Source organism: Nomascus leucogenys, chromosome 17 (genome assembly GCF_006542625.1).
Source record: "Nomascus leucogenys isolate Asia chromosome 17, Asia_NLE_v1, whole genome shotgun sequence".
NCBI lineage: Eukaryota > Metazoa > Chordata > Mammalia > Primates > Hylobatidae > Nomascus > Nomascus leucogenys.
The window spans coordinates 83,317,505-83,446,545 of NC_044397.1; the positions used below are offsets into that span (position 1 = coordinate 83,317,505).

The 129,041-nt window shown below is 51.9% G+C and overlaps 4 protein-coding genes across 11 annotated transcripts; 1 reads left to right on the forward strand and 3 right to left on the reverse strand.

The window, feature by feature from the left end:
* Positions 1-27,546: 27,546 nt before the first annotated feature.
* On the forward strand, positions 27,547-51,481 carry MAP3K10 (mitogen-activated protein kinase kinase kinase 10). The gene is made up of 10 exons (XM_030796493.1): positions 27,547-29,185; positions 35,170-35,350; positions 40,406-40,554; positions 41,042-41,217; positions 41,818-42,064; positions 44,975-45,091; positions 48,703-48,874; positions 48,972-49,084; positions 49,413-50,111; positions 50,876-51,481. The coding sequence occupies exons 1-10, from the start codon at positions 28,504-28,506 to the stop codon at positions 51,196-51,198; spliced, it is 2,859 nt and encodes a 952-aa protein (XP_030652353.1). The 5' UTR covers positions 27,547-28,503; the 3' UTR covers positions 51,199-51,481.
* Positions 51,482-51,957: 476 nt separating this feature from the next.
* TTC9B (tetratricopeptide repeat domain 9B) lies at positions 51,958-54,444 on the reverse strand. The gene is made up of 3 exons (XM_003270359.4): positions 53,846-54,444; positions 53,084-53,266; positions 51,958-52,173 (listed from the first exon to the last, which is right to left on the reverse strand). Exons 1-3 carry the CDS (start codon positions 54,270-54,272, stop codon positions 52,064-52,066), a joined length of 720 nt encoding a protein of 239 aa, XP_003270407.1. The 5' UTR covers positions 54,273-54,444; the 3' UTR covers positions 51,958-52,063.
* A 3,765-nt stretch (positions 54,445-58,209) lies between these two features.
* On the reverse strand, positions 58,210-63,105 carry CNTD2 (cyclin N-terminal domain containing 2). 2 transcript variants are annotated; one of them, XM_030795665.1, is made up of 7 exons: positions 62,649-63,105; positions 62,387-62,566; positions 60,719-60,808; positions 60,485-60,640; positions 59,385-59,543; positions 59,149-59,300; positions 58,210-58,551 (listed from the first exon to the last, which is right to left on the reverse strand). In XM_030795665.1, the coding sequence occupies exons 1-7, from the start codon at positions 62,652-62,654 to the stop codon at positions 58,302-58,304; spliced, it is 993 nt and encodes a 330-aa protein (XP_030651525.1). In that variant the 5' UTR covers positions 62,655-63,105; the 3' UTR covers positions 58,210-58,301. The 2 variants fall into 2 exon arrangements, with proteins under 2 accessions (XP_030651525.1, XP_030651526.1); XM_030795666.1 differs by lacking the exon at positions 60,719-60,808.
* Positions 63,106-66,618: 3,513 nt separating this feature from the next.
* Positions 66,619-121,611, reverse strand: AKT2 (AKT serine/threonine kinase 2). 7 transcript variants are annotated; one of them, XM_030795662.1, is made up of 15 exons: positions 107,515-109,073; positions 106,482-106,758; positions 101,196-101,325; positions 92,937-93,065; positions 91,166-91,277; positions 78,897-79,050; positions 78,298-78,429; positions 76,364-76,429; positions 75,229-75,297; positions 74,289-74,411; positions 72,557-72,685; positions 72,190-72,404; positions 71,558-71,645; positions 71,340-71,442; positions 66,619-70,282 (listed from the first exon to the last, which is right to left on the reverse strand). In XM_030795662.1, the coding sequence occupies exons 3-15, from the start codon at positions 101,239-101,241 to the stop codon at positions 70,203-70,205; spliced, it is 1,446 nt and encodes a 481-aa protein (XP_030651522.1). In that variant the 5' UTR covers positions 101,242-101,325; positions 106,482-106,758; positions 107,515-109,073; the 3' UTR covers positions 66,619-70,202. The 7 variants fall into 7 exon arrangements, with proteins under 7 accessions (XP_030651522.1, XP_030651520.1, XP_030651519.1 ...); XM_030795660.1 differs by lacking the exons at positions 106,482-106,758; positions 107,515-109,073 and adding exons at positions 104,568-104,669; positions 104,986-105,031; XM_030795659.1 differs by lacking the exons at positions 106,482-106,758; positions 107,515-109,073 and adding exons at positions 104,568-104,779; positions 104,986-105,021.
* Positions 121,612-129,041: the final 7,430 nt, after the last annotated feature.

Sequence of the window (129,041 nt, forward strand, 5' to 3'; positions counted from 1 at the left end):
CAGGCCCATGCCACCAAGCCTAGCTAATTTTTAAAAAACTTTTTAGAGATATGGTCTCGCTACAACATTTATCCTTTAATGTCTGGTTTCATTCAAGATTCATTCAGATGGCCAAGGCTGCTGTCACTGGGGACCTTCCTGAAGGGACAGCAAATATCATGACCAATAATGCAATCTGCCATACCTTGGCATGCCAATATTGTTTCCAGATATTGTCACTATTTCTTCTCCATACTTTTTTTTTTTTTTGAGATACGGTCTTGTTCTGTTGCCCAGGCTGAAGTGCAGTGGTACAATCTTGGTTCATTGCAGCCTCAGCCTTCTGGACTCAAGCGATCCTCCCACCTCAGCCTCCTGAGTAGCTGGGACTACAGGTGTACACCACAAAGCCCAGCTAATTCTTCTGCTGTTTTGTTGTTATTGTTGTTTGTAGAGATGGGGTTTTTGCCATGTTGCCCAGGCTACTCTTAGACTCCTGTGCTCAATCCATCCTCCTGCCTCAGCCACCCAAAGTGCTGGGATTACAGAAGTGAGCCACTGCACCTGGCCTATCCATAGTCTTTGTTGTTTTTAACCCTGTCCTTTTGAGGCTTATGCTATTGAGCTGTACTGCTTCCACTTCCCCTTAGCAAGCCTCCTGGATAGACTCTCTGTTTTGGGGTTTGTTTGTTTGTTTTTTTTTCTTTCTTTTTTTGACAGAGTCTTGCTCTGTCACCAGCCTGGAATGCAGTGGCAGGATCTCGGTTCACTTCAACCTCCACCTCCCAGGTTCAAGTGATTCTCCTACCTCCGCCTTCCAAGTAGCTGGGACTATAGGTGCACGCCACCATGCCCAGCTCATTTTTGTATTTTTAGTAGAGACGGGGTTTCACTATGTTGGCCAGGCTGGTCTTGAACTCCCGACCTCGTGATCCACCTGCCTCAGCCTCCCAAAATTCGTGCTGGGATTACAGGCGTGAGTCACTGCACCCGGCCTCTTTTTTTTTTTTTTCTTAGAGACAAGGTGTTGCTTGATTGCCCAGGCTGGAGTGCAGTGGTGTAATTACGGCTCACTGCAGGCCTGAACTCCTGGGCTCAAGCAGGTCTCCTATCTCAGCCCCACGAGTGGCTGGGACTACAGGTGCACACCACCACACCAGGCTAACTTTATAAATTATTATTATTATTATTATTTTGTAGAGAATAGGTCTCACCATTTTTTTTTTTTTCAGAAACGAGATCTTGCTCTGTTGTCCAAGCTGTAGTGTTGTGGTGCCATGATAGCTCACTGCAGCCTCAATCTCCTGCACTCAAGTGATCCTCCCTCCTTGGCCTCCCGAGTAGCTGGAACTAAAGGCACATGCCACCACACCTGGCTAATTTTTATGTTTTGTAGAGATGAATTCTCGCATGTTGCCCAGGCTGGTCTCAAACTTGAACTCCCAGCCTCAAACAATCCCCTCTCCCCACCAAAGCCTCCCAAAGTGCTGAGATTTCAGCTGTGAGCCAATGCGCCGGGCCAGGTCCTCTTCTCCCTTGCTCTCCACGGTCTACTTGGAAATCTGAGAGTTGGCTGTGCGCAGTGGCTCATGCCTATAATCCCAGCACTTTGGGAGGCCAAGGCGGGCGGATCACCTGAGGTCAGGAGTTAGAGACCAGTCTGGCCAACATGGCGAAACCCCGTTTCTACTAAAAATACAAAAATGCGCCGGGCATGGTGGGTGAGTACCTGTAGTCCCAGCTGCTTGGGAGGCTGGGGCAGGAGAATTGCTTGAACCTGTGAGGCGGAGGTTGCAGTGAGCTGAAATCACACCATTGTACTCCAGCCTGGGTGACAGAGCAAGACTCTATCTCAAAAAAAAAAAAAAGAAAGAAAAGAAAAAGAAAAAAATCCGAGAGTCATCCTTCACTCCTCCCTCTTCCTTACTCCCATAGCAGACCTCTTGGAATGTCCTGGAAGTTCTAAGCCTGTCACTTCTCAGTCCCCACAGAAGCCACCCTCTCCCAAGCCACCATCATCTCTGGCTTGAATTACTGCTGCAGGAGCCTTCCAAGTCTGGCTCCTACAATTAATTCATGATCTACTCAGCAAGCACAGCACGTCAAGTCACTCCTCTCTTAAAATCCCCCATAGTTTCCCCGTTTTCCCCTAGGAAGAGTCTAAAACCCTTAACTTTTTCTAGAAGGTTCCTCCAGGAGGTCTCTCTACCTGCTGTCTCAGCCTCAGTCCCTCTGTGCTTCTTCAGCATCCTGTGCTGGCCCTCAATTACTTTAGGGGTTTCATGACACGGTTCTCTCCCTCCCACTCCTTTTCATCCTTGGGGTCTTAGCTTGCTCCCCGAGGACTCCCCACCCAGTAGTTCTCGGTCCCCGTGTGCCCACAGCGCCCTCTACTGCCCCTTCCCAAACACGCAGCATGGGTGTGTTGGCCCAGCGCCTCTCTGCACACCCAGGCTTCAAGCTGCAAGATGGCAAGCACTGCCTCCTCCACCGCTAAGTACCTGGTAAAGCAATTGTAGTCAGTAATAAATATTTTTTCTCTTCCTTCCCTTTTTTAAATTTTTTTTTCTAGATAAAGAAAGGCGTTTATTAGGTCTGGGCATGGTGGCTCATACCTGTAATCCCAGCACTTTGGGAGGCCAAGGCCAGTGGATCACTTGAGGTCAGGAGTTCAAGATCAGCCTGGCCAACATGGTGAAACCCCATCTCCACTAAAAATACAAAAATTAGCTAGGGGTGGTGGTGCGTGGCTGTAATCCTAGCTTCTCTGGAGGCTGAGGAGGGAGAATCGTGTAAACCCGGGAGACAGAGGCTGCATTGAGCCAAGATCGCACCACTGCACTCCAGCCTGGGCAATGGAGGGGGACTCTGTCTCAAAAAAAGAAAAAAGAAAAGAAAGGCATTTATTAGAGAAGGCATGAAAATACGTTGCAAGAGTGCAACAGGCAGCACTGCAGAGAAGGGGCTGTCTCCTCTCAGTAAATATTTTTTTCAATTAAAGAATGAGTTTGTCATACAAGAAGCCTGGAGAAAAGAAATGGTAAAGGTTGTGAAAGGTGTCAGAGTCAAAATGGAGTCACCAGGCCTGGCACAGTGGCTCATGCCTGTAATCCCTACACTCTGGGAGGCCGAGGAGGGCATATTGAGTTCAGGAGTTCGAGACCAGCCTGGGCAACATAGTAAAACCCTGTCTCTACTAAAAATACAATTAGCCTAGTGTGGTGGTGCACGCCTGTAATCCCAGTTTCTCGGGAGGCTGAGGTGGGAGAATCACCTGAGCCTGGGAGGTTGAGGCTGCAGTGAGCTGAGATCATACTGCTGCTCTCTAGTCTGGGAGACAGAGCAAGACCCTGTCTCAAAAAAGAACGGAGTTGCTACTGAAAAGAAAAAAAGAAGAAGAAAATTAGTTGGGTGTGGTAGCACATACCTGTAGTCTCAGTTCAAGGCTGCAGTGAGCTATGATCTGGCCCCTGCACTCCAGCCTGGGTGACAGAGCAAGACTCTGTTTATAAAAAAATAATAATAAAAATTTTAAAAAAAGAAAACCCTGACAAATAGAGATGGGGAAGGCCATGAAGAGAAGATTCTCAGGGTTGGGTGCCTGATCACAAAAACTATTACAAAAGACTCCAACTCTGCAAACCCACAACTTGCACACACGAAAAATACTTCTGCAAGAACATCTTCCCAGCAGTTGCCTATCCAACTTCAAACTGGCATCATACCCTTGTTATTGATCTTTGTAGCCAAGGATAATTATCTCAAAATAATTATGTACTGCTCCTCATGTTTTGTTTAAAAACCTTTGTCAGGCCGGGCGTGGTGGCTAATGCCTGTAATCCCAGCACTTTGGGAGGCCAAGGCGGGCAGATCACCTGAGGTCGGGAGTTCAAGACCAGCCTGACCAACATGGAGAAACCCCGCCTCTACTAAAAATACAAAATTAGCCAGGTGTGGTGGCGCATGCCTGTAATCTCAGCTACTCGGGAGGCTGAGGCAGGAGAATCGCTTGAACCTGGGAGGCAGAGGTTGCAGTGAGCCGAGATCACGCCACTGCAGACTCCAGCCTGGGCAACAAGAGCAAAACTCCATCTCAAAAAAAACAAAACAAAACAAAACAAAAAAAGCTTTGTCTCCCTTTGCCTCCCAAATATACACAGAGTTTACTGTGACACCTGTATTCCTATTGCAATGCTCTGTTCCTGAGTAAATACCTTTTTCTTTTAGAAAAGCTCTCTCTGTTATTTAGGTTGGCATGGTTAATAGATGCAATGGTTAATGATTACTAGATAATTAATATTGATTAATAGATGATTAATAATTGAGTAATAGATGTCATGGATAATAATTATGAATTATGATTAAATTAGCTTCCTGGATGTATTAGTCTACTTGGGTTGCTGTAACAAAATACCTTAGACTGGATAATTTATAAATAATAGAAATTTGGCTGGATCTGGTAGTGTCTGCCTGTAATCCCAGCACTTTCAGAGGCCAAGGCAGAAGGATTGCTTGAGGCTGGGAGTTCGAGACCAGTCTGGGCAACATAGCAAGACTCCATCTCTACAAATAAAAAATTTTTTAACACTTTGGAAGGCTGAGGCAGGCAGATCACGAGGTGAGAGATCGAGACCATCATGGCCAACATGGTGAAACCTCGTCTCTACTAAAAATACAAAAAAATTAGCAGGATGTGGTGGTGCATGCCTGTCATCCCAGCTACTTGGGAAGCTGAGGCAGGAGAATCGCTTGAACCCGGGAGATGGAAGTTGCAGTAAGCCGAGATTGTGCCACTGCACTCCAGCCTGATGACAGAGCAAGACTCCATCTCAAAAAAAAAAAAAAAAAAAAATTAAATTAGCCAGGCATGGTGGCATGAGCCTGTGGTCCCAGCTACTGGGGAGGCTGAGGCAGGAAGATCACCTGAACCCAGAAGATTGAGGCTACAGTGAGCCATGATCATACCAGCACACTCCAGCCTGGGTGACAGAGTGAGACCCTGTCTCAATAAAAATAAAATAAAATAAAAAGAATAGGGCCTGGTGCAGTGGCTCACGTCTGTAATCTCAGCACTTTGGGAGACCGAGGCAGGTGGAACACTTGAGGCCAGGAGTTCGATACCAGCCTGGCAAACATGGTGAAACTTCATCTCTACTAAAAAAAAAAAAAATATATATATATATATATATATATAAAATTAGCCAGGCGTGGTGGCGTGCACCTGTAGTCCCAGCTACTCGGGAGGCTGAGGCATGAGAACCCTTTGAACCCAGGAGGCAGAGGTTGCAGTGAGCCGAGACTGCGCCACTGTGCTCCAGCCTGTGCAGCAGAGAGAGACTCTGTCAAAAAAAAAAAAAAGCAAAAAATAAAAAGACTAGAAATTTATTGCTCACAGTTCTGGAGACTGGGAAATCCAAGGTCAAGGTGCCAGCAGATTTGGGGTCTAATGAAGACCCGTTCCTTGTAAATGGCACTTTCTATGCATCTTCACCTGGCGAAAGAAAACGACAGCTCTCTGGAGCCTCTTTTATAAAGGCATTAATCCCATTCATGGGGGCAGAGCCCTCATGACCCCATCACCTTCTAATACCATCACCTTGGTTATCTGGTTTCAACAGGGGAATTTTGGAGGGTCAAAACATTCAGGCCATAGCACTGGCTTATAAAGAGAAGCAGAATAGGGCTGGAAGCCCAGACACCCACACCACCCCTGAATCACCGTTAGTTCTCAACTCACCTGACATCATTCCCTTTCAGTGTTTCCTATGTTTCTTTTTTTTTTTTTAAGACAGGGTCTTGCTATATGGCCCAGGCTGGTCTTGAACTCCTGGGCTCAAGTGATCCTCCTGCCTTGGCCCCCCTAAGTGCTGGGATTACAGGCATGAGCCACCACAGCTGGCCCCTTCTATGCCTCTAGGCCTCATGAAATGCCCTTCCCTGCTAAGCCTGTTGAAAGAAAGCCAGTTTCACGCTTGAGAGAGTGTGTCCCTTCCTCTGCCCTCCCTAACTCCTGTTGTCTCGCCTCTCCCACAATCCTCCTTCTGGGTGTATCCCCGAGTCCTTCCCTTTTACCCACCCTGAGTCTCCCACAGCTCTCTCAGCGGAGTCCTCCGCAGAAGTCTGGAGCCTCACCAGGATGTTGCCTGTCCCCGAGCTCATTTCTGAGTAGAAGGATTGGAAACCCTCAGAAATGACACCCTGAAAAAAGAAACAGAATGCTGCACCCGTGAGACACATCCCAGGCCTGGGCTTGTTAAGTCTGTCTGCCAAACCAGGCTGTGCTTTGGCTGTGATGTGGACAGCTTTGCAAAGCCCCCTCCCCCATGTCAAATCGTAGTTCCTCCCTCTGGACTAAAAAGAGGGTTGTCTGAAATTAAAGCACTGGAGGCTGTGTTTGTCTGCGCAGGCTGCCATAGCAAAGTGTCGCAGACTGGGTGGCTTAAACAACAGAAATTTATTTTTTTACAATGCTGGAGGCTTGAAAGTCTAAGATCAGGTGTTGGCAGGTTTGCTTTCTTCTGAGGCCTCTCTCCCTGGCTTGCAGTCGGCCGCCTTCTCACTGTGTCCTCACATGGTCTGTTATCTATGCACACACATCCCTGCTATCTCTCTGTGTCTAAATTTCCTCTTCTTGGCCAGGCATGGTGGCTCAGGCCTGTAATCCCAGCATTTTGGGAGGCAGAAGAAGGAGGACCACTTGAGGCCAGGAGTTCAAGACCAGCCTGGGCAACATAGTGAGACCCTGTCTATACTAAAAATACAAAAATTAGCCAGGTGTGGTGGCACATGCCTGTAGTCTCAGCTACTCAGGAGGCTGAGGCACGAGAATTGCTTGGACACAGGAGGTGGAGGTCACAGTGAGCCAAGATTGCACCACTGCGCTCCAGCATGGGCGACAGAGCGAGACTCTGACTCAAAATTAATTAATTAATTAATTAAGGACATCAGTCAGTTTGGAATTGGACCCAGCCTCATGACCCTATTTTAACTTTATCACGTTTTTAACAGCCCTATTTCTAAATATAGTCACATTCTGCAGTACTGGGGGTTAGGGCTTCCACATGTGAATTTGGGGGAGGGGGAACATAAGTCGGCTATAACAGAGACAGTTCTTGGTTTTAGGATATTACCAATCCTTCAGGATTATCTGAATAAGAGCAATAACCAATGGAAGAATAAGTAAATAAGTGTCATGTCTGTGAAAGCTAGAGACAGGATACAATTAATTTTTAAATGAATAGGTACACGCTGGGTGTGGTGGCTCACACCTGTAATCCTAGCAGTTTGGGAGGCCGAGGCCAGGAGGATCACTTGAGCTCAGGAGTTTGATACCAGCCTGGGCAACACAGTGAGGCCTCATCTCTACAAAGAAAAACATTTTTTTGAGGAGGCGCAGTGGCTCATGGCTGTAATCCTAGCACTTTGCGAGGCCAAGGCAGCGGATCACCTGAGGTCAGGAGTTCGAGACCAGCCTGGCCAACATGGCAAAACCCCGTCTCTACTAAAAATACAAAAATTAGCCCGGCGTGATGGCACAGGCCTGTAATCCCAGCTATTCAGGAGGCTGAGGCAAGAGAATCACTTGAACCAGGGAGGCAGAGGTTGCAGTGAGCTGAGGTTGCAGTGAGCCGAGGTTGCAGTGAGCCGAGGTCACACCATTGCACTCCAGACTGGGCAACAGAGTGAGACTATCTCAAAAAAAATTTTTTTAATTAAAAAAAAAAAGAATACGTATGAATAATTGTATGTCAACTAGCTTTTTTCTTTCTTTCTTTCAGATGGAGTTTCATTGCTGTTGCCCAGGCTGGAGTGCAATGGCGTGACGTCAGCTCACTGCAACCTCTGCCTCCCAGGTTCAAGTGATTCTCCTGCCTCAGCCTCCGGAGTAGCTGGGATTAAAGGCACCCACCACCACACCCAGCTAATTTTTTGTATTTTTAGTAGAGACAGAGTTTCCCCATGTTGGCCAGGCTGGTCTTGAACTCCTGACCTCAGGTGATCCACCTGCTTCGGTCTCCTAAACTGCTGGGATTACAGGTGTGAGCCACCACACCCGACCAACTAGCTTTTTAACTCAATGAAAGAGAACAAAGGAGGCCTGGGGTCCACACATCTGGGTCCTTCCCCCAGTTGTGCCGCTGTTAAAGGAGAGACAGTACGATTTAAAAAGACTGGAAGATAAATAAAAAGGAAGGTTCCAATTTGCAGGAATTAGTATCTCCAAACAGCCTCAATCCTTTTGGAACTGGGAAGCAGGCCTGAAGGACTGAATGATAAAATTAGTAGTAACTCAGTATAAAGCAGAATATTTCTTTCCAACTCTGAGGACTGTGGTGTACATTTGATGGAAAGATGGGAAGAAAATCAAATGCACTAAACTTGTTCCAGGGGCAAGCACAGCAAAGTATCTGCCAAGAAGGGGGGATCCCAAGGAGAAAATTTATCAGCCTCAGTTTTGCGTGGGGTTCGCCTTGTACGCAAGGATCCCAGGTATCCTGCCGATAGCATGGGATGCATTGTTATGGGACAGATAATACTAAGTACATAGTATCAGCATGAAGATCTAGAGAGTATCTTCATACATTACATGGCAGGTTTGATTGTGAAACTTTTATTTTGTTTTGTTTTATTTTATTTTATTATTTCGAGACAGGGTTTCACTCTGTCGCCCAGGCTGGTGTGTGGTGGCGCAATCACAGCTCATTACATCCTCTACCTCCCAAGTTCAAGTGATTCTCCTGCCTCAGCCTCCTGAGTAGCTGGGACGACAGTCGTGTGCCACCACGCCTGGCTAATTGTTTGTATTTTTTGTAAAGACAGTGTTTCATCATGTTACCCAGGCTGCTCTCAAACTCCTGGGCTCAAATGATCCACCCGCCTTGGTCTCCTAAAGTGCTGGGATGACTGGTGTGAGCCATCACACCCTGCTGATTATGAAATTTAAAAAATTAAGTCCTGGCCGGGAGCAGTGGCTCATGCCTATAATCCTAGCATTTTGGGAGGGCAAGGCAGGTGGATCACTTGAGGTCAGGAGATCGAGACCAGCCTGACCAACATGGTGAAACGCCATCTCTACTAAAAACACAAAAAAATTAGCCGGGCGTGGTGGCACACACCTGTAGTCCCAGCTACTCGGGAGGCTGAAGCAGGAGAATCGCCGGAACCTGGGAGGCGGAGGTCGCAGCGAGCCGAGATTGCACCACTGCACTCCAGCCTGGGTGATACAGCAAGACTCTGTCTCAAAAAAAAAAAAAAAAGTTAAGCTCTCTGTGTCACGTGAGTTTGTATGCTTGGGTAGAGGTACAGCTCTCCATTGTTCCTGGGCACACAGTAAGACTAAATGAAGGGAGTCTTGGCTGGGAAGCGTGTGTTTTCCATTGACATGTTCCCAGGCATGTGTGGACATGGCTGGCGTGGGCCTCAGGAGTAAGGCAAGGGGAATTCACGATTTCCTCTCTCCATGACACATGACGGCTTAGGTCAGGTTCAAGATCCTTTGTTATATGCTCTCATACAGTTGCATTCCTCTCCTTCTGTCTTAGTGCATTCAGGCTTCTTATAGCAAAATGCCATAAACTGGATGGCTTATAAATGACAAATATTGGCCGGGCACCGTAGCTCATGCCTGTAATTCCAACACTTTGGGAGGCTGAGGTGGGTGGATCACAAGGTCAGGAGTTTGAGACCAGCTTGATGAACATGGTGAAACCCTGCCTCTACTAAAAATACAAAAAATTAGCTGGGCATGGTGGCGCATGCCTGTAATCCCAGCTACTCAGGAGGCTGGCACAGGAGAATCGTTGAACCCAGGAGCTGGAAGTTGCAGAGATCTGAGATCACACCCTTGCACTCCAGCCTGGGCAACAAGAGCAAAACTCCGTCTCAAAAAAACAGAAAAGAAGGAAGGAAGGAAGGAAGGAAGGAAGGAAGGAAGGAAGGAAGGAAAGAAGGAAGGAAGGAAGGAAAAATATTTATTTTTCACAGTTCTAGAGGCTGTGAAGTCCAAGATCACGGCACAGGCGGATTCGGTGTCTATCGAGGGCCCATTTCCTAGATGGTGCCCTCTCACTGTGTCCTCACATAGTAGAAGAGACAAACAAGCTCCCTTGGGCTTATTTTATGTAAGCACTAATCCCAGCCTAAGCGCTCCACCTTCATGACTAATCACCTCCCCAAAGGCCTCAGCTTCTTTTTTTTATTATTATTTTTTAAGAGATAAGGTCTCACTCGTTCACCCAGGCTGGAGTGCAGTGGCACCTCACAGCTCACTGCAGCCTTGACCTCCCAGGCTCAAGTGATCCTCTCACCTCAGCCACCCAAGTAGCTTGGACTACAGGCATGCACCACCATGCCCAGCTGATTTTTTTATTTTCTTGTGGAGACAGGGTCTCTCTAGTTTGCCCAGGCTGGTCTCAAACTCCTGGGCTCAAGTGATCCTCCCACCTTGGCCTCCCAAAGTGCTGCGTTTACAGGCATAAGCCACCGTGCTCAGCCATATTAACATTCTTGCTTGTGTGATGGATGCTATCACCGAAGAAACCCTCCCAGGTCTCTGGTAGTGCCATGAATTTCTAATATTTTCAGACTCAAATAAATGCCCAGAGTTCAAAGAAGAACACCAGAACCTTGTTTGAACTCATCTGCCTGTCCCTAGTGACGGGCAGTCATCTCAAATACAACTGACAATCAAGTTCAGATCTGACACTTTTATCATAGATTTATGAGCTAGCTGGTCCCAGGTGTGCATGGCCCACTTCTCCTTGTCCATGATCAAGACAATTTGCTTGTTATTTGCTTTTTATTTTTATTTTTTGAGATGGAGTCTTGGTCTGTCGCCCAGGCTGGAGTGCAGTGGTGCGGTCTAGGCTCACTGCAACAAAACCTCCACCTCCCAGGTTAAAGCAATTCTCTGCCTCAGCCTCCCAAGCTGCTGGGATTACAGGTGCCCACCACCACGCCTGGCTCATTTTTTGTATTTTTAGTAGAGACGAGGTTTCACCATCTTAGCCAGGCTGGTCCTGAACTCCTGACCTAATGATCCACCTGCCTCAGCCTCCCAAAGTGCTGGGATTATAGCCGTGAGCCACTGCACCTGGCCTGCTTTTTATTTTTCTACCAAAGACTTCTGTCCTCGGTTTTCTTCTTCCTCCAGCCCTTCTGACCCAGCTGGCCACAGACCATGATAGATGAAGTGCAGAAGTCCTCGCTGCCAAGCTGCTTCTCCCTTGTGACTATGTCCATGCTAAGTATTTCTGTCTTAGAATAGAGCTACAAGAATTATAGAGGCTGAAGACTCTCATTAATAAACAGCCCTTTGCATTTGACAAGGTGTTACAGAAGAAGAAAGAAGTGAACTTTTTTTTTTTTTTTTTTTTTTGAGACAGTCTGGCCCTGTCACCCAGGCTGGAGTGCAGTGGCACAATCTCGGCTCACTATGACCTCCACCTCCCAGGCTCGAGCCATCCTCCCACCTCAGCCTCCCGAGTAGCTGGGACTACAGGCACATGCCACCATCACACCTGGCTAATTTTTGTATTTTTTGTAGAGATGGAGTTTTGCCATGTCTGATCTGCCCAGGCTGGTCTTGAACTCCTGGACTAAAGCAATCCACCTGCCTAGGCCTCCCAAAGTGCTAGGATTACAGGTGTGAGTCACTGCGCCTGGCCAGAAGTGAGTATTCTTGATAGCCTCAGGAAATGAAAGATATATTACTGGGCCCATACTCAGCTCCTGGCAAAGCCACCTCCATCAACTGCCCCCATTCCAGCTGGCTGGCTGTGAAATTGCCTTTGCAAAAATTATGACAGTGAAAGAAATAAAACGTAACTGACTCCATCTTGCTTCTAAGCTCACAGCTGTCTTTGCTCATTCCTGCACATAGGCCAAGCCAACTATATGAGGAATTTAGTTTATGGTTTAACTTTAAAACAAAGCAAGCCAGGTATGGTGACTCACTTGAGGTCAGGAGTTTGAGACCAGCCTGGCCAGCATGGTGAAACCCCATCTCTACTAAAAAAATACAACAATTAGCCAGTCATGGTGGCACATGCCTGCAATCCCAGCTACTTTGGAGGCTGAGGCAAGAGAATCGCTTGAACCCAGGAGACAGAGGTTGCAGTGAGCCAATATCACACCACTGCATTACAGCCTGGGCGACAGAGCAAGACTCCATCTCAAAAAAAAAAATAAATAAATAAAAAGAATAAAATAAAGCTGCTGATAACAGTCCCTTCCTGAAACTAACCCCCTTCTTGCTCAGGGACTGACTGACACTGCCTTTGTATAACTAATGAAAGACCTCAAGGTTAGAATTGTGGTAGGGGCCTGAATTCTGCTAAGATGAAGGCATAGTGAAACTCTAACAGTCATTGTTTCTTCTAAGATGTGGATATAGTTAAACTCTAACCAGTCATTGTTTTATAACTTGCCTTTTTTTTAGCTGCTTATGACTCAGAAATCATATAGCCAATGGTCACAAGATTTATAACTTCTCCAATTCTCCCATGGACAACATCACTATTGTACAATCAAAGATTGGTGTTTGAGACATTTTCCAGACCTTGCATTCCGTATGGACCAACTGGCGCCACCTGGACCAGCAACCGACATCCAGGAACTGACTTAGCACAGAAGACAGTTTCGATCCCCTATGATTTCATTCCTGACCCAACCACTCAGCATTCCTCATTCCCTAGTTCCCTGCTTGCCAAACTATCCTTGAAAAAGGATGTGGATTTGAGAAATATCTCCTGTTCTTGTCATTTGACTGGCCCTGTGATTATTAAACTTTCTCTGCCGTAACTCCTGCTGTTCTTGGTGTCTTGGCTTTTCTGGGCAGCAGGCAAGAAGAACCAGTTGGGTGATTACAGCAAGGATGGGTTTCTTGCTCAGTTATGAGATCCTTCTTTGCAGCAGACCATTATCCCGATGAGATAATGGCCTGGCCATTATCCCCATTATCAGCCATCCTTGACTACTTTTGTCCAGAAGCACACCTCGCAACTTGTCTGAAGTGCAACCTACACCCACCCCAGTAGGAATTGCCCTAGGACGTGACTGAGCTCTTCAGGCCCACGGCAGTGTTAGCTGTGAGTCATGTAAAGGAGAAATGCCAAAGAAAAAAAATGAGACAAAAAATAAATACAGCCAAGGAAGACTCTGGGGATCTTCTAGGTTGTACAAACCAAAATAGGTTTTTGTTTGTTTGTTTTTGTTTATTTGTTTTTTTGAGACAGTCTTGCTTTGTCGCCCAGGCTGGAGTGCAGTGGCACGATCTCGGCTCACTGCCAGCTCTGCCTCCCAGGTTCACACCATTCTCCCGCCTCAGCCTCCCGAGTAGCTGGGACTACAGGCACCTGCCACCACGCCCGGCTAATTTTTTTTTTTTTTTTTTTGTATTTTTAGTAGAGACGGGGTTTCACTGTGTTAGCCAGGATGGTCTCGATCTCCTGACCTCATGATCCGCCCGCCTTGGCCTCCCAAAGTGCTGGGATTACAGGCTTGAGCCACTGCACCCAGCCCAAAATAGGTTTGGGGGAAGGAAAGAGAGTGAAGGAATTACAAACAGATCCATCAACACCCTCCTTATCCTCAAAGTTTACTGTGTTTTTGTTTTATTTTGTTTTGTTTCGAGACAGGGTCTTGTTCTGTCACCCAGGCCAGAGTGCAGTGGCGTGATCATGGCTCAGAGCAACCTCAACCTCCCTGGCTCAAGTGATTCTCCCACCTCAGCCTCCCGAGTAGCTGGGACTACAGGGCATCCACCATCATGCCCAGCTGATTTTTTAAAATTTTTTGTAGAGATGGAGTCTCACAATGTTGCTCAGGCTGGTCTCAAACTCCCAGGCTCAAGCAATCCTCCTGTCTTGGCCTCCCAGAGTGCCAGGGTTACAGGCATGAGACACTATCCCTGGCTTACTGTGTTTTAAAGAAGCCAAAGAAGTACTTCAGTGTCCTGACATGATCTTTGCTGACAGATTTCCAGGCACGTTCAAAGGCAACTTGTCATATAATGGTACATCCATTTCAATCCACTGGTCCAGGAGCTGCCTTTGGGGCATTAGGACAGCTGGGCCTCACAAGCCACTTCTGTTCCAGCCCACTCTTCAGGGGAGTTGACGGAACACAATGAGAATGTTCCAGCAAAAAAGTGTATACCTAAAGGTGAGAGTCACAGGTACTCAAAAGAAAGCAATACTGGTATGCACAAAATGAAAAGCTTCCCAGTAGATATTCCATACCAGCTTCTTTCTTGCTCCATCCTCTGGCTTCTAATGGCCTCTTGCATCTTTCCTCGGCCAATTCTTTTCTCTCTGCATGTTTATTGTCTCACCTCCCTTCCTCTCGCCCCCAGTCCTTATTCTCATCTTCTGCTTCAGATTCCTGTCTGTTTTCTTTCTTTCTTTTTTTTTTTTTTTTTTTTTTTTTTTGAGACAGAGTTTCGCTTGTGTTGCCCAGGTTGGAGAGCAGTGGTGTAATCTTGGCTCACCACAACCTCTGCCTCCCAGGTTCAAGCGATTCTCCTGCCTCAGTCTCCCAAGTAGCTGGGATTACAGACATGTGCCACCACGCCCGGCTAATTTTGTAGTTTTAGTAGAGATGGGGTTTCTCCATGTTGGTCAGGCTGGTCTCGAACTCCCGACCTCAGGTGGTCCGCCTGCCTCAACCTCTCAAAGTGCTGGGATTACAGGCATGAGCCACCGCTCCCAGCCAATTCCTGTCTGTTTTCAAGAAAAAAGATCTATTCTCTTCTTGATCGTCATGTCCATCTTGACTCTTGCACGATCAACACCCTCTGTCCTACCCTGCAATCACCCTACCTCTTCCTCCTCACATTTATTGTCCCTGAGTGACAAATTTCTCCCCTGTTCTTTGCTTTTCAAAAGCAAGAACTGACTAAGAAAAATTTTGAGGCCAGGTGCAGTGGCTCATGCTTGTAATTCCAGCACTTTGGGAAGCTGCTACGAGAGAATCGCTTAAGACTGAGTTCAAGATCAGCCTGAGCAACAGAGTGAGACCCCGTCTCCACAACAAAAAAACAGCCAGGCATGATGGCATACACCTGTGGTCCCAGCTATTTGGGAAGCTGAGATGGGATGATCACTTGAGCCCAGGAAGTTGGGGCTGCAGTGAGTCATGATCATGCAATTGCAGTCTAGCTTGGGTGACAGAGCAAGACCCTGCCTCCAAAATAAATAAATAAATAAATAATAAACAAACTTTGAAATTATGGAGAGTTTCCTGATTGTTAAATATATCCTCAGACAGGGATGGTGGTGCACTCCAACTCTATGCTGATAGAAACCCCTGTACTTAAAACCCTTTCAGACCTCATCCCATGCACCTCTTCATCTGTTTCCTTGTACCCTTTATATTAAACTGGTAAACATAAGTAAAGTGTCTTCCTGAGTTCTGTGAGCTGTTCTAGAAAATTCTCGAACATTATGAGGGAGGCATGGAAACCCCCGATTTATAGCTGGTTGGTCAACCAAAAGAGTCAAACTCTGTAAAATATTTGAAGAGATTTATTCTGAGCCAAATACAAGTGACCATGACCCATGACACAACCCCAGGAGATCCTGGGAACACATGCCCAAGGTCATTGGGGCACAGCTTGCTTTTATACATTTTAGGGAAACATGAGACATCAATCAACACGTGTAAGATATACACGTTTGGTCTGGAAAGGTGGGACAACTCAAAGCAAGGTAGTGCGGTGGAAGGGAGGGGAGGTGGGGATTCCAGGTCATGGATGGATTCAAAGATTTTCTGATTGGCAATTGGTTGAAAGAGTTTAACTAAAGACCTGGAGTCAATAGAAAGGAGTATCTGAGTTAGGATAAGGAGTTATGAAGACCAAAGTTCCTTTATTTTTTTTGAAACAGGGTCTCACCCTGTCGCCTTTTTTGAAACAGGGTCTCACTCTGTCGCCCAGGCTGGAGTGGAGTGGCCCAATCTTGGCTCACAGCAACCTCCGCTTCCTGGGTTCAAGCGGTTCTCATGCCTCAGCCTCCCTGTAACTGGGATTACAGGCGCGTGCCACTGCAAGAAATTTTACTGTCTATTCTCTCTGACGCCTGCTACCTGGAGGCTTCATCTGCATAAGAAGAACCTTGGTCTCGGCTGGGTGCAGTGGCTTATGCCTGTAATCCCAGCACTTTGGGAGGCTGAAGCGGGTGGATCACCTGAGGTCAAGAGTTGGAGACCAGCCTGGTCAACGTGGTGAAACCCCGTCTGTACTAAAAATATAAAAATTAACAGCTGGGAGTGGTGGCTGCCTGTAGTCTCAGCTACTCAGGAGGCTGAGGCAGGAGAATTGCTTGAACCTGGGAGGTGGAGGTTGCAGTGAGCCAAAATCATGCCACTGCACTCCAGCCTGGGCACAGAGTGAGGCTCTGTCTCAAAAAAAAAAAAAAAGAATTTTATTTTTGGTTTACATTGGTCAGAAGTACAGGAGTCCTGGGACTTGCAACTGGCATCTGAAGTTGGCAGGTGGGGCAGTTTTGAGCCCTTAAGCTGTGGAGTCTGCCCTAACTCCAGATAGTATCAGAATTGAACTGACTTGTTGAATATCCAGTTGGTGGCCAGAGAATCAGAGAACTGGCTGTTGGTGTTGGAAAACATCCCAGGAGTCCTTGAAGTAGGAGAACAGAGAACCAAGAAGAGCGTGAGAACCAGAGACAGAGCAAAAAGGATTCAAAGATGAGCTGTTCTGGAGTTCACCCCCTTACACACTCATCACCTATGGACAACCCACCTTTCAATAGACTTGGATGCTTACAGGCTCCCTGAATGGAGGCTGGATGAATTGGACACCTTGTGTGGATAAAGCATGAAAGAACTTCCATGTAAAACAAGATGGAACCAAACAGACGCAACTGAAATGTCCCTATGGGCACCAGTGGACCTACCTGCACTGTCCCTTAGGTATGGAGTCAGCAAATGCCACTGCAGTATCCCGAGTGAACAGGGTTTAGCAGGAGATCCTTTCACAGAGAAGCATCCTTCTAGGAACTGCCCACTGAAACATCCAGTTAATCTAAGATTTAGGCACTGAGAATGGAGAAGAGAAATTTTTTTTTTTGAGACAGGACCTCACTCTGATGCCCATACTGGAGTGTAGTGGTACCTACATGGCTCACTGCAGCCTCAACCTCCTGGGCTCAAGCAATCCTCCCATCTCAGCCTCCTGAGTAGCTGGGACCACAGATATGTACCACCACACCCAATAATTTGTTTGATTTTTAGTAGGGACAGAGTCTCACCATGTTACTCAGGCTGGTCTCAAACCCCTGGGCCCAAGCGATCCTCCTGCCTCAGCCTCCCAAAGTGCTGGCCTTATAGGCGTGAGCCACTGTGCCTGGCTGCAAATTCTTATATCAAGGCTTCATCCTTCTTTCTGTTTATAAATATCTGGAAGTTCCATGGAGCTATACCAGATGTCAGGAAGGGCCTCATTCAGAGTCTCATCTCTTGCTTTCCATGGTAATTAAAATCTTAAGGTTGGCCGGGCGAGGTGGCTCACGCCTGTAATCCCAGCACTTTGGGAGGCTGAGGTGGGCAGATCACGATGTCAGGGGATTGAGACCATCCTGGCTAACAGGGTGAAACCCCATCTCTACTAAAAATACAAAAAATTAGCCGGGCGTGTTGGCGGGCACCTGTAGTCCTAGCTACTCGGGAGGCTGAGGCAGGAGAATGGCATGAACCCGGGAGGCAGAGCTTGCAGTGAGCTGAGATCGCGCCACTGCACTCCAGCCTGGGCAACAGAGCAAGACTCCATCTCAAAAACAAATAAAAAAAAAATACAAACAATTAGCCAGGCGTGGTGGCGGGCGCCTGTAATCCCAGTTTCTTGGGAGGCTGAGGCAGGAGAATTGCTTGAACCCAGGAGGCAGAGGCTGCAGTGAGCCGAGATCATGCCATTTCACTCCAGCCTGGGTGACAGACAGAGACTCTGTCTCAAAAAAAAAAAAATTAAAGAGAATAGCTTCCTGTTGGTCCCTAGCCCAGAGCCAAGCAGCTCGGTGAGTGACATTAAGCCAGATGAAGATGACATAGCAGAGCAAATGGCAATGATATCTTCTAACCAGAATTGTCAGTAATTTACCTCCAGCCCTGCCAAAGCCCAGGAGGAGACTTAATTGAAGAAGGGATATTTGCAGGCCACAAATCAAAATGACATAAAGAATTATGAAAAACAGGCTGGGCGTGGTGGCTCACGCCTATAATCCCAGAACTTTGGGAGGCTGAGGCGGAGAGATCACTTGAGGTCAGGAGTTCAAGACCAGCCTGGCCAACATGGTGAAACTCCATCTCTACTAAAAATACAAAAATTAGCCAGTAGTGGTGGTGTGTGCCTGTAATTCCAGATACTTAGGAAGCTGAGGCACAAGAATCACTTGAACCCGGGAGGTGGAGGTTGCAGTGAGCTGAGATTGCACCACTGCACTCCAGCCTGAGTGACAGAGTGAGACCCTGTCTCAAAAAAAATTTTTTTTTAAATCTGAAAAATGGAGTCTATCACCAACCAGACTGATTCCAACAACAGGAAAGTTATGGAAAAAGTGATTTAGACACTGCAGTATTTTCGACGCGGCAGACTGAGCACATGATATAGTCTCTACCTCTCACACCAAACACCAGCTGCAAAGAAAGCATCTTTCAAAAACATTCACTATGCAGGGTGCAGTGACTAGTGCCAGTAATCCCGGCGCTTTGGGAGGCCAAGGCAGAAGGGATCAATTGAGGCCAGGAGTTCGAGACCAGCGTGGGCAACATAGTGAAATATCATCCCTAACAACAACAACAACAACAAAAAGAATTAACCAGGCATGATGGCACACACCTGTGGTCCCAGCTACTCAGGAGGCTGAGGCAGGAAAATCACTTGAGCCCAGGGAGTTTGAGGCTGCTGTGAGCTATGATCACACCACTTGCACTCTAGCCTGGGCAACAGAGCAAGACCCTGTCTCTTAAAAAAATATAAAAATCCATTCATTTAAGAAATAGTTAGTGAATACGTACTATGTACCTGATATTTGCATTAGTCCATTCTCATATTGCTATAAAGAAATACCTAAGGCCAGGCGTGGTGGCTCACGCCTGTAATCCCAGCACTTTGGGAGGCCGAGGCAGGTGGATCACCTGAGGTCAGGAATTTGAGACCAGCCTGGCCAACATAGTGAAACCCCATCTCTACTAAAAATACAAAAAATATTAAATGGGTGTGGTGGTGTGCACCTGTAATCCCAGCTACTTGGGAGACTGAGGCAGGAGAATTGCTTGAACCCGGGAGGCGGAGGTTGCAGTGAGCTGAGATTCCACCACTGCACTATAGCTCGGGCGACAGAGTGAGACCGAGTCTAAAAAGAAAGAAAGGGAGAAAGAAAGAGAGAAAGAAAGGAAGGAAGGAAGGAAGGAAGGAAGGAAGGAAGGAAGGAAAGGAAAGAAAGGAAAGAAAAACAGGCCAGGGATGGTGGCTCATGTCTGTAATCCCAGCATTTTGGGAGGCCAAGGTGGGTGGATCACAAGGTCAGGAGTTCAAGACCAGCCTGGCCAATATGGTGAAACGCTGTCTCTGCTAAAAATGTAAAAATTAGCCAGGTGTGGTGGTGGGCGCCTATAGTCTCAGCTACTTGGGAGGCTGAGGCAGAAGAATCACTTGAACCCGGGAGGAGGAGGTTGCAGTGAGCCAAGATCAAGCCATTGTACTCCAGCCTGGGCAACAGAGCGACACCCTGTCTCAAAAAAAAAAAAAAAAAAAGAAGAAGAAAACAAAAAAACAAAGGAGGCCCTCCTTGGAAGAACGGCGCTTGTAGTGGAGGTGCTGAAAGGTGGCCTTCGAGTAAGGGGTTGGGGGACACATGGGAGGAGTCGCGCTTGCATTGCACACAAAGGCTTTCTTCTCTGAGCTATGCCTTCCCCTTCCCACTCCTGAAATTTACCAGGAGGGGCGTGATGCAGGGTCTGGGCTTTCACCCCTCCACCAAGCAACACAGACATCCAAGGGAATACGAGTTCCAGAGGGGAAAAGGGTGAGGAACCAAAGCACTATATGGGAACAAACTATAGCAGAGGGAATGAAATTAATAAAGAACCCTCAAGCATATAAAGGAGAATACTGAAAACCTGAAGCAAAGACAAGCAGTCCAAAGAAAAAACAGCCAGGTATATAGTGGCTTACGCCTGTAATCCCAGCACTTTGGGAGGCCGAGGTGGGAGGATCACTTGAGCCCAGGAGTTCAAGACCATCCTGGGCAACATAGTGAGACTCCCCCAATCGCTCAAAAAAAATTAAAAGTCAGCTGGGCATGGTGGCACACGCCTGTGGTCCCAGCTACTCAGGGGGCTGAGGTGAGAATCTCGCTTTGAGCCCAGGAGGTCGAAGCTGCAGTGAGCCATGATCATACCACTGTACTTCAGCCTGGGCAACAGAGCAAGACCATGTCTCAAAAAAAACAACCAAAAAAAGAAATTATAAAATCTAAATAAAGAACTCACTGGAGGGACTAGGCAGTAAAACAATACAAGCTGCAAAGAACTTAAGTGAGAGAATATATCAATTCAGAAGGTAAGAGATAAAAACTTGGAAAATATTAACATTTTAGAATTTAAAAAATTAACATCTTATGATGGATAAAGATAGATATGGTAATAGGTGTAAAACAACAGACTCATAGGAAAGACAGAAGGGAAGAAATATTTGGAAAAAACAATGACTACATTTTACAAAGATCAAACGAAAAAGCTAAAACTCCAAATAAAAGGGCTTGTATGTGTTTGCCAGGGCTGCTGGCAAAGTGAGAAGATCAGGAGTTCCAGAGCAGCCTGGCCAACATGGTGAAACCTTGTCTCTACTAAAAATACAAAAATTAGCTAGGCATGGTGGCAGGCGCCTGTAATCCCAGCTACTTGGGAGGCTGAGGCAGGAGAATCGCTTGAACCCAGGAGGGAGAGGTTGCAGTGAGCTGAGATTGTGCCACTGCACTCTAGCCTGGGCAATATAGCGAGACTCCATCTCAAAAAAAAAAAATTCCTCATATAAAATCCCAAGGAACGTAAGTTGATATTTTTAAAAATCACTAACAGGAAATAAACTACATAATCAGAAGCAATAAACTTCAGAATCACACTCACAAATGGCACAGCCACTGGAATTATGCTGTACGGAATATAAAATAAATATAGTAAATCTTTAAAGAAATTAATGGCGGAGCTTTAAAAATACTGAAAGAAAAGCTGATTATTAAAACTGTCAAGGAAGATTTGAAGAAGAAAAACTAAAAATTATATAAGTGAAAACTTTAAAACCCAGTAAACAAATGAAATCGATTACAGCACAGCTAAAAAGAAAAGAAACTAGGCACATATTGGAAGAAATTATACAGGGTGTGGCCAGGCACAGTGGCTCACGCCTGTAATCCCAGCACTTTGAGAGCCTCAGGCAGGAGGATGACTTGAGCCCAGGAGTTCGAGGCCAGCCTGGGCAACATAGCAAGACCTCGTCTCTACTAAAAATTAAAAAAATTAGCCAGGCGTGGTGGCGTATACCTGTGGTCTCAGCTACTGGAGAGGCTGAGGTGGGAGGATCGCTTGAGCCTAGGAGGCAGAGGTTGCGGTGAGCCGAGATCGCACCACTGCACTCCAGCCTGGGCAACAGATTGAGACCCTGTCTCAAAAAAAAAAAAAGAAGAAGAAGAAGAAAAGAGAGAGATTGTTAGAAGATAGTATTAGGGAAACTCGCACTTGTAAGGAGAAAAGTAAAGTTAGTTCCCTACCTCTCCCCATAATACAAAGGTCAAATAAATGGGCTAGAAACCTAAATAAGAAAGGTAAAACCAGAAGGCTAGGACTGTATGTTAATTTCCTAGGGCTGCTGTAAACTACCACAAACTGGGTGGCTTAACCCAATAGAAATCTATTGTCTCCCCATTCCTGGAAGCCAGCAGTCCAAACTCAAGGTATCAGCAAGGCCACGCCCGCTCTGAACCCTGCAGGGGAATCCTTCTTCACCTGGTCTTAGCTGCTGATGATTTATTGGCAGCCTTTGGAGTTGCTTCGCTTGTAGCTGCATAACTCTAATCTCTGCCTTTGTTGTCATATGGCATTCCCTGTGTGTGTGTGTTTGTGTGTGTGTGTCTGTGTGTGTGTGTGTGTGTGTGTCCTCACATGGCTATCTTCTTTTTATTTATTTATTTATAGAGACAGGGTCTTACCATGTTGCCCAGGCCAATCTTGAACTCCTGGGCTCAAGTGATTCTCCTACCTTGGCCTCCCAGAGTGCTAGGATTACAGGAGTGAGCCACGGCGCCCAACCAGGCTGTCTTCTTACAAGGACAACAGTGATACAGCATTAGCAGCCCAGCCTACTCTAGTATGACCTCATCTTAACTAATTACATCTGCAACGACCTTGTTTCCAAATACAGTCACATTCTGAGGTACTGGGAGTATGAATTCAACATATCCTTTTGGAAGAACACAATTCAACCCATAACAGCTGCTAGAAAAATGTAGAATATTGTTATGGCTTTGGAGTGAGCAAAGATTCTTCAACCCAGAGAGCACATATGGTGAAAATGTGACGGGTCTGACTACATGAAATTTAAAGATTTCTTCCAAACAAGGACATCGGAACATCATTGAAAAAGTTAACACAGCTGGGCGAGGTGGCTCATGCCTGTAATCCTAGCACTTTGAGAGGCCAAGGAAGGTGGATTACTTGAGGTCAGAAATGGCTCATGCCTGTAATTCCAGCACCAGCCTGGTCAACATGGCGAAACTCAGTCTATACTAAAAATACAAAAATTAGCTGGGTGGGCGTGGTAGCTCATGCCTGTAATCCCAGCTACTAGGGAGGCTGAGGCAGGAGAATCACTTGAACCCAGGAGGTGGAGGTTGCAGTGCCACTGCACTCCAGCCTGGGCAACAGAGCGAGACTCCATCTCAAAAAAAGATTAAAAAATAAAAAGTTAACTTGATATTAGTCAAGGGATACAAAATATCAGTTATGCAAGATGAATAAGTTCTAGAGATCTAATGTACAATGACATGACTATTGTTAATAACATTTTATTGTATACTTGAAATTTGTTATAAGGGTAGGTCTTAAGTGTTCTCACCACAAAAAAAAAAAAAAAAAAAAAAGCTCCCCAACTCATTGAATAGGGCTAGCATTCCGCCAGTGTCAAAACTGGGCAAGAATAACACCAGAAAGAAAACCGTGAATCAATTCCATTTATGAAAACAAATGCAGGCCAGGTGCGGTGGTTCATGCCTGTAATCCCAGCACCTTGGGAGGCCAAGGCAGGTGGATTCCTTGAGGCCAGGAGTTGGAGACCACTCCAGCCAACGTGGCGAAACTCCGTGTCTACTAAAAATGTAACAATTAGCTGGGCACGGTGGCATGCGCCTATAGTCTCAGCTCCGGAGGCAGAGGTGGGAGAATCGCTTGAACCCAGGAGGTGGGTGAGCTGAGATATCACCACTGCACAATATAACCTGGGTGACAGAGCAAGGCTGTCTCAAAAAAAAAAAAAAAAAAAAAAAAGAAAGAAAAGAAAAGAAATGCAAAACAACCCTAAATAAAGTATTATTAAATCAAATCCAGCAATGGTGAAAGCAAGAAAGAGGAGATAATCAACATTAATGGATTAAAGGCAGAAAAACCATCTGATCACATAAATAAATGCATAAAAAGCATTTGATAAAATGTAACACCTGCATAAAAAGAAAGAAAGAAAGAGAAAAAGAAAGACCTCTAGCAAGTTAGTAATAGAACCTGATAAAGGACTTCTACTAGAAATCTACTAAAAGCATCATACTTAATGATGAAACCTTAGGATCATTCCCTTAAATGTCTAGGACAAGACAAGAATTGTCCATTAATACCACTGCCATTCAACATTGTATTGGAACTCCTAGCCAAAGAGAAAAGGATTAAGAAAAAAGTACAGACATCGGATTTTTTAAAGCTGTAATTTTTTTCTTTTTTCTGGACAACAGGATCATCTAGCTAGAAAATCGAAGAGAATTATCTGTCAAGCTATTCCAGAACAAGCAAGAGTGAGTTCAACAAGGCAGCCAAATCCAAGATAATTTTTTTCTTTTTTCTTTTTTTTTGAGACGGAGTCTCACTCTGTCACCAGGCTGAAGTGCAGTGGCGCAATCTCGGCTCACTGCAACCTCTGCCACCGGGTTCAAGGGATTCTCCTGCCTCAGCCTCCCGAGCAGCTGGGATTACAGGTGACTGCCACTGTGCCCTGGCTAAACTTGTATTTTTAGTAGAGACGGGGTTTCACCATGTTGGCCAGGCTGGTCTTGAACTCCTGACCTTGTGATCCACCCGCCTTGGCCTCCCAAAGTGCTGGGATTACCGGCGTGAGCCTCAGCGCCCGGCCATCCAAGGTAATTTTTTTTTTTTTTTTTTTTTTTTTGAGACGGAGTCTCCCTCTGTCGCCTAGGCTGGAGTGCTGTGGCGCGATCTCAGCTCACTGCAAGCTCCACCTCCCAGGTTCACGCCATTCTCCTGCCTCAGCCCCCAGAGTAGCTGGGACTACAGGCGCCCGCCACCACGCCCGGCTAATTTTTTGTATTTTTAGTAGAAACGGGGTTTCACCGTGTTAGCCAGGATGGTCTTGATCTCCTGACCTCGTGATCCACCCGCCTCGGCCTCCCAAAGTGCTGGGATTACAGGCGTGAGCCACCGCGCCCGGCCCAGAGACAACCTGTTCTGCAGCCCATTTGCTTCTTCCAGAGTCTCCCTCTGTCATCCAGGCTGGAGTACAGTGGCTTGATCTCAACTCACTGCAACCTCCGCCTCCCAGGTTCAAACGATTCTCCTGCCTCAGCCTCCTGAGTAGCTGAGATTACAGGCACCCACCACCAGGCCCAGCTAATTCTTGTATTTTTAGTAGAGACGAGGTTTCACCATGTTGTCCAGGCTGGTCTCAAACTCCTGACCTCAGGTGATTTGCCTGCCTCAGCCTCCCAAAGTGCTGCGATTACAGGTGTGTGAGCCACCCCCCCACACCCTCTATTTGCTTCTTTGAGATGAGTCACCCCATAAATGATTGGTAAACGGAGTAATGATGTCAGCATAACACAAGCATGTTGGTTAACATGCAATTTTCTCCAGGAAGTTAACATTTTGAAGCAATCAGGGCCAAGCTTTCTCACAGTTAAAGGGGAAACCTTAGTACTAAAAGATCTTCAGAGGAAAAAGCTGCAAATCTACAGAAGTGTCTTCCTTTGGATCCATGGTGGCTGGTTTAGTGACTCAAAGACCACCATGTTTGTCACAATGTTATGCCTATGGCAAAGCCATGAATGCAGATGAAGAAATTGCAAATATATTTCCCCCTTATTAAAATAACAGATTAATGAAAAAGATCACACCTTGGATCACATTTTGAATTTTGATGAAAACGATCCCCATCAATAGTTAATATCTCCAGACCAGCATCCCCAAGGAGGAAGCATAAGCCCCACTTTCAAGGCTGCAAAGTGCTGCTGAAAGCAAATGCTCATGGAAATTTACCTATTCCAGTGTTTCTATTAGCATCATTATTGGTTTTGTAGCACTCTGAATATAAAGTTGTATACAAGAGGCCGGGCACAGCGCCTCACACTTGTAATTTCAGCACTTTGAGAGGCCAAGGCGGGCGGATCACGAGGTCAGGAGATCGAGACTATCCTGACCAACATGGTGAAACTCTGTCTCTACTGAAAATACAAAAATTAGCTGGGCACGGTGGCACGCACCTGTAATTCCAACTACTTGGGAGGCTGAGGCAGGAGAATTGCTTGAACCAGGGAGTCAGAGGTTGCGGTGTGCCAAGATCGTGCCACTGCACTCCAGCCTGGCAACAGAGTGAGACTTCATCTCAAAAAAAAAAAAAAAAAAAAAAAGGTTGTATACAGGTTTTTATCTTTACTTTTTTTTTTTTTTTCGGAGTCAGGGTCTTGCTCTGTCTCTCAGGCTGGAGTGTTGTGCCACAATCACAGCTCACAGTAGCCTCGACCTCCTGGGCTCAGGTAATACCCCTATACCTTAGTCTCCCGAGTAGCTGGGAACACAGGTGCACACCACCACACCCAGCTAATTTTTTATTTTTTTATAGAGACAGAGTCTCCCTATGTTGCCCAGGCTAGTCTGAAACTCCTGGACTCCAGTGATTCTCCCTCCTCGGCCTCCGAAAGTGCTAGGATTACAGGCATGAGCCACCGTGCCCAGCCAGTTGCATATATTTTGAGCAATCTGTCTCTAACTCTATTTTTTCCATGAAGTCTTGTTAATTTTAGCGTGTCGTTTTGAAGAACTGAAGGTTCTTTAAGAATGCATATAGCAGGTTATAGCAGAAACGCTTATACTCAGAATGAAGCTGGGGCTCTCTCTTCCAACAAGCATTTTTGATATGTTCTGAGTGTCCCTGCTAGGTAGCCAGGAGACCAGGTAACCCACTTCCCTCTGAGAGTGGAAAAATTTCCCAAGGAGCCTGAGGGGCAGTTCTCTGGAGTTTGGGCACTAGAGCCCGTCTTATTTCCTCTTCTTCTCTCCTCCCTCTAGACCCCATACCACTCAGGAAAGGCCAAGTAAAAAGAACCAGAATTTTGCCTCTTACAAGCTTAGAGATCTTGAGAAAGTCACTGAACCTCTGCGGGACCCACTTTCCTAATTCTTTAAATAGAAAGGCAGTGGGTTTTTTGTTTGTTTTTTGTTGTTGTTTGTTTCTTCGTTGTTGTTGTTTTTTGTTAATCGTGGCGATGGTTATTAATTTTTTTTTTTTTTTTTGAGACGCGGTCTTGCCCTGTCGTCCAGGCTGGAGTGCTGTGGCGTGATCTTGGCTCACTGCAACCTCCACCTCCCAGGTTCAAGAGATTCTCCTGCCTCAGCCTCCCGAGTAGCTGGGATGGATTACGGGCGCACACCACCACGTCCAGCTAATTTTTTTTTTTAAATAGTAGAGACAGGGTTTCACCATGCTGGCCAGGCTGGTCACGAACTCCTGGCCTCGTGATCCGCCCGCCTCGGCCTCCCATAGTGCTGGGATTACAGGCGTGAGCCACCGCGCCCAGCCTGGTTGTTAATTTTTAAAACTGCCTTTCATTCTTGCTTTGCCATTTATAGCTCTGTAGCCTTGCACAAATGGCTTCACTTCTCTATGAGTCATCTGTAAAATGGGGCTCTTTGTGAAGACTTAACGATACCACGTGTACAAAGCACCGAACACAACATGCACATTAAGCTCCCCAAAATTGAAACTCCTATAAAATAGGAATCGGGGATTCTCAAGAGCAGGAGTTCTGACTTCAGCAGAGGAACCCAGAGCCGGTGGGGAAAGCAGACGTGGCTGTGACATCCCCAGGGACACTAAACGCATCCTCCCAGCCCCATCTTCCCCGCAGAGTCCCGCCACCAGCCCGAACTCTAACTTGCTCCAACCACCAGCCGAAGCCCGCAGCCCGCGGTTTGGGGGCCGCCCCCTGCAGCGCCAGGTCGCCGCGCGGACTACAGTTCCCAGCGTGCATCTCGGCTCGGGGGTCCGAGGGGCCGTCCTGCCTCAGGGACAGAGTCCAGGCTGCGTTCGCGGCTCCGGGCAGTCACAATCGTGCACGCAGCTCCTATTTTTCGCGTTGCTAATCGCGTCCGTTGCAGTCCACCCCATCCTGGGCCGCGGCCCCCGCAGGGTCTGTGAGGAATACTTACCCCTGCCCCGGGCGCCCGCTACGCCGCGTCCGAAGGAGGGGCCGAGGCCGGGCTCATCTCCCTGGGAGGACTCCCTCGGCCTCGTGGGGTGTCATGTCCACTGCGGCCCGAGGCTGGCAGCGGGGCTCTGCGGGAGGGCGCTGAGAGCCGGACCCCGAGGCCGCACGGCCGGAGACTACAACTCCCAGGCGGCACCGCGGCGGCGGCGCCCATACGTCACTCGGGCCCCGCCGGCGGCCCGGGGAAGCAGCACGGGCGGGGGGCAGGGGCTGGGGCCGACCGGGAGGCCGGTGCCAAGGATGGGGGCCGCCCGGCTGCCCCGCGCGTGAGGAGGCCGAGGGGCGCGCCACCCCGGCCCGGGGCGGCCGCCCCAGGGGCCCCGCCACCCCCGCCCGGCCCAGCAGTCGTGGCCCGGGATGCGGAGCCGGGGGCCGCCGGTGGAGCTGCGCGGGGTGAGCGGCGCGGGGAACGGGGACTGCCTGCCGCCCTCGCCGTCGTCCCCCACCGGCGGACCCCGGCGGGCATTCGAGAGCCGCGCGGCCAGGCCCTCTTAGTCCTCTGCCGTTTGGGGGGCACGGGTGAACCTGCCGCCCCACTCCCACCCCGCCCCGCCCGGACAGCCAAATCGGAAGGGACGAGCCTGCCCTTTGAAAGGGGTTTTTTTCTTGCTCCTGCGGAGGGCGCCCCAGCCATGGCCCTCAGGAGCTCCCTAGACCCCGCAGGGACTGCCCTGCATCCCGGCCGCCGGGGCCCGCCCTCTGCATCCAGCGGGCAGCCTGTGTGAAGCGGCCTCCTGCAGCCCCCGGCCCCTCCCCCATGGAGGAGGAGGAGGGGGCGGTGGCCAAGGAGTGGGGCACGACCCCCGCGGGGCCCGTCTGGACCGCGGTGTTTGACTACGAGGCGGCGGGCGACGAGGAGCTGACCCTCCGGAGGGGCGATCGCGTCCAGGTGCTTTCCCAAGACTGTGCGGTGTCCGGCGACGAGGGCTGGTGGACCGGGCAGCTCCCCAGCGGCCGCGTGGGCGTCTTCCCCAGCAACTACGTGGCCCCCGGCGCCCCCGCTGCACCCGCGGGCCTCCAGCTGCCCCAGGAGATCCCCTTCCACGAGCTGCAGCTAGAGGAGATCATCGGTGTGGGGGGCTTTGGCAAGGTCTATCGGGCCCTGTGGCGTGGCGAGGAGGTGGCAGTGAAGGCCGCCCGGCTGGACCCTGAGAAGGACCCGGCAGTGACAGCGGAGCAGGTGTGCCAGGAAGCCCGGCTCTTTGGAGCCCTGCAGCACCCCAACATAATTGCCCTTAGGGGCGCCTGCCTCAACCCCCCACACCTCTGCCTAGTGATGGAGTATGCCCGGGGTGGCGCACTGAGCAGGGTGCTGGCAGGTCGCCGGGTGCCACCTCACGTGCTGGTCAACTGGGCTGTGCAGGTGGCCCGGGGCATGAACTACCTACACAATGATGCCCCTGTGCCCATCATCCACCGGGACCTCAAGTCCATCAACAGTAAGTGGTGTCCTCTCTCCAAAATTCCTTCCACAGAACCTCTCAAGGCCAGGCCTAGGTGGCGGGAAACAGGGTGAGGGACACCAGATGACACTGTGCCTGGAGTGAGAAGGGGCAGCAGTATGATACCTTCAGGGTGAAGGTGAGGTAGGCCTTGCCCGCCTTAAGGGAAAAAAAGGAGGCTCAGAAAGGTTGAAGGACTTACCTGCCTCCCAGGCTGCAGAGTCACAATCGCTCAATAAACATGTTTCCATGAATACCTGCGTTCCCTGCATGACCAGGACAGATGCAGTGCCTGCCTTTAAGGTGCTCGCCATCCAGCCATGCTGCCAGAGTCCACCAGGCAGAGACAAAAAGAGCCTACCCCGTCTGGAGTCAGTGTCTCTCAACCCCAGCACTATTGGCACTTGAGGCCGGATCATTGTTGTAGGGGCTGTCCTGTGAATTGTGAGTTGCTTAGCGGCATCTTTGGCCTCTTCCCATTAGATGCCATTAGCATTCCCTGCCCCCTATCCCCAGCTATGACAAACAAAACTGTCTCCAGGCATTGCAAATGTCCCCTGGGGGGCAGAATCACCCCCAGTTGAGAACCATTCCCTGGAGTCTTCATAGGCCGAGCTGGCCAAGGCAAACTGGAAAAGATGAGGGAGGAATTAAATAGATGTGGCTTATATAAAAGCTTCCAGGCTGCCCGACAGGTTCTCCAAAGTTGATTGGTTGGTTGAATAAATAATGGATCCAGGTAGAAGGGAACATTCTACAAGACTCATTTCTAGATCGAAGAGCTTCATGTGGTGTCAGCAAGTATTAATTGAGCACCTATTAAGCAAGAGCTCAACTGGGACTAAGACAGCCATGGTTTCTGCCCTGACGGTACTCACAGGCTGGCAATTTCATTCATTCATTCCACAGATATTTCCAGAGTGCTGTGTGCCAGACCCTGTCCCAGGGATACAGCAAGAAAAAATCCTACGTCCCTGGCCCTCCCATTCGTGCTGTGCCCCATCTCACTCCCTTTCATTTCTTCATTCATTTGTTCATTCTTCCATTTGGTATTTACCACGCCAGATCATGTGCTAAGCAAAGGCATCAGTAGTGGAGGAGGCCAGCATGTCCCCGGCCCTCATGTCACTCACACTTAAGCCCCAAAATGTGAGGGTGCCCCCTTTGCTCTCAACACCCACATCTCATCTGCTCCTGATTTCTGTCACTTCTACATCTTGAAATTTATTTTAATCCATCCCACTATTTTTAGGAATATATTGCTATTCCCCCACCCATAGCAATTGTAAGCCCCTAGAAAAGAGGGACTGCATCTTCCTTGCCTCCCAAACCTGACATTTGTATATCAACAGAGAGGTTGGCTGGGCATGGTGGCTCATGCCTGTAATCCCAGCACTTTGGGAGGCCGAGGTGGGTGCATCACCCAAGGTCAGGAGTTCGAGACCAGCCTAACCAATATGGTGAAACCCCTTCTCTACTAAAAATACAAAAATTAGCTGGGCATGGTGGCATGCACCTGTAATCCCAGCTACTCAGGCTGAGGCAGAAGAATTGCTTGAATCCAGGAGGTGGAGATTGCAGTGAGCCGAGATCGCTCCACTGCACTCCAGCCTGGGTGACAGAGCAAGACTCCATTGCAAAAAAAAAAAAAAAAAGAGCTAACACATGACCACGATGTGCCAGGGCCGGTGCCGTGTCTGGGGAACTGATGCTTATGCCCCAGCACCTCTGAAATGTTGGGTAAATGGAGGCAGGGCCACCCAGCATGCTCCTGTTGAAGGCTGGGGCTCCTCAGCCCTTCCTCACCCACCCCTGCTGATTGACAGCACGCCCCACACCCCCAGGTTTTTTGTAGCCAGTGCTATCTGGCCAAAGGGTCAGTGGGCCTCTTATGGCCAGGGCTTCCTCCTGGGGTGATGGGTCTGCTCTGTGCCAGAAACAGAGGACACAGCGCCTCTACAGCACTGCTTCCCCACTCATCCTACCCTAAGGAGCGCCTCATCTGCCATCATTCATTCATTGGTTCATTCCACCAGTAATTCTTAAGTGCCTACTCTGTACTAGGCACTGTCCTCAGCTCTGAGATTACAGAAGTGAACAAGGCAAGATTTCCGCTCCCCCAGCTATGGAATTTATATTCTGGTGAACAGGAATAAATGATAGATGGATACCAAAATTTCAGAGAGTATCAGGGGCTCTCAGTGGACTAAGGCAAAGGCTGGAGCAGAGGGTTCTCTTTATTTAGATCGGGTGGTCAGGGAAGGCAACATTTGAGCAGAGACCTGAACAAAGGGGACCCAGCCTTACAAAGATCTGGGGAAGGGGAACAGTGGGGCACATGTCCTGAGGTGGGAGTGAGTGTGGCTCATTGGAGAACAGCAAGACCAGAACAGCAGGCACTGAAGCAGAGATGGGAGGAAGTAGGATCAGAAAGGCTGGCAGGAGCCAGATCACATAGGACCTTGGGGGCCATGGTGATGACTTGGGATATTTTATTTGATGTAGTGGAAGCCATTAGAGGATTTGAAGCAGGGAGTGACGTGATTACATACAGATTTTGAAGGGGGACTGACTTAGGCCCAGCCTGGGAAATAGAGAAATAAAGCATAAAACCATGAGATGTTCCCTCTGTCACAGGGTTTCGATACAAACAGGAGAGGTGGGGACCTAAGAAGGGAAAACTGCAGAGGTGGAGTCACAGACTAGGAGTTTACAGTGGGGGTTTCCAGGAGGAGGTGACATTGAAGCCGGGCCTTTTTTTTTTTTTTTTTTTGGAGACAGAGTCATCTCACTCTATGACCCAGGCTGGAGTGCAGTAGCGTGATCACAGCTCACTGAACCTTCCACCTCCTGGGTTCAAGTGATTCTTCCACCTCAACTTTCCAAGTAGCCAGGGCTACAGGCATGCACCACCACGCCTGGCTAATTTTTGTATTTCTAGTAGAGACAGCGGTCTCGCCATGTTGGCCAGGCTGGTCTTGAACTCCTGACCTCAGGTGATCCGCCTGCCTTGGCCTCCCAAAGTGCTAGGATTACAGGCATGAGCCACCGTGTCCAGTCTGAAGCTGAGCTTTAAAGGATGGGCAGGATTATCAATTGTGTGACCCTGGGTGATTTGCCAATCTCTGCCACCTTCAGTTCCTTCATCTGCCAAATGGGCATGATAGTAGAACTAGCTTACTATTATTATTATGACTGGGAAGTAGCCAGGAATGGCAAAAGAGAAAGGTGGAGAAATTCAGAACAATTATGGAAATATCACACACTAATAATAACAGCTAACACTTTTAAAGGCCCTGTTGCTTCAGGCAATAAATTTTTACTATAACACTACAAGGTAAATTCTGTTACCAGCCCCATTTAACAGAGAAGAAGTCTCGGTGCGAAGATTAAAATAAACTGTACAAGGTTATGCAGCTAGGAAGACGCAGGGCTGAGATTCAAACCCAGGCAGTACACTGTATACTTTGGGGCCTCTGTGTGATGGAAGGTAGTAAAATATCCCAGCAGTTAAGAGACTGGGCTCTGATGACAAAACTAATTCAAGCATTTGTCCTGCCATTTTCTAACCATGTGACCTCTTGGCCAAGTGACTTCTGAGCCTCTGTTAGCTAGTCAAGACAAGTGGGTTGTGGCTGGGTGCAGTGGTTTACTCTCGTAGTCCCAGCACTTTGGGAGTCCAAGGCTGGAGGATTGTTTAAGCCCAGAAGTTTGAGGCTACAGCAAGCCATAATCACACCACTGCACTCCAGTCTGAGTGACAGAAAAAGACCCTGTCTCTTTTTTTTCTTTTTTTTTTTTTTTTTTTTGAGACGGAGTCTCGCTCTGTTGCCCCGGCTGGAGTGCAGTGGCACGATCACGGCTCACTGCAAGCTCCGCCTCCCAGGTTCATGCCATTCTCCTGCCTTAGCCTCCCAAGTAGCTGGGACTACAGGCGCCCGCCACCACGCCCGGCTAATTTTTTTGGCATTTTATAGTAGAGACGGGGTTTCACCTTGTTAGCCAGGATGGTCTCGATCTCCTGACCTCGTGATCCGCCCGCCTCAGCCTCCCAAAGTGCTGGGATTACAGGCGTGAGCCACTGCGCCCAGCCAGACCCTGTCTCTTTATTTATTTTTTTTTTCATTGAGATGGAGTCTCGCTCTGTCATCCAGGCTGGAGTGCAGTGGCACTATCTCAGCTCACTGCAACCTCCGCCTCCTGGGTTCAAGTGATCCTCTCACCAAAGCCTCTCAAGTAGCTGAGACTACAGGCACCTGCCACCACACCCAGCTAATTTTTGTATTTTTAGTAGAAACAGGGTTTCACTATGTTGGCCAGGCTGGTCTCAGACTCCTGACCTCAAGTGATCCACCTGCCTTGGCCTCCCAAAGTGCTGGGATTACAGGCGTGAGCCACTGCTCCTGGCCAACCCTGTCTCTTTAAAAAAAAAAAAAAAAAAAAAAAAAAAGCGCTTTGGGGGTCATTCGTGAGTCAATTCATATAGAGAACTTAGCGCAGTACAAACACTAGCCATGATCCTCATCGCTGTTAGTGACAACCCAGGTAGAAAGTAAGCTAGAACCATCCAGTATGTTTAGGGAATACTTCAGTCAGATTTTGTCACAATAATGCTGTGTAATAAGCTACCCCCAAAACTCGGCATCTTAAAACGACCATTGTGTATTACTGCTCCTGCATTTGTGGACCAGCTGGAGGGTAAACTGATGGAGGCTGGGCTCAGCTGGAGAGGCTTTGCTACAAGTAGCTCTCATCTTCCTGGACAAGCAGGCTAGCTGAGGCATATTGTCATGGTGATGACACAAGCGCAAGAGGGCCAGCAGACATGCAAGGCCTGGGCTTGGAATTGGCACCCTGTCATTCTTAGCCAAAGCAAGTCATATGGCTGAGTCAGAGTCAGGGTGCACTCTGCCTTTGTTTTTTTTGTTTGTTTGTTTTTGTTTTTTTGGAGATAGAGTCTCGCTCTGTCACCCAGGCTGGAGTGCAGTGGCGTGATCTCGGCTCACTGCAACCTCCACCTCCCAGGTTCAAGTGATTCTCATGCCTCAGCCTTCCGAGTAGCTGGGATTACAGGTGAGCACCATGATGCCTGGCTAATTTTTGTGTTTTTAGTAGAGACAGGGTTTCACCATGTTGGCCAAGCTGGTCTCGAACTCCTGACCTCAAGTGATCTGCCCGCTTCAGCCTCCCAAAGTGCTGGGATTACAGGTGTGAGCCACCGTGCCCAGCCATACTCTGCCTCTTTAGCAGAAAGAGTGGCAAAGTCTCATGGCAGAGTGTGGACACAGGAAGGGGTAGAATTGGGACCCTGACTACAGTGTGCCACAGGGGTGATAGACACGAGGGGGAAGCCACGTTCCTCCCTTCTGCCCCAGGTTTGCAGTTCCTGCTTCCAGGGTAGCTGGGAACTCAAGGCCTGGAGGACCAAGGCCTTGGCTGTTGTTTCTTTTTTTTTGAGACAAGGTCTCACTCTATTGCTCAGGCTGGAGTGCAATGGCAAGACCATGGCTCACTGCAGCCTCAACCTCCCAGGCTCAAGTGATCCTCCCAACTTAGCCTCCCAAGTAGCTGGGACCGTAGGCACGCACCACCACACCCATGTGTTTTTAAAAATTGTTTTGTAGAGATGGGGTCTTGCCATGTTGCACAGGCTGGTCTCAAACTCCTGGGCTCAAGTGACCTGCTTCAGCCTTGGCTGTTGGTTCTTGACCATTCATGGAGCTCCCCAAAACCCAGGACAGAGTCAGGAGGGCAGAGGACACAGGAGGAGCTCCCTACTCCCTCGTGGGAGCCTGGGACAGGGATTAGACCTGGGTGGAGGGGCTCATGGATGTTCCAGGCCAGGAAAGGACCTGCCACAGAGTGGGGCAGCCTGAGGCAGTGAGAGGACAGACATGTTTCTAGCTGAGGCAGCGGGCCAGAACACTTGGGTCTGCAGCATGGCAGGTCTGGGGTGACCCACCTTTCTTCCCACCCCACAGTCCTGATCCTGGAGGCCATCGAGAACCACAACCTCGCAGACACGGTGCTCAAGATCACGGACTTTGGCCTCGCCCGCGAGTGGCACAAGACTACCAAGATGAGCGCTGCGGGGACCTACGCCTGGATGGCACCGGAGGTTATCCGTCTCTCCCTCTTCTCCAAAAGCAGTGATGTCTGGAGGTGCTGAAAGGCGCAGCCGGGATGGCCTCTGCGGTGTGAGGGAGGGAGGAAGGGGTGAGGGCAGAATGGGAGGGAGGGTCTCCTGCTGAAGCCAGGATCACGGTCTGACAAAGGGACCTGCCGGCAAGGTCAGGCCACCACACAAGTGCCAGTTACCTGTTCAGCTAGCACAAATGGCAACTAGGGGGCACAATGGATTAGAATAAAAAATTCATAAACTCTAGAGACAAGGCCGGGCACGGTGGCTCCCACCTGTAATCCCAGCACTTTGGGAGGCCAAGGTGGGTGGATCACTTGAGGTCAGGAGTTTGAGACCAGCCTGACCAACATGGTGAAACCCCATCTCTACTAAAAATACTAAAATTACCTGAGTGTGGTGGCAGATGCCTGTTGTCCCAGCTACTCGGGAGACTGAGGCAGGAGAATCACTTGAGCCCGGGAGACAAAGGTTGCAGTGAGCTGGGATCGGCCACTGCACTCCAGCCTGGGTGACAGAGCGAGACTCTGTCTCCAAAAAAAGAAATAATTTTAAAAAACGCAGAGACAGCATGTGGATGCCAGCACTGAAAGCCCTCTCAGACACTAGCCTGTGCGCCGTCCCATCTGTCAGACGGGAAAATGATGAATTCACTCGTTCATTCCTTCATCTAAGTGCACCCGGTTCTAGGGATATAGCAGAGAAGAAAAATAGACGCAATCCCTGCCCTCAGGAATAGTAAGTCAGTCAACATACAAGAAGCTGTTTTTTATAAAGCTGTTTTTTTAAGAAAATTACAATTTTTAAAGACAAGTACACCAGAAAAAAGTGTTAGTACAAAGTGCGAGGAGGCTGAGAGGAAGGCACTTTGAGGGCTGGAAGACTACTTTTGGGAACGCTTCTCTGAGCAATCGGAGAAATGATACCTCATCTGAGTTCCAAGTGGCAAAAAGGAACCAGCCACGAAAAGTTTGGAGGAAGAAGGAGGTGCCGAGGTGAGCATGGTGTGTCCCAGAAACAGCAACAAGGCCCATGTGGCTGCCACTGTGCAGGCAAGGAAGAGAGAGGTAGGAAATTATGTAGGAGAGGGAGCTGGAAGGCCCTGTGGGTGAGGGAGTGGCCTTCAGGTTTTATTCTAATGAAGTAGGAAGCCATGAGGAGCCATGTCTGAATAGAGTGGTAGCTCACACCTATAATCCCAGTACTTTGGGAGGCCAAGGTGGGAGGATCACTTGAGGCCAGGAATTTGAGACCAGCCTGGTCAACACAGTGAGACCCCATCTGTATGAAAAAGAAATTTTTTAATTAATTTTTATAAAAGGAAGTAAATAAAAACTCATTTGGAGGCCGGGTGTGGTGGCTCACGCCTGTAATCCCAGCTCTTTGGGAGGCCGAGGCGGTTGGGTCCCTTGACACCAGGAGTTTGAGACCAGCCTGGCCAACATGGTGAAATCCCATCTCTACTAAAAATACAAAAATTCAGCTGGGCGCGGTGGCTCACGCCTGTAATCCTGGCACTTTGGGAGGCCGAGCTGGGTGGTTCACTTGAGGCCAGGAGTTCAGGACTAGCCTGGCCAACATGGTGAAACCCCCTCTGTACTAAAAATACAAAAATTAGCCAGGCGTGGTGGTGGGTGCCTGTAGTCCCAGCTACTCGGGAGGCTGAGGCAGGGGAATTGCTTGACTGCAGGAGGTGGAGGTTGAGATGGTGCCATTGCACCCCAGCCTGGGTGACAGAGCAAGACTCCATCTAAAAAAAATTTTTTTTAAATAAAAGCTCCTTTGACTGTTAGGTAGAGACGGCCAATGATGGGTCTGTTGCTGTCACCAGTGAGAGTTGATGGTGGCCATGGAGACTTTCAACCCAGGACCTTCTGCTTGGTTGGAGCCAAACCTGGGTCTCCCCATTTACTGTTCCCGTCAATTCCCAGCTAAGGCTCCAGATTGTCCAAGCAGCAAATTAATGGGTATGGGACCGAGACAGATCAGACAGGAAGTCTCCTGCTCAGCCTAGAGCAGAGCAGCCCTTTGGGAGAATTTCCAACTGGCTGTACATCAGGCGTTCATTTGTGCTACCTTTTTTTTTTTCTTTTTGGGGGGTGACAGAGTCTCACTCTGCCGCCCAGGCTGGAGTGCAATGGCACAATCTTGCCTCACTGCAACCTCCTCCTCCCAGATTCAAACGATTCTCATGCCTCAGCCTCCCGAGTAGCTGAGATTATAGGCATGCACTGGCTAATTTTTATATTTTTAGTGGAGACAGGGTTTCACCATGTTGGCTAGGCTGGTCTTGAACTCCTGACCTCAGGTGATCCGCCCGCCTCAGCCTCCCAGAGTGCTGGGATTACAGGCATGAGCCACTGCGCCCGGCCAGGCAGGCTAATTCTTTCTGGTGTGGTCCTGTCCTGTACTTACCAGGATGCAAGATATCCACATCTCCCAGCCACAAACTTCAGTAACATTCCCAGTCATTATTACAATCACAATACCCCCATAGGTTTCCAAGGACATGGGAGAGAGGGGAGGATCATGCTACCCTCCAGTTATAAACCACTGTTTTTCCCCCACCTTGTGTGGTCTCCATTCTCAAGTTTACTTCATGATCCAAAATGACTGCTTGAGCTCCAGCTTTTTTTTTTTTTTTTTTTTTTTTGAGATGGAGTCTTGTTCTGTCACCCAGGCCAGACTGCAGTGGCGCAATCTCGGCTCACTGCAACCTCTGCCTCCCGGGTTCAAGCAATTATCCTGCCTCAGCCTCTCAAGTAGCTGGGACTACAGGCACATGCCACCACGCCCAGCTAATTTTTGTATTTGTTTTTTTTTTTTTAGTAGAGACGGGGTTTCACCATATTGGCCAGGATAGTCTTGATCTCTTGACCTCGTGATCTGCCCACCTCGGCCTCCTAAAGTGCTGGGATTACAGGTGTGAGCCACCACGCCCAGCCTTGTTTTCTTACCTATGTTGTGTTTTAGTTCCTGTGCTCCTGTGCCTGTCTGCTGTGCTGAGCTGCAGATGTGTCCTGCCACAGCTTTGCAGGACAGGGATAAGTTGAGACATGAAGCAAGAAGCCTTGCCTGTCAGGCTGCCCTTGGCATGACTAGAGTGTATGTGAGGATTTTCACCTCTTATTTTGGGGTCCGTTCTGTTCCTTCTTTGAACAATAGTCTTTACAGGATAGGGTGTTTGGGGACAGATTTCATCTTATTTTAGATATAAATAATAGAAAATTAACCCACTATAAATTTATTTTTCATTTAAAAAAATTTTTTAAAGACAGGCTGTCACTCTCTCACGCAGGCTGGAGTGTGGTGGTATAGTCATAGCTCACTGCAGCCTTGAACTCTTGGGCTCAAGCCATCATCCCACCTCACACTCTTTCCCTGCCAAGCACCCCTTCTTTTTAAGGATACTTCCTGGAAGCTAGTTGCCTACTCTCCCCCCTCCTACATCCCATGCACCAGAACTGTGGTCATGTGGACATGCTTAGCTGCAAAAGAGAATGGAAAATTCATGCAGGCAGCATGTGGCCAGCTCAGTTCACCAGCACTGTCACTGAAGAATGGGAGGCTGTCAGCTGCATGGGGGCAGTGATTGTGTTTATCTCTTCCCAGTGTCTAAAATGGTGCTTGGCACACAGTAGGCACTTAATAAGTATACGTTGAATGGGCCAGGCGCAGTGGCTCATGCCTGTAATCCCAGCACTTTGGGAGGCCGAAGCGGATGGATCACCTGAGGTCAGGAGTTGGAGACCAGCCTGGCCAACATGGTGAAACCCCATCTCTACTAAAAGTACACAAATTAGCTGGGGTGGTGGTACACACCTGTAATCCCAGCTACTTGGGAGGCTGAGGCACAAGAATCACTTGAACCCAAGAGGCAGAGGTTGCAGGGAGCCGAGATCATGCCACTGCACTCCAGCCTGGGTGACAGAGACTTTGTCTCAAAAAAAAAAAAAGGATATGTTGAATGAATGTGTGAGTGGATAGTGGGGGAGACCAGGGATCTACTCCAGGATAAACACCACACAGAATGGCCATCAGGATCTGGGAGGATGTAGAGTTTGCAGAGGAAGATAGCCTTGCAGGGACCACAGCACAGTGACACATGCTCTGGTACCATGGAACCACTGAGGGCACTGTCGTGGGCAGCAGGCAGACCTGAGTCCAAGTGTGGCTCCACCACTCACTAGCTGTGTGACCTTGGGCAAGCCCCTTATCTCTTTGAGCCTGTACATGCTCATCAGATAAAGCAGGGGTCATACCAAATCCTTCTGCCTTACAGGGCTGTTGTGAGGATTACCGAGTGCCTAGCACAGTGCCTGGCCTGCAGTAAGTGCTTTATAAATGTTAAATAATGTTAACTGGTTTTTAGAGGTAAGTGCTGAGTGTTTTGGGGAAACAGAGGAGGGGCCTCTAACCTAGCTTTGGAGGCTGTGGAATCAAGGAAGGCTTCCTGACAGAGGGGGCAACCTGTGTTGAGACTTGAGGGACAAATAGTTACACAAGGAAAGAGTGTTCTCCACAAAGGGAACAGCATGTGTGAAGGCCAGAGGTTAGAAAGAACAGGGCCTGTTCAGTATTCAGTGTGGCTGCAAGATGAAGTTGGGGTTAGAATGGGCTGAGAGTGTTTGGAAGTGAGGCTGCAGGGGTCATCAAAGGCCAGGGCCAAGAAGGATGGATTTAGGCGGGGTGCAGTGGTTCATGCCTCCTTGGGAAGCCGAGGCAGGAGGATCACTTGAGCCCAGGAGTTTGAGACCACCCTGGGCAACATAGTGAGACCTCCATCTCTACAAAAATAAAAATAAGAAAGATGGATTTGGCCAGTAGGAACACGGAACCTGAAGATTTTCAGGCAGGGGAGAGGGAAGAGAGACCGAGCAAAGGAGAGACAGAGAGCCAAGCCTACCCCATCTATTGGAGAACAAGGCCATGGAGGTCAAAGCAAGTTCTTGTGACCTCATTGGCCAGGGATGTGTGTTGGGTTGAGGGCGGCCCTGCATGGGACCAAGGGCAGGGCTGGGTATAGGTGAGGATTGGGGTGGGCTGTGACATCATCCCTCCCTCTCCCCTGCCTGCAGCTTCGGGGTGCTGCTGTGGGAGCTGCTGACGGGGGAGGTCCCCTACCGTGAGATCGATGCCTTGGCCGTGGCGTATGGCGTGGCTATGAATAAGCTGACACTGCCCATTCCCTCCACGTGCCCAGAGCCCTTTGCCCGCCTCCTGGAGGGTGAGCCGGGGCCCCGTGGCGAGGGTAGGCTCAGCTTGGAGTGGCAGGGACCTGTGGGCCCAGACCTCACCCCTTCACACCCATCCATACCAGTGGGCCTGGGAGTGAGGGAGAAGGGGCTGGAACCCACTGGACTCTAAACAGCCTCCCCATGGTTGGCTCCATCCCCCACATCCCAACCCTTGTTTGGGCCAGGCCCAGAGCTCTCAGGACAACCTGTTAGGACTCCTTGGCCCTGGAATTCCACCGTGATCCTGATTCCACCACCAGCCCCTCCTCGGGGTGCAGGTCCCGGGGTTTCTCTCCCAGCGTTTCACTGAGTAGAATTGGCCAGGAGCTTGGCTTTGAATCCCTTCCCCTCAGCTCCATAGCAGCTGTTTGTCTGCTGTCCCCAGAAATTCTGCCTTCCTCTGAGCAGGCTGAGTCCCCAGAGCATGACCACTGACACCTCCACCCCCCACCACTGTCCTTCCTCCTCCCACCCCAGAATGCTGGGACCCAGACCCCCACGGGCGGCCAGATTTCGGCAGCATCTTGAAGCGGCTTGAAGTCATCGAACAGTCAGCCCTGTTCCAGATGCCACTGGAGTCCTTCCACTCGCTGCAGGAAGACTGGAAGCTGGAGATTCAGCACATGTTTGATGACCTTAGGACCAAGGAGAAGGTGAAGGCAGGGGGCAAGGTGGGAAAGATGGAGCAAGACCCCTGAGTTCTGATGCCTTGGGCTGCTCAGAGACCCCTCCCCTGAACCCCAGCCTTTGGGTCCATGCAGGGTCAAGGGAGCCTTTTTTGCATATTAAGAAAAGACAGCCTCCTGTTGGTGGATTAATAAGAAAAAGTCACCCTGTACTGAAGTACTTACAGGTGACACTGCATGATGTCTGGGGTTGGCTTTAAAATACTACAGCAGAAACGAAGAGAGGGCAAGAGGAGAGAAGGACGGGGATACAAGATTCGCAAAGCATAGGTAATTGTTGAAGTTGGATGACGGGTACAGGGGGGTGCACTGTTCTCTGCTTTTGTGGATGTTTGAAGTTTTCTAAATTGAAGAGTTAAGAAAAGGCACCCCTTTCTTTGGGCTAACACAGTTCCCTGCCCTGGCACCCAGCTTGGCTAGCAAAGCATGCGTCGGGTGGTGAAACCAATGTGCCCCACAGCAAGGTACCCTTGTGTGAGGCACCAACCAGACGCAGCAGCCCTGGGTCCCTCCCCAGGAAGCAGAGCAGCTAAGTCCCTCCCCCCAGCCACCGCCTCTCCTTCCCAGGAGCTTCGGAGCCGTGAGGAGGAGCTGCTGCGGGCGGCGCAGGAGCAGCGCTTCCAGGAGGAGCAGCTGCGGCGGCGGGAGCAGGAGCTGGCAGAACGCGAGATGGACATCGTGGAACGGGAGCTGCACCTGCTCATGTGCCAGCTGAGCCAGGAGAAACCCCGGGTCCGCAAGCGCAAGGGCAACTTCAAGCGCAGCCGCCTGCTCAAGCTGCGGGAAGGCGGCAGCCACATCAGCCTGCCTTCTGGTACCCACCCGTGTCCCCAGAGCGCCCCCCAGAGGCTGCTGGGAGCAGCCCCGACCTAGGATTTATCTCTTCCTTTTCCTTTTCAACTTGTTTTTATTGCTAAATATATCGCACATAGTCAGTGATCAGCCCAGTGCAGTGGCGAGCACTTGTAGTCTCAGCCTACTCAGGAGGCCAAGGTGGGAGGATTACTTGAGGCCAGGAGTTTGAGACTAGCCTGGGCAACATAGACCCCATATTTACCACAAAAAAAAAAAAAAATTTAATTAGCTGGGCATGTTGGCATGCACTTATAGTCCGAGCTACTGGGGAGGCTGAGGTGGGAGAATCACTTGAGTCCAGGAGTTCGAGGCTGCAGTGAGCTGTAATTGCACCACTGCACTCCAGTCTGGGCAGCAGAGCAAGACCCTATCTCTAAAGGGAAAAAAAAGAAAAAAAGAAAATGACCAAAAACCTGTACAGCTAAATGAGTTACTCTACTCACCCCCACGAAACCAGAGAGAACCTCACAGCCATCCCAAGTGCTTTCCACCTACCCCTCCAGACAACCTCACACCATCCCCTGAGAAGAACATCTGTCTTGACACTTAGGACAGTCACTTTTGAACTTTCTTTTTCATTTTATCTCTCTTTAAAAATATCTTTTAATCTGGCCATGTGCAGTGGCTCACACCTGTAATCCCAGCACTTTGGGAGGCCAAAGTGGGTGGATCACTTGAGGCCAGGAGTTCTAGAGCAGCCTGGTCAACATGGTGAAATCCCGCCTCTACTAAAAATACAAAATTAGCTGGGTGTGGTGGTGCACACGCCTGTAATCCCAGTTACTTGGAAGGCTGAGGCACAAGAATCGCTTGAACCTGGAAAGCAGAGGTTGCAGTGAGCCGAGATCACGCCACTGCACCCCAGCCTGGGTGACAGAGTGAGACTCTGTCACAAAATATATAATTAAGATATACATATATATGCTGATATTTGACCTTTTTTTACCTACAAAAACAGAAGTTTCACATGGATCAACCTAATAGTTGGATCTCAAGACTTAATCAGATTCAGATTCAGGTTTGATTTTTTTTCCCCACACTGCTTCCCAGGTAATGCATTCAGGAGGGAGGCACGTAGTGTCTACTTGTCTCTTTCTGTGATGTCACAAGCCAGAAAGCTGTGCCTTAAGCAACAGTGGCCAGTGGAAATATAATACAGGCCACGTGTATAATTTTAAATTCTCTAGTAAGCTACACATAAAAGCAAAAAGAAATAAGAGATGTCAATTTTAATATTTTTTATTAGGCCAGGTGGAGTGGCTCACGCCTGTAATCCCAGCACTTTGGGAGGCCAAGGCGGGCAGATCATCTCAGGTCCAGAGTTCGAGACCAGCCTGACCAACATGGAGAAACCCCATCTCTACTAAAACTACAAAATTAGCCAGGCGTGGTGGCGCATGCCTGTAGTCCCAGCTACTCAGGAGGCTGAGGCAGGAGAATTGCTTGAACCCAGACGGCAGAGGTTGCAGTGAGCCGAGATCGCGCCATTGCACTCCAGCCTGGGCAACAAGAGCAAAACTCCATCTCAAAAAATATATATATTTTTTATTTAGCCCAATATATCCATGCAATCAATACAAAATAATTGTGAGATATTTTACCTTCTTTTTTCACACTAAATCTTTGAAATCCAGACATATTTTATGTTTATGGCACATCTAAATTTAGACAGTAAATTTTCATTAAAAAATTTTTTTTTCTGAGATGGGGTCTTGCTATATTGCCCAGGGTGGTCTTGAACTCCTGGGCTCAGGCAGCCCTCCCACTCTGGCCTCCCAAAGTGCTGGGATTACAGGTATGAGCTACTGTACCTGGCCCATCAAAAATATTGGATCTGTATTTAAATTTCATAAAAGTTAGAGTTGAAAAAGTACATACACATACCCAAGTTGTTCCAAACATGCTTAAATGTTTCCAATAACCAAATGGAGTACTTGTTTTTTTGTTGTTTGTTTGTTTTGTTTTGTTTTTGTTTTTTGAGATGGAGTCTCGCTCTGTCACCCAAGCTGGAGTGCAGTGGTGCGATCTCGGCTCACTGCAAGCTCCGCCTCCCAGGTTCATGCCATTCTCCTGCCTCAGCCTCCTGAATAGCTGGGACTACAAGCACCCGCCACCACACCTGGCTAATTTTCTTTTTTTTTTTTAGTAGAGACAGGGTTTCACCGTGTTAGCCAGGATGGTCTCGATCTCCTGACCTCGTGATCCTCCCGCCTCGGCCTCCCAAAGTGCTGGGATTACAGGCGTGGGCCACCATGCCCAGCCCCTATACCTGTTTTTAAAATTTAAACTTAAATTACAGTAATTACAATAAAATAAGGAGTTGGCTGGGCATGGTGGCTCACACCTGTAATCCCAGCACTTTGGGAGGCAGATGCTGGAGGATTGCTTGAGGCCAAGAGTTCAAGACCAGCCTGGGAACCACAGTGAGAACTCATCTTTTATATATATATATATACAGTTTAAAAATTAGATAAATAAAGGTTAAACTCCAATTCCCCCATTGCACAAGCCACATTTCAAGGTGCTCAGTTGCTACACGTAGCTACTGGTGACCATATTGGACACTGAGGCCTAGGTCCTTGATCCACTAGAGCTCTTGTACTTATGCTTATTAAACCACAGTTCCATTGCTGAGCCTCACCCCAACTTGCTGATTCAGGGAGGGCCGAAGAATTTGCATTGCCAAGAAATTTTCAGCTGATGGTGAATGCTGCTGTTCTGGGGCCCACACTCGGAGAACCGCTGCATTAAGGAATGAAAAATGGCGGTGTTCCCATTCTAGAATTCCTTCTCTACTTCTACAGAGGAAAATTCCCTTTGGTAATCCCTGGAACCATTTGCTTAGGAAAGCTTCTCTTTCTTTCTGCAGGCTTTGAGCATAAGATCACAGTCCAGGCCTCTCCAACTCTGGATAAGCGGAAAGGATCCGATGGGGCCAGCCCCCCTGCAAGCCCCAGCATCATCCCCCGGCTGAGGGCCATTCGCCGTGAGTATCTCCCAAGGCCCTGACCAGTCAGTCAGTCAGTAAACAAACGTTTTTGAGCACGATGTTTATACCTGGCACCAAGCCAGAGTAACAGCAAGAAAGAAGATAGACAAGGCCCTTTTCCTCATTCTTATCACGGGAAACAGATAGTAAACAAATAAGTCAGTAAGCAGGATAATTTCTTTTTTTTTTTTTTTTTTTTTTTTTTTTTTGAGACAGAGTCTCGCTCTGTCTCCCAGGCTGGAGTGCAGTGGTGCGATCTTGGCTCACTGCAACCTCCACCTCCTGGGTTCCAGCAATTCTCCTGCATCAGCCTCCCAAGTAGCTGTGGTTACAGTCACACACAACCACGCCTGCCTAATTTTTTGTATTTTTAATAGAGTTGGGGGTTTCATGATGTTGGCCAGGCTGGTATCGAACTCCTGACCTCAAGTGATCCACCCACCTCAGCCTCGCAAAGTGCTGGGATTACAGGCATGAGCACCGCGCCCGGGCACAGGATAGTAGTGATAAGTTCTTTTTTTTTTTTTTTTTTTTTTTTTGAGACGGAGTCTTGCTCTTTCACCCAGGCTGGAGGGCAGTGGCGCAATCTCGGCTCACTGCAGGCTCCGCCCCCCAGGGTTCGCGCCATTCTCCTGCCTCAGCCTCCCGTGTAGCTGGGACTACAGGCGCCCGCCACCTCGCCCAGCTAATTTTTTGTATTTTTAGTAGAGACAGGGTTTCACCGTGTTAGCCAGGGTGGTCTCGATCTCCTGACCTCATGATCCGCCTGCCTCGGCCTCCCAAAGTGCTGGGATTACAGGCGTGAGCCACCACGCCCGGCGTGATAAGTTCTTTAAAGGAGCTCAGGGAAGGGAATAAAAGAGGAGATGTATTAGAGTTCTTCAGAGAAACAGAATCAACAGCATACGTTTAGATATATAGAAAGAGATGTATTGGCTGGGCACAGTGACTCATACCTGTAATCCCAGCACTTTGGGAGGATGAAGTGGGAGGATTGCATGAGCCTAGGAGTTCGACACCAGCCTGGGCAACAAAGCGAGACCCCATCTCTACTTAAAAACAAAAACAAAAGAAATAGATATATTATGAGGGATTGGCACATGCGATTATGGAGGCTGGGAAGTCCTGCAATCTGCTTTCTGCAAGCCAGAGGCCTGGGAAAGCTGGTGATGTAGTTCCAAATCAAGTCCAAAGTCCTGGCCCAGCACAGTGGCTGGTGCCTATAATCCCAGCACTTTAGGAGACCGAGGCAGGCAGATCACCTGAGGTCAAGAGTTCAAGACCAGCCTGGCCAACATGGTGAAACCCAGTCTCTACTAAAAATGCAAAAATTAGCTAGGCGTGGTGGCGCATGCCTGTAATCCCAGCTACTCGGGAGACTGAGGCAGGAGAATCACTTGAACCTGGGAGGCAGAGGTTGCAGTGAGCCAAGATCGTGCCACTGCACTCCAGCCTGGGTGACAGAGTGAGACTCAGTCTCAAAAAAAAAAAAAATAATTGTCCAAAAGACCTGAGAACCCGAGTACCAATGTCCAGTGTCTCAGGGCAGGAGTAGATGGATATCCACGCTCATGCAGAGAGCAAACTCACCTTTCCTCCACCTTCCTAGACAAAAAGAGCTAACTCTCTTTTTGTTCTATCTGGGCCCTCAGTGGATTGGATGGTGCCCACCCACATTGGTGAGGACGATCTCTCTTTACTCGGTCCACTGATTGAAATGCTAATCTTCGAGAAACACCCTCACAGAGATCGTGTTTAACCAGCTACCTAGGCGTCCTTTGGCCCAGTCAAGTTGACGCATAAAATTACCCATCACAGAAGGGTTGCGATTTTACATCTGGAAGCCCTATGGGAGGAGGTGAGGTTTGAGCAGGGACCTTCGTGCTAAGGAGTGAGACAGGCTGAGACCTCAGGGAAGCATGCCCCTGGCGGAGGGAGCAGCAAAGGCAAAAGCTGGAGGTGGGAACAGCATGGGCTCCTTGTTAGCCCGTTTGGCTGGAGCAGAGTGAATGGGAGGAGGACATAGGTTTTGTGATCAGGGAGTTCTCAGGAGTCAGATCAGGCAGGGCCCTGAGAGCAGGATAAGAGTCTGGATTTTCCTTTCTTTTTTTTTTTAAATTTTCATTTGACACCTTTGGTATGGGTTTTTTTGTTTTTAATTTTTGTTTTTGATTCTGGGTACTTTTTTGTTTTTAGTTCTGGGGTACGTGTGCAGGTTGTGCAGGTTTGTTACATAGGTAAACGTGTGCCCTGGTGATTTGCTGCACCTATCAACCCATCACCTAGGTAGTAAGCCCATGCATTAGCTATTTTTCCTAATATTCTCCCTCCCCCCACCCTACCCCCCAACAGGCCCCAGTGTCTGTTGTTCCCCTTCCTGTGTCCATGTGATCTATTTGTTCACTCTCACTTATAAGTGAGAACATGCAGTGTTTGGCTTTCTGTTCCTGTGTTAGTTTGCTGAGGATAATGACTTCCAGCTCCATCCATGTCCCTGCAAAGGACATGATCTCATTCCTTTTTATGGCTGCATAGTATTCCATGGTGAGACAGGCTCTCGCTCTGTCTCCCAGGCTGGAGTGCAATGGCGCGATCTCAACTCACTGCAACCTCTGCCTCCCGGGTTCAAGTGATTCTCCCGCCTCAGCCTCCCAAGTAGCTGGGACTTCAGGCCTGCACCACCATGCCTGGCTAATTTTTGTATTTTTAGTAGAGATGGGGTTTTCACCATGTTGGCCAGGCTGGTCTCCAACTCCTGACCTCAAGTGATTCTTCTGCCTGGGCCTCCCAAAGTGCTGGGACTCCAGGCAAGAGCCACCGCACCTGGCCTGGTATGGATTTTCTTTTAACCGCCCTGGGGCAGCCCCCAGAGCCATGCGAGCAAGGCACTGAGGGAATCAAATTGACCTTTCTCCCTCTGGCTGCTGTAAGAAATAAAGGTAGAGAAAGCAGTGAGACGATGGAGGCCAGGCCAGGGTGGGGGACTTGGAAGGGACAGATGTCCACAGTCGGGGCTATATGGCAGAGACACAGTCCTTGGAGTTTCCTGATGGGTTGAAGGGTGAAAGGCTAACTCCCGAGTTCCAACCCCTCATTCACCCCAGCACTGACCACACCCACAGCGCCCCTGCCCTCTATCAGGGCACCTGCTTTGTACCAGGCCCAGGAGGTCAGTCCTGCAGGGGACACAGAGACAAATACTCATACCATGGCAGCAAACACTGGCACCAGAAAGGTCCAGAGCATTGCAGGGACAGAGATGAAGGCAGCTGACCCCCAGGGAACTAACTACCCAGAGCTGGAGACCGGAAGCGCAGGCAGCCCGCCAGAATGAATGGCGAAGGGTTAGGCTGTGAAGAGCAGGGGAGGCTGGAGGAGTTGGCAGGGAACCGCTCACGGCCTTCAGTGCCAGGCAGAGGAGGTGGAACTTTGTCCTGACAGCAGTGGGGGCTATGGGGGGATTTATAGCAGGGAGGGTCACGACTGGAGTTCAAAAGAGCCCTTGGACTCCCAGGTGGAGGGTGGGCCTGAGCTGGGGGCACGGGAGGCTGGGAGCCCAGTGGGGACAGACCCTCCACCCAGTAACCAAGTGGCTTCTCTGGACCCAGTGACTCCCGTGGACTGTGGTGGCAGCAGCAGTGGCAGCAGCAGTGGAGGAAGTGGGACATGGAGCCGCGGTGGGCCCCCAAAGAAGGAAGAACTGGTCGGGGGCAAGAAGAAGGGCCGAACGTGGGGGCCCAGCTCCACCCTGCAGAAGGAGCGGGTGGGAGGAGAGGAGAGGTGAGGTGGCGTGGTGATGCCCACCCTGTGCCCAAGCCCCAGCTCCCAGGCTCCAGGCCACAGGACTGAGGTCTCCATCTCTCCCTGGATCCCGCAGGCTGAAGGGGCTGGGGGAAGGAAGCAAACAGTGGTCATCAAGTGCCCCCAACCTGGGCAAGTCCCCCAAACACACACCCATCGCCCCTGGCTTCGCCAGCCTCAATGAGATGGGTAAGAGCCTGGGTTCTTGTAAGGGGGTGGGGGTTCCCTGGCCAAAGGGGTGAGCCTCCTGGGGCTGAGGGAAGAGACCAGATTTCACTGGGCCAGTGAGTGGAAGGCCTTCCTGGGAAGGGAGATGGTGGCCCCTGGGGCGTGGGGAGTCATTTCCAGGGGCAGGGACCACCCTTCTCTGAGGCTTCTCCGGGAGACAGATTCAAGAACGATGCTCGTGGGTCTTGGTCTTGCTGTTGGAGGGGTCATCGGGGGCTGTCCCTTGCCACAAGTCCCCATGGGGCCCTGGCCAGCCCTGCAGCCGAGTGATGGCCCTCTCCGGTTGCAGAGGAGTTCGCGGAGGCAGAGGATGGAGGCAGCAGCGTGCCCCCTTCCCCCTACTCGACCCCGTCCTACCTCTCAGTGCCACTGCCTGCCGAGCCCTCCCCAGGGGCGCGGGCGCCGTGGGAGCCGATGCCGTCCGCGCCCCCCGCTCGGTGGGGACACGGCGCCCGGCGGCGCTGCGACCTGGCGCTGCTAGGCTGCGCCACGCTGCTGGGGGCTGTGGGCCTGGGCGCCGACGTGGCCGAGGCGCGCGCGGCCGACGGCGAGGAGCAGCGGCGCTGGCTCGACGGCCTCTTCTTTCCCCGCGCCGGCCGCTTCCCGCGGGGCCTCAGCCCGCCCGCGCGTCCCCACGGCCGCCGCGACGACGTGGGCCCCGGCCTGGGCCTGGCGCCCTCGGCCACCCTCGTGTCGCTGTCGTCCGTGTCCGACTGCAACTCCACGCGTTCACTGCTGCGCTCTGACAGTGACGAGGCCGCGCCAGCCGCGCCCTCCCCACCACCCTCCCCGCCCGCGCCCACGCCCTCGCCCAGCACCAACCCCCTGGTGGACCTGGAGCTGGAGAGCTTCAAGAAGGACCCCCGCCAGTCGCTCACGCCCACCCACGTCACGGCTGCATGCGCTGTGAGCCGCGGGCACCGGCGGACGCCATCGGACGGGGCGCTGGGGCAGCGGGGTCCGCCCGAGCCCACGGGCCATGGCCCTGGTGAGTGAGGCGCCCCGCACCCAGGTCACAGAAAACCCCTTCTTTCCTCCTCTGCCAGGATGGCAAGTCCAGCCCAGCCACGACCCCTCAGGCAGCCACCTCCTGCTTTCTGTGGAGGAGGGAGGGTCTGTGTCCCTTTACCGCTCACTCCTGGAGGCATTGGGGGGTCTCCAGGGGACTGAGACACAGGTGGCAAACTGATGCCTATAAGGCCAGGCAGGTGCCTTTAGCAGTGGTGACCAGCACGACCATCGCCAATTCTTACACAGCCTAGACACTGTTCTCCTCCATTTGTTAACTGGGTGGGAGATGGCGGTCATAGCAGTGTTATTAAGTACCCACGTCAGGCACTGTGCTGCTTGTTTTAAGTTATCGTTATTTTATTTGCTCCTCACCTACGTAGTGAGGCGCCATTTTTATCCGCCTTCAGAGATAAGCCATGCCTGAGGTCTGTGCCTGAGCTTAGCCCAATGCAGGAGAGTCGAGAAGACCAGGGCTTTGGCCCCAGGGGCTGCTGCTAAGCAGCAGCTCCAGAAGGTTGAGGAACGTGCCAGGGTCCACCCAGAGGAGCAAGCAGCTGGGAGTGGTCCCAGTCTAGGTCAAGGTCCCAGCACTGCCACACTACAGATGGAAATTGGATGCAGCAAGATCCATGGATTTCTCGAGAGAAACCAGAACTTATGCTTTTCATGTAAAAGCTCTGGGCTTTTTAATGCCACCCTCTGCCCCACCCCACTCAACCTCCTCTGAACCTCTCTCACCAGGCCCTCGTGACCTTCTGGACTTCCCCCGCCTGCCTGACCCCCAGGCCCTGTTCCCAGCCCGCCGCCGGCCCCCTGAGTTCCCAGGCCGCCCCACCACCCTGACCTTTGCCCCAAGACCTCGGCCGGCTGCCAGTCGCCCCCGCTTGGACCCCTGGAAACTGGTCTCCTTCGGCCGGACACTCACCATCTCGCCTCCCAGCAGGCCAGACACTCCGGAGAGCCCTGGGCCCCCCAGCATGCAGCCCACACTGCTGGACATGGACATGGAGGGGCAGAACCAAGACAGCACAGTGCCCCTGTGTGGGGCCCATGGCTCCCACTAAGGCCTGCCCACCACCGCCCGCCTGGGCAGCCATGAATGTAGCGCCCCAGGCCCCGCCCCAGCCCGCCATGCCACAAGGCGGGGGAGGCCCTGGGCAGGATGTTCACTCTATTTATTGGGGAAGGAGGGAGGGGGGAACACTTAACTTATTCCTTTGTACCCCAGGGGGTGGAGCCCTGTGCCCGCCCTGCACTGGGGGGAGGGTGGGCAGGGATACTCAGGGACAGGGCATCATGGGGGATTTGGCACAAAATGGAGCATTAAAGGTAACCCCTGCCCCCTACCGCACTTGACTGTGTTCCTTTTTCCTTTTTTTTTGGTTGGAGACAGAGTCTTGCTCTGTTGCCCAGGCTGGAGTGCAGTGGCACCATCTCAGTTCACTGCAGCCTCCGCCTCCTGGGTTCAAGTGATTCTTCTGCCTCAGCCTCATGAGTAGCTGGGACTACAGGCTCCCACCACCATGCCCGGATAATTTTTGTATTTTTGGTAGAGACAGGGTTTCACCATGTCGACCAGGCTGCTCTCAAACTCCTGACCTCAAGTGATCCACCCATCTTGGCCTCCCGAAGTGCTGGGATTACAGGCATGAGCCACTGCGCCCGGCCTAGACTGTTTCTTTCCCTGGCCCAGGCCCTGATGCTGGGTCATCCCAGCAGAACATTCTCCCCCACCCCACACACCCTCCCTGGGCTTCTCTGGGTTTCTAAGGTCCAAGGGATGAGGCCCTCCCTGGTCCCCCCAAGAACACCACACAAAGAAGTTATGATCACCAGTGACAAGTGTTTTACCAACGAACACATGAGTCAGGGGGAAGTTACATGGTGAGGTGGGAGGGCGAGGGATAGAGAGGTCCCCTTGGGTTGGCCTCAGCCAATTACATCCCGAGTCTGGGCCCCAGCCCCACTGTCTTCCCGCTGGAGGCTGCAACGGTTCATCTTCAGCTGAGTCAGCTGGATGTAGCGGAGCACATTGGTGTCTGCAGGGGAGGTGGACAGGGCATCATCTGGGTGTCCTAGGGCAGCAGGTGACTTCCACACCTCCCTGGCTCACACCCCATTCTCCGAAGTCTCCAGCAGCTCGCTCACACAGCCAATAGAGCCAGAGCCCTTCCCCAAAGCCCCAGTCACAGTCGGCAAAGCGGAGCCATCGCACACCTCTATGCGCCTGTATTTGCGGCACCCTCTGCCAGAAATGCCTCTTCGCAGAGGCCCCCTTCACAGTTCTCATCCTCCAGTGACATCTGCAAGAAGCCTGTTCTCTCGGAGCCACTTAACGGGAAAACTAATCTCGTCTCTGCTCCCACAACCCTGCACCTGTTGTAATCCCTCTTCCTTCCTCATTGGCTCTTAATACAAAACCGAGTGTTGTGTCTGCCCTCCTGCATTCATGTGTGTAAGTGCACACATGCACTCACACACACACACACACCCCAATTTCCTGCCATCGCCCACCCGAGTGGATGAGTGGATGGTGGAGGAAGTGAATGAATAGGTGTGTGTGAATGGGTGAGTGGAGGAATGAGTGTGTGCAGTAGGCAGGGGTGGGAGGGGGTAATGGAGATGACAGTGGGTGGATAGGGAAGTGGCTGAGCAGGTGAATAGGAGATATCAGATGTGGCAATGACGGTAGATGAGAAATGGCCGGGGAGATGTCAGAGGAGCAATAGGTGGACGGATGTTTGAATGGCGGGTGAAGGGCGGGGTGGATGAATGGATGAGTGGGCGTGTAGGGAGTAAGTGGGTGGCGCAGCTCTCCCTAGAAGCAGCTCCGCGGGAGGAAGGCTCTGCTGTTCTACCGTGATCTTCCTGCCTGTTCCCTCCGCTCCAGCCCCTTTCCCTGCCCTGGGCCTAGCCCTCACCTCTGCCCCACCCCGCCCCGCCACTCACCTGTGGGCTCCCGGCTGCGGGCCTCCTGCAGGTAGCGCAGCGCGCGTGCGTAGTCGCCCAGGTGGTAGAAGGCAATGCCGGCACGGTAGGTGGCCTTGAAGTTGCCCTGCTGCTTCTCCAGCACCTTGAGACAGTACTCGCGCACGCGCTCGTAGTTTACCAGCTCCGACTGCAGCAGGCAAGCTGCGAGGGCGCCGCGGCCGGCAATCTCAGAGCCTGCTGGCACCCCCAGAACCCACCTGACTGCGAGGAGCCGGGGCTTCAGGCTGCAGGGAACCCGGCCTAAGGTTCCGGCAACCAGGGACGCCAATCCGCTCGCCTATCGAAACAGGCGCAACTGCGCCGCCGCTAGGGGGCGCCAAAACACGGAAGACGCCACTGGGCGACCCACCCAGAGCTGTCGGTGGGCAAGAGCACTAAGGGCCTGCGCGGGGGCGAGGGCCGGGACCTCGAGAGCCTGGCTCAGGGCAGACTTCCTCACCTTAGGTCCACGTGCGGCCAGGGGGTGGAAAGAACGACTCAGGGGGAGCGGGGCCCTGAAGACCCGACCCAAAGACCATTTCCTGCATCCCAGCTCCCTCCAGCCACAGATCCCTGTCATCCCCTACCCCTAATCCCTTTCCTTGATCAAGCTCTGAAGGCTCCCCCGGAAGCCCACAGCCCTGGACCCTTCAGCCCCAGGGGCCCTGCCCCCCAAGTCGCCAAGCTTTCCCGATTGCCCCCTCCCCTCGTGCCCCATCCCCCCACCCCCCGACGGCGTACCCGTGAGGGAGTCGTAACACTCCACCTCCGTGCTCTCCACCAGGCGCCGCTGCTCCTCGCTGAGGCGCGCCGGCCCAGGGCTGCTGGTGGACCCGGGGGCGGGGGCGGGCAGGCCGCTAGGGCGGGCCCCCTGCGCCGCCTTCAGCTGCAGCAGCGCTCGGTGATACTTGCCGATGGCCTCCCGGAACTTCTTCTCTCGATAGCAGCGCTGGCCCTCTGCCTTGAACGCCACGGCGGCCCGCAGGCTGCTGTCGAGCGCCGCGCCCAGGCTCCCCGACGGCTCTGGAGTAGGACCGGGACGAGCCGAGCCATGGCGGGAGCCCGAGCCTGGGCCCGGGCCCGGTGGGGAGAGGGCGGGAGGCGGGCGCGGCGGAGGCTCCGGGGCAGCGCTGAGCATCAGCACCGGGGACAGCGCGCCGCGCTGCATTGTGGGAAACTCCTGCCGCCGCCGCTGCAGCTACCGCATCGCCCCCCGCGGGGCTGGTCCCCACCCTTTCTCCGCCCCCTCACCTCCGGCAGCCGACTCTGGCTGCCCCCTATGGGTCTAGGGAAACCCCTCGAGACTTCCCCCATGCTCACTCTCAAATTAACCAAGTCCTAGTTCTCCAGCCCGCCCCCGAATTGTTCCCATTCCCCTTACTCTCTCCAACCTCCTGCCTGCTCTCCTCCCCGGTGCCCAAAGCTCCCGAAGATTTCTAGAAGGAAAGGACGAGCCTGGGGGAAAGAGCAGGAAGACAACAGCCTCATGGAAAGCTGGCTTTCAGCCCACTGGCCATTCGGCATATCGAATGAGAACACAGGATTTGGACCCAAGCTTCCCAAATTCAAATCTCTGCTTATTTTCTCACTAGTGGTATGACTTAGACAGCTCGCTTAAACTACCTGGAACTCTGTATCCTCATCAGTAACATGGGACAATAATATCACCTTTAGGGCCAGTCGAGGTGGCTCACGCCTATAATCCCAGCACTTTGGGAGGCCGAGGCGGGCGGATCGCTTGAGGTCAGAAGTTTGAGGCCAGCCTGGCCAATATGGCAAAACCCCGTCTCTACTAATATACAATATATATAAAATTTTTGTATGTATACACAAAAATTAGCCTGGTGTGGTGGCGTGCACCTGTAGTCCCAGCTACTCGGGAGATTGAGGCAGGAGAATCGCTTGAACCTGGGAGGCAGAGGTTGCAGTGAGCCGAGATTGTGCCACTGCACTCCAGTCTGGATGACAGAGGGAGATGCCGTCTCAAAAAAGGAAAGGAAAGGAAAGGAAAGGAAAGGAAAGGAAAGGAAAGGAAAGGAGAAAGAGGAAAGAGGAAAGGAAAGGAATTAAAAATAATACCACCTTTGGGATTCATCTGTTAATTTATGAAACAAATATTCACTGACATCCTTTCTGTGCCCAGCTCTGTGCTGGATGATGCTGGGACATAGCAGACACTGCGTGAGCTTCAGACCCTACCCTCACTGGGCCCCAGTTCAGTGGGAAGACAGACCAGTGACCAGACAGTGACAGCCCTGAGCAGGCTAGCCTGAGAAGCACAGGCAGAGGAGTCGGGGCCGAGGTGGAAGAGGCACAGGCAGAGGGGTCGGGGCCGAGGTGGAAGACGCACAGGCAGAGGGGTCGGGGCCGAGGTGGAAGAGGCACAGGCAGAGGAGCTGGGGCCGAGGTGGAAGAGGCACAGGCAGAGGGGTCGGGGCTGGGATGTGGGAGGTACCTGCCCTGGGCTGAGGTGGTGATAAAGTCTTCCTGGAGGAGGGAATAACTCTATAAACAAGAGAGATCTCCTTCTTGCCCTCATCCAGCTAGGCTGTCTATGGGAGAAAACCAGTGAGAAGGCAAACAAGTCCCCAGGAAAGGAAGCATGCAGGAGGCTTTCAAGAAAAAAATCGAGGATGAATGAGTCAATTGCCCTTCAGTCCTCCTTTGCCGCCTCCTTAGCTGTGGGACCTGGGCCAAGTTCCTCGATCCTCCTCCTTCGACTTCCTCTGTGCGACATGAGGATAAAAGGCAAGTTAACCTCAGAGCGGTTGCAGAGACTGAATTATCTTATGCAGGTAAGGCACTTAGCACAGGGCTTCATACATTAATGGGCAATTAACAACTGGTGTTTCTTATCGTCCATTAGACTCTGAGTCATGTGATCATGAGTGCCTGGCTCTGAGTCAGCATCCATATATAGTTGTTGAATGAATGAGTGTGTGAGTGAATAGCATTATGCATTACTACTCCTTCCCCCTCCTCTGAGACTCTAGCTTGGGTCTCAGCCCCAAGCATCTCCACTCTCCCCAACTCCACCCCCACAGCACATCCTCCAGCTGGAGGTCCCATGGCAGGTCACATGTGACAGACAGAAACCAGAACTCAGCACCTTCCATCTCAACCGGAGCATCTGCCTCTATCTCTTACTGTACTTTGCTGTAAAATGCTTTTGCTGAGTGAGTTTCTCCCTTATCCCTGGGGTCCAGCCTTGAACACCTCAGGAGTGCAAACATTTTCCTCTCTGCATCTCCAAACCCAGGCTCAGTTAGGAGTGTAAAACTCGTGAGTTTGAGTTCTTGAGCAGTGCACACACTTTCCCTACCTCCGGTGTGTCTGTTTTGTAATGAAAAACACAGAGATCTGGCTGGGCGCAGTGGCTCACACCTGTAATCCCAGGACTTTGGGAGGCCGGGGCAGATGGATCACCTGAATTCAGGAGTTCGAGGCCAGCCTGGGCAACATGGCAAAACCTTGTCTTTACCAAAAATACAAAAAATTAGCCAGGGGTGGTGGCGTGCACCAGTGGTCCCAACTACTTGGAAGGCTGAGGTGGGAGGATTGCTTGTACCCAAGAGGTGGAAGTTGCAGTGAGCTGAGATCACACCACTGCACTCCAACCTGAATGATGACAGAGTGAGACCCTGTCTCAAAAAAAAAAAAAAAAAGAATGGGAGATCTGTTGATTCATAACCATGTTTTCTGACCAAGTAAATGCCTAGGTACTCGGGCACAGTAGCACAGGACAACTGTACCTAAAATCACAGTCCTGCTGGGATGCAATGCTAACACTTTTACAACACCTCCTAGGTGTCAGATATTGTCATAAAGCTTTCCCTATTATTTATTTATCTTTATGTATTTATTTTGAGATGGAGTCTTGCATTGTCGCCAGGGCTGGAGTGCAATGACGTAACCTCGGCTCACGGCAACCTCCACCTCCCGGGTTCAAGCGATTCTCTTGCATCAGCCTCCTGAATAGCTCGGATTACAGAAGCCCGCCACCACACCCGGCTAATTTGTTGCATTTTTAGTAGAGACGGGGTTTCACTATGTTGACCAGGCCGGTCTCAAACTCCTGATCTCGTGATCCGCCCGCCTCGGTCTCCCAAAGTGCTGGGATTATAGACTTGAGCCACCACACCTGGCTGCTTTACGTATCTTTTAACTCACATCCTCACCACGGTGTCAGGAGGTTGGTACCATAATTATCCCCATTGACACCTGGGCACTTCCCAGGTTAAGTATATCAGACCCCATTGATCAAACTCTTACTATCCAGGACTCACTACTACAAACTGATGACCTTCGCAGAGCGTCTTCCCGGCCTGGGAGAACCTATCTTCATAGCCCAGTATATATGATATGTTGGGCTTGTACAACCATTAAGAAATATTGAATTAGGCCGAGTACGGTGGCTCAAGCCTGTAATCCCAGCACTTTGGGAGGCCGAGGCGGGAGGATCACCTGAGGTTAGGAGTTCGAGACCAGCCTGGCCAACATGGTGAAACTCGTCTCTACTGAAAATACAAAAATTAGCCGGGCATGGTGGCAGGAGCCTGTAATCCCAGCTATTTGGGAAGCTGAGGCAAGAGAATCATTTGAACCCGGGAGGCGGAGTTTGCAGTGAGCCGAGACCGCGCCATTGCACTCCAGCAGCCTGGGCAACAAGAATGAAACTCCGTCTCAAAAAAAACAAAAACAAAAAACAAAACAGCAAAAAAAAAACCGGAAAGACTGAATTAGTTGACATCTAAACGCAGATATGGAATTGCAGAATTTCAGGTTTACTTGAATAAGATATGAAAATCCGGCAACATCGAGGTAGCATTTCTTCTGACCGGGACGGGCATTCTCAATTCCCCACAGTCTCCACCTGTCGTGGATTTTTTGCCAGTCCTTAAGGGATCCCAGTTTTATCCGGCTGAATGACTCTTGGGGAAGCCTGCCATTGCCCCCTGGTGGAGGAGTTCAGAATTTGCATGTTATCTCCCAGCAACCATTAAAGGAAGTGGTGAGCACATCCAATCAGACGGATGCGAGGCCTAGAAAGCGACCAATCAAAAGCGAGAATGGACTGGAATTCGACCAATGAGGGCAGAGAGCGCTCAGAATAAAATAAATTCTTTTATTGAGATGAGAGACGGACATACACTGGGAGGGTTTTGATTTTTGTTGTTGATTTTTTTGTGACAGAGTCTCAGTGCTCAGGGAGGCTCAGACTGGAGGCGGCGGAGCAGGCAGGCGGCGGCAAGGCTGGTGCCCTGGCGCTGGGGCCGCGCGTACTTGAGGAAGACTGCAGCGCCACCGGGCGCGGGACCTCGGAGCGCAGCGCGGGCCATGCACGGCTCAAGGGTGCCCAGTTCCTCGGGGCTGCAGCAGGGAGATGGAGAAACTGAGGCAGGGCAAGGGGTTGGAGATGACCCATCCTTGGAACTGGAGACTCGAGGCTGAGAAGAAGGGCCGATGTGGGTCCCCACGGACCGGTCAGGGGCTCTCTCGAGATCGGGCACGCGTCCCGTCTTCAACTGGAGTGACTAGGCGAGCACGGGGAGAGGTGGACACCCGATTCTTCCTACAGGGCACAGCTAGTGCGGAATCAGAACACGCAAGGAAGCAAGGAAGGGAGCTGAGGATGGGCAGCCATCCTATCCTAGTGGTACAGGCTGGGGGAAACCATGATTCGCCTTGCCACCTGGTAGCATGGTTAGCGGCCCTAGCAGCTAAAGGAACGCCCTGTCCACCACCAGATACAGAGATGGAGGACTCGAGGCCTGGGAGATCCTTCATTCTCAGCCCTGGAACGCAATAGGAGCATCTTCTGGGCCTGGGAAACTATCTTCCACCCTGGGGCAAGGTTAAGAGCCTCCAGATCTGGACTAATGGGGTCCTCCCACCCCATTCTCTCCCACACCCAGAAAAATCAAGTCTAGGTGCCACCTCCTCCCCAATAATTGTCTCTCATTCTCTGAGACCGTAAAAATGACCAGGAAGGGAAGTCCCTGAAGCTGCGGTGACCCCATACAGGCCCTCTGCCAAGACTACACCTGTAAAGTTCCGGCTGGAGCCTGAAGCCCGCCCCGTCGAGCAAGCGATGCGCCAGGCTCAGAGCCGCAGCCGCGCGACGACCCGGCTCCCATCCCGCCGCCTCGGCCTCCAGCAAAGACAGCTCCAGGAAGTAGGTGGCAAGTAGCATCACCTGCAAGTGAGGCGGGGCGACTGTCAGGCCACGCCCCACCTCAAGCCGGCCACGCCCCCACCCCGCCTATTCACAAGGGCTCACCCGGGGGCTGCTCCCTGCCAGTGCGGCCAGCAGCCCGAGGCACAGCAGCGGGCCCGGGTGGTGCAGCCGGAAATCCAGGCGGCTCAGGATGCGGCGCTCGGCGCGCAGCAGCTCCGCCCGCGAGAAGGAGTCCGCGCTCAGGAGGCAGAGGAAGGCGGGCTGCAGATGGGGGATGCGGGGGGAGGTGAAGGAGTCTTGGATCCAGGCTCTTTACTCCCTGCCCTGGAAAGGCCCCAATTTCCGGACCTCAGTTTCCTGGTGTGTAAAATGAGGCCATTGACTTGTGTCTGGAAGTCGTAGAGAGCAGGGGCTTGAGGGTCCTGGGTTCAAGACCTAGGTTCGAGTTCAAACCCCATCATCTGCTCACTGTGTGACATAGGACATTCACTTAAGCTCTCTGCCTCAGCTACCCCCTGCCCCCCGTAAAACAGATACTACTCCCTGCTTCACCAGGCTGTTCTGATAAGGCACTGAATTCATGCATGTTGACGGTAACCATTCAAGATGGACTAGTTTATATTATTTTTATTTACTTTTCTAAATTAGAGACGAGGTCAGCTTGGCTCCCCAAAGTGATTTTTGTTGTTGTTTTTTTGTTGTTGTTGTTTGTTTTTTTGGAGTGCAGTGGCGCGATCTCACCTCACTGCAACCTCCGCCTCCTGGGTTCAAACAATTATCCTACTTCAGCCTCCTGGGTAGCTGGGCCTACAGGCGTGCACCACCACGCCGGGCTAATTTTTATATTTTTAATAGAGAAGGGTTTCACCAGGTTGGTCAGGCTGGTCTCAAACTCCTGATTTCAAGTGATCTGCCCGTCTCAGCCTCCCAAGGTGCTGAGATTACAGGCGTGAGCCACCACCCCTGGCCTTAAGACAGACTATTCTGGACTGAGTCCAAGTTCCAACTGCTTGATTTGGGGCAAATGTCTTCCTCTCTCTGAGCCTCGGTCTCCTCTTCTGTTTAAGGGTCACATTGACAGCCCCTCCCTCATCCATGTTGGGAATCCCAGACTCAGCACGGTGCTTGGCACACAGTAGGCACTGAATCAGTGACTCCCCAAAGGACTCCATCCACCCTCCCAAACCCCACCCCGGAAGTACCTCAGGAAGCACGCACTCTTCCATTTTGCACGCCACAAACAGGCAGGCCACGCCCAGCAGCTGCAGGCGATGTAGGCGCACACGGCCAGCGCTCAGGTAGGAATCAAGCAGGTGCACCGCCAGATAAAGTGTGTCACCAGCCAGACCCAGGTACTCCTGAGGAGGGGCACGGGTGACCACGGGGTCCCGGGCGGCGACTCAAACTCAGCCCCCCCCACCCTTCCAGATACCTACGTGCACCTGGACCAGCCAGTCTACCACCAGGGCGCGCATCTCCGGGGTCACAGCGCGGGGCAGGGCTCTCCGGGGCTGCACGCGGCACACCTGGGGTTGGGGCAGGGACGTCTCACTCTCCACACCTGTGCCTCTGCCTTTCTCCTGGGCTCCAGCCCTGGGTGCAGCAGCCTCCTCCAGTCAGTTGGATATCTTAGGCGTGCCACACCCAAACTGGCCTCCAAACGAGCTCCTCTTACGCGTCCTCACCTACAACTCTGGGCTTCGTTCCAGAAGCCTCAATACCCACCTCTCCAGTCTGTAGCCCCCAGAGCCACGTGGTCTCCTGGGCGTCTCCCCCTAGGTTCCCAGACTTCACTTTTTTTTTTTTTTCTTTTTTTTTTGAGACAGAGTCACTCTGTTGCCCAGGCTGGAGTGCAATGGCTCAATCTCGGCTCACTGCAACATCCCCTCCTGGGTTCAAGCGATTCTCCCGCCTCAGCCTCCCAAGTAGCTGGGATTACAGGCACGTGGCACCATGCCTGGCTAATTTTTGTATTTTTGTAGAGACAGGGTTTCACCATGTTGACCAGACTGGTCTTGAACTCCTGACCTCAGGTGATCCGCCCACCTCGGCCTCCCAAAGTGCTGGGATTACAGGTATGAGCCACTGCGCCCGGCCTCAGACTTCAACTCTTGACCACCAAGCCTCAACCCTTCTGCCTCAGAGCACCCAGAAGCATCTTCCCAAAGAAAGAGCTGACCAAGGAACTCCCCAGCTTAAAACCCTTCCATGGCTCCCAGTACCCTTGGAGAAAACTCTGATTTCTTTCAGGCTCTGCTCAAACATCACCTCTTCCCTCTCTCCCCCCACAACCCACGCATCAGCCACAGCTGCATTCTTTTTGGCTCCTAGACTATACCAAGCCCATTCCTACCCCAGGCCCTTTGCACTTCCTGTTTCCTCTACAGAGAAGGTCCTTCCCCAGCTCCTTGCTCGGCCTTTCCGTCATTCAACTAACATCTCCATGGCTTTGTCTATACTCCTCCCACCCGATCACTATCTCTTTGTCTCAGCATTTTCACTGTGAAGATGTCTCCCTGTGTGCTTTGTCTATTTGGCCGCTAGGCTGCCAGTCCCACGAGGGCAGGGACTTCTGCTCACAACACAGGTGTCTCTCAGGTCCTAACAGAGATCCTGGCCCAGGAGAGTCACTGGCAAGACGTTCAACAAACTCCTCCCTTCAGTCTTCCTTCCGCAGCACCCCTCTCATAGGGATGTCTGAAGGCTGGCGAGGCCAGTGTTTTGGTTTGCGTGGCCTGTCCCTAGTTGTCCTATGTGTTTGCTCATCTCCCCAGAACGAGGCCAGCATTGCAGCATCTCCAGCGCCTAAAACATTTGCTACTAAACCATTAAATATTTGTTAAACAAATAAATGTGGAGGACAAGTACAAGCGACCATGAACACTCCAGGAGGGGCTGCAAAGAGCCCGGGGACGGTGGGAAAGGGCATTCCCAGCGGTAGAAACGGCGCTGTGTGAAAATAAAACAAAAGCCTGGACGTTACAGGGAAGGAACGCCGGCTGCCAGTGACGGGGAGGAGAGGCTGGAGCGGTAGGAGTTCAGAGTGGTGTTCAGGGCGGTGGGCCGGCGTCGGCCTCACCAGGGCAGGCAGCGGGTCGGCTCACCATGACTTCGGCGAAGATGTCCCCGGCGTACTCGCGTTCTCCCTGCAGCCCCAGCGCGCTCAGCGCCTCCTCCAGCCCTGGTGGCCTCGCCAGGCGTCCTGGGGAGACACTGGGGCCCGCGAGGAAGCCGTCGGGGACTGGGGCGCTCGAAGGCTCTGCATCGAGGAAGGCAGTGGGACTCTGCAAAGGAGAGGGCTTGAGGGGCTCAGCGCCTAAAGATAGGCCCGAGCCGGGAGCCGGACCCCTGGTCCCTGCCTCTCACCAGCATCCTCCAGGAGGGTGTTGCGGGCGAGGCCAAGCACCGACCCTTGCAGCTAGGGGAAGAGACCGCGCGGCGGGCGCTTTAAAGGCCCCTGGGCGCGTGCGCACTGAGCCCGCCTTGCCTGGGCAGGTGCACAAAGGTGAGTGCCCCGCAGGCTGGCTCTGTCCTCTCGAAGCCCTCTAAGGTCGGACAGCTGGAGACAGATCCTCATCCTGCTGCCCGGAAGCAGCCCCTCTGGGCCTCACTTTCCTGACCATAAAGTCGGGAGGATTTCAAAATGTAGAATCAGGGTTTGCACCGTCAGAGGATGGATGTAGAAACAGATCGGAGCTTAGAATGACCCTTGTGGTGTCGGTGTCGCAATGGAATTGGAGATAAAATTGTGTGAACACATGGTTGTTTATATAGAAGTTAAGTGTTGCGTGGCCGGGTGTGGCGGCTCACGCCTGTAATCCCAGCACTTTGGGAGGCCGAGGCTGCCGGATCACGAGGTCAGGAGATCGAGACCATCCTGGCTAACACGGTGAGACCCCGTCTCCACTAAAAATACAAAAAATTAGCCGGGCGTAGTGGCGGGAGCCTGTAGTCCCAGCTACTCAGGAGGCTGAGGCAGGAGAATGGCGTGAACCCGGGAGGCGGAGCTTGCAGTGAGCCGAGATTGGGCCACTGTACTCCAGCCTGGGCGACAGAGCGAGACTCCGTCTCAAAAAAAAAATTAAAAAAAAAGTGTTGTGTATGCAAACATGTATTTCCTAGCCTAGTCCACTGGGAGAGCTTACGAGCAGCGACACCCCAATAGTGAGAAGCACCCCTAACATCTAAACCCTGGCCGCCGCATCCCATTCTCCACTAAAACGAACCAGGGCTACTTGGAGAAATGGCTGATCCCAGGGTCATACAAGAGAAGGTACAAGACCTGGAATATTTTTGTGGGCAGAAAGTCTCCCAATGGCAGGGCAAGTCACGTAGATGCAGAAGTCACTAGCTAAATCTAGAATATGTGAGCATCAAGATGATAGTCATAACTGAATAAAATTAAAATACAAGTTTATTCTGATATAACTCAGGCAGTGGGAAAGAAAAGCTCTTCTAATCTTTAGAACGTGAACTAATAAATGTGTTTTGTTTTCAGACAGGGTCTCGCTCTGTCACCCAGGCTGGAGTGCAGTGGTGTGAACATGGCTCACTGCAGCCTCAACCTCCTAGGCTCAAGTGATCCTCCCATCTCAGCCTCCCAAGTAGCTGGGACTACAGCTGTGCGCCACCATGCTTGGCTAATTTTTTTTTTTTTTTTTTTTTTTTTGAGACGGAGTCTCGCTGTGTCGCCCAGGCTGGAGTGCAGTGGCACGATCTCGGCTCACTGCAAGCTCCGCCTCCCGGGTTCAAGCCATTCTCCTGCCTCAGCCTCCTGAGTAGCTGGGACTACAGGCGCCCACCACCACACTTGGCTAATTTTTTGTATTTTTAGTAGAGACGGGGTTTCACCGTGTTAGCAAGGATGGTCTCGATCCCCTGACCTCGTGATCCACTCACCTCAGCCTCCCAAAGTGCTGGGATTACAGGCATGAGCCACCGTGCCCGGCCCCATGCTTGGCTAATTTTTAAATTTTTTTTGTAGAGACTGGGGTATCACTTTGTTGCCTAGGCTGGTTTTTGAACTCCTGGGCTCAAGCGATCCTCCCACCTTGGCTTCTCAAAGTGCTAGGATTACAGGTGTCAGCCACCATGACTGGCCAAACTAATAAATGTAGAAGGATGGAAAATCCTATTTGGCAACCACCACAGCATCGTTTCATACAAGAAACATCAATAGATGTTCAAACTAGTGGGTGAACATCTGATAGGAATCGGGATATCTACAAAATGTCTCTACACAAGACGCTTATTAACTATGTAAACCAAAAGGTATCTGAGATAGGTCTCAATCAATTTAGAAAGTTTATTTTGCCAAAGTTGAGGACGTGCCTGTGACACAGCCACAGGAGGTATTCGGGGCACAGCTTGGTTTTATACATTTTATGGAGACATGAGACGTCATCAATATGTGTAAGCTGTACACTGGTTCGGTCCAGAAAGGCAAGACAACTCAAAGCAGGGGAGGGGGCTTCCAGGTCATAGACAGGAGACAAACAGCTGCATTCTTTTGAGTTTGATGAGCCTTTTACTGAATGCACAATTTACAGGAAGAGCCATCCATGCCTAGTCTGGCTCTTCTATAGGGCAGAGGAAGCCATCAGATACGCCTTGGTCTCACATGAGCACAGGGATGACTGAACTCTGCCTGTCTTCTGTCCACAAGGAAGTTCCTTGCGGGTAAATGGAGAGACGTAAGTAGCTTAAAAAAAAATCTTTTAGGCTGGGCACAGTGGCTCACGCCTGTAATCCCAGCACTTTGGGAAGGTGAGGCGGGCGGGTCACTTGAGGTAAGTTCGAGACCAGCCTGGCCAACATAGTGAAATCCTGTCTCTACTAAAAATACAAATTAGCTGGGTGTGGTGGTGGGTGCCTGTAATCTCAGCTACTGGTGAGGCTGAGACAGGAGAATCACTTGAACCCTGGAGGCAGAGGTTGCAGAGAGCCAAGATCGCACCATGGCACTCCAGCCTGGGCAATAGAGCGAGACTCCATCTTAAAAAAAGAGAGAGAAAAAAGTGAGGCAACCAACCCTGGTTGAGGAAATGTAACTGCAAAATAACTGCCCTGTGAGTTTCACACCTGCCAGCTGAATGCAACATGTGAGCCTGGTCATTAGCTAGGAATTTTTAACATACAAGGACATTAAGCGTTGACCATTAGCGAACATTATAAAATCTGTAGAGAAGAGCAGTTTCAGTGTTAGCTTCCTGACCTTGATAACTGGAGAGCAGTTATGTAGCAGAATGTTCTTTAGGACAGGTATACAGATGTGGACGGGAGGTGGAGGGGTGAATGTAACATTCCAATCCCATTTTTGTCCGTTTTAAGTAAAATGCTATGAGGAACTTGGCGAAGGGTATATTTTGTAATTCTGTTACATAACTTTTATTTTTGAATAGATTGACAGTTCCCACCTACCCCACACCCAATTTCCCCAATGAACATCTCATATTAGTGTGCCCCATTTGTCACAATCTGTTAGACCAATATTCATCTATTAAGCCTACGCTTTATTCAAGCCTTCCTTTTTCCCTACGTTCATTTTCTATTTCAGGACACATTTAGTCACCATGACTCCTTTGGTTATCTTGGATGTGTCACTTTCTCAGACTTTTCTGATTAACCACCTTGGCAGACATATCCCTCAACTGAGATCTGTCTGATGATGTCTGCTTCCTCTCAGTGAGGTGGTGTGTGTCTGCAGGAGGATCAGAGGGAAAGTGCCATTCTATCACATCACATTAAAGGGACACCGTGAAGGTGATTCGTCGGCAATGTTGACCTTGATCGGCTGGATGATGTAGTGTTTGTCAGGGACCTTCACTGAAGTTACTTTTTCCCCCCTCTATACACTGCACTCTTTGGAGGAGTCACTGCAGCCCACGCCTAAGAAGTGGGGGTTCCATAGCCCTCCTTGAAGGCTGTCTACAGAAATTACTTATGATTTTGTGTAGATTTGTGTATTCTCCCCATTTTGCCACTTAGCAGTAGACTTATTTCACATTTTAGGTGAAAACCCAATATTATGCTATTATTTATTTTGTTGTTCACATTCTTTCCAGCTCTGGCCCCTGGGAGCTCCGTTGGCTCCGGTGTCCCTGTGACTTCAGCATTATCAGTGCGCGCTTTCAGGCACTGCAAGATGCCCCAGGCTCATCTTGTACATTTCCTGCCCCAGGCCTGGAATAATCTTCGTACAGTACTGTTTTTGAAAGTTTTCTGCAAGTCTGCAATTATTTCAAAATTTAAAGTATGTGAATGGCTACACTTTTTTGGAAAGGTACTGGACATTAAAATCCTGGGATGCAGATGACAAACAAAAGCACAAGCACAGTACAGACGGATAGCTAGTTTATTACAGGACTGCTGGTAGCACCAAACGAAACCAAGTCAATTCCTGTTAACGGGGCGGCTGAACCGGTTGAGGAGTCTACCCCATGGAACCCCAGGAAGCAGCTGGAAAGCCCGAGTTCCCCAAATGCAGCAGCTAAAAGGGAATCTCACTGCTACCCCCGACTCAACACTGCCATCAATGCACGAGGGCAGCCCCCAGAGGCTTCACATTAACTGGAAAAGATTATGCAAACAGAGCAGGAAACTACTGATTTATGATGCCGTGTCCATTTGCACAGAGGTAATCAGCACCAAAATGAGTACTCCAGGCCCTGCGACCTCAGGTGAATTTACCTTCTCATACTCCTGCTTTGCTGTCTTTTTTAATGGCATGTATCATGTTTTTTTTTTTTATTTTTATTTTTAGAGACGCAGTCTCACTGTCCCAGGCTGCAGTGCAGTGCTGCAGTCATAGCTCACTGCAGCCTCAAACTCCTGGGCTCAAGTGATCTTCCCACCTCAGCCTTCCAAGTTAGCTGGGATTACAGGCATGCACCATCATGCCCAGCTAATTTTTGTATTTTTTGTAGAGATGAGGGTCTCCCTATGATGCCCAGGCTGGTCTCGAACCCCTGGCCTCAAGAGACCTGCCCGCCTCGGCCTCCCAAATTGCTGGGATTACAGGCATGAGCCACTGTGCCCAGACTACTGTTCTTTATATACAAAAAAGAACTTGTGAAGTTTTTAAAATGTACATTGCAAAAGACGATTATTCTACTCAAAATTTATTTGGTAAGATTTTATTAAGACTCTAAGTTCAAACACTCTTCTTGGGAAAAGCTCTACAGGATAAGCACACATGCTCAACTACAGGGCCAGCTGCTGCAGCTGTGGGGCCCCATCCTGTGGAAGAGGAGAGAGCCACTAAAAAGATGAGGTAGCCAGGCCCGTGCCCACACTACGAGACCTGCGTCACCACGGCGTGAGGAGCACCAACGTGGGTCAATTCAGGGCTGGGACGAGATGGAAGAGTAAAAGGACTTTCTTTATAGGCCTGCCTATTTTATGACCACCAGGGAAGACTTTTGTAATTAAATTACGGTCCACATGACTTTAGAAAGACAAACTAAAAAACCCCAACTAAACAACATGAGTCTTAGCTGTAGCTAACTCTGATTTCTGTACATTGGATCTGACTTTTTCTGCTTACATTCACTTAAAATCTCAAAGACTCAATGGGTGTCAAGTGCTAACACCTTGTGGCAAAATCTCAAATTCATCTGTGCCAGGCCCTCTGCACAGCAGGGCTCAGCAGGGCAGGCCAGGGCTCTGGTCTCTGGTCCTTTGCTGGGGGAAGTGTTCCATCTGGCTAGCGCCCGGCCATGTGGCCACGTGACTCAAGCACGGGAAGTGCAGGGGCCCAGACGCATCCAGGCTAAAGGGCAGTGCCTAGCGGAGGGCTGACCCCAAGCTGAACGGGGTTCTAACCAAACGCTCAGGAGCTCCCAGGCGACAGCAACCACGCCACCATGAACACACCACTGGGTCTGTACTGGAATTTGGGGGCCTCAAGGCTTCCAGGCGGCAGCATAAACGGGGAGGTGGGGCAGGACAGGAATGCCCCCCTCTAAGGCTCGGCAGCCGGGTGGAATGAACCACTCCCTCTCACTCAGTGACAGCACAGGCACCCTCCTCATTCTGGGCTACCCAGATCTTCCACCCCTGTCCCTCCACCCCACCTCTCTTAGCCTAAGCAGCACTGAGGGCCTGGAGTGGTCTCTGTCCACCCCACCCCCACATGCTGGGAGCCTTCCCACACCCCTCAGCCCCACAGTACCAGCTCCACCCACCCTCTCCAGCCTGAGCTCCTGCACACACCCCAGCTGCCCTCACCCTGAGCTCATTCTCACCTCCACGCCCCAGCTCAGTGCCCTCCTTGCTGAAGGGAGCGGCTAGTACAGGAGGAGCTGGGGCCCAGAGGTCCGACTCCATCACCAAGGCAAAGCCCAGCGTGGTTGGGCCGGCGTGAGTGCAGGCTGGGCCCTGGTCTGAAATGAGTGTCTTTATTGCTTGTACCGTACAAATATGAAGACGAGGAGAAAGGCCAGTAGGGACGGAGGAGAACTGTCAGATAACATCGCACACAGAGGAAAAAGACCCTCACCCACCCGAACCAACCCCAACCCTCCCCACCCTGCCATGAACTGCATAGTACAGGAGATGGGGTAGGGAGAGCAAACCCACAAAAGCTAAACTCCAAATACCCAGAGTTGTTGCTGCAGGGAGGGCAGGCGTGGGCAGGGCAGCTCATGGATCACGGCGGGGCTCCTCCCACTAGGTCAGCACCCCTCCCCCACAGGATGAAATGCTCGGGCCAGGGATGGGGCCCAAGCCCACACACCATGCACACCGGAGGACACGCTGCCCTCACACAAACACACATGCACACACACCCACACCCACGTGTGCCTGCGTCCCGCCGACACACGCAGTCCGAGGCACGCACAGGAGTCCCACAGCACTGACATGGACGTGCGCTCATGTTCAACCTTAAGGCTGCAGAACGTGGGGCCCTGGGGAGAGGGAGGGGTGAGGGGGGCCTAGGAGCCTCCCTTCTCAGAGGCCCCCCACCCCAACAGGTACCAGAGATGCCCACCCCCACCCCTCCCTGACCAAGTCCATGGGGCCCAATACTGTCCGGTGTAAGATTGTAACAGCCGAGGCTGGTGCCCCTCCACTCCCGCAGAGAAGAGGGTGAGCCCAGCCCACAGCCCCCCAATGGGGCCAGGCCAGGCCCAGGGTCCAGCGGGAGGTAAGGCCAGCTGGAAGGAAGCCCTAGTAAGGCACGGGGCTGGGAGGCAGGCAGGTTTGCCCCCAAATGTTCCTCCTGCCTCATCCATAGGGTGAGGACAGTTTGGTGGGGAGGAGGCAGGACCAGGAGGCGGTGCCCAGCCCGGCCACTCCTGGTTCCCCATGGTACAGATCCTAGGATCTGGCTCCATTCACCAGGGAGCAGCCCTAACCTCCCACCCTGCAGCTCCCAAGGGCCCCTGCCTGCCCCTGGACATTATTGCTTTTCTGCCCCCATGGGGCGACAGCGGGTGGGGGATTGGACCGCCCCGTGCCTGGCCACTCCGAGCCTAGGCCACGGGGCCTGGAAGGCAGCACCACTGTCTGCCGGGTGTCACGTCCCACCAGAAGGCAGCCTTCGTCCAGAAGCAGCAGCACGGAGGCAGACACCAGCACGACACCCGGGCCAGAAACTCAGGCAGGCCCCAGGCACCTTGCTTCACCCCTCACTGGGGCTTGTGTGGATTAAAACCTGAATCTCCAACCGCCCAACAGCCCAGGCCTGGGCGGGAGGTGGAGTCTCCCAAATGCAAGTCTGGGCACAAAGGTGAGGCTGGAGGCAGGGGCTGCAGGGGCTGCTGGGGTGCGTCTGGGAGGGGCCTGAAGAAGAACTGGGAAGAGGGTGAGGAGGTGGGGGTGGGGACGCAAACCAAAAAGACAAAGTAAAAAGTTAGGGGGAAAAAACCACCCGGAGGTGATGGCAGCGTGCGTGCGTCCTCTGCGTGGGCAGACTGCTCACTCGCGGATGCTGGCCGAGTAGGAGAACTGGGGGAAGTGGGTCCGCTGGTCCAGCTCCAGTAAGCCCAGGCTGTCATCTGCAGGCGGCGGAGGTGGATGGGGAGGACCGGTCAGGAGAGGGCCTGGGACACCTGCCCAGACTCCCTGGGGAAACGGCCCCAGCTGGCGGGGGCTGCCCACAGGACAGACAGGAAAGGCCCGTCCCTCCGCAATGGAGCCCCTCAGCCACGGACCCACTCCTTAAACCTGAGCCCCGGGCGGCCTCCTCTGGGAGTTTCCTGTGCCCTTGCCCATGCGCCCCACAACTGGCAGGGCCTTCTGAGCCTCCCACCTTCTCTCTGCCCCACACACCACCATGCCAGAGTCCAGCCCAGAGCCCTGTCCTGGCCTGCCTCTCGCACCCTCCCATCCATTCTCCACAGGCAGCCAGGGGGGCTTTCTAAAGGCCTGTTTTAACCCTGTCCCTCTCTGTACGAAACCCTTCCATGGCTGGCTCCCCTCATGCAAGCAGTCCCCACCCTGCCCAGTGGCCCCCAGACCCTTGCACTCCAGCCCCATGCCCTCTCTTCTCGCCACCATCTCCCTGGCTGCTGCCTCTCATTGGCTATGCCATGCTTCTCCCATTGCTGGCATCCCACGTGCCATTCCTCCGGCCAGCTGACGTGTTTGCTTCCTCCTCCAGAAAGCCCTCCCTAACTGCAGGCCAGGTCAGATATTTCCTCTGGGATTCCCCAGTCCCTGGGATCTCACAGCCTAGCCCTGACCACTCCAGGCTGTCCACGCTACCTGGGCTGGGAGCTTTCCAGGGCAGGGCCCAGGGCTGGCTCAATCAGTGCTGTGTCCCCAGCATAGCCCAGCCCGGGGCTGAGTTCGGAGTAAGAACCCAAACAGCTGTAAAGCAGTGAACCCAGCCAGCCTCACGGACCGGGCTGTCTCCTGCCCTGAGCACCCCCACTGAGCTCCGGAACGTGCTGCAGTCAATGGCTCCTGGTGGCCTGAGAGCAGACCTTGGGGAAATCTCCCAGACATGAAGCGGGGGCCTTCGAGGGCCCTCCTCGAGAAGTGAGTTAAGAGCAGACCCCATCCCTCCACCATCGGGGCAGGCATACCAGCGCGGGAGCCCCAGGCACTCACAGCGGTCAGGGGGTGTGATTGTGATGGACTGGGCGGTGAATTCATCATCGAAGTACCTTGTGTCAACCTCGGACGTGACCTGAGGTTTGAAGGGTGGCAGGAGCTACGGAGGAGAGGAGCTCAGGCTCAGGGACCCTGAGGCCAGGAGGCCTCAACCAAGGTCACCACAAGTGGGCCAGGTCCCTGAGGGTCCTGCTGGGGTAGGCAATGGGGCTCACCTTCTTCTGGACCACATCCTGCCAGTTGATGCTGAGGAAGAACCTGTGCTCCATGACCTCCTTGGCATCGCTGGGCCCCCCACCAAGCCTGTGCAGAGACGGCCGTCAGCAACTGCCTCCCGGAGCGGCTGGGTTCGGGGAGACGGGCTTTCGGTGCAGGCAGGCCCTGTACGGCCCTTAATGATTCTGCCTTGACCACAAACCACCACTTCACAGAGGAGGAAATCGAGGCTCAGGGAGGGAGCTCACGTACCCAGGGTCAGAGCCAGGGAGTCAGCAACCCGGACCCACGTGTCCTCACTGCCTGGCCTTACCCTGAGTCCAGAAAGGGAGTTAGTAGGGCAGGCTCGGTTCCTATCCTGGCTCTGCCACACATGGTTTGGAGGCCCCAGCCAGGCCCAGGGGATGCCCTGTTCCTCAGTGTCCCCGTAAAATAAGGCAGTGTCAAGGATGGGCCTGCCCTGGGGGGAGCACTCCCTAAGTGCCACTGTGGACACTTTCAGGGGCTGTGTGGGGACAACACACACTGTGACCCCACAAGCGAGCGCCCTTGTGGACGCTGCCCCCTCCAGGCCACAGGGACAGTGGCAGCAGCTGGCGCTGGGCTGGGCGGGGCCAACGCCAGCCCTCACCTCTGCTTGGGGTCCTTCTTAAGCAGCCCGGCAAGCAGGGACTTGGCCTCAGGGCTGAGCGTGCGCGGGAAGCGGATCTCTTCCATGAGGATGAGCTCGAAGAGGCGCTCGTGGTCCTGGTTGTAGAAGGGCAGGCGGCCGCACATCATCTCGTACATGACCACGCCCAGCCCCCACCAGTCCACGGCCCGGCCATAGTCATTGTCCTCCAGCACCTGAGGACGGAGGAGAAATGAGGGCTGGGCCCGTGGCCCTGAGGCTGGCATCATAGTCCTGCCCTCAGGGCATCTGGGCTGGAAACACACAGGTCTGGGGGTTCCCCCTACCCTTGGTCTCACATGTTCCTACCCCCGCCAACCCCAGACACCTCAGGCGCCAGGTACTCCGGGGTCCCACAGAAGGTTTTCATGGTGGCCCCATCACTGATGCCTTCTTTGCAGAGGCCAAAGTCAGTGATCTTGATGTGGCCATCTTTGTCCAGCATGAGGTTTTCCAGCTGTTGGAAAAGTCAATGGATCTCAGGCGCATGCTCCCAAGGCTTCCTGCCGCCCCAGCTTTTCCTTCCAGGGAAAGATGCCCAGGGCTCCTGGACATCCACCCTCCCATGCCAGGCTGGGCCCAGCACATACAGCCTCACCCTCTGAGGCTCAGAGAGAGGCCAGACCCAAACCTCCCCACCCCCTGGCCCAACCCCAGGGTACCTGGGTAAAATGTGTTCAACGAGAGCCAGGCCCTGTCCACCCACTGCCCCCATTGTGAACTGCGGTTCTTAAGTTCGAACGTGGGAGCACTAGCTTTCTTCTATTCTTTTTTTCTAGACTTTTTGTCTTTTAATTATGAAATATGCAGCCAAGCAAAGTGGGTCACACGTGTAATCCCAGCACTTTGGGGGGCTTAAGTGGCAGGATTGCTTGAACCCAGGAGTTTGAGACCAGCCTGGGCAACACAGCAAGACTCCATCTCCATATTTTTTAATATAAAAAAAATATTAGCCAGGCATGGTGGCACACACCCATAGTCCCAGCGCCAGGAGTTTGAGACCAGCCTGGGCAACACAGCAAGACTCCATCTCCATATTTTTTAATATAAAAAAAAATTAGCCAGGCATGGTGGCACACACCCATAGTCCCAGCTACTTTCGAGGCTGAGGTGGCATCTCCCCCAGAAGGCCCTGTGTGCCCCTCCCGGTTACTGACCATCCCCCACAAGAATTAACTTCTACTTCCCGTCTGTACCACTGCACACAGACACACCTGTGAACTGTGGACTCACCTCCTCTGTGCGGCTTTCCCTCGACATTAGCCTATGAGACGCGTCCACACTGTCATGTGTAGCTGTAGCTCATTCCTAACTGCTGTGTGGCGCCCCACTGTGAGAACACTCCACAGTGGATCTGACCGCTCCTCTCACAGTGGATACTTGGGTTGTTCCAGTTGGGGCTAGAGTGAGTCCTGCTGCTGAGTGAGGGGGACACTTTCTAAGGTGAGTGTGTGTCCCCACTTCTCCTGTGCACACAGCTAGGGCAGATGGCTGGTGCTCAGCTTTGGTGGACACTGCCAAACTGTCTTCTAAACTTGGCCGGGCACGGGGGCTCATGCCTGTAATCCAAGCACTTTGGGAGGCTGAGGTGGGTGGATCACGAGGTCAGGAGTTTGAGACCAGCCTGGCCAATGTGGTGAAACCCCATCTCTACTAAAAATACAAAAATTAGCTGGGCATGGTGGCGGGCACCTGTAATCCCAACTACTCAGGAGGCTGAGGCAGGACAATCGCTTGAACCCGGGAGGCGGAGGCTGCAGCGAGCCGAGATCACTGCACTCAACAGAGCAAGACTCCTCAAAAATAAATAAATAAACAAATAAATAAATAAATAAAAATAAAGTAGGTATTGTGCCAGTTCACACTCCACTAGCGGCCTAGGAGTGCTCATGGGAGGCTTGGAAAGGTCCCTACTTGGGGCCACTTGCTACAGAACCACCACCCTGGACCTTGGTGGGGAGCTTGGCGAATGAGGGCAGAAGCTCAGCCCCACCTCCCCAGTGTGAGTCCCATGTGGTGTGCATGCCACAGGTCAGCCTGGTGCACACCCTGCCACTAACCTTGATGTCGCGGTATACCACATCCCGCGAGTGCAAGTACTCAAGAGCCGAGACGATCTCTGCACCATAAAACCGGGCCCGCTCCTCTGTGAAGACACGCTCCCGGGACAGGTGGAAGAACAGCTGCATGAGGAAGGGGTGGGGAGAGGAGGTCAGGCCCCAGCCCACCCACCTGCCCTCACCTTCCCAACCCCTGCCCCAGCGCAATGATGTGGTGACACCTGTGTCATGAACCAGCAAGTGACAGCTAAAGGGACCAATCAAGGCACGGCGCAGAAGAAGCTCACAAGTGACACAGAGCTGGGGGTGAAGGGCGAGGGTTCGCCAGGAGGCACCCACGAGAGGGTATGGGAGGGACATCCGAGACAGAGGAGGGAGGACGGCATGGAGGCAAAGAGAAGCACACGTCATGACGAAGTAACAATAGGCCATGGGCAAGCCCAGATCCGACAGATGAGCAAACCACGCATCCCAATGCAGGGGTGCCAACCGCTGCACAGAGAAGGCGCGAGGCAAGGAGTGGGTGACAGAAGTGAGGCGACTCTTGTAAGGGGGAGCTGGGCGGCTGCGGGAATCCACTTCGGGAGGACACGAGAACAGAGGGCTGCTAGGTTTTAACCCTTGGGGGCTTTCTCTGGGGCCTTTAAGACCATCCTTCCCAATGCTGTCGCCCCACAGCCCTCTCTACATCTCTCTGGACTGGTTTGGACCTGACCCACCCACTCACTAGCTGTGTGAACTTGGGCAAGCCACTTAACCTCTCTGAGCCTCAATGACCGCCCCCAAAATGGAGACGATGCCGCCTGCCTCAAGGGAGAGGGGCACAAGATGACATTGAAATTTCCCTCCACCCTTCCGTCTCACCCACAGCTCCTCTCCATCCCGCCCCACCCTAAGGAAGGAGGCCCCAGAGGGCAAAGCCAAGGCAGCCGCGGCTCACCTCACCCCCGTTGGCGTACTCCATCACGAAGCACAGGCGGTCGTGGGTCTGGAAGGCGTACTTCAGCGCCTGGGGGATGAAGGCAGGAGGGTGGGAGGTGGGAGGGCTCTGCTGCGCCATGCCAGGGCGGGGCGGCCCTGGCCCTGCTTATTCTGCACACACGCACCTGCCCTGGCTGGGCCCCCCGGGAGTCAGCCAGAGGGGGTTCACATACCAGCTGCACCTTTTGGGGCATTAAGTGAAGGCATGGCTCTGCGGTAGGAAAGGGTTACATGCTGAACCATCTTGTCCTCTGCCTCCATCAGGCACAGCCAGGGGAGAACTAGAGCTGTTCTGAGCAACCAGGGCTCTTGTTTTTACAGTAAAATGTGTTCAACTTACACACACAAGTGATGTCTGCTGTGGCTGGGAGTGGCAAAGGCTTGGGAGCCAACTTCAATGACAGGATGGGCAGGCTGTCAGCCAACAAACAGTAGTTCTCGACTGCACTAAGGAGATCTACAGAGAGTTCCTCAGAGACTCCCACCAGGGGGTCCTTCAGCTCATGACAACTCAACTATTCTGTTTTCTACACTGAGGTACCTCGTAAGATTTTATTTGAAAAAGTACTGTGGCTTAATAGGATACCTGGACAGCAACTGAGATAAAGAAATGACACATAAGCCATCCTCAATCTAGTCCATTTAACTGGTGGCCACTGGCCTTGATGGAGACTGCAGCCCAAACAGGCATCTACTCAGTCCAGGCTGACAGACAACACAATGCTAACACATCTGCTTCTATGAGCATATCTGAAAACAAAAACAAAAAAAATAATGTTTCCACTTCAACCAGCTGGGCTAAGTGCTCCTAACTCACAGAGACAGCAGCCATCAAATAATGTGATATCTTCAGTTGGTTCAAATGCTTACATGAAGCCACCATCTATGAAGAAGCTGTCACCCTCCCACACCCCGAGCCTGCTCACCCCCACCACATGGCTTGGTTTGGATGACTTGGCAGGGCACAGCAACACCTTGCCCTGCCCGCCTGGCCTACCCCAAGGCTGTGCTTTGTAGCAGAAGATTTGGGCTCTTTCTCTGAGCTCTGTCCAAAGTCTGACCTCACACTGTCTGGGAAGGGGAGGGCAACTCACAGTGAGGAACGGGTGCCTGGTGTTCTGGAGGACCCGGCTCTCGGTGACTGTGTGAGCGACTTCGTCCTGCAGACAGACTGCGGGTGAGGGGCTGGTGGGCAACACCACACCTGCCCACCCCGCCCCAACCCGAGGAAGGGGAGCAAGGCCTTGTGAAATGCAATTCCATTCCCAGCCATAAATGCAGAAAATCACAGGAGTGGAAAGTGAATGCCTGCAAACCCTCAGCAAATAGCAGACCCAGATGAGGATCATCAGTGGCTCTCAAAGCCACAAGTGAAAAGTCAGCAGGAATGTCACAATATAAGGACCAGGCTGCTAGGGGCAAGACAGCTGTGACATCCCTGCAAGGGAGACAAACAGACATCACGAGAGCCCCAAGGTGCCACCACAGGCTGTGGGAAGTCCCACCTAGAAAGCGTTCTTGCCCAATGAAGGAAGTGGACCTAACAAAGCTCCAGACAGCAGAACAGTGCTTCTTGGTGTGGTCCCCACACAGCACATCAGCACCGCCTGGGAACTGGCAGCAATGCAAGTTCCTGGGACCTACCCCCAGGCCCACTGAGTCAGAAACTCGGGGTGGGTCCAGCACTGTCTCTCACAAGCCCTTTGAGTGACTCTAATTCAGGTTCTAATTTGGTACCTGACTGTACAGCAGAACCACCAGGAGTGGTTCCAAAAATCTGGAGCCACATGCAGCAACTTGAACACAGGCTCTCCCTGGGTCAAGTTTATCCCCAGGGGACACCTGAGAATGTCTGAAGTCTTTTTTTTTTTTTTCCTTTTTCTTTTTAGCTGGGGGTCTGGCTCTGTCGCCCAGGTTGGAGTGCAGTGGTGTGAACATGGGTCACTACAGCCTCAACCTCTGAGGCTCAATTGATCCTCCCACTTCAGCCTCCTGAGCAGCGGGGACTACAGGTGCACGCCACTATGCCCAGCTAATTTACTTTTATTTTTATAGAGACAGGGTCTCGCTTTGTTGCTCAGGCTGGTCTCGAACTCCTGGGCTCAAGCGATCCTCCCACCTCAGCCTTCTAAAGTGCTGGAATTACAGGCGTGAGCTGTGGCGCCCAACCCAAAAGTCATTTTGGATTGTCACAACTTGGGGAGCTATTATTGGCTTTAGTGGGTAGAAGCCAGGGGTGCTGCTAAAACCCTACAATGCACAGGGCTGCCCCTACAGCACAGAACGATCTGTCCCAAAATGTTAATAGTGCTGAGGCTGAGGAATGCTGCCTTAGGCCTAATCATCACATCAGGAATGAACAGTTAATTTGGTTGGCTCTGATGGCAGCACCACATGATTATATTCTTTACAGGCTTCATCTGTCAGGACACGTGCTCGAGTATGGATGAGTGAAGTGACGTGTTGTCTAGGACAGGCCTTAAAGTATTCCAGAACAAGAGGGACAGGCAGAGCTAAGGAAACAAGGCTGGCTAAACACTGATAACTGGTTAAACTGGACAATGGCTACATGGGGGTCCGTAATATTTATTTTCTTGTTAAATTTTTGAATGTCTTTGGAATCTTCCACTACAAAAAATTCAAATAAGGGAAAAAGTAGAATTCCATTCCTGGCCTGGCCTCCACCTGGGATACCCTGAGCAGAGCCCTGGCCTCCCCAACAGGGACATCCTCACAGCCTCCCCAACAGGCCCCAGCCTCCCTTGACAGTACCTGCTGGGTGGGGCCCCGAAGCTCTCTCCCTCCACAGGCACCCCCAGCCCCTACCAGAGGGTGGAGGTGGGGACTCAGCAGCAGGGCCTGCTGCTCCTCTCTGGGCCTCAGGCTCCCCCTTTTCTGACTAGGGGGAATTTGTGGGGGAAATAAGCCCACGGCAGCAGAAAGCACGGGTAAGCGTCCAGGCCTCAGGGTCAGGCTCCAGGCCGCAGCCCCCACAGAGGCCGGCGAGCTCAGTTCCCGGGGCACGCACCTTGGCAATGATGACTTCCTTCCGCAGGATCTTCATGGCGTAGTAGCGGCCAGTGGCCTTCTCCCGCACCAGGATGACTTTGCCAAAGGTTCCCTTGCCAAGGAGTTTGAGATAGTCGAAGTCATTCATGGTCTGCCAGGGACAGGGAGAGTGGGGGCAGTCAGCGCCTGGCTCATGGCCCGTGGGAGGAAATTTTAACAAAAGAAAGAGGAAAACCAAAAGACACTGTTGCCAAATGACTTAGGCTGAAGCAGGAAGGGAGGCTCTGGGCAGCAACTGTGTGTTCTGAAGCGGCCTTCAGACCAGGCTCTGCAGGCACAGGGCCTTGGGAGGGCTGGGCTCTGACGTGGGGGTAGCCAGGTCTTCACCACGTCCCAGGACGAAGCTGCAGTGGGTCCACCCAAGGTTGCTCCCTCCCCCAAGGGCATGGAGCACACTCTAGGGCACCTGCCACCTGAAATCACCCCACCCTGCAGGGCAGCCTTGTTGTCTCTCAGCTGAGCCCCCTGAACTGTGTGTGGAAACCAAGGAGAGCAGGGCCAGCAGTGGGGGTGGGGGCACCGCAGGCTGGCAGCCCCACCCCTGCTCCCAGCACTTACCACTTTAGCCCGTGCCTTGCTGACCGCCACTTCCATCTCCTCAGCCACGGAGGAGTCACTGGGGGAGCCACACTTGTAGTCCATGGGGTCCTCGCCTGGGGCCCGCTGCTTGAGGCTGTTAGCGACCATCTGGATGGCCCGCATCCACTCCTCCCTGTGCAGGGACACACGTGAGTCCCAGGAGCCAGGAGTCCTGAGCCTCAGAGTCGAATGGCTGAGTGCCACCTCCCAGCCACCCCCTGCAACAGGCAAGCAAATGACCACATACCCATGGGAATTTGGGCAAGATCTGTCAGAACCAGAGAGAGCTGAAGGGACCTGAGTGAAATTCCACGCCCGGTGCGGTGGCTCATGCCTGTAATCCCAGCACTTTGGGAGGCTGAGGCGGATGGATCACAAGGTCAGGAGTTCGAGACCAGCCTGGCTAACATGGCAAAACCCCGTCTCTACTAAAAATACAAAAATTAGTTGGGGGTGGCATTTGCCTGTAATCCCAGCTACTCAGGAGGCTGAGGCAAGAGAATTGCTTGAACCCAGGAGGCGGAGGGTGCAGTGAGCAGAGATCGCACCACTGCACTCCAGCCTGGTGACAAAGAGAGACTCCATCTCAAAAAAAAAAAAAAGTGGAATACAAAGAGAGATCACCAATTTCCCTAAAGTGACCTGGCCTGAGGGCCATTTGAAGCCAGGCAGCAGGGAAATGATCAAAAAGGAGTGACCCTCTCTTTTCACAGCCCCTTGAAAATGAGCCACCACCCTGAGCCTTGAATGAGGGAGAGACAGTGCTCCTGTGAATTCTTCAGAACAAATGACAAGCTCAAGTTTATAAGTTACCAATGTTTTGTAAAGTTAAACCAAGAATAAGAAGCAGCATTCATTAGCCAAAGGCGCTGAAGACATTACAAGGCAAGAGCTGGCCCGCAGGACTCCCTGGAGGGGACCGTCCACTGGGAGCAGGGAGTCTGCATGGCAGGGACAAAGGTCCTGGCAGCCCAGGGATGTAGAGGAGAGAAGCTGGTGGACAAGAAGTAGGTCCCAGCAGAAGGGAGCCTGGTTTAAGAACAGTTAACTAGAGGCTAAGCACTGTGGCTCACACCTGTAATCCCAGCATTTTGGGAGGCCGAGGTGGGCCAAGTGCTTGAGCCCAAGCATTCAAGACCAGCCTAGGCAACAAAGCAAGACCCATCTCTTAAAAAGTTTTTAAAAAACAAAAATAAAAAATAAAAACAGGCCAGGTGCGATGGCTCACACCTGTAATCCCAGCACTTTGGGAGGCCGAGGTGGAGGATCACTTGAGGTCAGGAGTTCGAGACCAGCCTGGCCAACATAGTAAAACCCAGTCTCTACTAAAAATACAAAAAATTAGCCGGGCGTGGTGACAGGCGCCTGTAATCCCAGCTACTCGGGAGGCTGAGGCAGAAGGATCACTTGAACCCAGGAGGCGGAAGTTGCAGTGAGCCGAGATCACACCACTGCACTCCAACCTGGACAACAGTGCGAGACTCCATCCCAAAATAATAATAATAATATAATAATAATAATAAAATACAGAACAATAAACTAGTTCTGTCACTCATGGTTTAGAACTTGCTGGGAGAGAACTGTCTTTGGGCTGGGCTCGGTGGCTCACACCTGCAATCCCGGCACTTTGGGAGACTGAGACGGGATGATGGCTTGCATCCGGAAGTTTGAGACCAGCCTAGGCAACATGGATACCCATTTTGTAGAGACCAAAGATAAAAAATAAGCCAGGTGTGGTGGCACATGCCTGTGGTCTCAGCTACTCAGGGGGCTAAGGTGGGAGAACTGCTTGAGCCCAGGAGGTGGAGGCTGCAGTGAGCCATGATCATACCACTGCAATCAGCAAAAAAAAAAAAAAGAAAATAATTTTCTTTGGATACTTACAAACTGTTCTGCCTAATAAGTGAAAATGACCAGAGACCAAAATGAAAAATATATTAGGCCGAATTACACCAAATTGTCCACATCCCCCATTTTTGACCACCCTGCAATTAGGTGTTTTCAACCCAATGCATTTTGAACCCCCTGTGTATTTCGTTGTGTCTAGAAAATACCCATATGACCAACAGGAAAAATAAAATGTTCACTAAGAATGAGAAAATTCAAAGAGTGCAATTAGGCAACCTCTCAAATCCCAGTGATTTAAATAAGTCACAGGGAGTGCAGCCAGCCCTTCACAGCATCTTCCAGGATGGCCCCCGCCCCAGGGCAAGTGTCACTGCTCCTGTGTTCCTGAGGCACTGGGGCCCCTACCCAAGGTCAGGCAGGGAACAAGTGTGGCTGGGACTGGGCTTCAAAATCCAAGCCGGGACACCCTGCTGGGCTATATTCCTCCCCAGTCTCATTTCCTGGTGTACCACGCAAAACTACTTCCATTTCCATCCGTCCCACCATGCACCCTCTTCCACATTTTGACACTGCTGGAATGCAGATGCATCTCACAGTTGGGGTCTGTCTTGATTTAACTGGGCACTCCTTTTTCTTGGCACTATATGAAACAGGGTGCCTCCCCAATGATAGCGCCTTTGATTTGATGAAATATCACAGCAGTGTTTAATACACAGGCTGTCATGAGGTAGAATGCCTGTGAGGTATCTGTGCAATGAGACATTCTGCAGCTGGGGGAAAGACTGAGGCAGGTCTGTATGCTGACTTGGGATGATCTGAGACATCTTAAGGGAAAAAGGAAGGTGCAGGGCTGGGCGAGGTGGCTCACTCCTGTAATCCCTGCAATTTGGGAGGCAGAGGCTGGAGGACTGCTTGAGCCCAGGAATTCCAGACCAGCCTGGACAACGCAGGAAGACCACGCCTCTATAAAAAATTTCAAAATTAAGGAAGGTGAAGAACAGTATACAGTTCTGTGCTCCTAAGTTAGAAAACAATGAACTTCTGCAGACACATGCTCCCATAGGCACAAACATCTCCAGAAGAGAAGTCATGATCCTGGAGCCCTGCCTGCCTCCAAGGGAGGGGAACTGGGAGTCGAGGGAAAGGAACAGCCTCTAATAACAAATGGGAAGCACTCGCTATCATCAACTACCCCTACTCCCACCCATTATGAAGGACGAACTGAGGCACAGATTAAAAAACCAGATTCCAGAAAAATAGCAGTTGCTCCAGGCTTGGTAGCTGGAATCACAAAAGGCCTGTGGAATCACAGGTAGCTGGAATCACAAAAGGCACGCTGCCCTCCCCACCCACTCAGAGACCGGAGTCCCCATAACCCATCTATGTCCACCCCACGGAGGCAGAGATTCCCACCTGCTTTGAACACAGTTCTGCCCCCAGAACTCATGGTGGATACTCAGTAGATACTTGGGTAATGAAAGAGTGAGGCAGCCAAAGTCCAAGTGGCCCCAGGGCCAGGGCGCAGCAGGGCCCAGTGCAGACCCGGGCAGAGCACGCACTGAGCCCTGGTGCAAACTCGGGCAGAGCGGTGTTGGCTTCTGCAGTCCCTGGCCCAACATCTCAAGCCAGTATTTCTCAACTTGCTTTAACCCATGCCCCCTTTGGAACAAATTACAGCCTAATTCCCAAACCCTACACTAATATTCCTGTTTTTCAAAAATAAAGGGGGGAGGGGGCGGGGCAGGAGCCCATTCCATGACAAGCTTTTTTCTTTTTTGTTTCTTTTTGTTTTTGGAGACAGAGTCTCGCTTTGTTGACAGACTGGAGTGCAGTGGCTCCCAGGTTTAAGCGATTCTCCTGCCTCAGCCTCCAGAGTAGCTGGAACTACAGGCACCCGCCACCACGCCCAGCTAATTTTTGTATTTTTAGTAGAGACAGGGTTTCACCATGTTGGCCAGGATGGTCTCGATCTCTTGACCTCATGATCTGCCTGCCTCGGTCTCCCCAAGTGCTGGGATTACAGGTGTGAGCCACCGTGCCCGGCCTTCCATGACATGCTTTATCAGACATAGTTGTCCTCTCACAAATTTTAAATTTTTTTAATGCTGACTCTGAGTAAATGATGGTGGATTGGGGAAAAAAAAATCACAGATCTCCTAAGAGATACAGTGAATATATTAAAAAGGAAAATATGTCTCTCATATATAAAGATCTTGAGAGACTGTCACGTGAAGATGGCAGATTGCAGACTAAGATGTACAGCGTGGTATCATCTTTGTTTTCAAAGAGAGGGGTGGAGAGAACCCGAATACATGAAGGACGGCACAGCCACACCACCAGGCCAGAAGCAGCTCTGGGAGGCTACTCCGGATGGGAATCAGGAGCACAGTCCCTGGAGCCACCCCAGCTGGGGCTCCAAGAGTGGCTCTGCCACCTGGACGAGCTCAGCCCTCCCAGCTCTCCCCTCCACCAGGGCCTGGGGCTAAGAGGTTGGTGGGCTGTGGGCGCAGAGCACTGCGCACAGGGCTGGGTGAAGGGGAGAGTGCCGAAGACACTCGCAGGGGCAGGCCTACCCCACCTACCCTGGCTCCCACTGCCCACCCTACAGAGAGCTCCAGACACCACAGGGATGCAGGAGGTTATCCGGGAGTAACTGGGGCTCGCCTGCTGCCTGACAACCCTCCGATCCAATTCTAACTGGACCAAAGTTGCAAGGTTGCAGCACTCGGAATTCCAGACGAAAAGCAAGGGCCTCTGTCCAGGATCCTTCTCAAGGGTTTGCAACATGGGGTCTGGGGCAAAGGGGAGCTCCCCCTGAAGCTGGGCCTCAAGTATCTTCTAGTCCCCAGAGGAGAGCCCCTGGGGAAACCACGACTGTAAAAATAACAGCACTGAGTGGCCAGCTCCAGACACCAACTCGCTTGATTCTCAAGAGCACTGCAATTCTCAAGAGCCAGCATTTCTGCTGTGGGGACTGAGGCACCTGGAGGTGGAGTCACCTGTGAAGGTCACACAGCAGGGACGTGGCAGAGCTAGCACTCACCTGTGCACAGCCTACTCCTCCTTAGCACCATCCGTCTGTCCCTGAGCCTCAGCGAAGCTGCTGAAAGCTACGCGAGACTCAGGAGGGTAAAGCAGGGACCCTCTCTAGGGAAGGCTCATGGGACACCCAGCCAGGGAGCCCAGGGGCAAAGCGAAGGAAGAACTCTCCTCGGAAGCCATGATCTGCACCCGCCTTTCAGAGAGGGGCCCCCACCCCTGCCACTCAACAGCAGTCCCACCAACACCTTCCACTTGCAGAGGCTGGTACCACTGTGCGTTATGGTGGAGGACTCCTGTCGCCCTCCCAGCAACCCTGTGTAGTAGGTACTGCCATTCACTTCGTGCTAAAATGACAAGACCGAAGCACAGAGAGGCTCATCTGCCCACCAACAGAGGCCAGGGACACAACCCAGGCACTTCTACCTCCAAGAGCACTTCCCCCATTGGTATTTTCTGGAACCTTCTCATCCTCATTTGGGCTCGGGGCCAGGGGTGGGACATGGGGGAGCCACGTTCGCCATACCAACACTGGGAAGGGAAGGGCACAGTACGGGGCGAGCACAAGCTCTGGGCCAGGAGCTGTGGGGCCATTGCCGCCCAATGTGCTGCCTGCCTTCCATACCAGCTGGGGACCTCACAGTGGGTGAGAGGACAGGCTCTGGGGGATGGCCTGGGCGTGGATCCCAGCTCTGCCCCTTCCTGCAGGCAACACTGGGCAGGTTGTATGCCCTTCCTGTGCCTCGGTGGGTGAGGCACTAGAGGGTCCTATCAGGGTGAAATGAGACACTGGACATAAAGTGCTGAGAGCGGTGCCCAGCACAGTGAGGTCTCAGAAGGCTGTCATGAGAGTTCACCCAGTCGGCCTGCAAATGTGGAGCGTTTCTGTGTACCAGGCTTGTTCAGGGCACTGAGGATGCAGCAGGGGACAAGCCCATCAGGGCTCCTGACCTGAAGGGGAAGACAAGTGTGTAGAAGCTCCAAGGTGAGGGCCAAGCAGGGAGACTCCTTCTCAGAGGGCAGTCAGGGGAGGCCTGAGGAGATGACGTTTAAACCAGGACCTGAACAATGGCCATCCCCAGTGCCTAGGACAGGCCCTTGGCACACAGCTGTGAAATAAATGAAATGCAGGGAAGGAGGCAGGGGACTGGATGAGAAAGGAACCCAGGCAGAGGGAACTGCGTGGCAAAGACCCCAGGGCAGGAGCAGGCTGGGGTGTCTGTGGAAGGCGCACAGGCGCTAGAATGGCTGCAGCCAACAGAGAGGAGTGGAGGAGATGAGGACAGGGAGGAGAGCATGCCCAGACCACTCCGGGCTCTACATGCCACCATGTTAGAGATCTGGGTCTTATCCTCAGCACCACAGGAAGTCACTGAAGGGTTTTAGTCAGGGGTGAACAGGCTCCAAATTTCTGTTTTAAGTCAGTAGCTGCTGTGTGGGCTACGGACTGGGGGCAGTGAGAGGAGACCCCAGCATCCTCCAGGAAAGAGATGCTGGTGGCAGAGGAGACAGAGGTAAGAAAGGTACCAGCGCTGCATGTGCCAAAGGCTGCCACGGGCAGGCCCTGCGCCAGTGCCTTCACGTTTACTTCCTCCTCTGTGCCTCATGACAGCCAGGGAACTGAGCCCCACTGAGGGAGAGACATGGCAGCTGGCCTGAATCCAGGGCCTGGACCCCAGCCCTGGGCCATCCTGCAGGGCACCCCAGAGAGAAGCTCGGTGGAGCAGAGGTGGCAGGGCTGTCCTTCATGCACAAGCCCGTCCTCACTGCTTCGGGAGTGACGGCTGACTGTGGGGACTCTCCCCTAACCATCATCTCCCCGACCTGGAGGGGCATTTACAGCTGGAGGGCATCTGGAGCCCTCCCTGTGCGCAGATAGCCTGCCTTGTGAGGAGAAAATAAATTAATACATGTAAAGTCCTCCGAACAGGATCTAGCTCAGAGAATTTGTTTTAATTATTTTTTATTTATCCAACAAACATTTACTGAACACCCATTTGTGTGCCAGATACATACATAAATATAAATGTCCCACTTGGTGGACAGGTGCTGTGAAGAAAAGCACAGCTGGGGAAGGGCAAGACAGCGAAGGGAGGCAGGGCGGGATGCACCGGGGCGGTGGCACTGGGGCAGAGACCTCGTGGAGTCGGGGAGAGCTGTGATGGCATCTCAGGGAAGAAGGCCTTAGACAAACGCGACAGCAAGCCCTGAGGCCCTCGAGCAAGAGATGTGCTGGGCATGTTTAAGGAACAGCAAGGAGACACGTGGCTAAGTGAGGGTGCTTGTGGTAGGAAACGCTTCTGGAGAGGTCGCTGGATCATACAGGACTCTGCAGGACACAGCACAGACCTTGGAGTTTACTCTAAGTGGGAGTGAAAGCCATTCAGAGTTCTAAGCAGAGAAAATACATGATAAGATTTACATCAAGGCCAGGCACGGTGGCTCACGCTTGTAATCCCAGCATTTTGGGAGGCCGAGGAGGGCGGATCACCTGAGGTCAGGAGTTCGAGACCAGCCTGACCAACGTGGAGAAACCCCATCTCTACTAAAAATACAAAATGAGCTAGGCATGGTGGCACATGCCTGTCATCCCAGCTACTCAGGAGGCTGAGGTGTGAGAATCACTTCAACCCAGGAGGAAGATGTTGCAGTGAGCCAAGATCGTGCCATTGTACTCCAGCCTGAGCAACAAGAGTGAAACTCTGTCTAAAAAAAAAAGAAAGAAAGATTTACATCAAAAAGATCACACATGGCCAGGCACAGTGGCTCATGGCTGTAATCTTGGCACTCTGGGAGGTTAAGATGGGCAGATCACTTGAGCCCAGGAGTTCAAGACCAGCCTGGGCAACATGGTGAAACCCCATCTCTACGAAAAATACAAAAATTAGCCCGGTGTGGTGGCAGACGCCTGTAGTTCTAGCTACTAGGGAGGCTGGGATGGGAGGATCACCTAAATCTGGGAGATTGAGGCTGCGGTGAGTCGTGATTCTGCCACTGCACTGCAGCCTGGGCAACAGAGACCCTGTCACAACAACAAAAAGATCATACTCACCTGATGCACTATTAAGTATTCTCGCCTGCCAAGACCAGGGATCTGCAAACTTTTTCCATCAAGGACCAGAAAGCTGGGTGTGGTGGTTTGTGCCTATAATCCCAGCACTTTGGGAGGTCGAGGAGGGAGAATTGCTTGAGACCAGGAGTTCCAGACCGGTCTGGACAACATAGCAAGACTCTGTCTCCACAAAGAAATTTAAAAATTAGCCAGGCATGGTGATGCACACCTATAGTCCCAGCTACTCGGGATCCTGAGGCATAAGGATGGGTTAAGCCCAGGAGTTTGAGGCTGTAGTGAGCTATGATTGCACCGCTGCACTCCAGCCTGGGCAACAGAGCAAGAACTTGTCTCTAAAAGAAAAGTTTTAAATTTAAAAAATTTTAATTAAAATTTTAAAAGGGCCAATAATTAAATTTTTTAGGCTTTGCAAGACAGTCTTTGTCACAACTGCTTAACTCAGCCATAGTAAGCCAAAAGCAGCCAGACTATTCATGAACAAATGGACATAGTCATGTTCCAATAAAACTTTATTTACAAAAATGGAAGGCAGGGCCATAGTTTGCCAACCCTGTTCCAGGCTTAATTCTAGTTTACAAGAAATACAGACATGGGGAACAAAAGTAAACAACACCGAAAGGCAATAATATGACACACTCAGAAGGTGTGACATTCTATAAGACAACTAGCCTGGCTTGTCAAAAAAATAAATAAATAAATAAATGAAAAATCAATGTCTTGGGGAGGAAAAAAAAAAGACAAAGGGCTGAACTAGATTAAATAAAACAAGTCAAAGAGACACGTGTACCTTGAATGAATACTGGTTTGAAAACAATGTTCTAAAGGTTGCATATCCTTCAAAAGGTAACTCAAGAAATTCAAGTATGGCATGGATAAGGAGAAGTTACTAGCAAACAAAGATTATAATCATCTCAGGCGTGACAGCATCATGATTCTGTAGGAGAAAGTCCTTATTCTTAGGAGATGCCTGCTGAAACACTAAGAAGTGTCACTAAGTATGAACACAAGTTCAAGTTCAGCATAAAACACAACCAGATGAAGCACACACGGTGAATGCTGAACTGCAGAGTCTAGGAGTGGGGCGCCTGGACGTCCATTCATTATACTATTCTTTCAACTTTTCTCCATGTGAAACACATCTGCAGGGAAGTGGGGGACAGGGAGGAGGATCTCTCCAGCTGGAGAGGCAACCAGGAGCCCAGTGAGGAGGCGCTGCAGCACCTAGCCAACAAGCAGTCACCGACTGGCACCCACCTGCCCTGCAACCCCTGCCTCCCTCCCCAGGCTTAAGAGAGGCCAGCTGACATCAGCCTGTGTGGGCCAGGGCTGTGAGGACAGCATCAGTCAGCCAGGAGCAGAGTGGAGGGGGCCTCCCTCTTGCTGGGTTTCTGGTTCACCCCCTCCACCCACCCATAGTTAAGGTCAGAAATCTGGGACCTAGTCTCTTAGTCATTCCAGCAGTTTTCTCTTTGGCAACAGCAGCAGGTACCAAGAAGAAAAGGCAGGTGGGGCTCTCCAGCCTACAGAATCTTGGTAAAGGAAGGCATGTTGTCTTGTGAAAATGGAAACGAGACCATCTCTCCTGCCTACTAAAACACTCTGTCAGCTCCCTGCTCCCATTCCGGCTTGCAAACTGTGCCAGGTACTGCTGCATCAGCCGCTCCTATTTATCATCCCTCTGCATCGGGTAACTACCCTGGGACAAACCCCAATTTACTAAGCGCCTGCCAAGCCCTGTGGGGATCTCCACCTGGAGTCCAAGGCCTTGGCTGAGCTCTCCAGCTTCGAGCGCCTCCACTTCCCCTCTTCCAACACTCCTGGCCCCTTGGTTCTCTGGTGACACAGAACCCCCTGTGGTCCCTGGAATGCATGAGCTATTTCACCTCCAGGCCTTTGCATATGCTGTCCCTTCTGAACTTTTCTCCTTGCTATCTCCGTGGCTAACTCCTATCCAGTCTTCAAAACCCAGCCCAACACCCAGGACCTATACACCTACTGGTCTTGATCTGTTTTTACTGGCCATTCATGTTTTGGTCTATAGTTTTCAACTGAGTAGCACCTCAGCTGGCTTGAGATGGTGATTTTGTTCCCCTCAGTGGGGCAAGTATATTTTTTACCTTGGGAGGATGTGCAACAATAATTATAGTATAGGTTATAGTAACAAGTCTCATGATATTGTGGGTTCCTGAGCTGTACTGTCCAAGAAGGTAGCCACTGGCCATATGTGGCTCTTTAAATCAATTAAAATAAACTAGAAGAAATCCATTCCTTGGTGGCTGTATTTCGAATGCCCAATCGGCACAAGCAGTCAGCACAGGCAATCAGCACAGGTGCCTACTGGACAGTGCAGATACAGGGCATTTCCACAATGACCGGAAGTTTTCTTGGACGGCACGATTTTAGGGCTCTCCAGAGGGTCTGCTGCAACCTTACCCCATAGATAAGCTAGAAAACTGTTTCTCAAAGTGAGGCCCAAAAGGACAAAGTGGGAAAAAGAAACATTTCCCACTGATTACAAAGGGCAAAGCTCCTTAATCTATAAAGAGCTAATACATAAATAAGAAAAAGAACAACTACCCAACAGAAAAATAGACAATATAGACAGTTCAGAATAGGAACTCACATGGCCCTTGAGAGTCAAACTCATCCACAGAGAAAGAAAGTAAAGTTAAACAACCTGAGGTGCTGAATTTTTCCACTGCTCAGACTGGTACAAATCCAAATGTTTGAAAACACAAGGCCATGGGGGCACTCTCAGACATCGCCTAATGGAAACATCGCAAAACTACAAACTCATTTTCCCTGTGCCCTGGCAATCCTGCATCTAAGCACTCGTCACACAGGTCTACCTGTGCACACATCAAACGAGACAGACACGGCTATTTCACTGCAGCATTGCTTATAACGAGCCAAAGGCTGGAAACAACCCCAGTCATCACAATAAAGAATGGCTAAACACACTTGGGACACGCATGTCCAACTGTCCAAAAAAAAAAGAAAGCAAAACATGAAACAAAGAAGCTGCATCTCTCCATATATCAAGGCAAATCCCCCAAGGTACACTAAGTCCAGAAGCATGTACAATGCTACCTTTTGTATTTAAGAAAAAAAAAAAAAAAGGCAGCCAGGCACAAAAGTCTCCCTCTGCTCTTCGAGGGCACCTAAGAACAGTGATTAACTGGGGGGCAGGAAGGTGGATGGAAAGGGCAGGATGGGGGAAGCTCCCACTAGACACCTCCTTATACTGTTTCAATTTTGAAATAGATGAGTCTTTATCATCTCTTCTGATTACTAAATTGATCTTTTTAAAATGACTCTCTGGACCACCTGCCTCAAAATCAATAGAGATGCTCATTAAGAATGTAGTTCCTGCCGGGCAGGGTGGCTCACGCCTGTAATCCCAGCACTTTGGAGGCTGAGGGAGATCATCTGAGGCCAGAAGTTCGAGACCAGTCTGGCCAACATGGCGAAACCCTGTCTCTACTAAAAATACAAAAATTAGCCAGGTGTGGTGGCATGTGCCTGTAATCCCAGCTACTTGGGAGGCTGAGGCAGGAGAATCACTTGAACCTGGGAGGCGGAGGTTGCAGTAAACTGAGATGGCACCACTACACTCCAGCCTGGGCAACAGAGCAAGACTCTGTCTCAAACAAAAAAAAAAAAAGAAAAGAAAAAGAGGGTCAGGTGTGGTGGCTTGCACCTGTAATCCCAGCACTTTGGGAGGCCGAGGCAGGTGGATCACCTGAGGTCAGGAGTTTGAGACCAGCCTGGCTAATATGGAGAAGCCCCTTTTCTACTAAAAATACAAAAACTAAGCCGGGCATGGTGGCACATGCCTGTAATCCCAGCTACTCGGGAGACTGAGGCAGGAAAATCGCTTGAACCCAGGATGTGGAGGTTGCAGTGAGCCAAGATCATGCCACTGCATTCCAACTTGGGCAACAAGAACGAAACTCCATTTCAAAAAAAAAAAAAAAAAAGAATGTAGCTCCCTGACCCTGGGCAGATCTCCAGGTAGTCACAGGTCTTGAGGCAAGGCCCAGCGGTCTGGACATTTCAAGAGCTCTGCCTGTGATTCCGATGCACCCGCAAGTCAGAGGGCAGAGTAGGGTCTTCAGACTAAGAACCCCAGCTCTTCTCAGCCCCAGCTGGGGAGACCCCCCCCACCAGAAGTGCAGACAGGAAACCCCTATGTAGGATCCCAGGGAAAATCTCTCCATCTGTACCTTTTCTCCTCACACCAGGCTTGCTCCCTCTCAAGGGCAGCCACACAGAGGCCCAGACTCACCTCTCATCTGGAGAATCCACGTGGAAGGTCCTCTCGATGACTGTGGTCCACTGCAGGCAGCGTATGACAAAGGTGTTGGGTCGCGGCCTCTCGGTCTTCATCAGCTGGCATTCTGCAGGCAGAGGGAACAGATAGCAGGGGGCTGAGGGGATAGCCCTGCCAACCTGCAGCCCAAAGTGCCCGAGCCACCTCCCACAGGCCCAGCCCCACGCTAGATGGTGCTGGGGACACTCTAGAGATTGACACAGCCCTGGTCCTGTTCTCACAGGGCTCAGGGTCTAATGTGTGTGTGGAAGGAGAGAAGCCCACCAGAGAATGATGGCTCCATAGACAGGGCCGCGATGGGGACAAGCCTAGAGGTGTGCAGAAGCTCAGAGGTAGCATCCAACCCAGCCTGGTGGGTGGGGGGACTTCCCAGAGGAAGCAGCTTCTCTGAACTAAGCCCTGAAGGAAAAGGGAACTTAGAGGGTACACAGAGAACAGATGCTCAGAGGTGAGAGGTGACAGGAGGTTCAACATCCTCAGGGGGTGGCCAATTCTGCTCCAAGAGTGAGGAGGGGTGAGAGACAGGCCTGGAGAGGTGGGCTGGGGCCACCCGGGCAGGGCTTTGGAGGCCATGGGAAAGAATCTGGACTTTGTCCTCAGGGCAGCAGGGAGCCACAGAAGGCTTTAGATAGGGAAGGGACACGAACAGACTGAGACTGATCCCTCTGGCTGCCATGTAGAGGGTGAGACTGGAGGTCGGAAGGCCAGGGAGGTGGGGAGCCAGCTAGGGAGGATGGGGCCACACCAGAGTGGAGCCCTGCAGACAGGCCATGGGGAGAGGGCACTGAGGACCAGGTCCAGGCCTCTTGGCCTGCCGTCCCTGAGACAGAGACAGGAATAGAAAGCTGGGAGAGGCCTGAAGGTCAGGTTGGGATGTGGCACATATGAGGGACCTTGAAGACACTTGGGGAGATGTGTCCAAGGAGCAGCCTGGGATAGGCTGGGAGTTCTAGTGAGACACTGAGGTTGGGAACAGATGTGTCAGGGTCACCAGCACACGTGGAGAGCAACCAGGAAAAGGCTTCATGCAGAGCAGCGTGGGACGGGGACTGGGTTCCAGAGCATGGCAGGAGAGGATGGTGGTCTGAGCTAAGGCACTGGCGGTGGAGATGGGGGTGCCTCTGTAATGTTCTTAGCAGGCAGAACAACAGGACATGGTGACCCATCAGGTCAGCAAGGAAGGAAAGCAGCGGAAGGGGGCAAGGATATGGTCAGGACCGTATTCTCCAAGGCTCGGTCAAGAGCTTGGGGCTTGTGAAACTTCACTGCCAGGGTCTGGCTGGAAGACATCCCTTTGTGTATCACGGAGGGACAGAGGACGCGAGGCCAGCCCTGTGACCGGCTGAGTGGGAAGCTGTGACCCCTCTACGTCCGAGGGACAGAGGATGGCGACTGTTACCAAAGCACAGGATGGGAGGCACCTGCCACCAGCTGGGGACCCCAAGGCCTGGCCGACAGAAGCTGGAACCACAAGGAGGCAATGCATGGGGCTGGGTGTGGGCAAGTGCCCTGGCTTCTCCTTCCCTCCCACTCTGCATCGCCCCACAGGACAGCCCTGCCTGGCCAGCTAACAAGGAGGGGAGAGCAGGGGAAGGGCGAAAACAGATCCAAGGGCAAGCAGGCCCAGGACAGGCCCACGGCTCAATGAACAAGTCCCACAAGCCCCTAAGACCCGCCAGCCATCCTGTGAGCACCAGAACACTGACCCACTCATCCCAAGACACACCTGCTACAGAGAAGTTGTTTAAGGGGGGTAGGGTCTGATCAGGGGCCTCGGGCCTCTCCTTGTACCCAATGAAGGAGCCGTCGCTCTTCAGCAGGAAGTACCGTGGCCTCCAGGTCTTGATGTATTCACCTGAAATGAGGCAGGAGGGGAGGGAGAGAGGTTAGGACAAGGTTGAGCGATGTCCCAGGTAGGCGGCAGGAGGCCCAGTGTGATGGTGACTCACAAGGGGTACCACGGGGCAGGGAGGTGCGGGGGACACACGAGAATGCCTCTCCCGGAGGAGCCCTCCAGGTGGCCCCTGCTGACGCAGGCTGGGGCACTGGGCTGAGCCCGGGTGATCCACAGGTCATGCCTGGCAGGAAGGCGCTAGCAGCAGTGCCCTGGGGCACCAGTTGCCTCAGCGTGTGGCCAGGAGCAAGCTGTCTGTGCCAGCTCCTGGCCTAGTCCCAGGGGAGGCCCAGGCTTCCAAACACACATGCCCGGTGGCCCTGTAAGGCCAAATCCCATGGGCTGGGATTCACCAATACAGCTGTGCAGGTAGCTCAAAAGCCAAAACACTTCTGTGCCAGGCGGGGTGGCACTGCTGCCACACCCTCCCAGCGCCCCTTGACTCCTTCCAACTGTTCTTCAGCCATGAATATCCAAGCACCCTACACACACATACACACACACACACACACACACACACGAACCCACTCAGAGAGTTGCTAAGGATTAAAAGGAGATGGTGAAACATATCCACACAGAAACTTACACAAATGTCCGCAACAGCATTATTCATAATAGCCATCAAGTGGAAACAACCCTAATGTCCATCAACAGCAAATGAACAAAATGTAGCAGATTCATACAACAGAAAACTATTCAGTCATAAAAAGAAACGAAGTACTGAGACATGCTGCCATGTGGAGGAACGTAACTTATGCTAAGTGAAAGAAGCCAGTCACAAAGGGACCACATATCATTAGGACTCCATTTATATAAAATGCCCAGAACAGGCAAATCTATAGAGATGAAAAGTAGGGCCCAGCATGGTGGCGCACACCTGTAATCCCAGCACTTTGGGAGGCCGAGGCGAGCAGATCACCTGGGGTCGGGAGTTGGAGACCAGCCTGACCAACATGGAGAAACCCCATCTCTACTAAAAATACAAAATTAGCCAGGCATGGTGGTGCATGCCTGTAATCCCAGCTACTTGGGAGGCTGAGGCAGGAGACTCCTTGAACCCGGGAGGCAGAGGTTGCCGTGAGCCGAGATCACACCATTGCACTCCAGCCTGGGCAACAAGAGGGAAATTCCGTCCCAAAAAAAAAAAACAAAAAAAAAACCTGAGTATGGTGATGGATGCACAACTCTGCATATACTAAAAGCAACTGAACCGTATACTTTAAACGGATGAATCATGTAGTACATCAATTTTACCTCAACATGGCTATTAAAGACCAGCACAGTGGCTCCCACCTGTAAAATCCTAGCACTTTGGGAGGCTGAGGCAGGCTTAAGTCTGGAGTTTGAGACCAGCCTGGGCAACATAGTGAGATCCGGTCTCCACAAAAAATGTTTTTTAATTAGCCAGGAGTGGTGGCGGGTGCCTGAAGTCCCAGCTACTCAGGAGGCCAAAATGGGAGAATCACCTGAGCCCAAGAAATTGAAGCTATGATGGTGCCACTGAAGTCCAGCCCAGTGACAAAGCAAGACCATCGCTCTTAAAAAAAAAAAAAATGCATTTACAAAAGCCTCCAAAAAAATACTTAACCAAGGGGGTGAAGGGCTTGTATACTACAAAACATTGTTTAAAGAAATTAGAGATCTACATAAATGCAAAGACAACCTATGTTCATGGATTAGAAGACAATATTGTTAAGATGGCAATACTACCCAAAGCAATATACAGATTCAACGCAATCCCTATCAAAATTCCAACAGGCTTTTTCTTTTTTCAGAAATAGAAAAGCCAATCCTCACATTCACATGGAATTTCAAAGGGCCCCAAAGAGCCAAAATAATATTGAAAAAGAAGAATAAAGTTAAATACTTTCCAATTTCAAAATTTACTATACAAAGCTATAGTAATCAAAACAGTACAGTTTATATAGGACAGACATACAGACCAATGGAAGAGAATTCAGAGCCAAAAAATAAACCCAAATATCTACATTCAACTGATTTTCAACACAGGTGCCAAGATCATTCAATGGGGAAAGAATAGTTCCTTCAACAAAGAGACTATATTTTTTCAAAACGAAAGAAAACCTAGGAGAAAAAATATCCTTACAATTTTTTTTGTTAATTTAAATACCGTTCCTTGCAGAGCAGGGAACAGTGACCTACAAGCAATGTGCCCAGAGTAGCCTATCCTCACAATCTTATCCCTATTTTGCAGATGAAGAAACTGAGGCAACTGGATATCCACATTCAAAAGAATGGAGTTGGACCCCTACTTCACACTATAAACCATATACAAAAATAAACTCAAAATGAATTGACCTGAATATAAGAGCTAAAACTAAAAAAAAGTCTAAGAATACATATGAGTAAATCTCATTACTTTGAATTTGGCAATGAATTCTTAGATGACACCAAATGCACAAGCAACAACAACAAAAACTTAAAGTGAACTCATCAAAATTAAAAACCTTTGTGCATGAAAGGTCACTGTCAAGAAAGTAAAAAGATAACCTACCGAATGGGTGGAAATACTTGGAAATCTAACAAGGGTCTATTAACCAGAACACATAAAGAACTCTTACAATGCAACAACAAAAAGACAAACTGCCTGATTTTAAAATGAGCAAAGGACTCAAATAGACATTCCTCCAAAGATACACAAATGGGGTCAACAGAAAGATGAAAAGATGTTCAGCATCATTAGTCTTCTGGCAAACATAAATCAAAATCACGATGAAGGCCGGGCGCGGTAGCTCACACCTGTAATTCCAGCACTTTGGGAGGTTGAGGCAGATGGATCACTTGAGGTCAGGAGTTCAAAACCAGCCTGGCCAACATAGTCAAACCCCATCTCTACTAAAAATACAAAAATTAGCCGGGCGTGGTGGCACATGCCTATAGTCCCAGTGCTTGGGAGGCTGAGGCCTGAGAATCATGTGAACCCAGGAGGCGGAGGTTACAGTGAGCTGAGATCGTGCCACTGCACTCCAGCCTGGGAGACAGAGCAAGACTCTGTCTCAAAAAAACAAAACGAAACAAAACAAAAAAACAAAAAAAACCACACACACAATGAGTTACAACTTTACATGCCCAAGGACGGCTGTAATGAAAAAAAACAAGTGTTGGCAAGGATATAAACTGACACCCTCATGCACTGCTGGTGGGAATGTAAAATGGTGCAGCTGCTTCTTCAAAAAGTTAAATATAGAATGTATCACCCCGAGGCCAGGCACGGTGGCTCACGCCTGTAATCCCAGCACTTTGGGAGGCTGAGGTGGGCGGATCACAAGGTCAAGAGATAGAGACCATCCTGGCCAATATGGTGAAACCCCGTCTCTACTAAAAATATAAAAATTAGCCAGGTGTAGTGGTGCACGCCTGTAGTCCCAGCTACTCAGGAGGCTGAGGCAGGAGAATCACTTGAACCCGGGGGGCGGAGGTTGCAGTGAACCGAGATCACGCCACTGCACTCCAGCCTGGTGACAGAGTGAGACTCCATCTCAAAAAAAAAAAAAAAAAAAAAAAAAAGAATATATCACCCCAATGTCCATCAACAAATGAACAGATAATAAAATGTGATACATCTACTACATAGAGATTATTCATCCATAAGAAGGAATGACATATTGATACACGCTACAACATAGAGGAACCTCAAAAACATTAAGCTTAGCCAAGTGTGGTGGCACCTGCCTGTAGTCCCAGCTACTCTGGAGGCTGAGGCAGGAGGATCACTAGAGACCAGGAGGTTGAGGCTGCAGTGAGCCATGAGCCAAGGTCCCACCACTGCACTGCAGCCTGGGCGACAGCCCAAGACTCTGACTCAAAACAAAACAAAAAACCATGTTGCTAAGTTAAAGAAGCCAGTCACAAAAGGCCACATATTATATGATTCCATTTACATGAAATGTCCAGAGTAGGTAAATTCATAGAGACAGAAAGTAAACTGGTGGTTAGCAGACACCAGGAGACAGGGGGTGCTATGAATTGAATTGTCCCCCAAAGTTCATGTGTTGGAAACTTGATCCCCAATGCAGCCTCATGGGAGGTATTTGGGTCAAGGGAGCACCACCCTCATGAATGGATTAATGACATTATCAGAGTGGGTTCCTTATAAAAGGACGAGTTCGGCCGGGCGCAGTGGTTCACGCCTGTAATCCCAGCACTTTGGGAGGCCAAGGCAGGTGGATCACCTGAGGTCAAGAGTTCAAGACCAGCCTGGCCAACATGGTGAAACCCCGTCTCTACTAATACTACAAAAATTAGCCAAGCATGCTGGCACACGCCTGTAATCCCAGCTACTCGGGAGGCTGAAGCAGGAGAATTCCTTGAACCAAGGAGGCACAGGTTGCAGTGAGCCGAGATCGCGCCATTGCACTCCAGCCTGGGCGACAGAGTGAGACTCCATCGCAAAAAAAAAAAAAAAAACAAGACTGTCTTGTTCTCTCTCACCCTTCCCCTTTCACCATGGGACGTGCAACAAGAAGATGCCAACCCTGAATCTTGGACTTCCCTACCTCCAGAACAGTGAGAAATAGTTTCTGTTCATTATAAATTACCCAGTCTCGGGTAATGTGTTATAGCAGCACAGAATGAACTAAGACATAGGGTACAAAAACTGACTGCTTAATGGGTACAAAGTTTTATTTTGGGGTAATGAAAAGGTTCTGAAACTAGATAGAGGCAGTGGTTACACAACATTGTGATATACTAAAGGCCAATGAATCATACACTTCAAAATGGTTAATCTCACGTTATGTAAATTTCATCCCCATTCTTTTTTTTTTAAAGGATAAAAACTAAAAAAAAACCTCATCTGCGTTACTGGAGGTTAGGAGAGTGGCAACTGCTTGGGAGGAGCACAAGAGCTTCCGGGGACTGTCTTACTCTATTTCTTGAACCGTACACTGGGATTGGGGTGAGTTTATTATCTAGGCATTTATCTGTGGCCTTTCATACTTTGGTAACAAGCTAAGAAAAGAAACCTAAAAGCTGAACACAGTGGCTCACGACTGTAATCCCAGCACTTTGGGAGGCCAATACAGGAGATTCACTTGAGGCTGGGGGTTCAAGACCCGCCTGGGCAATATAGCAAGGCCCCATCTCTACGAGAAAAAAAAAAGACAAAAAAACAGGTAGAAGGAAAAATATCCTCACAATTGTATTCCTATTTTGCGAATGGGGAAACTGAGTCACAGAGCGGTCCTATTACGTTGCCCAAGCTTCCCAGCTGTTACCTGGGAGAGCCAGAATTGGAAAGCACAGCCCACATCTTGACTACTACACCGTATGCCTCTAAACCGGCAGATGGGGCCCAGCATGGGGCGTGGCAGAGCGCAGGCGCTCTGCTAATGGTGGTGTGCTGCAGCTGTGTCAGAAGTGGCACCAGCATATGGCATGAGTGACTCTGATTAGATGTACTATTACTACACCCTTGGCCTTAAGCACGGCTTGCTGGATGAGAGGCAGCACGTGGGCCAGGCCTTGAGAGCACTAGTTCAGGTGTCAGAGGGCCTGAGTCCAACCTCAGCTCTACCCACTCCTTGCTGAAACCTCAAGCAAGTCACTCTTCCTACTGAACCTCAGCTTTCCAGTCTGTAAGGTGGCACGTGCTCCACAGGGCATCTATAAAAATTCAACAAAATCAGGCTTGCCTAAAGCAGAGACAGGTGTTTGGCACACAGTAAGTGCTCAGTAAACCAGCACTGCCATTATTTTAACCACCAAGGGGGTGGGTGTGGTGGTACAGGTCCCAAAAGAGCAGTAGTCAGCAGGGCCCACCTCACCTTGCCCACCTCTGCCAGCTGCTACTCAGAAAGATGGGCACTGGGAAGGCCCAAGAATGCAGGTGTGCACACACGTGTAGGGTGCAAACCTGAGACAGGTGTGTCAGAGCTAGGCCATCCCAGATGACAGGGGCAGGCCTGTGGCTGGATCATCTGGCTCCTCGTAACATGAACTGGGGACACTGAAGGCCCAAGAGGGGCCAAGACTCATTTAATGCCATCAGTAATCCTAGACCAGAGAGAAACTTTTGTCCCTCCAACAGTTCTGCACCCATCCCAAGGCTCTCACAGTCCAGCCTAATTTGAGCCATGGCCTCCACACATGCAGGCCACGGGACAGGAGCCCATGACCCTGTGTACCCCAGCACACCACCCACACACCACGCCAACCATTCATTCAACAACCATTTACTGAGTGCCTACTGTATGCCTACCACTTTTAGACCTGCTGCGGATACCACTGTGAAGAAGCCTCATGAAAATGCCTACCCTTGTAGAGCTGACGACATCAGAGATCTGGCTTGTTAACCCACTTTATGGATGTGAAACCAAGGCTCAGTGAGGTGACATGGCTTGCCCACAGTTGCACTAAGAGGAAGCAGCAGAACCAGGGTTAGAAACTTGATAGCTGCCAAGGCTCAGGAAGCTCCATCAACAACCCCAAACTCCAGGCTCAGGCTGGGGGACTGGGCCAAGGGACCTTAAAAGCCATCTCTGTCCAGAAAGAGCAGCAGGACACGAATCTCCTCTGCTCAGTCAGGTGGGGAGGCTGCTCCCAGGGAGGGGCGTCCATCCCTCATCGCTGCTCCCTGTCTGCGTCTGCAGGCTGGTACGGTGCAGGATGCGCGGCTCTTCCCGATGCCCGCAGCGCCAGCTTCCTGTCCTCTCTTTGAACAAGCCCACTTACCCCCTCAGGACTCACTGGCTGTTGCCTCTGGCATAACTGTGAGGCTCAATCTCCGACTTCCTTCAGGCCTTTATTCAGATGCCCCCTTCTCAGCGAAGCCCCCTCTGGCCGCCCTGCCTGCCTCATGCCCTCCCATCCTCACGCTGCTTGTTTTTTCTCCATGGCTCGTGCCACTGTGTGACATGCATGTCTGCCTGTGAGCTGTCTGCCTCCCCATCAGCGCCCAAGATACCAACACGAGGATGGGATGTTTGCCTGTCGGGCTCACTGCTGGACCCCAGGACCTAGAACAGTGCCTGGCCCACAGGCACTGCTCAGCACGTGTTTGCTGAATGAATGCAAGTGCACACAGGGCAGCCAACCCCCACACCTGGGGCCCTTCTTCCCAGGGGGAGGCCCACAGAAGCTGGCCTGGGACAAAGCCATCTCTCAGAAGGTGGTGCTTCTCCCCATCTGCCTCCCAGTCTTGCTTGGCAGCCACTTGGGGACAAACAGCCCTGGGGTCAAAAAGGGTTTCTTCTCTGTCCTAACTTCACTAAAAGGGGACCTCAGCTTCCCACTAGTACAAATGGATCAGGCCACGCATCAGCTCACATCACAGGGTTGCTCTCGTCTGGAGTGCCAAAGCCAAGGTCCTTTTCCATGGCCTGCAGTCGCGACACGGCTGGACCCCACGATGCTCCTCTACTTGCCTCCCCCAGCTCGCCCTCGCTCATGCTGCTCCAGCCACGCTGTTACCAGAAAACACCAGGCACATCCCCACCTGGGAGCCTCTGTCCTTGCTGTCCCTCTCCCTGGGACACCCTTGCCCAGCCAGCGCCTCACCTCCTCCAGGCTCCAGGCCTCTCTGACTGCCGTCTCCTCAGGGCAGCATCTCGATGCACCCCTCCCCCCGCCCCCAGCCCATTGTCCCTCACTCACAGTTCCCACTTTTCACCCCAGCACTTGCCACCCCGACATTCCATGTCTACTTATTTACTGCCTGCCCCACCCCCACTGGAATGTAAGCTCCATCAGCGGACCACTGTGTCTCGGAGCTTGGGGCTATCAGGCACGGCACACAGTCAATGAATACTTGCTAACTGAATGAATGCTGAATACTGCCTCACTGTGTTAGTTCGGTGACGTGACTTCCCCTCTCTGGGCCTCAGTTTCTTCATCTATAAAATGGGGCTATGAATGAGATCACTCATGCACAGGCAGATCCCCGCTCTCCTGCCCAGGTGACCACTGAAGGAGTCCACGAAACGGGGGCGTAAGCAACTGTGGGCCTGGGGCTGCGGAATGCTGGCTCCTCAGGCTGGTAAGACCCTCCGCCTCTGCCTCTCAGGGCACAGCTTCCAGGAGGAGCCAGCGTGGGAGAAAGAAGCAATCTGGCGGGCAAAAGCGGCCTCTTACCACGCTTGTGGAGCCAGCCTTCTTTGATGACAGACACCTCGTTCATGGTGGCAGCGTGGTACGCTGTCACCTAGCTCGGGACAGCTCAGGGCAGCAGGACATGCAGGAGGCGCCGTGGACAGGGCACAGTCTGCAAGACAAGAGAGGAGCTGGTCAGGGCGGGAGGGGATTCCACACCAGCCCCTTCCCTGAGGACACCGGGCTCTGAGGCCCTCTGGCTGCTCTGCCCACTCGGCAAAGGGTAAGGCCAGCAAGGGTGGCGTGGAGCCCCGCTCTCAAGGACCCATTCTGAGCACAGAGATGTGGCAATGTCCCCAGCGACCCTAATCTGGGGGAAGCAGAGCTCCCCAGCCTAAGCGCAGGCCAGACCCCAAACTCAGGACATCCATGCTGGGGGGAGGTGGCCCCTCCACCCACAGTCACTCCTGACTGAGCAAGCATCAAGGTAGCCGTGCCCTGCCCCCCGTGTCACTCCCATGGCCCAACACTGAGGTAACCCAGTATGAATCAGGCAGCCCAGGGTACCTGAGGGAGTGCGCAGAGCCACCAGCATCTGCCTGTCCCCCCACCATCTTACACACACACACACTCTTTTCTCTCTCTCCCCCCTCCCTTCTTTCCAAACCAGGAAGCCACCAACCTGCCACCTTCAACAAACTAAGCACACTCCCGTCCCTCCATGCCATCCCACGCCATTCCCTGAGCCTCAGTGGCCTCCCTCCCCCCAACCCCCGTCAGATGACAGAGAAAAGACAGGTGTCAGACAATCCGGGATCTTGAACAAGAAAGCAACCTACTGCGTATGCACGGTCTGGGGCCTAGAAGCCAGTCCTGGGGGCTTGACCAAGGCCCTGGTCCCTACCCCAAGACCTTCACTTCTGTCCTCAGGGACCAGCAACCAACAGACTGAGGGACGCCGAGGCCACTGCTTCGTCTCAGGTTCCCAGAGCGGAGGGGAGGAGGGCGTGAGGCAGCGCCAGCTGGGCCCCTACCTGGAGCCTGGGGCCTGGCCAGGGTCCACAGAGACCAAGGCGCCTTTGCCTTTCCCAGCCTGGGGTTATTTGCGGACAGCAGGTCGGGAACTACGGTGGCCCCCAGAGAAGTGGCAGCTGGCTCTAGAGACACCATGGGCATCAGCTTTCTCTCGTGCCCCAGGGGAGCTGGTGGGCCGGACACGCTACTGCCTGGCATGTGACAGTGGCAGGCTGCCCAGGTCCCAGGCAGAAGGAAGGGAGGTAAGTGGGAGGAGGCGGGAGGAAAGACAAGATGGACAATGACAGGGAAGTAAACAGGAGGGTGAGAAATAACATTCTGTGATTGCTGCGAAGGCAATGATGCGAGGCTGGGAGCAGCAATAAGGGGCTCCCCTTGCCAGCAACATGCCCGGCACCCCACAACCCAAACACACAGGACTGCCAGACTCTCAATCCTCAACATCCCCACATCTCGGCCGGGCACAGTGGCTCACGTCTGTAATCCCAACACTTTGGGAGGTCAAGACAGGAGAATCCCTTGAGCCTAGGAGTTTGAGACCTGCCTGGGCAACATAGTGAGAACTTGCCTCACTACCTAATTTTTTTCTACAAAAAAATTAAAAATTAAAAAATTAGCCAGGCATGGTGGTGTGCACCTGTAATGTCAGCTACTCGAGACAGGAGGATCACTCGAGCCTAGGGGTCGAGGCTGCAGTGAGCCTTGATTGCACCACTGCACTCCAGCTTGGGTGACAGAATGAGACCCTATCTCAAAAAATATATAAATATGTATGTATTTCTGTATCTCCCACTGTTCTGTGTGTCAACCTCTAATGTGACCATCTCTCCCCACCCTGCCTGCGGCCTGGCTCTAGTCGGGTCTGCCTCCACCTCTTCCCCGAGTTCCTACGCTCCACTCTTGCTCCCTCCCACTCACCCCACATTCAGCAGCTAGAGGGATCCCCAACGCTGAACCTGTCCTTCTCCTGCTCAGAACGTTTGTGGCTCCCTGGTGTTCCCAGCAAAAAAGCTAAACTCCTCAGCTGGGGATCCAAGGCCCTTCAGGACCCGGCCTCTGCTGCCCTGCGTTCCAGGTGCATGAGCTGAGACGTGCACCTAGAAAGCCCTCGGGAAAGGCTAAGGACCTTGACGTTGACTATTGCACCTCTCCAGTCTCTCCACCCTACCCGACTCTCCATGTTACGCTTCTGTCACTCAAGCACTTCCCTCTGGCCTCCGTCAGGGACAGCGCCTCCTTCTGGGCATTCTTCTCCCTCTTCCTTGAGGTCTCAGCTAAACCAGTGCCTCCTCCAGGAAGCCTTCCCCACCTCAGAGGCTGCACTGTGTGCTCTTTGTGCACCGTCGGAGCAACCCTCCCAACACCTATTAACGCTAATGCAGCAGACCAGCAAAGCGTCTTATCTAATGAGCACATGAAGAAAGAGGCCAAGTGTCCCCAGCTGACCCCCACCCCAGGATCAGACACAGCCAGGGACACACTACCAGACTCTCTTCACGACACCAGTCTTTTTTGGGGTGCATCCTAGGCTCCGGATGGTACCAGCAACAGAATGTCACTAAGACACAGCCCTGCCTTCATGAGGCTCACAGTCTGGTGGGAGGGGCAGAAAAATATATAGATATGCAAATAATCAGGTGGTGGGGAGGCTGGAGAGTGGAAGAACAGGATGTTAGCTTGGTGTGGAGGACTTGTGAGCAGACACCCGAGTTAACTGAGGGAGTGAGCTGTGTAGGCACATGAGGAAATGCATTTCAGCAGGGGAACAGAAAATGCAAGGACCTGAGGTAGGAGGGGGCCTGGTGAGGGGAAAGCCAGAGAGAAGTGGACAGGTGAGAACACCAAGGGCCTTCTGGGCTATGGCTGGGACTGAGAGAAGCCCGTCCCCTACACGGACCTACACCACGCCTTCCCTGATGCAAGCTCAGTTCAAAATACTTCCCAAGTACTTTGAGGGAGAACTCGGAGTCCAAAGGAAGGGCTGATGTGGAGGGAACAGAACAGGGGCTCCATGTCTCATCCCTCTCGCTGGCCCACAGCGGCCCAGGGACATCGCCTCTCAGGGCCCTCGTAATGCAGCAGCACCAGGGCTATTGGCAGCTAAAGCACCCACTGTGGGCCCAGGGCGCGGCCTACTGCCTGGCGCCCAGTGAACAGCCAAACACACGGCTGCCATTATTCCAGAGAGAAGCAAAGGCAGCCAGGTGTGGCCAAGAGTGGTCTGGGTTCCAGAGTTCGAGAGCCACTGCCAGCTGGGTGGCCTTGGGCAGGGTGCCGGCGCTCCCATGGAGTCTCTCCTGAATGCTCCCAACACCCCACCAGACAGTCGGTGACCACGCCCAGGTGAGAACAGAAGCTCAGAGAAGGGAAGCTGTTTACCTTGGGTCTCCCAGCCGAGAAGCAGCGGAGGCCCTGGCCGCTGCTGGGATTAACAGAGCTGCTTTTTACAATCTCATCTCAGCAACTAAGGAATCAGCACAGCTGGAGGGAGAGCAAGGGGAGGAGTTGGAAGATCCCCTGCGTCCCTCCTGGATCCTGCCCTGTCCTCCTACTGAGGGTGGCGCCTCAGCTGAGGTGTCTGTGACGCAGTCCTTTGGATTAAATACCAGCCACTACAGCCAAGAAGATGGCTGGCTTAGGCCGGGCACGGTGGCTCATGTCTGTAATCCCAGCACTTTGGGAGGCCGAGGTAGGGAGATGACCTGAGGTCGGGAGTTCAAGACCAGCCTGACCAATATGGAGAAACCTCGTCTCTACTAAAAGTAGAAAATTAGCCAGGCGTGGTGGCACATGCTACCTGGGAGGCTGAGGCAGGAGAATCGCTTGAACCCAGGAGGTGGAGGTTGCGGTGAGCCAAGATCGCGCCATTGCACTCCAGCCTGCGCAACAAGAGCAGAACTCTGTCTCAAAAAAAAAAGAAGAAGAAGATGGCCTGCTCACTCAGGGGGCTGCCAACAGAGGACACTCAGGCTGGGGGACAGAGACTCGCCTGTAGAACCCCCACAGCATGCCCTGCGGAGGGGAGTCCCTGCACAGCCCCACCCTACTCATTACTTCCTAAGGTTCCTGGACATGAGTCTTCTGAGGGCCTGGACCAGAGCTGCAGCTGTTGACTCGAGACGAGGTAAAAAAAGCAAGAGCACCTCACAGGAGAGGACACCCACACAACCAAGAAACATACATAATCTCATTAGTTACAGGCAAATGCAAATTACAACCACCTACCTGGGATGGCTCGAATTTTAAAAACTGACAAGGCCAAGTGCTGACACGGATGTAGAGGAACCAGAACCCTTACTCACTATTGGTGGGAGTTGCAAAATGGTCCAAATACTGTGGAAAACTGTTAAGCAGTCAAAATTAAAGCTCAGTATATGCCTATCCCATGACCTAGCAATTCCTCTCAAGGAAATTAGAGTATGTACAAAAGACTTGTACTAGAATATTGACAGCAGCAATATTCACAGTAACCCCAAACTGGTAACAGACCAGGAATCCACCCACAAGAGAATGGATAAATAAACACATAGATCCACAGTAGAACACTACTCAGCAATGAAAAGGACTGAACTGCTGCTGAATACAGCAGGGAAGAAGTGAGAGAATGTTATGGAGTGAAAGAAGTCAGACAGCACTCTGCCCACGCCCCTCCTGCAGCCTGGAGCCCCGTGACCACCTGAGTCAGCTCCCACCCCTCCTCCCCTCGAACCCTCCTGTTCAGCATAAAAGCCAAAATCCCCACAGCAGCCCCAGGACCCTATGTGGCCTGCGCCATCCCCCTTTGCTTCTCTGAGGGCACTTCACTTCAGCAGTGCCTGGCTCCCTCAGCTGCCAGGATACACGGGGACACCCCACCTCAGGGCCTTGCAGGCACTGCACCCTCAGGTGGAAACTCAGGCCCCTCTCCACTCTCTTCAGCCTCTGCTCACGTCTCTTTCTTGAGAAGCCTTCCTAACCTCCCTAGGCAAAGCATGCCCACTCTACCTCCCCTTACCCTTCATTTTCCCCTAAGCACCCATCACCACCGATGTTACTGTATGTGTTTGCTTACACTGACAGCCCACCACCCATACTGGAATGTCAGCACGACAAAAGCAGGATTCTTGGCTGCCTTGGCCACAGCTGGATCCCCAGAGCTTTGTAGGGTGTTGGGCACAGAGTGGGTACTTAGTAAGTATCTGTGGAATGAACATGTACAGAGTGAAACCCTGCTCCCAGAACAGGCTCAAAATAAGCTCAATTCCTTTCCTTACCACTTACTAAGTCCTTTTTCTCTCGCCCCCTCTCACTGACCTGGTTTTGATGCCAGACTGCACAGATGGGCTAGGGAGGCAGGTGGGGAAGCAGCTCTGCGTCTCTTGGAGCTGGAGCTGGTGGGTGGGGCTCCCTCCTGGTGTTGTGGAGGCTCATTGGGGAGGTGGCAGCGACCCCCTCAGAAGCCTCTGTCGTCTGCACTCAGATCTGTGCCTTTCCACAGCACCCCGAGGAAGACTTGCTCAGGAGATAAATTCAAAGACAACAGGAGGCTGGACGTGGTGGCTCACACATGTAATCCCAGCACTTTGGAAGGCTGAGGCAAGAGGATCTCTTAAGACCAGGAGTTCAAGACCAACCTTGGTAACAGAGCAAGACCTTATCTCTACAAAAAATACAAAAATTAGCCAGGTGTGGTGGCGCACACCTGTAATCCCAGCTACTTGGGAGGCTGAGCCAGGAGGATTGCTTGAGCCCAGGAGGCTGAGGCTGCAGTGAGCTATGACTGCACCACCACACTCCAGCCTGGGAGACAGAGCAAAACTGTGTCTCAAAAAACAGACAAAAAAAAAAAAGCTGGCCCGGCACAGTGGCTCACACCTGTAATCCCAGCACTTTGGGAGGCCAAGGCAAGAGGATCCTCTGAGCCCAGGAGTTTGAGACCAGCCTGAGCAACATGGTGAAACCCTGTGTCTACCAAAAAAAAAAAAAAATACATATACATATATATATACACACACATATATATACACACACACACACACATATATATACACACACATATATATATATACACACACACATATATATACATACACATATATATATATATAGTAGTCAGGTGTGGTGGTGTGCACATGTAGTCTCAGGTACCTGAGAGGCTGAGGTGGGAGGTTGACCTGAGCCTGGGAGGTAGAGGTTGCAGTGAGCTGAGATTGTGCCACTGCACTCCAGCCTGGGTGACAAAGCCAGACCCTGTCTCAAAAAAAAAAAATACCAAAAAAGCCAAAGACAACAGGAACTAGTGGTGTAACAGGCAGCATCTGCTTGTGGGAACTCAGGAGAAAGTCACCTGGGGCAAGACGGGAGGGAACCAACTCCCTCATCTGCCACCAGCCATTCACCACTCTATAAACTGGTCCCAGCGTCTTGTGAGAGCATTCTGGTAAAACTGATAAAGTGGAAAATGTACATGTGCTTGGATGAATTTCTCCTGCAGAAAATGCTAGTGCCAAGGAACAGAGGTTCTAAGGTGGGAATTCTCAGCCTCAACACTAGTGACATTTGGGGATAGAGAATCCCTGAGGTGGGGACTCTCCTGCACCCTGAAGAGGTTTGTCAGCATCCTGGGTCTCTACTCACTAAAGCCAACAGAACACCCTCCCCTGGTTATGACAATCAAACATGTCTTCAGTCATTACCAAATGTCTCCTGGGGTACAAAACCACCACCAGCTGATGACCGCTGTCCTGAGTATGTACTGCTGAAATAGGGAAACCCGGCAACAATCTAAAAGCTCACAACGGGGTCTGGCGCTATATATTGGTTAATACCATGACTCTACTAAAAAGAACAAGGCTCACATAGCCCATACCACGTGCCAGGCCCATTTGAGTGCTTTGCACACACCAATATAACCCTCACAGCAACCCTCTGAGGCAGACACTCCTACTGTTTCTATGATAATGAAGAAACTGAGGCACAGAAGTGAAATGACTTGCCCTATGACCTCATCTCAGGAACTACAAGCGGCCCGCCTCCCCCACGACACTGTGCCACACAGCCTTGAGAGTTAGGCAGATCTGGACTGGGATCCTCGCTTGCCCTCTTTCTAGACTCCCAAGCCTCCGTTTCCTCCTGTCCTTGCAAGGACAGACAGCAGTGCTTTCATCACAGGCTAATGCAGGGAAGGGCTCAGCACAGTACCCAGCGCGTGGAAAGGGTCTGGCCACACAACACAACAAGCCATCCTGAGCACAGAAACACAGAAACCAGCCCCGCTGTGCCGACACTGAGACCATCAGCATTCGCTAATGAAGGCTCGCGGCACGACAGAACTCAGGCGGGATGCCTTTTCTGAAACACACACACACATGCCCTATCACCTCAATTCTACAATATGCATATTGTTTCACATGCTCACGTCATTGAGATTGGCATGTACCTCGCAATCCATGGATAAAACTCACCTATCGCATTCTTTTCAGAAAAGCAGTTACATGATCAATAATGGACCTTACAGGGCATACTGTCTTAGACTTCAGGGCACGAGGAGGTATGTGTTTAAATGTCACATGCACAGAGAAAAGAAATCCGAAGGAAATACGCCACACTAACAGAGGCAGGAGAGTGGGTGCGGGAGGCAAGGCAGCCTCAGGAACCAAATGCCAGCTTTTCAGCCCTGGCTGTGTCACCTGCTGTGAGACCTTGGGCAAGTCACCAAGTCACGTTCCCTTTCTTCACCTCTGTTTCCTCATCTGTATATTAGAGATAATAACTGCACATACCTCTAAGGCTATTGGAGGGTTCAGTGAGTTAATCCACATAAAGCCCTCCCAAAAGAGCCTGTAAGTGCAACTGCTCAACACGTATCAAATATTATTATCATTGGCCGGGCGCGGTGGCTCATGACTGTAATCCCAGCACTTTGGGAGGCCAAGGCGGGCAAATCACAAGGTCAGGAGGTCGAGACCAGCCTGGCCAATATGGTGAAACTCTGTCTCTACGAAAAATTCAAAAATTAGCTGGGCGTGGTCGCAGGCACCTGTAATTCCAGCTACTCAGGAGGCTGAGGCAGGAGAATTGCTTGAACCCGGGAGGCAGAGGTTGGAGTGAGCACAGATTGCGCCACTGCACTCCAGCCTGGGGGACAGAGCAAGACTCCGTCTCAAAAAAAAAAAAAAAAAAAAAATTATCATTATTTCCTCTGATGGGTGGAGACACGGGAAACTTCACTATCTATACTGTATGTTTCTGAACGGGCGAATTTTTACCTATTCTGTCCCCTTGGTGAGATGGTGACACTGAAGACACTTTTTTTTTTTTTCCTGAAAAGGTCTGGGTACTTCAAAAAAAAAAAAAGAGAGACTTTTTTCTTTTTAAACACGCTCTCTACACTCGCCCCATCTGTCTGCTTGGAGCAGGTGGGGCTGGAGGCAGGTTGAAGCCGTGGGCAGGCTGCAAAAGAAACGGAGACAAGAATAAGCACAGAGCAGATTCCTTCTCCTCCCTGCCACCCCCCACACACACCTTCCCCCTCACGCCACCCAGGGCCTTATAGCAACCACAGAAATCATGTCAGATATTCTAGTCTGCCTGGCCACGGGCTCCATACACTCTGAGAGCTCCATGCTGCAACCAGCGGGATCCTCCACACAGTTCTGACCCTGTCCCTCCCCTGCTCAGGACCTCTCGGGCCATCTGCCTTGGCCCCGCCTGCTCTCCAGCCTCACCGGTCTGCTCGCTCCAACACACAATCTCCCCTTCTCCTGGCCCCATGAAGACTCCCTGCTCTCATACTCCAGGACCTTTGCACATGCTGTACCCCTTGCCTGGCACTCTGCTCACTCAACTTCCTCAGGGAGGCCTTCCCTGACCACCCCCCTCCCACGAGCAGCAGACCCTCAGAGCTCAGCCTTCCCTTCCCCTCACAGCACTTGCCTCTGTCACCTGCATGACTATGTGGGTAATGTTGCCTCTTCCACTGGACTGTGAGTTCCACAAGGCAGAAACATAGTCTGTCCTAGCCCCCACTGTGTCCCCAGCTCCACTCAGCACAGAGATGGGCCCATAGCTTTCATTAATTCAAGGGGAGAGTGGTGAACAGAACCACAGCATTTGTGCCAAGTGAAGGTAAAACAAAAAATCCTGCATTCATTCATTCCACAAGTATCACAACAACTCTGCGTCATCACTGCTCGGGTCACCAGGGATTCAGCAGTGACCAAAACAGAACTCCCTGCCACTGGGGAGTTGGGGGAATGAGGGAGCAGGCAGCAAAATAAAAAATAAATATATAAGCAAATTAGACAGGATAACCAAAGCTGACAAATGCCATGGAGAAAAGGAGCACACGGAAGATTCAGTGCAGGGAAAGGGAGCAGGGATTTCCGACTATACACAGGATGGTGACAGAAGGGCGCACTGAGGCAGCGCGGTCTGAGCAAAACCGGAAGCAGGTGAGAGTGTCAGGGGGAGACCTGGGGAGGAACGCTGCAGGCAGGGGAGGCGCAGGGCTGAGGCGCGCTCGAGGCACCCACAGGAGCGGGTGAAGGGGAGGGCCGGGAGATGTAGCTAGAGGAAGCTGGGGACCACTGGGCAGGGCCTTGGGGGCCACTGTCAGCATTGTGGCTCTTATTTGGAGTGAGAGGGGAACTATCCGCCTGAGGCGAGCTGGGGAGTGGGGGAGGGGCAGCAGGTGGAACCCCGTGCACCCAGGGCAGGGCAGGAGTCCTTAGGGAGGCAGCCCTTCCTCTCTAGGAGCTGTCCCCAGAATAAGCCCTGGGCACTGGCCTGATGGGCTCACCACCTGCCTCACTTGAGAACCATGAGGACCTGCATGCAGCAGATGTGAAAACCAAGGATGGGAGAGATTCAGTGAATACCCACAGCGAGAGACAGCAGGGACACAGCCAAGGAGCCCGGACCCCTGTCCTCTGAGCCCTGAGCTGCCTCCACCTCCTTCTGCCTTTGCTCCCAAGAGACAGGGCCACCTCCCATCTTATGTCACCTCCTCCCATACCCCGGCCAGCCCTTCCTTACCGCCCCTGATGTGCACACATGCACGGGAGCCCTGCAGTTGGACCACATGGGGCGTCCCTGACCCACATCGCTCTGCATCACCACCACCTCCCTGGGAGCTCCAGGGCAGGGCCCAGTGGCAGAAGGAGAAACCGGTGGGTCTGCATCAAGGCTAATACTCAGTGAGTGCTCACAAAGCACCAGGCATGGATTAATGTTCATCTTCACAGCCAGCCTGTGTTACTATCCCCATTCCTTACATGGGAAAACTGAGGCCCAGGGAGAGAGTCACATGCACACAGTCACAGCGACTGGGTGCAGGAGAGGGGCCGCAACCAGAGCAGAACTAGCCCACAGACCTTCCCATAACGACGGAAATGTGGTTACTAAACGTTTGAATGATAGCTAGTGCAACTAAAGAACTGACTTTTTACTTTTCTTTAATTGTAATTAATTAAAACTTAAAAAGCCATATGTGAGGCCAGGCATGATGGCTCACGCCTGTAATCCCAGCACTTTGGGAGGCCGGGGGGGGGGTAGGGGGTGGATCATGAGGTCAGGAGTTCAAGACCAGCCTGGCCAAGATGGTGAAACCCTGTCTCTACTAAAAATACAAACATTAGCCAGGCGTGGTGGTAGGCACCTGTAATCCCAGCTACTCGGGAGGCTGAGGCAGAGAATCGCTTGAACCCGGGAGGCAGAGGTTGCAGTGAGCCAAGATCACGCCACTGTACTCCAGCCTGGGTGACAGAGCAAGACTCCGTCTCAAAAAAAAAAAAAAAAGTCCATACGTGGCTAGTAGTTACCTTTCTGGAGTGCAACTCTATAGAATCCCTGCTAAGCACCGGGAGCCTAAAGGCAGGAGGCGGGGATGTGACTCTCACAGGCCCAAGAGAAGCCAGATCATCCCAGCCCGGCTAGAAGCTCCCATGCTATATCCCATCTCTCCTGCAACCCAATGCAGCTTACCTGGGAAATTGGAGCAGGACTCAGGCCCAGACTCACACCTCTAGTCAACTCAAATCCTGACTCTACCACTTCCAGGCTACACAGGTCACTTCTCTGAACCTCAGCTTCCACATCTGTAAAATGGAATCTTTCTTTTTTCTTTTTTTTTTTTGAGACAGAGTCTCGCTGTGTCGCCAGGCTGGAGTGCAGTAGCGCAATCTTGGCTCACTGCAACCTCTGCTTCCCAGGTTCAAGCAATTCGCCTGCCTCAGCCTCCCGAGTAGCTGGGATTATAGGCACCCACCACCATGCCTGGCTAATTTTTGTATTTTTAGTAGAGACAGGGTTTCACCATCTTGGCCAGGCTGGTCTTGAACTCCTGACCTCGTGATCCATTTCCCCCCCCCACCCCCCCACGGCCTCCCAAAGTGCTGGGATTACAGGTGTGAACCACCGTGCCCGGCCTGTAGAATGGAATCTTAACACCAATCTGCCCAAGCACATGTTTATGTTATCTCAAAAGATAATTTTTGCAGGCCAGGTGCAGTGATTCACGCCTGTAATCCCAGCACTTTGGGAGGCTGAGGCATGTGGATCACTTGAGCCCAAAAGTTCAAGATCAGCCTGAGCAAAACAGGGAGACTCCCATCTCTACCGAAAATTGTTTTAAAAAAGCCAGGTGTGATGGTGCATGCCTGTAGTCCCAGCTACTCAGAAGGCTGAGGTGGGAGGATCACTTGAGCCAGTGAGGTCAAGGCTGCAATCAGCCATGATGGTGCCACTGCACTCCAGCCTGGGTGACAGAGCCAAACCCTGTCTCAAAAACATAATGAAAAATTTTAAAAGATGATTTTTCTGATAACCATGGGTTGTCCTGGGGACCCAATGAGATGGCTTCACACACAGCTGGGGACAGGGCCAGTGCTTGAAAAATAGGTGGCAATTACATAAAGGACTCTGAAGTCAGAGGCCGTCCTGAGCCTGTCAGAGCCATGGATTGGCAGCTAATGTTACCGCTGCCACTACTTGGTTCTAAAGCAATCATCCCAATAATTTCCAACATGCCCCTATTAACTTTTTGAAAATACCATCTAAATGAAAACACACAGCTAAAAAGAGTCAACGCCCTGCAGACACCTCCTCCCACCCCCCAAGGCCTTCGGACACCAGTTTGAGAAGCTGGGCTCTAGGGGACCCTGTCTCCAAAGCAGAATATGGTCTGCTTTCTCCATCCCTGGCTGCCACCTGAATCCAGCCAGCTCTCTCCCACACAGGTCCCTCCCCACCCACCTGTGTCCCTCCTCTTTGGGGATAAAGCCCTGGATCCCCATCACAGCCCAGGCCCTGAGCCCTGCCACCCTGCTCTCTCCCCCTCACCCACTCCCCCGGCTCCAGCCACATGGGCCTGCTGTTCCACCAGCACATCCAGATATCGCCCTCCTTGCGGCCTTTACCTGGCTGCACCCTGTCCAGCCCACTTCCTCGGGCTCTCACATCACAGGGGCTCCTCAGCAGCCTTCCCAAGCCCCTCTCCCACCCAGTCCAGCTAGATCTCTGTTCCCTCCTTCAGCCACACCAAGCACTCACAGGCCAACGCAACCTCTCTGCCACCTCCGATCACATCCAGAACTACACGTGGCACACAGAAGTGATTCAATCAATATTTGGAGACAGACAGAATACACAAATGACCAAGAACAGCCAAGGGCTGGCTCGTGAGGCTGTTCAGCAATCAGACCCCTAGGGCAGCGGGGAGGGGGTGCCTCCCATCCTCATCTCTTCCCCCTGGGCTCTGGAAAAAGGAGGGGCCAAGATCATGGTATTGGAGGTGGAGAGAAGCAGCCACACCCCACCTCCCAAGCAGGCATGGAATGGAGTCATTTCTGGATTACTGAGGCCTACTTTGTGCCAGCTCTGTCTACGAGAAGAGAAAGCAGAAAAGAAATCATGATGACAACAGCGACAACTCCAGTCATAGCAGGCAGGGCAAAGAGACGAGGCAGTCTTCAAGAGGCAGCTTCGCCAACAGCAGGGTTCAACCGTCATGCCTATTACTGACTTCCAGCAAATCCAATAACCTCTCTAGGCCCGTTTCCTCCCCTGTAAAACGGCGATGATCGGGACAGCGAGCTGCCAGGCTGTGGTGAGGATGAGTGAGAGCAGACACCTTAAGCTCTGCAGCAGTGCCCAGCACAGAGAGGCAAACTACTCAGGAGAATGACCCCAACATTCTGTGTGGCTTCCTGGGCCTCAGTTTCCTATCTACAAGATGGGAGTGCTAACACTGCCCACCTCCCAGGCTGCTGTGCAGGTTTGTAGAGCTAATATGCAGTGTCTGGCTGGGCAGGAGTGCAGTGGTGGGAATGATTCACATTCCTGTCCGGAGCCCTCCCATCAGCTAACAGGCCTCACCACTCTCTCCCCAGGACCAACAACGAGCCCATGCCCACTGCCCCGCGGAGCCCCTTCTGTGCTCTCAGGTGCCCTCAGTCCTGTCTGGCAATCACCAGGAGCAGCATCAGCCCAAATTCATCCCGCACCTCCTCAGGAGGCCTGTGCTTTCCAACACAGCAGCTCCGTGCATCCTCCCACCGCCCCACTCAGCAAGAAGGTTCCCGTTTACAGCTGAGCAAATGCACCTTAGGGAGAAGAAATAAGGCCCCAGGACTCCACAGCCACCAAGAGGGGTGCCAGGAGCAGGGTTCTCACCCATGTCAGCTACCCCCGGGACCAGGTCATTCAGCAGCCCCAGCTGAGTAAGGGTACACCAATAACCCACCAGACCATGAAGAACTTGAAGCCAGGCTGGAGAGGAGAACCGGGGAGCGGCATCTGCCCCAGCCCGTTCGGAAAGAGCCCACGAAGTGGCAAACCAAGGAGGACTTGGGTTTCTGGCCTCACCCTTAGAAACAACATCTGCGAACAAGCTTCTCCAGCAGGACAGCTGGGCTGGAGAAACTCCTGCGGGGACCTCTGACATGCAGTCTCCTCTTGGCCGACCCGGCTTGCTGTCCCTTGCTTGGCACAGTCAGAGCACCCGGGCCCTGCTGTGGGTGCTGAGTTGGCAGTGGGTCCTGCCCCAAGGGGGCCAGGCTGAGCTCCCACCCAGCACCCCTCCCACGCTCACTCCCTCCCTCCTGGTCCTGCTCCCAGGCTGTCTCCCCCAGCTGGGCCTCTCGCTGCTTGGCTGGCTGTCCAGAAGAGCCTGCCATGGAACCACCCCACCGTGCGGCCCGGAGGCCTGTGGTTGAGGGCCTTCCGCTGAGAGCTCTGGGAAGCTGAAGAGAGGCCCGGGGAGGGGTGACCCTGGGTCCTCCAGGGGCTTGGAGCTCAAGTCTGAAAGACACTCCTTTCCATCCCAACCCATCCCGGGGGCCTTCCGGAGACCCTAGAGGTTTGTTCTGAGGGGTTCTGCTCCTTCTAGGAAGATACTCTGGAACACACCTCAAAAAAAAAAACGCCAGAGGGCCTGCTCCCGCACTAAGCCTTAGGGGTGAGCCCATGGGTGGGATCAGAAGTCACACTCAGCAGGGGCTACGGAGCTGTGCTGGGGGAATCTCTGGAAGCCCAGATTCACAGCCTGTCCCCAACACCTCCTGGTTGGGGAACCTAGCACAAGCTACAGAGGCTCTCCAGGCTTCAGTTCTCACCACTGTAAAGTGGGAATCAGAGAAGATTCCTCCTGGGTCTAACGGGTCTTCACCCAGATCCTCCCATGGCTCCCTCACAACACTCCAGTCCCTACCCACACGTCACCTCCTCAGGGAGGTCCTCCCTGATCACTCAGCTATAGTGGAGAAACATGCCCACACTCTCAACCTGGCCCTCATTTATTTTGCCTTCGTAATATCAACCACACTTGAGGCCCGCCAGAGACCTGGGTGCTGGGCGCCAGTCACAAGCCCTGGTCTTTCCAATTCCAGAGGAGCACCGGGAATGGCGCAGGCCTGTAGGCCCACGGCAGCATGGACGCAGGGTCAGCGGATGCTGTCTGTATCAGGTGTGACTGCTGCTCTGCGTTGCTATTCAGTATTAGTCCAGCTGGTTGGGTTGGGGAGGGATGGGCAGAGAAATCAGCCCAGTGAGCCTCCCCTCCTCTTTCCCTAAAAGTAACAGCCACGGGCTCTGGGGAACACAGTGTGAAAACCACAGGAGGGAGGCAACCCTCAGGCCTTTGCTGGCTGTAAGACAGTGATGCTACTGGAGGGGAAGTGGGAGGCCTGTGAAACGCCCTACTCCGCTCAGTCAAATCTACCCACGCCCCCAGGCAGGAGCCTATGACCTTCTCCTGTGTCACCTGCTAACACCCTAAATCTGACCAGGCCATTCCTGCTGAAATTCCAAACTCCTTCACAGACAGTCCACAAGGCTCCCAGTGAAAGGGCCCTGCCTGCCCTGCAGCCCCTGGACTCATCTCCTCCCTGCTCCCTCGCTCTGCCAAACCAGAGGCCTCTGTGAGGCTTGTCCCTGCACCTCACCAAGCTCTGTCCTCCCTTCAGACCTTTGCACTGTGGTTCCCTCCACCTGGAGGGCTGTTCCTTCTCCTCCCATCCCACATGACTGCCTCACCTTGCCAAACTGGGATCAGCTCAGAGGCCCTCCCCGCAGCCGCAGGCATCTAAAGAAGCGCCCAGTCTGTCACCTGATTTGAATTCGCTGCCTAGCTCCTCCCCCTCTAACCGGCTCCTTGCTTATTCACCTGTTTCGGGTTGGTCTCCCTCAGCCCCACAAGGATAGGGACTTTGGTAAGTACACTGCTGTATTCCCAGTACTGATGCAATGCTGGCACATAGGAGGTGTTCAGTAAATGGTGGCAGATGAGTGAAACCTTTTCCTTGGCTCCACAATACCCTTAGCATCCATCCTCACCTCTCACCCAGGCCCAAAGGCCAGTAAAGCACAGCCCCTGCCAACCCCTGCAGGCACTTCTGCTGCTCCCCCTGCCCAGGCCCAGCCTTCCTGCCACTCCCGGAGCTGTGAGCTGTGGTGGGCTAGGAACCAGGGGCAGTGGCATGCACCTATAGTCCCACCTACTCAGGAGACTGAGGCAGGAGGATCACTTGAGCCCAGGAGTTCAAGACTAGCCTGAGCAACATAGCGAGACCCCCGTTTCCACAAAAAACTTAAAAATTAACTAGGCATGGTGGCATGCACCTGTAGTCCCAGCTACTCAAGAGGATGAGGTGGAAGGATCACTTAAGCCTAGGAGGTCAAGCCTGCAGTGAGCTGTGATCACACCACTGCACTCCAGCCTGGGTGACAGAGTGAGGCCCTGTCTCAAAAGAAAAAAAAAAACAAGCACAGAGCCTGACCTCTGAAAAGACTCCAATGTGTCTACCTTGGAGGGGCTCAGGGCTGCAAAGCCACTGCGTGGAACAGGAGTGGGCCCAGGAGCTGCCCTTGTCAGTTCTGACTTGATTGCATGTCTCCCCCGACCTCTGTTTCTGCATCTGGAAAACTGAGACGCTAATTTCAGCTCTGATCTCCTCCTAGTGCTCTCTGACACGGTTCTGTGAACTGGCAAAGGCCTTCAAAGTCCTGGCAGAAATACTAAGAATTACAATTGCTAAGATAGACCGACGGCTCACCATGTGTCGGGCACTCTTCTTAGTGAGGAGACGTTTCCGGTAGGCTTATTGTATGCCAGAACAGTTATGAATGCTTCCCACAAATTAATCCACTCAGCCTTCACAATAATCCTATCAGGTGGGAATTATCATCATCCCCATGACACCGATGATGAAATGAGCTCAGAAGGGTTGGGGAGCCTGCTCAAGGTCACACGGCCATGGAGTGGCAGGGCTGGATTTGAACCGCGTGCTCTCACTTGCTTCCATGCACCTCTTTACAGAGGCTGGAAACCAGAACATCGAAGTTCTGGATCCTAGCTGGGCCATGCTGGGGAGCTGGATCCCAAAACGCTCAAGGGGACCAAAAGTAGCAGGTGGGAGAGGCTGGATGCCTCCATTCCACAACATAATCATGACTGCCAACCAAGACTTACACAGTGCCAGGCACCATTCTAGGAGCTTCTCATGGATTAATTCACTTAATCCTCACAACAGCCCAAGGTTGCCGGGCGCGGTGGCTCAAGCCTGTAATCTCAGCACTTTGGGAGGCCAAGGCGGGCAGATCACGAGGTCAGGAGATCGAGACCATCCTGGCTAACACAGTGAAATCCCGTCTCTACTAAAAATACAAAAAATTAGCCGGGTGTGTTGGCGGGCGCCTGTAGTCCCAGCTACTCGGGAGGCTGAGGCAGGAGAATGGCGTGAACCCGGGAGGCGGAGCTTGTAGTGAGCCGAGATTGCGCCACTGCACTCCAGCCTGGGGGACAGAGAAAGACTCCGTCTCAAAAAAAAAAAAAAAAAAAAAAGAAAACAGCCCAAGGTGGACGTCCTTCTGAGACCACTGTATGGGAGTGAACAGTGTGGTCCAAGGTCACAGAGCTAGAACCGACTTCACCATCCTACTGCTAACACAGGTCCCTGGTAGCTGTGTCACCCCCTGCATGGCTCTCTTGCTGTCTTCTTCTCCCAGCATACACCTGCCCAGGGTTAAAGGATGCCCTGGCTCCACTCTGAGGAGGGACCAAGAAATGCTGGACTGGCTGCAGGCAGAGGTGCTCAGGGCAGCCTGAGGCTCAGGGGTGAGAGGAAGGAAAGACATAGGATAGTCACCTCTATAGGTGGAGGACAGAGGACAGAGGTGACTCTACCCTATGTCTTTCCTTCCTTTCACCCAGCCTGGAACCTGGTGAGCAAGGAATGCATGGCACTAGCGGCTCAGTGACCTGGGTTCAAATCCTACCCTGGCACCCACAGGGTCTGGTAAGACCTGGGGGAAGGCAATTCTTCCTCTGAACTTCAATTTCAGACTCTGCAAAAAAGGACACAAATACCATACAAAGCCCGAAGCACAGGGCTGGGCAGAGTACACGCTCATAGACAAAAGCCACTCCTCCGGTTTCTCCTTGACACGAGGATCTGAGGCCAAGGTGGGCCAAGGGCTCACATCACATGTCTACCACTTCAGCTATGAGACCTCAGGGAAATCTTTGTACTTCACAGTGAGTGAAATGATTCCTTATCTGTAAAATGGTATCACACTTCTAACTAGCTCATAGCTCTCCATAAAATAGGCCTAACCACAGGTATGTTTTGAGACTTAAGTGAGATCACATGTGCAAAAGCCCTGTCATACGCCTGGCATGGGGTGAATGCTATAAACACTGGGCATCCACTAGCTCTGGAAATGATTTGCCTCTCTGAGCTGCTGTTTTCTCATCTAAAAGGGAGAGCATAACAACAGCGCCTACCGCTCTAGAATTCAAGTATTCAGCAAGTTTATCTATATGAAGCATTCCAAACAGTGTGTGGCCCACAGAATGCACTCAGTTACTGTCAGCCATCAATTTCATGATTACTGTTTTCACTGCCGCTGTTAGCCCCATCAGGCAAACCCTCTAAAAGCTGGCAGAAGGAGAGGACCAGAGGAACAAACCCCTAGTGGAGAAAGATTCTACAGAGCCCCCGCTGCCTCACAGACTGTGGGACCTTTCTCTCCAGGAACCATGAGGCACGGAAGCCAGTCAGCTTGGAAGTCACTGCCGCGGACTAGGGGCAACCGTCTGCCCCCTCTGACCACATCACCAGCCCAGGTCTGCTGGGTCAATCAGGGACTGCAGCCAGTCCTCTGGGAACTCCAGACCCAGAGCAAAGGCTACAGGGCAAGCCAAGGTCATGATCTGGCCTAGGGAGCAGGGACACTGGCCACAGACCTCTGGGGCTGGCTGCTCCCAGCACCAGCCCACAGACCACAATAAGACACCAGATCCATAAGGGATCTGACTGTCCCAAGCCCTTCAGAGCAGCCTTCCTCCCTGGGCCAGGCTGGGCCAGGGGCACCCCCCCCCCCCCCCCGCAAGTCCCCTTGGCCTATGCAAAGAGGAACAGCTGGGAAAACAGCTCCCGGCCTCACTGCAAGGCCAACTGTTACTGCCTTGGTGGGGAGTGTAAACATGATGTGTGACTGAGCTGGTAACCGGGAGACACAAACAGCTTCATGGCCAGCGACAGAGGGGCATGTGGTGGTCTGCGTTGGTTCCTGGACCCTTCACATCCACTGCCAACCAAGTTCAGCCCACGAGTGAACTCCTGCTGCTTCTCTGGGAAGGTAGGAGTGCATGAGGTTGAAAAGCAGCCCATTGGAGGCTCTAGTTACTTTAGCCCAGGCGTCTTGCTGAGCCCCAAGAGGTCTCCAAATGAGAGGAAGAGGTCCTCACAATCCTAAGATCAAGATGCCCCCAGAAAGCTTCCCTGGGGGGAAGAAGTGTTCCCCCAAACACTCCTTCCTCTCAAGTTTTAACAAGCTGGTGCAGGGGCAGGGCTCCTCAAATCCAAGCCCAATCCCTCTTCCTCTTCCGAATGTTAAGGCTCAGACAACTTCAGTGACTTCTAACACAGCTTTCCTCCCTCCCCTATGGAAGGAAAGAACTGTTACTGCCTGGTGAATAATCTGAGAGGGTAATGGAATCCACAGCAGCACCTCCATGGTCCAAAGCACCCCAGTAACCATGACGTTCCCTCCAGATTCGTTGAGTTCAATAAAGGCTGAGACCAGTGTAAACCCCCAACGCCACACACGTCAAATACAGGAAACAGAAACCCCTCCTCACCAATCGGCATCACAGTCCTCCCAAAATACGCCCCTAAAACCCACTGTCCCGCCCCGTCCCAGTCCCTTAAAGATCACAAACATCACAGTCCTTCTCTGATTTGGGCTCCCCCACGTTCTAAGCAGGGCTCCCTCAAGGCCGTGGTGATATAACCCAGCCACACTTGGGGAAGCATCCTCCCCACAAGCCCCCACCCCTGTAAATACAGCACAGCAACGGCTTCCACAGCGCCAAAAAGGTACAGCCCTCTACACTTGATGCGGCGCGCCCCCTCGATAGTTTAGCTCGCGCACGCCAGGCTAGATCTGCCCGCCGCGCCCGAAGGGTCCAGCCCGCGTCCCGCGCACGCTAGGGCCTGCGCTCCCCGTCCCGCACACTCGCGGCGCTCCCCCCACCGCCTCAGTGGTATGGCCCGTCGCCACCGCCCCCGGCCCCCGAGGCTGGTCCCACCGCCCCCGCTCGGCCACCCCCACTCAGCTCCTGAAGGGGGGGCTCGAGGGCTGCGGTCCCCCCGCCGGGCACGGGTGGTACAGCCCATCGCTGCACCGCGGGGGGCCCGGACGCGACCATCGCGGGGGGGGGCGTTCGGGGACACGCGCTGGCGCACTCACCTGTCACCAGCAGCCGCCCAGCGTCTCCGGCGGGGCTCTACCCCCGCCCATCGCCACGCTGCGCTGATTGCCGTTCCTTGTGTTTCCCGGCAGCGGCTTTGGCGCCGGCAGCGGCGGCGGCGGCGGCGGCGACGCCTCCTCCGAGCCAGGCCCAACGGCTCGCGCGGCGCGGCCCCCGCCCCCTCCCCCCAGCCCCCGCTTACCGCCCCCTCCCACCCTCCGGACGGAAATACCGCCCTCTCGCGCCACAAACAGGAAGTGACGTACAAAGAGCCAGAGACGAACTCTGAGCGAGCGAGAGCGCAAGAGCAGGGCAGAGAAGGAGGCGGGCTCACAGCAGGGCGCCTGCGCACATTAGACAACTTTGGGCTTGTGTGGGTTAGAGATGGGCCTCGCTAGGGCGTGGGGTGGAAAGGCGAGATGGGGCTACGCAGGCGCACTAGGACTCCGACGCCTGCTTTCCCTAGGGCCTAGCCGCAGAGATTATTTCCCGGCAGCCTCTAGTCGGTATTTACATACGCTTTGATCTTGTTTTACTCCGTTCTGGGTTCCGGGGCTCTTAAAGGACCCCGGAGCGGGAGTTAGTTAGGAGGGGTTTCCTTTTCAGTGTGCTCGTCATGGTTGAGCTCAGGCTCTGAAGCCACACAACCCCAGATTTGAATTTCCTCCTTTCTGGTGACTGTGGGCAGAAGGCTTGACCGTTTTCTGTGCCTCAGTATCCACATCTGCTAAATGGAAACAATCATCAATGTGTCGCTGGCTTTTGAACTATTTTAATGTAAACAAAACGGTTTTTACCAATTAGACAGTTCATTACTGCAAAATATTAATGCCACCTGCTCTCATCGTACATATTCCAGTGAATCTGGGATATAACATTTTATAATGCAACTTGGGCCCATAAAGGCCTTAAAATCACCCTGCGGCCGGGCGCAGTGTCTCACTCCTGTAATCCTAGCACTTGGGGAGGCCAAGGCGGGCGGATCATGAGGTCAGGAGTTCGAGACCAGCCTGGCCAACATAGTGAAACCCTGTCTCTACTCAAACTACAAAAAAAAAAAAAGAAAAAAAGCTGGGCATGTCGGTGTGTGCCTGTAATCCCAGCTACTTGGGAGGCTTGAGGCAGGAGAATCGCATGAACCCGGGAGGCAGAGGTTTCAGTGAGCTGAGATCGTGCCATTGCACTCCAGCCCGGGCGACAGTGCAAGACTCCGTCTCAAAAAAAAAAAAAAAAAGAAAAAAGAAAAAAATTACCCTGCAAGAAAAGAGCTTTGCACAGATCCTAATCCGTATATTAGCTAGTGTACTGGACAGCTGTGAGACATCTGGCTCCCAGCCCTTCCTCTCTCATAGGGGATTGTGCTGCCTCCTGAATTTGGGTTCCAGTATGCCATATAGCTTGGCAATTGTATGCATTGGTAAGTGAGAAAAGTGCCTGGCTGAGAGTTGAATCCTGGGTCCACCTCAGTCTGTGAGAGTGTTGCAGGCAAATCCTGCTGAAGGTTCGGCTTTCGTTTTCTGAGAGGTAAACCTAATGCTGGAACTAGCCCTTTCTTAATTGGTTTCTAGCTTGGAACTTGCTGCTCGGTATTCCTAATTCACAGTCTTCCCCATCAGTCGGCGTTAATAATTCTGACCAATGCCTCCCCCTTCACAGCCCTAACCATTTTCATCTATTACTGTCTGGTGACAGGTCTGTTTCCCCTACTGCACAGGAAACCCAGTAAAGGAAGAGATCAAGACTGTCTTAGAGATCAGTGTGTATCCGACATTGCCCAGAGTGGGCTCTTGCAGAATGTTTGTTCCAAGAATTAGCCCTTCTGCCCTAATCTAGACTCAAGGTTACTGTGACCAACCCTTTTCACCCCTGTCCACACTGAACAGCTCACAGGCCATTCCCCTACGTCTAAGTCTCCCCTGGGCCAACTTGAATCCTAGCCCCTCCTAGGGCACTTAATTATGACACACTGAGATCTCACTGAAACCACCCATGTGCTTGTGTATAAACTTGCAGCACTGGTAGTCAAGGGCAGTGGCTTTCTCTCTTTTTTTTTTTGAGACGGAGTCTCGCTCTGTCGCCAGGCTGGAGTGCAGTGGCGAGATCTTGGCTCGTTACAACCTCCGCCCTCCGCCTCCCAGGTTCAAGCGATTCTCCTGCCTCGGCCTCCTGAGTAGCTGGGATTACAGGCACGCGCCAAAACGCCCAGCTAATTTTTTGGTATTTTTAGTAGAGACGGGGTTTCACCGTGTTGGCCAGGATAGTCTCCATCTCTTGACCTCGTGATCCACCTGCCTTGGCCTCCCAAAGTGCTGGGATTACAGGTGTGAGCCACTGCGCCCGGCTCTGTTTTTGGGTTTTTTTTTTTTTGAGATGGAGTCTGGCTCTGTCGCCCAGACTGTAGTGCAGCGGGGCGATCTCGGCTCACTGCAGGCTCTGCCCCCTGGAGTTCAGGCCATTCTCCTGCCTCAGCCTCCCGAGTAGCTGGGACTACAGGCGCCCGCCACCTCGCCCGGCTAATTTTCTGTATTTTTAGTAGAGACGGGGTTTCACCGTGTTAGCCAGGATGGTCTCGATCTCCTGACCTCGTGATCCGCCCGCCTCAGCCTCCCAAAGTGCTGGGATTACAGGCGTGAGCCACCGCGCCCGGCCAAAGTTTTTTGTTGTTTTTTTGAGACAGGGTTTCACTCCCTCTGTCACCGAGGTTGAAATGCAGGGGCACAATCTCAGTTCACTGCAACCGACACCTCCCATGTTCAAGCAATCCTCCCACTCCGGCCTCCCAAGTACTGGGACCACAGATGTGCGCCACTATGCCCAGCTAATTTTTTTGTATTTTTGGTAGAGACGGAGTTTCGCCATGTTGCCCAGACTGGTCTCAGACTCCTAAGCTGAGGCGATCCACCCACCTCAGCCTCCCAAAGAGCTGGGATTAGAGATGTGAGCCACCGCGCTTGGCCTAATATTCTTCTTCTTTTTTTTTTTTTTTTTTTTTGACACAGTCTCACTCTGTCGCCCAGGCTGGAGTGCAGTGGTGCCATCCGCCATCTCGGCTCACTGAGACCTCCGCCTCCTAGGTTCAAGTGATTCTCCTGCCTCGGCCTCCTGAGTAGAGGGATTACAGGCGTGCACCACCACACCTGGCTAATTTTTGTATTTTTATTTATTTATTTATTTTTGAGACTGAGTTTCATTCTTGTTGCCCAGGCTGGAGTGCAATAGCACGATCTCGGCTCACCACAACCTCCGCCTCCTGGGTTCAAGTGATTCTCCTGCCTCAGCCTCCCAAGTAGCTGGGATTACAGGCATGCGCCACCATGCCTGGCTAATTTTGTATTTTTAGTAGCGATGGAGTGTCTCCATGTTGGTCAGGCTGGTCTCGAACTCCTGACCTCAGGTGATCCGCCCACCTTGGCCTCTCAAAGTGCTGGGATTACAGACATGAGCCACCGCACCCAGCCCTTAATATTCTATTTATTTCAATTCTGCAATCCAGCTGAACTGATTTTCTGGTTGTGCCTTGTAGTTTGTAAAACATTCGCAGGTAAACAACACTTTTTAGCACTGGAGATGAGTAGGCCCAGGTTCTAATCGTATCTTTTCTGTGTCCTTGTCAAAGTCACTTCACTTCTCTGAGCTTGCCTTTCTTTATTAAGACAGTAATAATATAATTTATTTAGCAATTGTTACAGGCCAAGTTCTGTGTAAACACACTCCCACTGATGCTATCCTGTTGCTATCTACACAGTAACCCTGGAGGTTAAATGTAACAGCACATTAAGGGCCTTCCTTGAGTTCCCAGGGCAAGTTAAGGACAAAGACAGTATTTGAACCCAGACAGTTTGATACCAGAGCCTGTGCTCTTAACTCATCCCATGCTGGAAAATGGAAAAGTATTGGCCCTACTTCTGTGCCCTATGTTACTTCTGCAAATGGCTTAGTTATATTTGGGGGGCCTCAAAGGCCATCCTGGGCAACATAGCGAGACTCTTTCTCTATTTTCAGCATCAAGGGTGAAACTTGAGGGCCACTTTGAATCTTGTGGCAGGGCAACACAGCGAGACCCTTTCCATTTCAGCATCAAGGGTGATCGATCGAGGCGACTGGGCATGATAGCTTACACCTGTAATCCCAGCACTTTGGGAGGCAGAGGCAGGTGGATCACCTGAGGTCAGGAGTTCGAGACCAGCCTGGCCAACAATGGTGAAACCCCATCTCTACTAAGAATACAAAAATTTAGCCGGGCGTGGTGGCAGGCGCCTGTAATCCCAGCCACTTAGGAGACTGAGGCAGGAGAATTCCTTGAACCTGGGAGGTGGAGGTTGCAGTGAGCCGAGATGGCACCATTGTGCTCCAGCCTTGGCAACAAGAGCAAAATTCTATCTCAAAAAAAAAAAAAAAAAAAAAAGCAAAAAAGTGTGAACCAGAAGAAAATTCCCTACAACCTCACCCCATTTTCTTCCATCTTAATCTAGTCTATAAACTCTCTCCCCATAACTATAAATATGGACTGCACATGCACTTTGCTGGGTAGAGGGTGCCGGTAACTTATTAAAAGCTGTTCAAAGGTCTCTTGATTCAGAAAAAAGAAAACGATGAGGGATCTTGCCCGAAGGGTTGGAGAGGACATCTCCTCAAAGCCCCCTTCTGTGCCCAGGGAGTAGAAATCAGGCCCAGGCGGGCGCGGTGGTCAAGCTGTAACCAGCACATGGGAGGCGAGAGGGGGATCCGAGGTCAGGAGATCGAGACCATCCGGCTACACGGGAACCCGTCTCTACTAAAATACAAAAAATAGCCGGGGGTGGCGGGCGCTGTAGTCCAGCACTCGGAGGGCTGGGCAGGAGATGGCGGAACCGGGGGCTAAGCTTGCAGTGAGCGGAGATCGCCCACTGCACTCCAGCCTGGGCACAGAGCAAGACCGTCTCAAAAAAAAAAAAAAAAAAAAAGAAATCAGGCCCAGGAGTCCATTCCAAGGCTTCTCACAGAGGGGTCTCCTTATCGATGGCAACTGGACAAGCTGTGGGGACTAGTCACAAAATAATTTTTTTTTTTTTTTTTGAAATGGAGTCTCACTCTGTCACCAGGCTGGAGTGCAGTGGTGCGATCTTGGCTCACTGCAACCTCCACCTCCGGGGTTCAAGCGATTCTTCTGCCTCAGCCTCCCAAGTAGCTGGGATTACAGGCACCCACAACCATGCCCGGCTGATTTTTGTATTTTTAGTAGAGACAGGGTTTCACCATGTTAGCCAGGATGGTCTCGATCTCCTGACCTCGTGATCCGCCCGCTTCAGCCTCCCAAAGTGCTGAGATTGCAGGCGTGAGCCACAGTACTCGGCCCCATTTTTATTATTTAAAATATTAAGGTGGACACAGTGGCTCACACCTGTAATCCCAGCACTTTGGGAGGCCGAGGCAGGAGGATCACTTGAGGCCAGGAGTTAGAGACCAGCCTGGCCAACATGGCAAAACCCTATCTCTACTAAAAATACAAACATTAGCCTGGGAGGTGGCAGGCACCTGTAATCCCAGCTACTGGGAGGCTAAGGCATGAGAATCACTTGAACCCAGGAGGCAGAGGTTGCAGTGAGCCGAGACTGTGCCACTGCACTCCAGCCTGGGTGACAAAGCGAGACTCTAGCTCAATAAATAAATAAATAAAATATTTAAAAGTTTCCCACATTATAAAGAAATGTCAAAATCATATATCTGATTCCCGAGCCAGAATCTACAAAGCCCACTCCCCAGTGCCTCCCCCAGATACTACTGTGTTGGGAAGATCCTTTCAGAGTAATGTTATTAATATATTTGGCAGAAGTACCTATAAGCATCAGGGATTCCGCAAATGTTGGTTCCAGTTTCCTTTTTTAAAATTTGTTTCTTTTTCAAAAATTGTAATGGAAGACACAGTGCACATTCAATTTTCTAATATATCGGAGATTCTTGAAACGTTTAAGGCCAGGTGCAGTGTCTCAAGCCTGTAATCCCAGCACTTTGGGAGGCCGAGACAAGGGGATCGCTCGAACTTAAAACTTTAAGACCAGCCTGGATAACATGGCAAAACCCCTTCTCTACCAAAAAATAAAAAAATAAAAAAAATTAGTCGGATGCAGTCGCACACACCCATGGTCCCAACTACTCAAACAAAACAACAAATATTTAAGTGGTCATGCTAGGCTAGTATACTTTGTGTAGACCTTGGGATGAAGCTTTCTCTGCTCTCTCTTTTTCCTTTTTTCTTTCTTTTCTTTTTTTTTTTTTTTTTTTTTTTGAGATGGAGTCTCACTCCCGTCGCACAGGCTGGACTGCAGTGGTGCGATCTTGGCTTACTGCAACTTCCACCTCCAAGGTTCAAGCGATTCTCCTTCCTCAGCCTCCCAAGTGGCTGGGATTACAGGCGCCCGCCACCACCCCTGGCTAATTTTTTTATTTTTAGTAGCGATGGGGTTTCGCCATGTTGTCCAGGCTAGTTTTGAACTCCTGGTCTCAGGTAATCCACCCACTTTGGCCTCCCAAAGTGCTAGGATTACAGGCATGAGCCACCAAGCCCAGCCTCTTTTTTCTTTATTATTTTATTATTATTTTGAGACAGAGTTTCACTCTGTCTCCCAGGCTGGAATGCGGTAGTGTGAACACACCTCACTGCAGCCTTGACCTCCTGGGTTCAAGCAATCCTCCCACCTCAGACTCCAGAGTAGTTTGGACCACAAGCTCACACCACTACGCCCGGCTAATTTTTTTTTTTTTTTTTTTTGAGATGGAGTTTCACTCTTGTTGCCCAGGCTGGAGTGCAATGGTGTGATCTCGGCTCACTGCATCCTCCACCTCCACCTCCTGGGTTCAAGCCATTCTCTTGCCTCAGCCTCCAGAGTAGCTGGGATTACAGGCATGTGCCACCATGCCCGATTAATTTTGTATTTTTAGTGGAGACGGGGTTTCTCCATGTTGGTCAGGCTCGTCTCGAACTCCCGAACTCAGGTGATCCACCCGCCTCGGCCTCCCAAAGTCCTAGGATTACAGGTGTGAGCCACTGCACCCGGCCTGCCCAGCTAATTTTTAAATTTTTTAGAGATGGCGGTGGGGGGGGGGCGTGTCTCACCATGTTGCCCAGGCTGGTCCCGAACTCCTGGCCTCCAGCAGTCCTCCTGCCTCAGCCTCCCAAAGTGCTGGTATTACAGGCATGAGCCACCACACCCAGCCTTTTCTCCTCTCAATAAGATCGAACACCTTTATCAATCTGCTTCCAACACATAGCGGGCTTCCAATCCCATGTGGAATATAAGCCAAAGGCCTCACCGTGGTCTTCATGGCTGTATATGATCTGTCCCTGCCTGTTTCTCTAACTTCATCACAAACTACTCTTGTCCCTGGCCCATGTTCCAGACACACATACCTCCTCTCTGCCCCTCCAAAAAGACAAGCCTCAGGGCATTTGGGAACTTGCTGTCTCCTCTGGCTGGACTCTTCATGTCCCTGATCCTGATCTTGGCATGACTGGCTCCTTCTTTCTTCTCTTTCACAACTCTGTTCAAATCTCACCTCCGGGTGCAGTGGCTCATGCCCGTAATCCCAGCACTTTGGGAGGCCGAGGTGGGCGGGTCACCTGAGGTCAGGAGTTCCAGACCAGC

Coding starts and splice junctions, on each gene's coding strand:
- MAP3K10 (XM_030796493.1), top strand. CDS start 28,504: ATGGAGGAGGAGGAGGGGGCGGTGGCCAAGGAGTGGGGCACGACCCCC. Junction 35,351..40,405: donor AAAAGCAGTGATGTCTGGAG/GTGCTGAAAGGC, acceptor CCCTGCCTGCAG/CTTCGGGGTGCTGCTGTGGG. Junction 49,085..49,412: donor CGCCAGCCTCAATGAGATGG/GTAAGAGCCTGG, acceptor CTCCGGTTGCAG/AGGAGTTCGCGGAGGCAGAG.
- TTC9B (XM_003270359.4), bottom strand. CDS start 54,272: ATGCAGCGCGGCGCGCTGTCCCCGGTGCTGATGCTCAGCGCTGCCCCG. Junction 53,267..53,845: donor GTGTTACGACTCCCTCACGG/GTACGCCGTCGG, acceptor GCGCCCTCGCAG/CTTGCCTGCTGCAGTCGGAG. Junction 52,174..53,083: donor CCGCAGCCGGGAGCCCACAG/GTGAGTGGCGGG, acceptor CCTCCCCTGCAG/ACACCAATGTGCTCCGCTAC.
- CNTD2 (XM_030795665.1), bottom strand. Junction 60,641..60,718: donor ACTGGCTGGTCCAGGTGCAC/GTAGGTATCTGG, acceptor GCCCCTCCTCAG/GAGTACCTGGGTCTGGCTGG. Junction 59,544..60,484: donor AAGAGTGCGTGCTTCCTGAG/GTACTTCCGGGG, acceptor CCCCATCTGCAG/CCCGCCTTCCTCTGCCTCCT.
- AKT2 (XM_030795658.1), bottom strand. CDS start 101,241: ATGAACGAGGTGTCTGTCATCAAAGAAGGCTGGCTCCACAAGCGTG. Junction 93,066..101,195: donor AGGCTGGCTCCACAAGCGTG/GTAAGAGGCCGC, acceptor GCCTCATTTCAG/GTGAATACATCAAGACCTGG. Junction 75,298..76,363: donor CCAGGCACCCGTTCCTCACT/GTGAGTTGCCCT, acceptor TTCATCCCCCAG/GCGCTGAAGTACGCCTTCCA.